This window comes from Bos taurus, chromosome 11 (assembly GCF_002263795.3).
Source record: "Bos taurus isolate L1 Dominette 01449 registration number 42190680 breed Hereford chromosome 11, ARS-UCD2.0, whole genome shotgun sequence".
Taxonomy (NCBI): domain Eukaryota; kingdom Metazoa; phylum Chordata; class Mammalia; order Artiodactyla; family Bovidae; genus Bos; species Bos taurus.
This window is the reverse complement of record NC_037338.1, coordinates 81,407,432-81,551,610: the sequence shown is the minus strand read 5'-3', so window position 1 is coordinate 81,551,610 and position 144,179 is coordinate 81,407,432. Positions and strand designations below refer to the sequence as shown.

General features: G+C 39.8%; 1 long non-coding RNA gene across 2 annotated transcripts; it reads left to right on the top strand.

The window, feature by feature from the left end:
* Positions 1-34,957: 34,957 nt before the first annotated feature.
* On the top strand, positions 34,958-98,218 carry LOC132346616 (uncharacterized). 2 transcript variants are annotated; one of them, XR_009496521.1, is made up of 4 exons: positions 34,963-35,108; positions 78,809-78,924; positions 79,444-79,526; positions 95,378-98,218. It is a non-coding gene; the product is annotated as an uncharacterized lncRNA (long non-coding RNA). The 2 variants fall into 2 exon arrangements; XR_009496520.1 differs by having other exon boundaries at positions 34,958-35,108; positions 78,809-79,526.
* The last annotated feature ends 45,961 nt before the right edge of the window (positions 98,219-144,179 follow it).

Sequence of the window (144,179 nt, the reverse complement as noted above, 5' to 3'; positions counted from 1 at the left end):
AATGGTTAAGGCCACAAACCAAAGCACCATTTGGCAGGTTTGAGTCTCAACTTTGCTGTTTGCATCTGTGAGGCTTTGGTGAATTCATTTGAACAGGGTGTTTCAGATCCCTCCTGTGTGAAATGGGAATATTGCTCACACCTATTTCAGAGTTATCGGATAGACTGAGTAAGTTCCGACATGGAAAGATCCATCTGTCTCCATCACGGGCAGTGTGTGAAGGCAGATCATTTTTATCCAAGAGAAAAATGATCAGAAAGCATATGGGTTTTGTCTTTTCTCTTCTATTTAAAAAAGAAATGGGAAAACATCAAGAGAGCTGGGAGCCTGTCACAAACCACAGTTCCTATATGCTGTCCTGGAATCTGTCCACATCCAGCATCCTTTTTGTCTCTTTTCTTCCTCTCTAAAGCCATAAAAGAACTCTGATTAAAAGGTAAAGCTGAGATTTTGAGCAATACCAACTGCTTTATGAAGCAAAATACAATTAACTCAAATAAACTGAGTTTTTAAGGCATGTTCTTCTATTTTAATGCATGAGAAGTGGAACTTTGATTATGGAGAGTGTAAGAACCCCATCACACTCCTGTTCAGGCCAGCATGTGTGTGCACATGCACACATTCTCACATAAACCCCTTCCTCAGATAGTCCCTCATCGAGAACATGTGATTTCTCTAAGCAACTAAATTATTCATAGCTGTTCTCTCTGTCTTGATCATGCTAATTGACTTATTGCTTATTCATAAAAACTCAGACCATGATGTTAACCACCTCTTATGGCTCTTACTGGTCAATTGATAAATTGACTGAGAAAATACACACCACCCATGCTCCAAACAAGGTACATTATTAGACTATTTGTTGCCTACGTGTCGCTTTTACATTTCCGTTCCTTGCAGGTCACAACAAAGCTAAACTCTCTTGCCAACGCCCTGAGCATCTAACCTTCCCAATGAGGTGGAATTGGGAGAGGTCTTTGAATAATCAAAGGAAACTGGTCAATGAAGATTTGAGGGCAGGATTCTAGATGGAGACAGGATCATAAATAAAGACATAATGATTTTATAAAAAGCCATCTGCCTATTTTCCCTAAGGCGTGGTGCCCTGTGTAGAATCAGGCACAGCACATAGCCTGGTCCCTGGGTGTTGAAACCTGGGCGCAAAGGACGGAGGAAGAGTGGAATCAGGTGGAGATTAGCAGTTTAGTCCTCTGTCACAGAGTGTGTTATGAAGCATCAGAAAGACTGTTGGAACAAACTGTCCTGTTTTCTCTTCCGCAATTAAAGACAAGATTATTTTGATTCTAGAAGGGCAAACAAGGTTTTATTAAGAAAGCAGTCTCCATAGTCGACTCAGACTGAGGAAGTTGGGCAGAAAGCACTGGCTTACAAATTGAGTTTATCTTTTTCATTTGGGTTCTCTTTTTAGAAAAGAAACAGTGATGACTTCGTTTGTTTACTTGTTTTCCTGGAATAAGGCATTCCAATAGCGCTTTCTCATTGCCCTGTGTCAAACTTCCCAATGAGGTGGCGTCTTTTCAGAACACATGCTCTCCTGAATCCATTCTGGAGGCTTGAGGAAATCTGTGGTTAGAAAGGAGGGAGGGCTATTCATTAAAACAAGTCATCCTAAGCTTGCCTGTTTTTTCACCTTGTGAAGCTTCAGCATACAGTATTTGAAGAGTGAAAACTCAAGCTTCTGAGACTCCTGTCACTTACCACTCCACTGCCCTAGGCCAAAGCACAGATCTTTGACAAAAGATAATGACTTGTCCCTTGAGCTGTGCCCTGTGTGTGTCTTTGTCTTTTCTAAGTAATCATGTAGTCCTTAAACAGCCATGAATTCTAGGGAGGAGAGTACTGATCCACTTGGTCCCCTTGCCTGTCCAAGGGGCTAACCATATTCATGGTTAAGATCATGCCTGTACTTAAGCTTTGTAAGCCTCAGAGAAAGCATAATAAAGAAATATAAAGAAGGAATTTCCAGGAACAGAGAGGGTGTGTGTGTGTGTGTGTGTGTGTGTGTGTGTGTGTGTGTGTGTCCTAGGGGCCTATGCCTCTGCACAGCATCAAGCCACTGAGGACCCACTCCTTTGGGGGGTAAATTTGAGCAGACCACTTCACCTCTTAGCCTTCCAAATGCAACCCTACTGTGTTGAGAAGATAAGAAAAGCTCACAGGCATGTTTCCAGGAAAGGCCGAGAAGACACTGGAAAGGCTGCTTCCTGCTGTCCCCGAGTCCCCTGTCACTGCAAGATAACAGTGCCCACTCTTGTTTGACATTAGGTGCTCAACAAAGTGTGTACACAATCCCTTTCTGCCTGGTGTGTTGGGTGCTGGTCATTATGAGCAGTCTGGGGTCATAGTGACAGGCTGTCATGAAGAGGTCAAATAATTTCCATGTTTACTTCTCACCCCAGCAATTTCAGCTGATATAACTGAGAAACTGATGATACCGATTACCTGCCTGTGAAGAAAACTGCAGCCCCCTGCTTTGAAAACTTACACTGGGGCTTGCAGGGGGAAAAAAGCTGTTGTTCAGCTGATGTTTGTTTGATTTTGCTAAATAATGTCCTTTCCATCCCCTGCCTTTAGAAGGGGGACCAGTTAAGCAAGAGAGGCATGTGTATCTTATACACATTATGAGTTTCATTCTCCAAACATCCATCTTCATTTCCAAATTATTTATTGCCTCAGAACATCAACAATTGTATGATTTGGGTGAAGAAGAATAATTATTGAAAAATGCTGTTGGCTAAAAGAACCACATTTGGTATCAGATTGCTGTAGATTTGAATCCCAGCTTTCCAATTTACTTACATGGTGAACTTGAGCAAGTCAGGTATCCTCTGTAAGCCTCCACTGCTAACATGGCCAGTACTCTCCTCCCTAGAAGCCATGGCTATTTAAGGATCATGTGATTACTCAGAAAAGACAAAGACACAAGTTGTGTCCTATTCTTTGCGATCCTATGGACTACACAGTCCATGGAATTCTCCAGACTGGAATACTGGAGTGGGTCGCTGTTCTCTTCTCCAGGGGATCTCCCCAACCCAGGTACTGAATCCAGCTCTCCCACTGCAGGTGAATTCTTTACCAGCTTAGCCACTAGGGAAGCCCAAGAATACTGGATTGGGTAGCCTATCCCTTCTCCAGCGGATCTTCCCAACCCAGGAATCTAACAGGGGTCTCCTGCATTGCAGGCAGATTCTTTATCAACTGAGCTACCCGGGAAGCCCCCCTAGCTACCAAAGACACAAAGAGGGCACAATTCAAGGGACATTTCATTATCCTTGTGAATTCAAGAGGTTTCATGGAGGAGAAGATCCCCATTAAAGCATGTTTAAGGCATTTTATGCTCATATTCATGTGAGCATCAGAAGGATTCCCTTTCCTCAATGTACAACAGGAGAGTAGGCATAAATGTTTATCTTTCATATGTGTGCTAAATCGCTTCAGTTGTGTCCAAATCTGTGCGACCCTATGCACTGTAGCCCACCAGACTGTGTTGTCCATGGGGTTCTCCAGGAAAGAATGCTGGAGTGGGTTACCATGCCTTCCTCCAGGGCATCTTCCCAACCCAGGGACCAAACCCATGTCTCCTGCATTGGAGGCTGATTCTTTACCCCTGGAGCCACCTGGGAAGCCCTACCTTTTGTATACTCATGTATTATTTCATGGTATCCATGTTTCTTACTTTGGCCACCTGATGTGAAGAGCTGAATTATTGGAAAAGACCTTGACGCTGGAAAAGATTGAGGGCAGAGGAGAAGAGGGTAACAGAGGATGAGATGGTTGGATAGTATCATCAACTCAATGGACATGAATTTGAACAAACTCTGGGAGATAGTGAAGGACAAGGGAGCCTGGTGTGCTGCAGTCTGTGGGGTTGCAAAGTGTCAGACATGACTGAGAGACTGAAAAACAGCAATAATAACAGTGTTTCTGACAATCACAGAAATGTAGAAATGGAAAATAATATCATCCTTGCCTATGAAAGTGTAACCTATCCAAATTGTATTTATAAAATGGAAAATGAATTCCTTATCAGGTCATAAAAGGATATCCACAGGATAAATCTCCTTTGTTAATGGAATGACTAGTGGGGGATAATATGGAGATGATGGAACATATACACCTTCTGTGTTAGGATAATTGTCACACCCCCAAGAGTCAATGGGAAATAAAAAGATTTCTAAAGTACTCTGATTTGCTTTGGCTGTTGGAATAGGAGCTATGGGGCATCTTCTTTTCTGTGTTTCAGGTAGACTTTACAGTAAAATCTTCCTTGTATCTCTGCAGATCCCCTCTCATTCCTCTCTGCTGGAGGAGGAATCAACTGTCTGGCAAATTTGGAAACAGAAACTGCACAAACTAAACTCCTCCCACTCTTTCTATGATATGCTTTTCTCTGGTCCCCTCCTCCTCATAAGTGGAAGGACTTGCCCCTGAGAAGGAGACCTGATATTTTCCACAATAGATTTCACTAGAGCTTATTGCAGTCTAAGCTTAAGAATCAGTAGTAGTAAACAACCATTGCTAAATTTATTAGCCACCTTCCCACATCTGTCAGTTTTAAAGCTAGTGTTTAGATCTCCATTCATCTGACTTCTTCGTCTATCCCTCATTGATACAGAATATGGGAGGGGAAAAGAGGGATGTTATTTTTTAAATTCCCATAAAACCCAGAAAATATTATTTCATTCTAATTTAATACTTAAAGTTCACAAAGTTAATACCTGCCAATAATTTCTTCATCTATCGGATGGGAGTAGTAAATGACCTTACACACTGCTATGAATATAAGTTTTGAAAATCTATACCATGCATTCACAACAGGAGTGATCCTACCCTTTAGCATCACAGTTTGTGAATTTTGCCTCTCAGATGGGTTTCTGGAGCAGAACTGGTCACTGTATCCATGCTCAACCTGGGACAGAAAGCCCTAGAAAGGAAGATGTGGAATTTGGGCAAGAGGTTCCCCCAGAGGTGATTCAGAGAATGTCCTGTAATTACAAATCCCAAGTCCAGACCCTTCTCAACAGGCAGGAGTTGGTTTAATCAGAGGAAGTGGGAGCTTCAAAAGAGTAGTAAAAAGGTATGAGGCAGGGAAGAGTCAGTGAACAGTACACCAAGGTAACATTCAAGGAAGTTGTTCAAATGTCAAAGGGGAAACTTGAAGTATAACAGCTGCCACTGGGGGAGAATATGGTGTGAGCATATACACATCAAGCCTTTGCTGATGGTTCAGATGGTAAAGAGTCTGCTTGTAATGCAGGAGACCTGGGTTTGATCCCTGGTTTGGGAACATTCCCTGGAGAAGGAAATGGCAACCTACTCCAGTATTCTTGCCTGGAGAATCCCATGGACAGAGGACCTTGGCAGGCTATAGTCCATGGGGTCACAAAGAGTCGAACACGACTAACACACACACACATACACGTCATCTTACCCAATCCTGTGGATTAGGAGCTCTAGAAACTTTTCCATGAGAAGGACTTGTTCAGGGTAGCAGATGTACCCAGATCAGTGGAGCCCCAGTTGAGCCCCCAACTGAGCCATGAGCTCCTGAGGGGAAAAAAATCAATGTCTGCTTTGCTAAACCATTAAGCTGTGGGCTGCTTTCCTGTGCAGCAATAGCTAACTGACAGGGTTTGTATGTAATCAAAGTAACTAAAGAAATAGAGCTAGTAAGTAGCAGAGCTAGGATTCACACCCAGATGTTATCACTTCAAAGCCATTTCTTCTAAACTCTGTACCAGGAAGCTAGACTATAATATTAAGTGCAAAATTTGCCCTTGAAGATTTACTGAGGCACAGGATGGTCTCACATGGACTCCAGAGATCCAGAGAAATCAAAACTTGGATCCCCAGGGACTAAGACTTGTAAGATTGATAAGGACAGACACATAACTGCCTTGTTCATTGTTTTATCCTCAGCACTTAGAACAGTGTCTGCACAGAATAAATTCCCATTGAATATTTGTGAATGAATTAATAAATTCTGTCATTCATTATAAAATTTCAATTTAGTTGGTCATTCAACAAATGTTAGAATTCCGTTAAATATAGGTATAACAACATTTAATGAGACTTACAAATATCATTAAACTCTCAGAAAATTTTCAAGAATCCTCAAGAAAAATTAGATGGTTTGTAAAATTGAGTCCTCACTTTGGTGAAGTCCTTGGAAATGAAATCTCTCTCTCCTATAGTCTACACTATAAATATGAAGGTTACTGCTTGGATTAAATTAAGATTATGTGGCAGGAAGATGCTGGTGGGCTTGTTATGTTGGACTTCTCTGAAACAGATGGAAGGGTTGCTTCAAACAGTATTTTGTTTTCCAGTCTTCCATCAAACATTCCCTTATCCTTATTTTTATGCGAAGTTCTAATTAGCATTGTATCTTTGATGTCAATTTTCATAAAAGACAGAGAAAGGTCTAAACAAAGACTAAATAAAATTAGGATTTGCTTTTACATTTTGTGTTTCTTTTTTTATGTGCTCCCTCCCTCACCATCCCTGCCAAGTTCTAAAAGACAAAATAACTCAACTATATAATGGGTTTTGCTACTAAGATCAATGTTTGAACTTAGGCCAGTTATTCAGTATACCTGGGCCTCAATTTGCTAATTTCCTCATCTGGGTGATAAAAGTTTTGTACTGAATTAAATCCAAGGTCCTTTTCTTCTTGAAAAAAAAAATCCATGATACCATGTGTGAAGGGAAACAAGTAGGAAGAATTACTATCCTGTGAATCAACCTGGCCTTGAGGCTGAATGATCATCATTGGATTGTTTTTGTTGTTCAGTCATTAAGTTGAGTCAGAATCTTTGCGACCCTATGAACTGCAGCACATCAGACTTCCCTGTCCTTCACTATCTCCCAGAGTTTGCTCAAACTCATGTCCATTGAGTCAATGAACTATCTTTGAATAAATAGCATGTGCCAGACACTGTGCTGGGAAAGGCAAGAAAAATATGCGTAAGGGATCCACATGGATTTTGGGGAACATTCAAGAAAGAACAAGCAACCAGAACATTGCTTTTTCTCTAGAGTCAGAAAGCAGCTAATGACATGTCTAGATTAGATTGTTCTAATGGGTCCCAGAGAGGCTAGGCAGAGGAGAGGTGTGTTAGCTTAATTCTTTCAAGCCATCTGAAACAAAAATAAACTCAGATGATCTCGAAAAATGCAATTCATTGTAAGGAGAGTAGGGAAAGGCAAAAAAAGAGAAATTCTTTTCATCAGTGATACAGCCGTGCCTTACAGAGACCCTGTCTACAACAAGATGTGTTAGTAACTCTGGAATACGGTCTCCAATGGATGTGCAAGACTAGACAGAGTGCAAGGAGAAAATGTACTAGAACATCTTTTACATTTTTAAAAATCTCATCACTTATTTTTTTTTAATTTTGAATGGTTTTCTGATGATGTATATTATAAGTTATGGTAGCCATCTAAGTTATAATTATATAGTATCTGTTGTATGTGACAGAGTAATGCTTACCAGATATTGGTTCCTTACATTTCTCAGCCTTATACAATTAAGTGGGTTCATTTGACTAGTCCTAGGGAATAAAATCTGAGTAGAAGTGATGTGTTGTTTTCAGCTTGAAGTAATGAAAAGTCTATGCATAATTCTACAGGCTCCCTTGGCTATTGTCATGCCTCTTGGCCACATCTGCATGCTCTAGATGATGTGGTTATAAGGTGGTAAAGCCATGCACAGCTGTACACACCAGAGAACTAGATAAAAAGTTTTTATAGGAAACAGACCTTTGTTAAGTCACCCTGAGATATTGGACTTACTTGTTATTGCAGAATAGCACAACTTTTCCTAATAAAGATGCCTACTCATTTTTTTCTTTTTTTGGTGGTGTGAGTGAATTATATAACTTTTCCACCCACTTTTGTTTTTGCTGACTAACCCACTCTTTAGATTTCCCACAAGATACAATCTGAGTGGTGCTCTAATCTATAAACAGCCACACGTCTTTAGTCTGATAAACTTTGGCCAGGGTATTAAGTTCTTGAGATGAGAAAGACTCTTCCCATCATTACTTTTGCCATTAGGGCCAAGGAGCTTCAGGAATTTTCAAGGTCTTCCTAAAATGTGCATGCAAATCAACAATTTCATGCAGAAACATGAAGTCAAGGAATAGACGCCAACAGATCATTTGGGGCACTAGGAACTTATCTATGTCAACTTTGCATTGCAACTTCACATAGGTTTTGATCAATAAAAGCCTTTACTAAGTGAATCATGAATGAGTGAATGAAGAAATACAGGCTGGAGTCGGTAGATTTTACAAGAGGAAGGTGATAGGGTATTAAGTGGGCAGATGTGGGAGACTTATCTTTGGCAAAAGACCAATCCTTTGGGAATGGGGTCTTGGTAATGTAGAATTCTGCAAATGGTTTTCCGTTCACACATTTATTCAGCAAACAGTTATTGAATGCCCTTTATATTCTCCGGTCACTTTCCAAAAATAACTGCAAAGAAAATGTTTTCTACTTTTCTTCTTCATCTGGAAAGATCTATTTTAAAGGATGGGATTAATGGATTTGAGCACTGCTTTTTCAACACAGTCACGAATCTAGGCATTTGGTCCAGGCAGTGCTGGGAAGAGAATGGGTAATGATTTTTAACAGAGCCTGCTGCAAACACCCACTCGTTCTTTCACGAGCAACTAATCTTAGGTCTTAGCAATGCAATATCCCAGAGAGTAAAGGATGAAACTGACTACAAGGTGAAATGCTGCCAATAAAAGAAGCCAAAAAGAAACTCACTCTTCAAGGATAGCTCATTGGTGTCAGCTCAGGTCAGAATGGTGTTGCAGCACCCTCATCATTGATGACTGATACTCTGACCTCTTTAGCTCGGAGATGGGATGGGAGCTGATGCTGTTAGCTTTTAATATAATGCCTGGGCAATTTACTGGTAAGTAGAAAAGGAAGTTGGTGAGGATGAGCTCACATTTGCCAATGAACAGTAATGTGCAGAAAATGTTTAATCAGACTGTGAAAGTTTAACTTCAATTCATCAATCAAGCATTTCCAAGATACTGACTCTATGATTGGCACTAAGTAAAAGGCCTGAGGGGAATGAACACAGTCCCTGACATTAAACAGCGTACCTTTTACCAAGGAGACAGAACAGGCTAAAGAAAATGATCAATGGATGAAAAGACCCCCAAACAGAAAAATATGATCAGTTCTGACAAGCAGAAGAGTTTAATGGCCTGGCAGGCAAGTTGTAGAGCCAAGTAGGTTCAAATTTCAGCTCTACTACTTAATAACCAAATAACTCCAGCCTAAGCTTTTTACTTAACCATTGTGCAATAGTTTCACTTAAAATACGGGGATAATATGGTTATTTCAAAGTGGTACACGTGAAGTACTTAGAACAGTGACTACAATTGGTAAGAAATTGATATTAGCTATTATTAAGAACAATTGAGATTTAGAGGGACCTTTAGTTTGTTTGATTACTTTTCTCATCAAATATTCCTGCTGTTTCATAATGTTCCTATTAGGATGTGTGTAAATATGATCTCTTTTGGCACGCTGAGAACTCTGGTCTGGAATCTGGCACTCACGATTCACCACTACCTCGGGGGTCTCCCTGTGGTTTCCAGAAGGATGAAGGACTGTCTCGGTGTTTAGATCTCTCCTGGGGTCACAAAGAGTTCCTCTGATAAAAATGCCAAAGTCTTCGTTGTGTGCTTTATTCTATCCTTTTAAACAAAATTTGCCTTTCTTCTCCTCTCCACTGATCTAAATTCTTCATGCTTCAGAATCCAGGGCCCAGGGCAATGATGTGGAAAGAAATAATGGATTTTTGAGTTATGAATTATCTCCAGTGAATCTCTATATATCTTGAGCTTTCTGAGAGCTTTAGCTTTAAGTAGAAATCTTGTCCATTCAGAGCTCATGGCCCCTTTAAGTCCAGAAGATTCTTTCTGAGGATATCTGGTTATCATTAGTTCAGTTTCCTCATCAGTCAGATCAGTCTCAAGAGGAAATATTAATCAGAGCTGCATGAATTCCTGAGCTAGCCCTTCCTCATACCCATTATTCCCTTGTCTTAGGAGTTTTGATTATTCACCTTGATTTATGTGACCAAAATGTGCCCATCATATTCCAGTGTCTACCACCATATGAAGTTCTCTCACATGGATGATGGCCACCACATTCCAGTGTCCACGGCCATATCTGGTAGCATCATTGATTGGGACTAATCCATCCTGCGTGGTACACGATGAGCCACCTCATCTAGTCAGCTGAAAGCCAGACTACAGTTTGCCCTAGAAATACCCTGATGCTGTGGTGCAGCCATGCTCAGGATAAATCAGACAAGCAGGGAAGGGAAAAACAGGTGTGTCTCCAAAAAGCATATCATCTCTGCCAGTGTTTCTACTTATTCTTTTCATTATTCTTTCTACCCTTCTCTTCTTCCTTTTCTTTCCATTTTGTTCATTTTTCCTCCATTCTTTCCTTAAAATTTGTTTTGAATATTTATAGTAGTGCCCTATGCTACGTGCCGTGGTCTGTATGTGCGATGATGGAGGCATAGACTTATAGACAATTATCAGCTCTACCATTGTCTGAGAGTGGGATATCAGTCAAGCCATTTTTTTATTTTTTAGATGTAGTCATAAGTTGAGGCTCTTGATCTAAATGACCTTTAATAATCTTCAAGTTCCTCTATTCTGTGGTTCAGGAAATTCAGATTCTACTCCCAACGATGTGAAATGAGCACAAAAAGTCTTAAACTTTACCTTTTACTTTCAGAATTTTGTTTTGTGACAGACAGCAACTGCATCCTAGCACCCACTCCCCTTTTATTTAAGTAGTAAAACTTTCCAAGTTTTAGCAGAGTTTCCTAGATAGACGTTGTATACCCAGACTCCTTTGCAACAAGGTGTGGCTACATCATTATAATCTGGCAAATGAGAAAAGTTGCTGCTGGGTGATTAAGGTGAAATGTTGCTGCTTAAGGAAGAAGCTGTTTACTTTTCACTTCCTCTTTCCTCTTCCACCACTGCCTAGAGCAGATGTCTAGAGACAAACTAGACTACAGACAGAAGTCTCTTGTTGGAAATAGCATAAGAGTAGCTCCTCAGGCCCTGAGCTACCCAGTCTTACACTCCCATAAAATGGAGAAATACAATTGTTTCATTTAAGCCATTTCTGTTTTGTTTAGTCTTCTGTTATAGCAGCTGAGCATCTACCCTAAATAATAGGCTAGTCCCCTCCACCCTTGTCCATAGATTTCTAATCAGTTAAGCGAAGTGGTTTGAACAGAATCCTTAAGGGTGTCTCCAGATTAAACACTGTAGGATTTATATTCTGGAAATTGACAAACACAAGAAGATGCTGTGTGACAGGCTGTCCTTGTTCTAGAATTTATCCAAGTGGATTAGATACAGCTCTAACTAAAGGCTGGAAAATGGGCCAGAGTTTCCTAAAATTTCCTCCCATCACTAGAGTTGAGGCTGTTAAGATTCTGGTTTTCTCTTCTTTGTTCAGAATACATCATCCATTAGCTTTCATTTCCACCCTGCTATGACTATAGAGGCATCCCAGAAACATACTGCCTTACTCTGAGAGGTTTTACTTTCATCTTCTAGGACAGAGGTGCCAAACCATTTCTGTAAAGGGCTAGATAGTAATTATTTTCAAGTCACATATATGGCATATTCTTCCTTTTTTTTTTCTTTTAAAAAATGAGTTCTTTAAAAAAAAAAAAACAACAAAACAAACCATTCCTAGCTCAAGAGTTGAACAGAACCTGTTTCAGGCCAAATTTTCAAAATCATACAGTCTTATTCTAGTCTTCTTTTAACAGTTCAGCCCTCAATTTATCTCTCTCCTCTCATATTTTACTATGAGCAAGAAGAAGAAAATAGGCTGCATCTTGGAAACTTCCTTTGTGAGTAACCAGGTATAACACTGGTGAGTTCGCTTTCCATATAACTCCAAGGCAATTTCACTAAGTTTTCTGCTGCTACATAATGAGGAGCAGCCCTCCTCCAGTTTTTGGTAGCATGTTATGTACTTCCTTCTAAGCCCTCACTAGGAGCACCCTCAACGTTCATAATTCTTCCAACAGTCTGTTCAAGAAAATTCAGGCTTACTCTGTTATACTCCTCAAAATTCTTTCAGTTTCTGTCCATTGTCTAATTCCAAAGCCACTTTCATGTCTTTTTAGATTTTTGCTACAGCACCACTCCACTTCTAGGTGCCAAAATCTGGTTTAGTTGTGAATTGTAACACATTATCATAAAACTAGAAGCTAAAACAGCATCCATTTATCACCCCTCAGTTTCTGTGGGTCAGGAGTCTGAGCATGACTTAGCTTAGTCCTCTCCTCCAGGTCTCACAAGGGATCAGGCAGGACTACGGTCTCATCTGATACTCAGGTTGTCTTCTAATCTCACATGATTGGTGAAAGAATTCTTCCTGAATCTGTAGAACTTAGAGTGGCCTGCTTTTTGAAGTCCAGCAAAATAATCTCCCTTCAGATCCCTTTGACTTCCTTAATAATTCACCTGATAAGTTTAGGCTTAATGAGAACAATATCCCTTTTGATGGACTCAGAATCAATTGATTAGAGACCTTAATTATATCTGCAAAATCCCTTAAGCTTTGCCTTGCAAAGCTACTTCCAGGCTACTCTTGGGAGTGATACCCCATCACTGTCACAGGTCCTGCCTACACTCAAAGGGAAAGAGTTACATGGGGAGGGAATCTTGGGGACTGTCTGAGAGGTATGTCGACAACTGTTTGAAAAGAAATTTCAATTTCTTTTCAACAATCCAGTGCATTTCTCCATTTAATTCTCATGAATAATTTTTTTAAGTTATTCTCTTAATAATTCAAGTTATAATAAGCTTGGTGCATGAAATAAATTAAACTTAGTTCTCACGGTGTATACTGTTGCTGCTACTGCTAAGTCACTTCAGTCGTGTCCGACTCTGTGAGACCCCATAGACAGCTGCCCACCAGGCTCCCCCGTTCCTGGGATTCTCCAGGCAAGAACACTGGAGTGGGTTGCCATTTCCTTCTCCAATGCATGAAAGTGAAAAGTGAAAGTGAAGTCGCTCAGTCGTGTCCGACTCTTAGCCACCCCATGGACTGCAGCCTACCAGGCTCCTCTGCCCATGGGATTTTCCAGGCAAGAGTACTGGAGTGGGGTGCCACGGTGTATAACCACAGCCTAAAGCAGAGTTCTGGTCTGAGACTCAAGAGATGTGCTTTATAATCACATCCCTGCTTCATGCTGAGATGTTGGGCATTCTCAGAGAGTGCATCACATCTTACTGAGTTTCTGTTCCTTCTTGATATATTGAGCATACTATCACCAGTTTCCCTTCTAGCCCTTAGGTTCTCTGGCTCAATAATTTATATGTTCTAAGGTATAATTGAGATGAGAAAAAAAAGTAAAGAATGAGGAGGCTGGAGTTAACTACCTTTAAGTGTCCAGACGATGCAGTTATGCTTGAGTGTTCAGTCTGATCTTCCCTAGAGAGAAACTCAGGGAGCCCAAGGAATGTGTGCACTCCTAGGCTTCATATGTGCCCCTCCAAGTCTGAGGCTAAAACAACTATTTTCTGGTCAGCATCTGACTGAGAGTGTGAATATTAGCTTTTCATGGTTAAGTGGTTTTATGCTAGGAGCTTTGAAATCAGAGGACAAATCAAATTTAAAGACAAATTAGGTATTCCTAGCTCTCATATGTACTATCTTCAATCTTCAATTTTCAGAGCGCAGTACAATTTTAATCAGCCCACATATCTCTATGGTTGGAACAGTTCCCACAGATATGGAACCAAGGTCTGTGACCAAAGTTTTCTATCAAATCTCTCTGGTAGATGACCACTTCGCAGACCTTCCTTCAAGTGTGGTCAAGCTTCAGTGATGACAATGGCAGGGGCTGTCCCCTGGGATGGGTGGCTCTACAGTAAAATGATAATTGAGTATGTTAGTTCAGGCCTGAGATGGAATTAACAGATCCAGGGCTCTGGAAAGAGCCTAATTGACTCAGAAGCTGTCTGTGACCTTATGAGCCCTGGGATTTACTAACCAAACCAAAATTATACCTCTATAAAATGAAGGATAATTATAACTACAAATTGTATGGCCTTGCTATCATGGGGTCACTATTATCCAAAGTCTGACCCTTAGACCTGCATGTTTTAATTGCTCACTAGGGCTGTCAAGTTTTTAAATAAAAATGTCAATATCAATGAGAGTCAATCTATAATGCATGAGGCATTGTTTTAGGTACTTTGCATATGTTTTCTCTATAGTCCACATAACCTCAGTTACGAACTGAAATATGTCTCACTAAAATTCATATGTTAAGGTCTTTATTCCCATTGTGACCATATTTAGAGACAGGGCCTTTCAGGAGAGAATTAAGGTTAAATGAGGTCATGAGGGTGGGACCCTAATCCTATAGGACTCGTGTCCTTATAAGAAGAGGGAAAACTCAGAGGTGCATGTGTACCCAGAGACAAGGGCCTGTGAAGACACAGAGAGAAGGCAGCTGTCTAAACACAAATCAGGAAAAGAAGTCTCACCAGAAACCAGCCCTGTCAATATCTTGATCTTGGACTTCCAGAACTGTGAAAACCTACATTTCTGTTGTTTTAAGTCACCTTGTATGGGGTGTTATTATGGCATTTTTAGCTATCTAATACACTATCCTCTGATAATAACACCCCAGACAAGGTGACTTAAAACAACAGAAATGTAGGTTTTCACAGTTCTGGAAGTCCAAGATAGCATATTCAAAAGCAGAGACATTACTTTGCCAACAATGGTTCGTCTAGTCAAGGCTATGGTTTTTCCTGTGGTCATGTATGGATGTGAGAGTTGGACTGTGAAGAAGGCTGAGCGCCAAAGAATTGATGCTTTTGAACTGTGGTGCTGGAGAAGACTCTTGAGAGTCCCTTGGACTGCAAGGAGATCCAACCCGTCCATTCTGAAGGAGATCAGCCCTGGGATTTCTTTGGAAGGAATGATGCTAAAGCTGAAACTCCAGTACTTTGGCCACCTCATGCGAAGAGTTGACTCATTGGAAAAGACTCTGATGCTGGGAGGGATTGGGGGCAGGAGGAGAAGGGGATGACAGAGGATGAGATGGCTGGATGGCATCACTGACTTGATGGACATGAGTCTGAGTGAACTCCGGGAGTTGGTGATGGACAGGGAGGCCTGGCGTGCTGTGATTCATGGGGTCACAAAGGCTGGGACACGACTGAGCGACTGATCTGATCTGATCTGATCTGATCCTCTGAAGTAGGTGGCGTTTATCTTTTACAGAATAGATTGGGGCTTAGAGAGGCAAAGTTAACGTCTGTCATAACACAACTATGGACCAGTGTCATTTCATTAATTTATGGAGGTAGAGCCAGCTTTCTTTGGAGGTAGAGTGTGCTTTCTTCGTATATAGAAAACCTCATACTGCACACTTCCCTCAACTTACAGGTCAGGGCCTGGGACATAAAAATCTCGCTTCAACAAGAAATAAAGCATTTCTAGTGGAACTTTTTAATTATACTCATCTACATTTAGACTATAACTGACAGTTAGCTCCTGGTACCTTCAAAGAACGTGTATGAGAACATTCTCATCAGTGGCAATCAGATTTTTTCAGGATAGTTTTCTCTGTATACGTTTTACATCAATACTTGGCTCAACATCTTTCCTAAGCCATTATTTACATAAGCAAAACAAAGAGGATATCGCAGAACTTCCTAAGAAGGATACCTCTGAACTCAGGGTATGCCTTCCCAACTTGATACAGGACAGACATCAGGAAGAAGAAAGGAATTGAAGGAGATGGCTTTTCTCCTCCATCAGAGGGGTACCAGATTCCTGGCCAGAGGTGAGTATTAAGGCCTATAACAAATGTTTCAACTATCTCACTAACCATTTTGCATCTTTATGTTTCTCTGCTGTTCACCCTTCGGTCTAAGGCAAGTTTTACAAACATTTTTGGATGCTTGCTGCTGCTGCTGCTAAGTCACTTCAGTTGTGTCTGACTCTGTGCGACCCCATAGATGGCAGCCCACCAGGTTCTCCCATCCCTGGGATTCTCCAGGCAAGAACACTGGAGTGGGTTGCCATTTCCTTCTCCAATGCATGAAAGTGAAAAGTGAAAGTGAAGTGGCTTAGTCGTGTCCGACTCTTAGCGACCCCATGGACTGCAGCCTACCAGGCTCCTTCGTCCATGGGATTTTCCAAGCAAGAGTACTGGAGTGGGGTGCCATTGCCTTCTCTTTGGGATGCTTGCTGCTGCTGCTGCTGCTAAGTCACTTCAGTTGTGTCCGACTTTGTGCGAACCCATAGATGGCGGCCCACCAGGCTCCGCCATCCCTGGGATTCTCCAGGCAAGAACACTGAAGTGGGTTGCCATTTCCTTCTCCAACGCATAAAAGTGAAGAGTGAAAGTGAAGTCTCTCAGTCGTGTCTGACTCCTAGCGACCCCATGGACTGCAGCCCACCAGGCTCCTCCATCCATGGGATTTTCCAGGCAAGAGTACTGGAGTGGGGTGCCCTTCCATAGTTTTCCATAATTTCATACAAAAGAGGTTTCTGGTTGTTGAAAATTTCTTCATATTTGAAAAATGTTTTTAAGTGAGTTATAGTTTGAGGTTACTAACATTTCCCTCTGTTGCTGATACAAACAATTCTTAGAAAAATCCTTTAGACTTAATATCAAATTTCCCTTCATTGATTTGTATGTTGTATTCTGTTTCTTTCGAGGATTAGCATTCAAAGCATGGATGGCTGATGAAAATTTGTACATGCACAAGGACACACATGCACAGCTAGGTTACAGCTCCTTTTGCTTGTTTGGGGAATGAAAATGCAGAAGATTTAACCATTGGCAAGATATGTGCATCAAGCACATTTAGATGACCCAAGACCTCTCCCTTCAAAATCTCCATCTGCAAATTTTGGTGGGAAAGGCATATACTAGAAATCCTAATATGCTGTAGACTTGAGTTCCTAGAAAAATTAGAACAATAAATCATCTTTTTTCATTTCCATAGATTCTATCAAACCTCCCATATAAATCATACCATGCTTAAAATTTATAAAGGTACCAATTATCCTGAAAATAGTTACAACTCAGATATGTTGGTTATGAAGCTAAAACACCACCAGCATACCTAAATAGTATGCCTATTAATTAGATTTAAAAGATACTTGCTCCTTGGAAGGAAAGCTATGACAAAGCTATGGTTTTTTCCATAGTAGTCATATACAGATGTGAGAGTTGGGCCATAAACAAGGCTGAGCACAGAACTGAGGCTTTCAAGTTGAGGTACCAGAGAAGACTCTTGAGACTCCCTTGGACAAGCAAAGAGATCAAACCAGTCAATCCTAGAGGAAATCAATCCTGAATATTCATTGGAAGGACTGATGCTGAAGCTGAAGCTCCATGCAATACTTAGGTCACCTGATGTGAAGAGCCGACTCATTGGAAAAGACCCTGATACTGGGAGAGACTTAAGGCAAAAGGAGAAGCGGGCAGCAGAAGATGAGATGGTTAGATAGCGTCACCAACTCAATGGACATGAATTTGAGCAAACTCCGCGAGATAGTGGACGACAGAGGAGCCTGACAGGCTACAGCCCATGGGGTCGCAAAGTGTCAGACATGGCTTAGAGACTGAACAACAAGAAATTGTTTTTCTTTCAAATATCACAATTTGATATATACCCCTGAAAATGATTCTTTTAATGTTTTCATCACACATATTAATAATCAAAATATACTGAAGTGAGAATATAATTGAGAAATATTTTCATCCTATACCCTTTTATCAATGAGAAATCCAAGGCTCTGAAAATTTAAGTGACATACTCAAGGTCACAGAGCTAATCTGTGGTGGAGCAATGTTCGAGTCTAACTTTCCTGATGCTTCAGGAATCAGAGGTTTGGAGGGTGGTATGTTCATACACCATATGGGAACTAGTGCTCTAATGCATGACTGACTGACCTTATCTGAACATGCCTAGGACAAGCACAACTAATCACTATGCCATATTTGACAAAAAATACACAGTATAAGAAAACTCTTTCTAAGCAGTACATGTTATACCAAAGATACTTAAATCATAATAATTAGAGAGGCAGGAGGATTCTACTTTGCTTTGATCATTACCATGGTCTATGTAGTAATATTTTAAGATAGCTCAAATAATAATAGCTGAAATAAAACACATAAATATAAAGTTCTTAGTGATAATACTGAAAAGTCAGATCTACACATATTGACTAATTATGTTTGAGATTTTGCCCAAGGAAATGTAGGGATCTAATGATAAAAAAGAATCCATTCTTTCCATGGATGAATGTCTAACAGGACATCAAAGACCACAGAGAAGTAATATCAAATGGAAAGTGATAGGGCCATCGATTAGGTGCAATTCAATCGATTAGGTGATGAAAGGACATAAGAGGATTTCTTCAACATTGATTTTTTGTATTCATAACAAAACCATTCAGGTTCCCAAAGAGCTTTTCAATTCACTGATTTTAAAACTTCTGTTCTCTCCAAGCAAGATCTTCTCAGCTGGAGCACCACAGTAAGAATAACTGATAACTTTTCAGCATTGCAGTAATAATAGCCTTGGATCATTAATGTATTTAATCCTCACGACTTTGTGAGGTATGAGTTATTAATAATCCCTATTGTGAAGAGAAGGAAATTGTAGCTTAGTGAGATTTAATGTATTGCCCAAGTTTGCAGTCATTAAGAAGTGAACCAAGACTTGAGCTTCAGAAATATGAGTCCTACACCCACAGACTAAGCACTCTGCTGTACACATCAATGTTAGCCATTGCAAAAGATTCCTAATAATAACTGGGTCAATTAACGTTCAGTGTGTTATTAGCAACATAATAATTAAAAATTGCGCGCGGCTTTCATGAGCAATGACTTTTGTCTTGGTCAGGTTGATCTGTAGACCCTTTTGTGGCAGAGTGCTTCCCTAGTGACTCAGACTGTAGAGAAACTGCCGGTAATGCAAGACACCAGGGTTCGATCGCTGAGTCAGGAAGCTTCCCTGGAGAAGGAAATAACAGCCCACTCTAGTGTTCTTGCCTGGAAAAATCCCATGGACATATAAGCTTGGAGGGTTATAGTCCACAGAGTCGGGGACAGGACTGAGCAACTAACAAACACTTTTTGTGGCAGAACCATGACAGCAGCAACTATTGACTATATAATATCCTTTGAATCTGTGATAGCAAAACTATAAAATCTGCATATAAAAAGATGATTTTGTTTCTATTATCTAAAACAGGAGAGCATGCTTTATCATTCCAAAGTGATATCTTATCACAAAGGAATGCATTTTAAATAAAGATAGAATATTTTCTGTTATCGTTGCCTGATAAGAGAAATTTGCATTGACCCTGCTCCCCAACATAGTCTGAAGATACCAGTTCTGAATGAATGCCATCAGTTAAGGGCCTTTATTGAGCTTCTGAAGCTCAGTCATAACTTTGTGCATAAACAAAGGCCAAGGAAGATCCATAAAGTTGAGCCAATAATCTTATCTTATTAAGATGGATTTCTCCACAGTGAGCAATTTAGGTATTAAGTGTAATAAAGGAGACTCACAGATACAATTCTGTATCTATGGTTACAGTGTGTCCTATAGAACAACGGACACATACACACACACACACACATTTATTAAGCAAGAACTGACCTGCAGGAAAGCTTTACTCCACTCTCTATATAGATTAATGAGGCAAAGAAAGGAGAAATGACTTGCCCATGACTACTCAACTGTGTGTGTGTGTGTGCGTGTGTGTCTTGCATGGTGGGGAGACTGGAAGAGAGGTGAAAAGCAAAGTGTCAGGACACCTAAGGGCATTCTTTCCACATATTTCCTCAAGAACACATATTTATGACTCACAACTTTGCAACTGAAAAAAATAGCCTTTTGTGTGTGTGTCCCTTATGAATATGTCTCTGTGTCCACACACACATATGTACTCACACAATCAATGCTAGTCGAGGGGGTGGGTGTCAAGAGAGAAAAGACAGGAGGCATCCAGATAGCACTGACCGGGGGGAGAAGAGACAAAGGGGACATTTGTCCCTACTCTGGATCCCACAAGTGGCCTCTGAACAGGAGGTTGGAACAAGACCTTCAAACTGGAGCTAAAGGAACAGGAGGTGCTTATTCTCTTAGAGGAAAGTTTCAAAGTGCAATAATTTCTCTTTTATAAAGCCTCTGTACATATATGATTGATTCGTGTTGATGTTTGACAGAAAACAAAATTCTATAAAGCAGTTATCCTTCAAAAAAAAAAAACAAACTATAACAAACAAAAAAAGCCTCTTTCCTTCACTCTCTGACTCTGGGCAGGCTGTCCTTTAGGCTAGCATAGGACAAGGTCAAGGGGGAGAACGTATGGCCAAAGCTCTGAAGTGCTCAGCCCAGGAGGACTTAAGCATAGTGGCTGCTGGAAGTCAGGGTGTTCTTGTCTGCGGTCTACCTCATTAAGAGATAAATTAATGGGAGATTCAAAATCTGAATTAAGCACCCCCATGTCAATGCCAATGTGATATACCCAAGTTGAATTACACCTGAGCCATCAGATAAATTCAATACCTCTTGAGTTTCTGTAACATTTCCTGAAGAACTAGATTTCTCTTTAACAGAATTGCCTTTTCCTTCCAGTGATAACTTGTTAGGTACTCAGTCATGTCCGACTCTTTGCGATCCCATGGACTGTAGCCCGTCAGGCTCCTCCATCCATGGAATTTTCCAGGCAAGAGTACCAGAGTGGGTTGCCATTTCCTTCTCCAGGGGATCTTCCCAATCCCAGGAATCGAACCCAGTTCTCCAGCATTGAAGGCAGACTCTTTTCCGTCTGAGCCACCAGGGAAGCCCTAACTCGATCCCTGTAGTACTCTGATAGATAGAGGTGTACCCATACCACACGGATTCTAAGCAGCAAGAACGTGGATATTTGGAAACGGATTATTTGTTGTGGAAGATGTCCTATGAATTGATGGATGTTTAACAGTATTTCTGACCTATTGGTGCTAGATGCCAATAGCAGCACCCTGGCTTCCCCGGTGGTTCAGCAGTAAAGAATCGCCTGCAGTGCAGGAGACACAGGTTGGATTCCTGGGTCAGGAAGATCCCCTGGAGATTGGCCTGGCAACCCACTCCAATATTCTTGCCTGGAGAATACCATGGACAGAAGAGCCTGGCAGGCTACAGTCAATGGGGTCTCAAAGAGTCGGATACAATCAAAGTGACTTAGCATGCACGCATGCCAGTTTTGACAATCAGAAACATCTCCAAACAGTGCCACATGTTCCTAGGGGTGAGAAAATGGGGGAATTCACTCCCAGTTGAGAACCCCTGCTTCATTACAATGCAATTTTTGTTGGGGATGGGAGGGGGTTTGTGCTGGGGAGCCAGTAGGATCTTAATTTTCAGACCAGGGATTGAACCTGCATTCCCTCCACTGAAAGAACAGTCTTAAGCACTAGACCGCCATGGAAATCCCTGACAATGCAATTTTAAATGCTGAGCTATAGTTCCCACTGGTAGTCATAGTATGTAATCACATGCTGGATTACCATTGGTTCAATCATTTTCAATCTAATATTTATAGAACTGTACAAAAAAGATCTTCACGACCCAGATAATCATGATGGTGTGATCACTGACCTAGAACCAGACATCCTGGAATGTGAAGTCAAGTGGGCCTTAGAAAGTATCACTACAAACAAAGCTAGTGGAGGTGATGGAATTCCAGTTGAGCTATTCCAAATCCTGAAAGATGATGCTGTGAAAGTGCCGCACTCAATATGCCAGCAAATTTGGAAAACTCAGCAGTGGCCACAGGACTGGAAAAGGTCAGTTTTCATTCCAATCCCAAAGAAAGGCAATGCCAAAGAATGCTCAAACTACCGCACAATTGCACTCATCTCACACTCTAGTAAAGTAATGCTCAAAATTCTCCAAGCCAGGCTTCAACAATATGTGAACCATGAACACTTCCAGGTGTTCAAGCTGGTTTTAGAAAAGGCAGAGGAACCAGAGATCAAATTGCCAACATCTGCTAGATCATGGAAAAAGCAACAGAGTTCCAGAAAAACATCTATTTCTGCTTTATTGACTATGCCAAAGCATTTGACTGTGTGGATCACAATAAACTGTGGGAAATTCTGAAAGAGATGGGAATACCAGACCACTTGACCTGCCTCTTGAGAAATCTGTATGCAGGTCAGGAAGCAACAGTTAGAACTGGACATGAAACAACAGACTGGTTCCAAATAGGAAAAGGAGTTTGTCAAGGCTGTATATTGTCACCCTGTTTATTTAACTTACATGCAGAGTACATCATGAGAAACGCTGGACTGGAAGAAACGCAAGCTGGAATCAAGATTTCCGGGAGAAATATCAATAACCTCAGATATGCAGATGACACCACCCTTATGGCAGAAAGTGAAGAGGAACTCAAAAGCCTCTTGATGAAAGGGAAAGTGGAGAGTGAAAAAGTTGGCTTAAAGCTCAACATTCAGAAAACGAAGATCATGGCATCCGGTCCCATCTATTTCATGGGAAATAGATGGGGAAACAGTGTCCGACTTTATTTTTCTGGGCTCCAAAATCACTACAGATGGTGACTGCAGCCATGAAATTAAAAGACACTTACTCCTTGGAAGGAAAGTTATGACCAACCTAGATAACATACTCAAAAGCAGAGACATTACTTTGCCAACAAAGGTTCATCTAGTCAAGGCTATGGTTTTTCCTGTAGTCATGTATAGATATGAGAGTTGGACTGTGAAGAAGGCTGAGTGCCAAAGAATTGATGCTTTTGAACTGTGGTGCTGGAGAAGACTCTTGAGAGTCCCTTGGACTGCAAGGAGATCCAACCAGTCCATTCTGAAGGAGATCAGTCCTAGGATTTCTTTGGAAGGAATGATGCTAAAGCTGAAACTCCAGTACTTTGGCCACCTCATGCGAAGAGTTGACTCATTGGAAAAGACTCTGATGCTGGGAGGGTTTGGGGGCAGGAGGAGAAGGGGATGACAGAGGATGAGATGGCTGGATGGCATCACTGACTTGATGGACGTGAGTCTGAGTGAACTCCGGGAGTTGGTGATGGACAGGGAGGCCTGGCGTGCTGTGATTCATGGGGTCGCAAAGAGTCAGACACGACTGAGTGACTGATCTGATCTGATCTGATTTATAGAGCATTTAATAAGTATTAGATACTGTGTACATTTATATCTTCTATACTTGAACATTTTATCTAAGTGTTCATCATCAAATATGAATCTGGTTCATACAAGTTTCAAATTTACATAAATCTATGTAATTTTTGCCTCAATAAATCTTGAATTTTTGTATACATATATATGTAAATAAATAAATCTGTAAGTTTGGTAAAAAAAAAAAAACAAATCTTGAATTTTTATTTCCTGTTACAGAGGTTTTTTTCATGTTTTTATGCAGTCTGCATAACTTTTAAGAGCAACATTAAAATATTCCACTAGACAGCTATTAATCTTGGTGTGTTTTAAAATATTGATCATGGTTCTAATTATTTACTATTGGAAGTAATACCTCAATGAGCACATTCATATTTATGTCTCTTTGAAATAGTCCCAGAGGTAATGAGCAGGTTAAAGTGTGAAAATATTTTATGATCATGATACAGATTGCCACAAGCTTTCTAAAGAATCGTAAAGCTCTCAGAGTCCCACATCAACATCACATGAAAACACAGATTTTCTTGCACCTTCTAAAGAATGTTAGTAACTATGTTGAATGCTTACAACGTAAATGCCTTTTTGAAGCACTTTCCAAGTGTTAGTCATTGATATTTGCCATCACCCATTATGATAGGTACAGTTATTTGTCCCATTTAACAGAAAAGAGAATTTAGCAATAGACAAGCTAACTATCTTGCTCAAAGTCACCCAGCTAAGATTTAAACTCAGATTCCAAGGATTTTGGTCTTACTATGGTGCTATAAGGAGGCTTCCCCAGTAGCTCAGCAGTAAAGAATCTGCCTCAGTGCAAGAGATTCCGGAGATGTGAGTTGAGAAATGGTGGCACCACTTCATGGAATTGATCAAAGCTCCATCTGAGTCTGGGCCAGTGAGCACATTCAGGATCGTCCTAGTCAACTTATTAAAGAATAGATTCTTTGGAGAAGTTTGGTTTACTCATTGTCCTACCTTTTCTTCTCCCCAGCACTGAAGTATTAGGTAATTATACTCTCAGAGAGACTTGTCTTCTCTGTGACTTGTTTATGCTTCAGGAAAAGAGAAGCTGACCCTTGGAATCTTACCTGCAAATTACAGCAGCCCTGAGCTTTTGCATTTCTGAGGGACCTGGTGGGGAGCCTGGCACACTAATTAGCTGCATTTCTCAGTGACTCAGCACCTTCTTCAGCCTCTTCAGGTTTCTCCTTTGAATACCTGCTGACTTTCCTTTGGAAAAGCATAGTGATTAGCCCCCAGCATCCTTCTTAGCTTTCCTCACCCTTTTCTTTTTTTTAAATTTTATTTTATTTTTAAACTTTACAATATTTTATTGGTTCTGCCATACATCGAAATGAATCTGCCACAGGCATACATGTGTTCCCCATCCTGACCCTCCTCCCTCCCTATACCATCCCTCTGGGTCATCCCAGTGCACCAGTCCCAAGCATCCAGTATCGTGCATCGAACCTGGACTGGCAACTCGTTTCATATATGATATTATACATATTTCAATGCCATTCTCCCAAATCATCCCACCCTCTCCCTCTCCCACAGAGTCCAAAAGACTGTTCTATACATCAGTGTCTCTTTTCAAAATATTTATCACACAGTATCAGCCCTGAAGACCCCGAGGAGACAGTGAATGAAGACACAGCAATGCTTTGTCCTCTTCCAGTGGTCATTTATTCACTCAGGTCCCCAAGGTTCTCCCTAATGTTTACAGTATCCAAGAATCAAATCGCAGCACCTTGTCTCTGGAAATCTTTCCACAGTTCTCAGCATTTCTCAGAAATCTAAAACATTGACAAATACATTTTTTAAATCTTTTTTTTGTAACATAAAATATATTAACACACACAAAAAATCATAAAATGTATCACTTAATGAGTTATTATAAGGTAGCCTAGCAAGCTACGGTCCATGAAGTTGCAATGAATGGGACATATCAGAGCACACGCACGCGTGCACACTCACACACACACACACACACACACCCACCCATCAACGACAATCTAAGTCATGAAAGAAAGGAAAATTTTACCAGCTAACCGAGACCTTGCCCCTCATTCCAATGATAACCCAAACCTTCTCCCTTGATTTGATTTTCATAATCACTTCCTTTTAATGCTATTATCGAAATGCACATCCTTATGCATGCATGCTCAGTCACTAAGTTGTGTTCAACTCTCTGCGACCCCATGAACTGTAGCCCACCAGGCTCCTCTGTCCATGGGATTTCCCAGGCAAGAATACTGGCGTGGATTGTCATCTCTTACTCCAGGGGATCTTCTTGACCGGAGATAGAACCTGTGTCTCCTGCAGGCAGATTCTTTACCACTGAGCCACCTGAGAAGCCTGCACATACTTATAATCTATAGCTTAATCTTTTAGTCTAAAACTACGTGATATCCTTCAGTCTATTTTAATCTACAGTTTTCACCCTCTATCCTTTCCATTTCCTTAAATCTGGTGAAAAAAACCAAATCATTTCGCTTGCAGAGTTTCCCACAGTCTAGATTTTGCTGATTGTATACTTTTGGTGCAGTTCAACAACTTCTGTCCTCTGTACTTCTTGCAAATTAGCATCTGCATTCAGAACCTTGATTTGTTTCATATTCAGTACCTTTGGTAAGACTAGAGGTGGTGTGATACTCTTTCATAAGTAGGCACATGATGACTGGGTTTCACTCTTATTATGATATCAGCAAATGTTAATGATCAACACCTATATTCATCAATTCATTGAGGATTGCTAAGGATTGATAAGGAAAGGATCAAGTATTTATTCTAACTATATATGTATATATATATGTATATATGAGGAATGGGGATCAAGTATATATTCTAACTATATATGAACTATAACACTAAGTTTACAGAAAGTTTATGAGACATTTTCTCTTCAAAAAAATATTCCAACTAATAAATGAAAAGAAAATGAAAGAAATAGAATATCAATCCTTAGGATCTTCCTGGTGGCTCAGACGGTAAAGTGTCTGCCTGCAATGTGGGAGACCTGGGTTCGATTCCTGGGTCGGGAAGATCCCCTGGAGAAGGAAATGATACTTGATCCTCATTCCTCATATATACATATATAGTTAGAATAAATACTTGATCCTTTACTTCAAATATTAGAAAGAGATGGCATTCAGAATATTACTCACAGCTCCCTCCTCTCATGTTTTCATGGAGTGCTCAAAGATATGGCAGTCTTCTTTCTGAGACCTCTTGGTATTTTTCCCTAGCACTTTATTTAGAATTTTTACACCTTCCCCTCTTATTTCTAACCCGCTCCACACTGAATCAGCTCAGTGGCATGGTGCTTTATCCTGGAAGGGTGCTGTGGTGGCTTGGTTTTAAATTTTCATGGCAGTCAAAACGGGACAGTTCCTTTAGGCATTACTACAGATTCTGCTACTACAGTGGGTGGTACCATGTCAGCCTCAGCTGCTGTTCTCAAGTTGGTTCACAGCATTTTAAGCACAGCCACCTTTTGGCTAGTTTGAGACTCTAGTCTCAGGTGCTTCAGAAGCCTTGCTGCTTCTCTCTGCTGTTGTCTGTGCCTCTGCCTATTGATGTCAGCATAGATGTTGATGCTACTCTGGTCCATAGCTGTTGATGAATTGTCCTTGCAGGGTTAGATTCTGGGAATTGAGGGAATATCTCTTACTCAGTTTTGTTATAAATTTTATCCATAGGGGCTTCCCTGGTAGCTCAGCTGGTCAAGAATCCACCTGCAATGCAGGAGACTCCAGTTTGATTCCTAGGTTGGGAAGATCCACTGGAGAGGGGATAGGCTACCCACTCCAGTATTCTTGGACTTCCCTGGTACCTCAGATGGTAAAGAATCTGCCTGCAATGAGGGAGACTGGGATTAGATCCCTGGGTTTGGAAGATCCCCTGGAGAAGGGAATGACTACCCACTCCAGTATTCTGGCCTGGAGAATTCCATGGACAGAGGAGCCTGGCAGGGTACAGTACATGCAGTTTCAAAGAATCAGACATGACTGAGTGATGTTCACGCTTTGGTTTTGTTATCTAATATTTCTATTGGTTTTCATGTGGGTACTAGATTAAAATTTAAGAAAAAAATGTGTCTTTGCTATAGCCACATTCCCAGGATTCTCTCCAATTAGTCTAACTTTTAATTCATATCCAGGCATTGTTGCTGAAGTTCTACATATATTGGATCAGTGAATACCAAATCTGTAATCTTGATACTTCACATGTCTCAAAAGGTATCATGATAGTCTGTTTAAAAATGTTGCCAGTAGTAATTCAATCAGATAACAAATTGTAACTAATAACCATTTTAAAGCATGATGTAGAAAGATTAAATATTACAGATGGAATAAAACTAAGTAACATATTCATTGGTTCACTTTTTTAGTCAATGTTACATTAAATGTAGATGACTATCTACTAATCACACTGTGGTATGAATTAGGAAAATAAGAAGGCATGGCCCAGCTTTTTCACTATGATATAATTACTCCATTCAGTGTACATATTTTAGGTGTATACTATGTGTTGTTTTTTAAGCTAAATAGTATTTGAAATTAATATTAAATGGAGAAAAACTATGACCATGTCCCTCACACATCAAGATTCTCCACAAGGCTTCTCTGAGCTCAACATATGCATAATAGTCTGCTGACTTACAAGATGTTTTTGCAGATTAAATGATGCAAGAGTTCAGAGGATTTTTATAAATTTTATTAAATTATTTCTGCATTCAAGATTCATTAGTTTATTTATATTTAATATTTAGTGCCACTTTGTTAGGCACTATCTTAGTCTTTGAGGATACAGCTTGTGACCAAGACAAGATTCTTACTTGTCTTAAGCTTATGTTCTGGTGGGAGGAGGAAGACATAAGATGAACACAATCAAAATAGTTCAGGTGACAAGTACTGTTGAGGTGAGGTGATTGAGAGAAACCAAGGTGCTCCCTAGACTTTGTGGTCATCAGTGTCCATGACAAGGACTTTGTTTTTCTTCCAAGATCCTAATTATAAAATGGAATCAGCCATATAAAGATGAGGGTATAAAGCATTGCAGCCAGAGAAACAGCGGGTTTAAGGCTCATGGTGAGTTTGAATTTCATGTAATCAAAGAATGGAAAGCAAATGAATGTGACTAGAGTTGTATGAGAGAGTACAGACCTGGCAGGAGATGAGGTTGGAGAGAGGAAACTGCAAACTGGATTGTGAAGGACTTCCTGCCCCAGAGAAAGATATTGAATTTTTTTTTTTAAGAGATAAATATAAGCCATGGAGCAGCTGAACACTCAGGAAATTATTTCAATAGTCCAAGTAAGAAATGGTGAAGTAAGAAGAGAAATGGCGGTGGCTTAAATTTCAGTCATAGCATTAGAAATGAAGAGAAGAGGCTCTATTAGCAAAATGTTTTGGATGTAAAGTCAGGAGGACTTGATGTTGCATTGCTCATGCAGAAGTGTGTAAAATGAGTAATCAAGGATAACACCAACGTTTTGACTTAAGAAACTGGAAGGATGGTGAAACCATTAACTAAGATAGGAGAGAACAGAATGGATGGAAGTACTGTTTTAGAATGTGTAGAAGTAGCATTTGGGGAAGAACCAAGAGTTCTGTTTCAAATATTCATTTTTAGATGCATATTTGACATTTAAATGGATATGTCAAGAAGGCCTCACATATACTAGTCTGAGTCTGCCTCCTGGAAGAGGATGGAGCTGGGAATAAGTATTAGATCATCAACAAATAGATATTATTCAATGCTAAGTGAGTTGGAGTGTTAAGAAAGATTAATATTTTGGCTGTTACAGTTGGGTTAAAATTGAGAATAGGAAAAAAATTAGGGAAGACCAAGAAAGAAGAGTCAGGGAAATAGGGGGAGAATAAGAAGAGTATAGTGTCCCCAAAGTTGAGGGAATGATGGATTTCAATATGAGAGAATAGTCAATGTAATGGACTCCCCTGATGGCTCCATGGTAAAGAACCCGCCTGCCAACGCTGGAGACCCGAGTTCAAACTCTGAGTAGAGAAGATCCCTGGAGAAGGGAATGGCATCCACTGCGGTATTCTTGTCTGGGAAATCCCATGGACAGAGGAACTTGGCAGGCTACAGTCCATGGGGTCACAAAGAGTTGGACATAAATGTTTCTGAGAGTTTGAGTAAGTTAAGCGTAAAGTAGAGAGCATAGGATGTGGTAACGTCAAGGTCATTGTCTTTGGAGCAGCAAACGAGTGACAGTGTAGAATTTGAAATTAGCATGTGTCTTCAGACCTTTCCAGACATAGGGAAACAGTGAACTATTTACAAAAAGAATGTCAACAATGTTGGGGTAAATATCACTCTCCAGATACCTGAAGAAGACAGACTATATCAATAATCAGGATCCCTTAAACTGCACTGACAAATATGGCAGCCACTAACCACATATAGCTATTTAAATTTAACTCAGGCTAATTAAAATGAAATATTATTAAAATTATCCATGAGAGTTTAAGTACTCAGTCGCCACATGTGGCTGGTGGCTATCTAATTGGACAACACCTATATAAGATATTTCTATCCTCACAGAAAGTTCTAGTAGTCAGTACTTCTCTAGAGAACAGATGCTTCTTCATTGGCCTGAACTGCTAAAGAAAACACAGGGGCTTCAGTAGCTTAATTAAGGATTGAGAGAGGAGGGAATGTGACTGCATCTTATTCTTCTCTGCCTATCCACAGAGCTGAGAGATGCAGTGCCCACAAGTTCCTGGTTGGTGTCCAAGGCTGGATGAGATGAAGAAAGAAATACTATAGTGAAACAGACCAGCAGTCATGAGATGCCATTTATCCACAAGGCAAATGAAAAGTACATCAAGAAACTCAACTTGACCAGTGAGGTGCATCAAAGGACTGAGACAGCTGCTGCTAGACCACACTCGCCTTGAGTTCCAAGAAGAGTCCTGAGAGGGAAGAGAGGACTAGTTCCTTTGGTCACATTGTATTGAAAAGTCACTCATCAGATGGCTCTCTCGATGTCTGTGCCTTTTCCTCTAGTGTCCTCCCTCTCTTTCCCTTCATATTGCTATCACAATCATGCTCTCTCGTGCATGAATCCTCCAGTGGTGTTTTACTTCCTTGCACTCACACAGCACTTGTACAAGTCAGGCAGGACTTAACATACTCAAGATTTCCATGGAGCTTTTTGCAGAGAAAAGAGTGCAGACTTTGACAGAAAGTCCTGGATTTGGATCCTGACTTTACCTATCAACCAGCAGTGTGATTCATATAAGTACTATTCTCTGATCTTCAGTTTCCTTCTCTGTAAACTTGGAACACTAATACCTCTTCTGAAGAACTTTTGAGTTTTCCATGATAAAATGTGTGTGAATGTCTTCGGCACCATGCCTGACAGATGTGGAGGCTACATGATGAGAGTTCAATCCTTAAGATGCATTTCTTCCAACAGAGAGAGGCTGCTATTGGGCTAAGAACTCCGTATCACAAAATCTCTTCCAAGCTTTTCACTTATCATGCTGTATAACTACCACTTGAGTAAAATATGAATTAATTCAGAGACTCACAGGTATGCATGATGTAGAGATTGGTCTTGGCTCTAAAGTATAGTGTCCCTGCCACATAAGAACCAATATTGAATCAGTGAAATGAAAACCTAATCTCCATATCACTATAACAGAACAAGTAAAGATTCTTCTCCATCATCTTCACTCCTGTCTATTCTAACCTCAGCACAAGGAAGTTTGTCTTCATATCTTATCCAGTTTATTGGCAACCATGCCTTTCCTAATTATGTAACATAAATTTCAGTGCTAGCCTAAGCAAGGTACAATCAGGTAATAGAACTGCTTCAGAAATACACCAGTGATGCATGGAAAATCAACACATCAATTCCTTTTTCATTAATCAACTCCATTAGTTTCACCACAACTCCCATATGGAAGGAAAATTGAATGCTGGCAATCTATCACAACCTCAGATATGCAGATGATACCATTTTAATGACAGAAAGTGAAGAGGAACTGAAGATCCTCTTGATGAAAGTGAAAGAGGAGAGTGAAAAACCTGGCTTAAAATTCAACACTCAGAAAACTAAGATCTTGGCATCCAGTCTTATCACTTCATTGCAAATAGATGGGAAAAAAGTGGAAACAGAGACAGATTTTATTTTGGCAGTGCTCCAAAATCACTGCAGATGTGACCACTGTGACCACGAAATTAAAAGACACTTGCTGCTTGGAACAAAAGCTATAATAAACCTAGACAGTGTATCAAAAGGCAGAGACATCACTTTGCCAACAAACGTCTATTTAGTCAAAGCTGTGGTTTTTCCAGTAGTCACAGATGAATGTGAGCGTTGGACCATAAAGAAGGCTGAGGGCCAAAGAACTGATGCTTTTGAACAGTGGTGTTGGAGAAGACTCTTAAGAGTCCCTTGGACAGTAATGAGATCAAACCAGTCAATTCTAAAGAAAATCAATCCTGAATATTCCTTGGAAGGACTGATGCTGAAGCTCCAATACTTTGGCCACCTGATGTGAAAAGCTGACTTATTGGAAAAGACCCTGTTGCTGGGGAAGATTGAGGGCAGAAGAAAAAGGGAGAGACAGAGGATGAGATGATTGGATGGCATCATCGACTCAATGGACATGAGTCTGATCAAACTCCAGGTGACACTGAAAGACAGAGAAGCCTGGAGTGCTGCAACCCATGGGGTCGCAAAGAGTCGGACATGCCTTAGCAACTGAACAACTACAGCAATGGTAGAGAAAGTAGGGGCCTAGCCCAGTAGGTTAGAATTAAGAGGTTTTAGCACTACAAACACATACTCAGAATCAAAGGAAATATCCATAAAGTGAAAAAGACAGTTCATTCACACTACACAGACAGAGAGGCTCTAGGAGTGGGAAAGCATTAGCAGTGTTGAAACACAGACTATAAATACTATTCCTGGAAAGAAAACACTCAAAACTATCATGGAGATGGCAGCAAAGTTGTGGAAAAACCAGAGAGGCAGAGATGTTGCAGCTGCTTTGAGGACCAGGTGACAGTCTTTGTGACTGGAAATTGGGGAGGATGAGAGCAGAGGGTTAGGAAGAAGTTCAGAAGCTAAAGCTGCAGGAAGGAAGAGAGATGTTTTCGCAACCACTGCTGACCCACTGAAAGGTGGTCCCATTGCTGTGGAACAGCAGCGGTAGAGAATTTGCAGCACTTGCATACGATACACAAAATATCCAGGGTATTTTCTGAAACCACAGGGCCCTGATACATCTTCACTGTCCTATGTATATGTATGGCTGAATCCTTTTGCTGTTTTGATAAAGTAAAATATCACATTGCTAATTGGCTATAATCCAATACAAAAACAATAAAAGTTAAAAAAAAAAAAAAAAAGACCAATGATACCTAAAAGTGCCTGCAAAACTGTGGCCTCAGTTCTTCCACATGTTTCTACGTGAGGAAGCCAGAGACTCATTAACATTGCTCTGTTCATATGTTGCCCCTTTCCACACCACCTTAGGGTGTCCCAGACTATCATGTTAGTGCCTGCTGCTGCTGCTGCTGCTGCTAAGTCGCTTCAGTCGTGTCCGACTCTGTGCGACCCCATAGACAGCAGCCCACCAGGCTCCCCCGTCCCTGGGATTCTCCAGGCAAGAACACTGGAGTGGGTTGCCATTTCCTTCTCCAATGCATGAAAGTGAAAAGTGAAAGTGAAGTTGCTCAGTCGTGTCCGACCCTTAGCGACCCCATGGACTGCAGCCTACCAGGCTCCTCCGTCCATGGTATTTTCTAGGCAAGAGTACTGGAGTGGGGTGCCATTGCCTTCTCCGATGTTAGTGCCTAAGAAGATGCAGTTCTCATAAAGAAGAGATCTGTATAAGATACAAAATAATTCTTACCAAAGCAAGGTAAAATCTGTCTACATGAATACATAGCAAGTATTTTGTAACAGGCTTTAATATAAAACACTGAGAACTGGATGAAAGAATTCCTCATCCACAAGCTTATAAGATTAGAGCTTATTCACACTAATTCCCCTCCATAAATTGGTTTCTGGAGTCTGATATTTTAAAATCAAATCAGGTCTCTGCAATCTATTTTATATTGATAGACCTAACAGCTAACTTGAATTGTTTTCTAACCTGGAAATGGAAATCTTAAGACTCAGGTATGCTCTGCACATTCTGCCTGGCAATTTCATCTGAATTAAGGTTTCCACACCTCCTTTCGACAAAGTTATTAAGAAGGACTTCCACACAGGGTAAGTTTCTCCTTTCCCTCACATTCTTAATATACAGTTTGCACACCTGGAAAGTTAATTCATGGGCACAAGGAATCCAGGGATCTACTTAAAAATTTATTTTGATTACCTTGGGTCAGTGGGTTATTTCCAATTTGCCTGAGGAATAAACCAGATGAAGAGAATAAGAGAGCTTCTGAAATAGCCAAGTGGCTACAACCATCTTAAACAGCTTTGTCCTTTTGACATGTCTTCCTCACTAAGCTTATCATTTCCAGCTTTTGATTTAAATCAAGACATGTGACTCTTCTTTTCACTTGTAGACTTAGAAACCATTGTTATTAGCTGGCCTAATTTCAATATAATTATGTCTCAGGAGATAAGGAGGCCCTAGAAGAGGGGGAGAGACAAGGAATGTCTAGTGGGTGGAGCAGTCGGAACACATACCCATTTGTCTCACTATCATATGGGCAAGGTTTGTGGTGTCCTAAAACAATTATACATAGTGTCAAAGATCACTGATCACTGAAACAAACTGATCATTAAAAAATCTGAAATATTCTGAGAATGACTGTGATGCTGAGACACAAAATCAGAAAATGCTGTTGGAAAAAAATGATTTCAATAGATTTGCTCAATGAAGGTTTGCTACAAATCAATTTTTTTAAAAGAAAAATGCAATATTTGCAAAGAGCAATAAAGTGAAGTTCAACAAAACGAGGTCTGCCTATACTAACTTTCTTTGCTCTATCATCCTTTCACTCAAAGACTGCTTTCCCAGAATTCTGTCCTCATCGTTTTTTTTTTTTTTTCTTTTGAACTTTTTATGTTGTGTAGCCAATTCACAATGTTGTGATAGTTTCAGTTTAACAGCGAAGGGACTCAGCCATATATATACATGTTTCCATTCTCCCCAAGGCCCTCTCCCAGCAAGACTGCCACATAACATTGAGCAGAGTTCCACATGCTATACACTAGATCCTTATTGGTTATCCATTTTAAATATAGCAGTGTGCACATGTCCATCCCCAATTCCTTCCCTCCAACAATCATAATTTCATTTTCTAAGAAATGATATAAATCAACTTACAAAACAGAAAGATTCACAGACTTCCAATCCCTCTTAGGAATTTATTTTGTATGTTTATTCTGGGCATTGTGTCTTTAAGCTAGTGTATCACCCAAGTGTGACTTTAACTGCCCAGTAAAAGGCACTAAGGGGCTGTTCTATACAGTCACCAAAATGCCATTAGTCTATTCACAGCCTACCTACATCAGTTGGTTTGGGCCTTATCTCAGTTCCAGATGCCAGGATTTTACAATCTCTGATGCCTCCTTGTGAGCATGGTATCTGAAGTGTTTTCTGTACCATGATCTGTGCCCAGCCTTGTTCTCTCTGCCGCCCTCCCCTGCTCTCTGCACTAGCTTTCCACAGGAAGTGCAGCACCAATTCAGCGGCATGCTGGGAGGAGGAGGAGTTCAACAGAAAGTCAGTGACACTTCCTAAAGGCACAGAACTGCAGTCCCCAGGGACGGACAGCAAATCTAACCATCCAATATGTCAGATCCTTTCCAGCCTTGGACCAGGTATGGAGAATCAAAGGCTTCCCAGGTAACAGACCAGTGACAATTTTAGAAGTTCAGGATGGTGGGGGTGTCGAGAGAGAGAGAGAGAGAGCCAGGATGTCCTAGAAATTTTGTCTAAAATAGGGCATGGAAAAATAAGAAGAGAATTCAGTTCTGGGATCATTCATGGCAGCATCAAACACCCTGGCAAGTTTCTGATGGGCACTAACTCTGGTCTCTCCACAATGACATCTACTTCTCTGACATAAATAGAACTTCTTAGCAAGCTGGTGTGCCCTGTAGATAAAATATTCCAGGGACAAGGAGCTTGAGAGTTGTTTCACTGGTGGATTCAAGGGGTTATTGCTCCCTGGTAACAATAAAGAATCACTGGGACCTTCTGCCATCAGACATGGAAATTCACTATATTTCAAAACCCTCTGGTTTGAGTGATAAGGGTTACTCAGGTGCAAAGCTTTCATCTTCTCCCCAGTTTCACACAGCTGGCAGGTAACTATCTACACTGCATCTGTACAACATTCATTAACTCGTTCATCTGTCTTTTATATAAAAAATGCTGCTTGTCAGACAAAGTGTAGGAGAGGAACACAGAGTCACTGATTTGCTGTAGAGAGAGATAAAAAAAGATTTCATGTATTTTCTGGGTTGTTCACTTGGCAGCTTCAAATGTTTCATTGCATTTATTCACAACAGAAAGCACTGAATACAGCCAAGGAAAGGTGCCTGGCCTTTGATTACTGGTTTTGTGATGGTCTATGAGATTCCTTGATGTGGCATTTGCTTAAAATGCAGAAAATAGTGTTTATTTATTTTCTTCTTAATGTTTACTACAGTTTAAATGCAATGTTCTTTCTTTCTTTTCTTTCTGGTACAATAATTACCATGTCAGGCCAGTCAGTCCTTTTATGGACTGAGGGACAGGTCTGAGCACTGAGGCTAAACATATGTATTTTTTAAATGAGAGAAATACCCTCCAGAGTAAATATGTTAAGTCTCTGTAACTATTTTATTTGGAAAAGAATGAGAAAGTTCCTTGAGGTGAAACAGACATGCCATCTAGGGAATGCTCCTGGAGTTTACCCTGTTAAGTACCAGAACTTTCCTTTCTAAAAAGATTTTAAAGGAGAAAATTTAGATTTACATATTCTGAGTTAAATATTTCTGTAATTTATTATGCTTCATTTTCCATACTGTATTCTCTTGAAATCTAGTTCCGTGACTTGTATTATGAGAGTGAGGAAAGGTTTTTAAGGTCAAACAAATTTGGGCAATGCAAAAATAAAAAAAGCTTATTTATTATCGTATTTATGATTTCATATGCTAATAGGCAGTATGACTCACCTAAAAGGTTACATAAAATGCAGTAGTTCAAAACCTTATCTGGCCAGTAAACCCTCTTCTGTTCAGAAATTCAATTTTGAATTACTTGTATGTCATGAAATATGCTTATAGAATCTCTTCGTTATAACCTTTCTTGCCTTTTAAAATAAACTCTGCTGAATATTTCTCTTGGTAGCCAGTGTATGTTTGGTTATCAATATTATTTTGAGTTGTAACATGATGGATGACCTTAGATGTTGTGAAAGAATATGGAATCATTTCTTCCTACAGTAAATGCCAAGTAGTGACATGTGTGGGTGGTGGTGGGGGTAGTTCTTTTGTATGTTTATAAAAATAAAACCCCATGGGTAGCTGTGAGTCATTCACAGGGATCTGGTGTGACATTTCTGCCCCTCTGGGCAGTTGTCTGTGCGTGCCTGCAGCAATTCCTTCACCACCTGTCATTTTTTGTCCCTCAGTCACTGCACATTAGGAAGCCAAATAAAGGGTAATGTGGGGAAACAGCACAGGGCAGGGGAGGAAGACAAGTAGGGCCTTTTGGAGTCAATTAGAATCATGCAGACCTGACTTCAAACTCTTACCTGCTGTGAATCTTAGAGAAAAAATCTGTGCCCCCTCTGAGGTTCTGTTTTCTCATCTTCACAATGAAAGCAGGGGCATCCGTAGAAGGGAGAGAGCATACTTCCTTTATCCTCCTATCTGCCCACACAACCCCAGGTTCCTCCACCTATAATGAGAGGAGAGCATCCCATCAAATGGCAAAAAGGCTGGAGTATTAATTCTGCCCCAATTGTTAGTTGAGAGGGCTTCCCTGGTGGCTCAGAGAGAAAAGCGTTTGCCCGCAATGTGGGAGACAGGGGTTCGATCCCTGGGTCAGGAAGATCCGCTGGAGAAGGAAATGGCAACCATTCTGGTATTCTTGCCTAGGGAATCCCATAGACGGAGGAGCCTGGTAGCCTACAGTCCACGGGGTTGCAAAGAATCGTACACGACTAAGCGACTTCACTTTTATTAAAGAGAGCCAACGTGCATTAAGTAGTGGCACATACAGACTTGAGGGCCCCCTTGCAGCATGATCAGCTCCTTCTCTCTCCATTTTCCTTATTCTGTGAGGAAGGAAGAGAATGGTAACACTTGGACTCAAGCCCTGGTGGAAGGTGGAAAACAGTGCCCTGTCTCAGAAAGACCATGTGAGTACTGACACAGCTTAATAAGGAGGCAGGATTATTATTATATATTTTCTTTCATTTTATTTTCTGCTGTTTTCACAGATATCAATCTGGAATCTCAAGAGAAGAGCTGTAGGGCTGCATTTGCCCTAAATTTTGGTCTCATTTCCATCAAATGTCACAAATACATCTGAACACATCTATCTTACTCTCCTTCAGTATAAAAGAGAGAGTTAAATGCAGAGATTCTGAAGTTGCTGATATTTTTCCACATAGGGACAAAGCTGCTTCTTATTATAACTACTTCTAGAGTACAAATGAATGAATTCAGAATAAGTTTCTGATGATCTTTCCTATAAACGAAGTGCATGTGCTTCTGTGTAGACTTCACAGATCACAGCTATGCTCCAGATTAAACACCTGGATAAAAAAAAATGTATTGTTATATTTTAAACTTGCCATCTGGTATCTGAGAAATATCTAGCTAAATTTTAACAAGCATATTAGCATTAAAAATAAAAATAATTTCTTCATAAACATGTCACTTGCAATAGTCTAATATAAATGATAGCCTTATAAAGGGTTGCCTACCTAGGAGATCACACCAATGAAGACAGCTAGAACCCCAAACTACAATAGGGCTTGTTCCTAAGTAGATTTAGTTGATTCCTATATTAGCTATACATAAGATACTATTTTCTCCCTCTTTAATCTACCTTGTTGAGGGATTACATGGCAATTATTAGATCAGGAATACTATCACCCTCTGGGCCACTGGTAAAAATAAATATCCACTAGGCTTTGTGTGGGTTAGTCTGATCTGTGAATTGGTGAATAAAAGCAAATGTTAAGAGAAATGTTCTGTTCTCCCTGCCCCATTACCTTAATGAGGACTGGGTTTGAATTTTTAAAAATAGAAATCACAGGAAAGACATCGAGATGTGATTTTTTTTTAAGAACAATAGATTTCTGTTACCAATAGAGTAGGAATGACGAAACCTTCTCTCCCCCTTCAGATCTATTGCTGCCCTTGGCAAGTCTGACCTTTTTGTCAGGAATTTGAAAACTTCTTACAGAATACCTTAGGAGAAAAAGCTCATTATAGTGTCCAGAAAAGTGAAAAAATCTACATTTAATACTCCAGAAAAGCAAACTTTTCTACAGCAGTAGAATGGTATGGCATTTCTGATTCATGTCAATTATGTATTTGGAAAGTTCAATTTGAATATTTTTCCTAAGGGACATTCTTTTATGACCTTAAACAATAATAGCACTGAGTTATTTGAGATGAAAACCATGTGTTAGTCATAAAGGGAAAATAATACTCTTCTGCATTTGAACTTTGCTGTTCCATTTATAAAGCCCTCTCCTGAGATCTTTCATCTGACCCTCATTATAGTTCTGTGTGGACGAGGTAGTTAAGTTCTGAGAGGTTCAGAGACTTTCCCAGTGTCATGCTGCTACTGGGCAGCATGTACATGACTGGGAATGTGTCTCAACTTCTGATTCTCAGTTCCTTTTTACCTCTGCACACATCCATATACTTGGCAGGTACTAGGCCTGGAGGTCTCAGGAATATAGAAAGCAGGCTGATATCCGCTTCTTGGAGTTTAATTTCAATAAGAGGAAGCAGGACCAAAACTACTTAAACATGGTAATATCAGAAAATATCTGACTTTTTGTAACCTCACGGACTATAGCCTGCCAGGCTTCTCTGTCCATGGGATTTTCCAGGCAGGAATACTGGAGTGTATAGCTATTCTCTTCTCTAGGAATATCAGATCATTACAAGCAAAGAAGAAAAAATTAACCTGGGGTTGTGGGGGCAGGTACTTGGCTAATGTATCTAGGGTGGTCATGGAAAGTATATCAGCTACGAATCATACGTATCGAAAACCCAGTTTGTGTAAAGTCTAGGAACATTATCTCACATAATGAAACACAGAGGTAAGCTATTTTGGGGTTGGTTGACTCAACAATAAAACTGAATGTTTCTGAAAGTCTCTGTCTTTCCTCTCCAGATGTATGATGGCTATTCTAGAGTTATCTGTGTCCCATTATCTCTGAATAGCCCAGTAAAAGCTTGTTTACTAAACCTTTTCCATCTCCTTGTGAATTGCCTTACTCCCCTTTAAAGTCCCAACATCCCACAATATCCTCTTCTGTCTTTAGCTGAAGATGGTATTTAAAGTGGGGATTTAGGCCATTTTGGCAGGTTACTCAGTTTTCCTAGTTTCTCCCAAATATGCATGTTATTATCCTTTTGTTTGATTTTCTCCTGTAACTCTCTCTCACTATCTCATGGCCATCTAATTCCCAGACCAGCCAGAAGAACTTGGAAGGGTAGAAAATCTCTTCCTCCCCAGTGTTGTCCTCAATTGGTTGTCCTATCCCAGTGAATCTTCTGAGCCTCATCTTCCACTTTAAACGTTGGGAGGACCCAAGAATATTTCTCTACCCACATTTTTTTTCTTTTTTGTTTACACCCTTTCCTAAGTAATCTCATTCAACCCCAAACCCTAAATTCCTTCAGCCCAAACCTCTTCTTGAGTTTCACGTTCTGATACCCTACTGTGCACTCAACATCCACACTTTGATGTATAATAACCATCTCTGGCCTATATGGCTGCAAGGGTGTCAGTGTTTCCACTGTTCCTCAAATCTCCTTCTGTCCCATCCAGCCTCACTGCCACTCCCATTTTAGCATTTTCCATCTTGCCCATCCAGGTGCTCAAGCCCAAAGCGTCACTACTTAATCTTTCTCTTTCTTTTATACACTGAGTTCAGTCCAACAGTAAGCTTTATTGGTAGTATCTCCAGAACATACCTCTGATCTGACCATTTCTCACCATCTACAAGACTAGCACAAACCCCACCTTATCTCTCTGGACTATCAGCTCTTCTGTTTCCTTTGAGAGTCCCTTTTATCAAATCAAGCACAGTGATGTTTCAAAGAACAAATCAGGTCCAGTTGCTTCTGCTTTTTAAAATTTTACAATAGTTGCTCACTACACTTTGAATATAATTCGAACTCTTTCCTGGCAAGTTGCTTCTTGACCTTTCTGTCTTCTTCCACTTCCTTTTCTGATATCAACACCTCTACTTTTCCCATTTTTTTTCATTCTATGTTATTCTATTTTCTTTTCTTTATAGCACTCTTCTGTTCCCTCAAATTATCTTAATTACCAGTTTACTTGTCTGTTGTCTAAATCCCCACTTGAATGTCAGTTCCATGAGCATATTTTTCTTTCATTCCCTGCTAGCCACCATGTACTTGGATTAATCGCTAATACTTTGGAAATACTAGTTAAATATGTTCATGGCGTAGCTTCTCTTTTCTCACTTGTGGTAGAAGTACAGATAAAATAATTATTTTGCTTTCCACTGAACTCTACTACATGAAGAAAACAACCCATCATTACAACAAATTAAAATCAATACCCAACCCTGCTAAGGGGATGTTAAGAATTGGAAGGATTTCTGGAGATTAGGACAGTAAAGATCTCATGCAAAGGAGATGCCTCTGTTTAGCACCAGCCAACAGTTACCTGAAGGAAGATAAGTCTAGTGTGATGTGATATTTTAATATTCTAAGAAGTCCCAGGCTCACATTCTTAAGTGATTTCAGTTGCCCAGTTGTGTCAGACTCTGTGACCCCATGGACTGCAGCATTCTAAGCCTTCCTGTCCCTCACCATCTCCCCAAATTTCCCCAAATTCCTGTCCATTGCCTCAGTGATGCCATCCAGCCATCTTATCCTCTGATACCCTCTTCTCCTTCTAAATACCTAAATATCTAATTATCTCTAGATTTATAAATAATCTTAAATAAATCCATTAAAAAACATGTATGAAGACCAAACACAACACATTTGCAGAGCAGTTGTACTTTGTGGGTTATCATTTTGCAACTTTTACTATAGGATGATTTCATGATCAAGAAAAAAAAAAACAGTCTAAAGGAACTTAATTGAGTATCATGGCTGATGATGAAGAGGGCAGTGAAATCCTTAGGCAACTCAAAGAAACTTCACCAGTTTTAAACTTTTACCCATAAGTATGGCTTGACTATGCATTTGGAGTTGGCCCAGTGTATGGTCTGAAGCCACAAACTTTCAAAAGGAGAGAGACATTTTGTCTTCCTGAAGCATACTGGTTTCTGTGCTCCATGAAAGCAAAAATCATAGAGAAAAGGAAGGTAAAAATAGCTAAGATCCTCTCAGGTGGCTCAGTGATAAAGAATCTGCCTGCCAAGCAGGAGACCCAGGTTCAATCCCTGGTCTAGGAAGATCCCCTGGAGATGGAAATGACAACCCACACCAGTATTATTGCCTGGGAAATCCCACGGACAGAGGAGCCTGGAGGGCTAAATCTGTGGCGTCACAAAAATGTTGGACACGACGTAGCGACCAAACAACAGCAACAACAAAAAATAGCCAGAGACTTTAATAGGTAGAGGCAACCTGCACAGAAATTCAAATTCCTCATCTATAGTTTGCGGAGTCCTGAAAACCCATATAATTCAACCTCACACTTGACTTCCGCTCCCTCATTCTGGGACCAGAAACACACTAGGAATTTATCTTGAGAAATTTTTAAAATTATATTTATGTAAAGCAGTGAATATACATCTCCACTTCCATTTAGATAACCTACAATAGCATCATTGTTTCAGTTCAGTTCAGTTTGGTTCAGTTGCTCAGTCATGTTCGACTCTTTGTGACCCCATGAATCACAACACCCCAGGCCTCCCTGTCCATCACCAACTCCCGGAGTTCACTCACACTCATGTCCATCAAGTCGGTGATGCCATCCAGCCATCTCATCCTCTGTCGTCCCCTTCTCCTCCTGCCCCCAATCCCTCCCAGCATTAGAGTCTTTTCCAATGAGTCAGCTCTTTGCATGAGGTGGCCAAAGTATTGGAGTTTCAGCTTTACCATCAGTCCTTCCAATGAACTCTCAAGACTGATCTCCTTTAGAAGGGACTGGTTGGACCTCCTTGCAGTCCAAGGGACTCTCAAGAGTCTTCTCCAACACCACAGTTCAAAAGCATCAATTCTTTGGCACTCAGCTTTCTTCATAGTCCAGCTTTCACATCCATACATGACCACTGGAAAAACCATAGCCTTGACTAGATGGACCTTTTTGGCAAAGTAATGTCTCTGCTTTTGAATATGCTATGTAGGTTGGTCATAACTTTCCTTCTAAGGAGTAAGAATCTTTTAATTTCATGGCTGCAGTCACCATCTGCAGTGATTTTGGAGCCCCCAGAAATAAAGTCTGACACTGTTTTCACTGTTTCCCCATCTATTTGCCATGAAGTGATGGGACCAGATGCCATGATCTTCATTTTCTGAATGTTGAGCTTTAAGCCAACTTTTTCACTCTCTTCTTTCACTTTCTTCAAGAGGCTCTTTAGTTCCTCTTCACTTTCTGTCATAGGGTGGTGTCATCTGCATATCTGAGGTTATTGATATTTCTCCTGGCAATCTTGATTCCAGCTTCTGCTTCTTCCATCCCAGTATTTCTCATGATGTACTCTGCACAGAAGTTAAACAAGCAGGGTGACAATATACAGCCTTGATGTACTCCTTTTCCTATTTGGAACCAGTCTGTTGTTCCATGTCCAGTTCTAACTGTTGCTTCCTGATCTGCACACAGGTTTCTCAAGAGGCAGGTCAGGTGGTCTGGTATTCCCATCTCTTTCAGAATTTTCCACAGTTTATTATGATCCACACAGTCAAAGACTTTGGCATAGTCAATAAAGCAGAAATAAATGTTTTTCTGGAACTCTCCATGATCCAGCAGATATTGGCAATTTGATCTCTGGTTCCTCTGCCTTTTCTAAAACCAGCTTGAACATCTGGAAGTTCACAGTTCATGTATTGCTGAAGCCTGGCTTGGAGAATTTTGAGCATTACTTTACTCAGTTTAGTTCCATTCAATTTAAATAAGAAAACATTCTCCGGTGCCTTTCTAAAGACTGTACATGGTGATTGTTGCTATAAAAATCTTTTGAATTAAATGATGCATTGGTTTTGCCTATAATGAGAGGAATACATTTTCTTCCTCTTTTCTTCCATGTCACCTGGGATCACTCCCTCATCTTTGGGCCCACTATGGAAGAGGGTCTCAGAGAATCACTGGCAATCAGCAGCCTTCCATAGAGTATTGTCAAAGAAGGAATTGGCAACCAACTCCAATATTCTTGCCTAGAGAATTCCGTGGACAGAGGAGCCTGGTGGGCTACTGTCTATTGGGTCGCACAGAGTCGGACATGACTGAAGTGACTTAGCAGCAGCAGCAGTAGAGTATTGCAATTTATTATGTCCATTTTATATTTCTGCAACCTTGACTGCAAGCTTATGCAGGAGAACTGAGTTTAAAGCTTCTCTTTTTCACTTCAAGGACCCAGGATGGGTTGGCCCTTCAGGATTTTCTCAATTACTCCATGTTGGTTCAAGGACCAGCCTAAAACTTTGGTTTGTGAGGGACATTTGCCATTGGGGTTTGCTCAGGAAAGGGCACAAATGGATGATTGGTCGAGCTTCATTTGTTGTTGTTGTTAGTCCCTCAATCGTGTCTGACTCTTTGTGACCCCATGGACTGTAGCCTGCCGGGCTCCTCTGTCCATGGGATTCTCCAGCCAAGAATACTAGAATAGGTTGCCATTTCCTTCCCCAGGTCAAACTTCATACTTTGGACATTATTCCTCCTAAGGTAGGAAGAAGAAAGTTCATTCTCCTTCATGGAAAGATCTATTATTTAGTCTGGCTGGCTGTGTTCAGAATTTTAGGGGAAATTCCAACAAAAGTTGCAGCTTTTAGGGAGTAAATTCTACAGGAAATGGTTACAGATTTGAAAGTCTGGGGGTTTGAGGGAGGCATGGCTTTTCTTAATGCTGTGAAATGTAAGAAAATCACAGTGGAGTATGTTCCACCTTGTTCCAAACTTGAAAACTGACAATGAAATCCACCATGAGAGAGAATTAATCTGCTTTCAAAATTTATTAAGACTGAGTTTCTCAGTAGGTGAAAATGGCAGGATATTCCTCAAAGCTGACAAGAATTGCCTCACCGTTCAGAACAGGAAAAGAGAAAAGTGTAGGAAAAAGGCACACCTGGAACTCAATGTGAGCCCCACACATACTGGAATTTTAACCAACTCTAGTGAAATCCTGTGAATTATCAAAGCTCTTAATTAATGCATTTAACACTTCTATTAGGCAAATTAGTCCTTTCAATCCCATTTATACTGAAGACAGAGGAATTAAACAGCTCAGAGTCATAGAATCTGAGAGAAACAGACTTGGCCAGAAGTCAGCCTTACCTGAGATTCTTTGCAGGATTAAACACAGGGCTTACTCCCATAGAATCCATTTCGGACTTCATTTACTATGTTCTGGTCAGCATTCCTTCTGTTCCTTCTGAGGAATGATTGGGAGCCTGTAGAATAGAACTAGAATCAATGAGAATGAAGACTTTGTTTCAGTTTCAACAGAAAAGCAGGACCCAGAAATTTCAGATGACCTCATTAGAGCTGAGTTTTATTTTTACACCTGCCAAGAAAGAAAAGAAGACTTAAGACCCTAGATTGTCTCATTAGGCAGCTTCATAGTTCATCACATTTGAATCTTTGCTCTCAACAACCCTCTGATAGAGATCTATTAACTCCATTTTACAGATGAGTAAGCCACAGCTCAGAGAGGTTAAATAAATACCTGAAGCTAATAAGTGACATTACTGTAATCTGAAATGATCCCAGAGTCCATCTTCTTTGCAAGACACTGTTCAGGTTGCACATAACAGTTAATAAGCTGTGTAACCTTGGAAAAATCATTTCACCTCTTTGGATCTCCATAAAATGGAAGGAGTTGGAATAATATCTTGGCAGATCTAAGATGTCTGTGGCTCTGGATGGGAGGTAGTTTTCCATTTGACACATTAGAGACCAACCTTGTACAGAACTGTGGAGCATCTGAAATTTCATCCCACTCGAAAGCCAACAAATGAGCCTCCCACTGTTCCATACCTCTTGGCAGAAATCATGTGATTCCTGGGTCAGAGACAAAGGGCTTTATTGTTCACAGCACAACAGGCTCAGGAGTTTCACAGTTATATCAGTCCCTCTTGCTCCCCCAGTCCTACAAAGGTGATGTGAAGGGCCCCCAGTGGGTGCTGCATAGACTGGGTTTGGGTCACTGCTGAGAACTCAAGCTTAGGAAGCCCCTAGTGTTGTAAGAGGCTGCTTACAAGCCTATTTAGCAAGTCTCCCCACATTTTCCCCAGAGGGAGAAAGACTACTCAGTCAGGAAACAAATCTGCCTTTTTTTTTTTAATCTTAGAAGGAGACACTACCACTCTCTTTCAAAGTTGTTTGCTGCATAGACATCCTTGAAAGAAACTTCCAGAACAAAAGCTGATAGCAGATGTGTAGAAATGCCAGGAGGAATTGCCTCTCAACAAACTGTGTACTGAAAACTGAATCGCTGGGGCCAGGTTAAAGACTTTGATCTTAGGTTCATATCAGAGCCAGTCGAGCAAAACTTAACTGAGAGTTTACTCTGTGTCAGACATTAAGTTAAACATGGTAGATAAAGAGATGGAAAACAAATTAGCACAGACAAAATTATCCCACTGGAAATGAGGCCTGGATAATGTGTAGCCCTTCCCTAGTGGCTCAGTTGGTAAAGAATCTGTCTACATTGCAGGAGACCCGGATTTGATCTCTGTGTTGGGAAGATCCCCTAGAGAAGGAAATGGCAACCCACTCCAGGACTCTTGCTTGGAGAATTCCATGGACAGAGGAGCGGGGCAGGCTACACTTCATGGGATTGCAAAGAGTCAGACATGAAAGTGCAACTAAATTAATGTGTAGCACAGGTTCATAAGTGAGCAAATAGGCATATTTAAGACAGCCTTTGGGTTAGAGAAAGTTGACACCTGAGCCAAGTCTTTAAAATTTCCAAGAATTTGGGACTGTAAAGAGATGAAATGCTAGGTAGAAGGAATAGATTGAGTAAAATAAGTGCTGAAAGATGTTTATTGTTGTTCAGTCACTAAGTCATGTCCGATGCTTTGCAACCCCATGGACTGCAGCACACCAGGCTTCTCTGTCTTCCATCTCTGGAAGTTTGCTCAAACTCATGTCCATTGAGTTAGTGATGCTATCTAACCATCGCATCTTCTGCCACCCCCTTCTTCTTCTGCCTTCAATCTTTCCCAGCATCGGGGTCTTTTCCAATAAATCAGTTTTTCACATTGGGTGGCCAAAGTATTGGAAAGATGTTCCTAAACATAAGTTCTGCCTTGTGAAAATGTCAAGTATAGAACAAGGAGATGGGCTGCATGCTCTCAGCTAAATCAGCAAGGCCTGGGAATGAAGGCTCTTGTACACAAGAATACTTAGATAATTATCCTGAAAAGAAAAAAAAAGCGAGAGAGAGAGAGGCTGGGTAGTTGAAGATAATTCTGGATAGTATAAGGAGAATGGATTGCAGAGTTTGATACGGAGGACAATGAGACCAGTTAAGAGGCTGCTGCTTTTCTCAAAGAAAGAAATGAACTAGAACACTAACAGTTTGGCTAGGGAAAAAAGACACAATGACTCAGCATCCTAAACTCAGTAAATGCACTCTGTTGGGAAAACAGTTCCAGTGACTTGTGAGAAAATGTTGCTATCTCTGATAACAGTAAAATTAGGGGGGAAAAAAATCTTACTACCCCGAGATATCAACTGGTGATTAATCAAAGCAAATAAAGCTTCTGGAGTCAGGAAAACTTGTGTTTAAATCCAAGCTCTAGGAACTCTGTGATTAAGAAAGTGTTGCTTAATTTCTCTGACCCTAAATTTCCTTAAGAAGGGGGAAGACAGCAACAGTTTTCACATGAAGTTGTTGTAAGTATTAAATGAGGGGCAACATAAAAATGTATAAAATTCTTGGCACAGTTTCTGGCATATAGTAAATCCCCCAAAATATTAGGTTTTTTATTTTAAGCCAGGAAACTGCCATTACATGTACACTCTGAAATCCAAACAACACCAAGATGGCTTTAATATGTAAATCAATTATGATTTTTAAGTTCATCAAACAAATGTTCTAGGCATCCTAGATCATGTTTAAATGCACTCACACACTATTCCTACTGAATCACTAAAGACACTGCCTAAGGACACATACACGGTTTGCGGCTACCTCAAGTGCTACATTTAACAAAATCTCATTTCTATAAAAATGAGACAAACTTCTGTTTCCATGAATCATAAATCAGCTTTTCTTCCAATTAGTGTGAGTTAATAAAGAATAATAACTTACTGAAACCTAAGGTTTTTTCAAAAGAATAAAATAGCTTTTCTGTTAACTAGAAAAGTTTACTGCTCTCTAGATATCGTTTCACTCTCATTTTCTTGTAATTCTGTTATTTCACCTGGAAGTGCATGGGCACTGCTGGATCCAAGCTACTTCAACCAAACAAGCTAGGCTCAAGTTTCCACTCTGCTTGTACAGCTTTGAAGAAATTAAAACCACTGAACTTCAGTTCCCTCATTACATTCCTCATGTCTGCTTCCCAGAGTTGAAGATTACATGAAGGCACAATGAGCGAGATAATTCCTTTCCATTCCTATATCTAAACATATAAAAGAAAAAGAAAAACACAAGTTCCCAGGGTCCTTATGGTTTTGGCTCACAGAGTCCTTGTTTTACTGAACCCATCATGGTGTCTCTGGCCTCACTTCCTCCTGGATCAGCTGCCTAATTCTCTTAAAGTTTTAAGTTCAGTTTCATGAAACATGAAATTTATCTAGCTCATGTATGTGAATGAGGCCATTGCATAAAGACTGACCTTCAACCATGAATTCACTGGTCTTTTGTCAAATACCCACCCTAGAGCAAGTGTCGTTGATGCTGTTGTTCAGTTACTAAGTCGTATCTGACTCTGTGAGCAAATACTCACACTAGAAAAGCCTTAAAATTTACATGGAACTGAAAAACCCCCAAATAGCCAAAGCAATTCTGAGAAAAAAAGAACAAAGCAGGAGATATAACACTCACTGATTTCTAATTATCATACAAAACTATGATAATCAAAACAGTATCATATTGGCAGAAAAACATAGATCTACGAAACACAATTGAGAGCTCAGAAATAAACCTACACATATGTAGACAATTAATTTACAACAAAGGAGCAAAGAACATACCACAGAGAGAGGATAGTCTTGTTAATAAATGGTGTTGGGAAAACTGGACAGCCACATGTAAGAAATAAAACTGGACCACTATCTCACACCATGCACAAAAATCAACTCAAAATTGATTGAAGACTTGAAAGTAAGATCTAAAACCCTAAGACCCCTAGAAGAAAACTTAGGTATGTGCTCTTTGACTTGAGTCTTACCAATATCTTTCTGGATACATCTCCTCAGGCAAGGGCAACAAAAGTAAAAATAATCAAATGAGACTACGTCAAACTAAAAAGCTTCTGCACAGCAAAGAAAACCATCAACAAAATGAAAAGGCAACCTGCTAAATGGGAGAAGATATCTACAAATCACATATCTAATAAGGGATTCATATCCAAAATGTATAAAGCACTCATACAAATCAGCATCAAACATACAAACAACCTGATTAAAAGATGGAAAGAGGATCTGTTAGACATTTATTTTTCCAAAGATGATGTACAGATGGCCAAAGGCATATGAAGAGATATCCAATATAACTAATAATTAAGGAAATGCAAATCAAAACTGCAATGGAATATTACCTCACACCTGTTAGAATGTTATCAAAAAGGCAAGAAATAACAAATGGCAGAGAGTATCTGGAGAAAAGGGAACTCTCATACACTGTTGGTGGGAATGTAAATTTGTGCAGCTACTTCACATACAGAAAGCCACTGTATCATATGGAAAACAGTAGAGATTTTTCAAAAAATCAAGAATAGAACTACTATACGATCCAAGCTATTCCATTTCTGGGTATTTATCCAAAGAATATGAAAACACTAATTCAAAAATATAAAATGCTGGAGAGGATATAGAGAGAAGGGAACCCTCCTACATTGTTGGTGGAAATGTAAATTGGTACAGGCACTATGGAGAACAGTATGGAGGTTCCTAAAAAATTAAAAATAAAGCTACCATATGAGCCTGCATTCCCACTCGTGAGAAGAAAACATGGTCCAAAGGACACATGCGCCCCACTGTTCATGGTAGCACTGTTCACGATAGCCAAGATACGGAAGCAGCCTAAATGTCCATCCACAGAGGAATGGGTAAAAAAGATGTAGCACATATATAAAATGGAATATTACTCAGCAATTAAAAAGAATAAAATAATGCCATTTGCAGGAACATGGATGGGCCTAGAGACTGTCATCCAAGGATGGGCCTAAAGTGACATCAGGCAGAGAAGGAGAAATATCATGACGTGCTTATATATGGAATCTAAAATGAAGGGATACAAATGAACTTATTTATAAAACCAAAACAGACTCACAGACTTAGAGAACAAACTTATGGTTCCTGGGGTGGAAAGACGATGCAAAGGGTTAGTTGGGGAGTGTGGGATCAAATTACACACTGTTATATTTAAAATGGGTAACCAACAAACACCTACTCTATAGCACATGAAACTCTGCTCAGTGTAACATGGTGGACTGAATGCGAGCAGGGTTTGGGGGAGAATTGATACATGTAAGGGTTTCCCAAGTGGAGCTAGCGGTAAAGAACCCACCTGCCAATGCAGGTGACATAGGAGACACAGGTTCGATTCCTGGGTCAGGAAGATCCCTGGGTTAGGAGGATCCCCTGGAGGATGTCCATTCCAGTATTCTTGCTGTCCATTCTAGTATTCTTGCCTGGAGAATCCCCATGGACAGAAGAGCCTGGTGGGCTACAGTCCATAGGGTTGCAAAGAATCAGACATGACTGAGCACACACGCATGCAGATACATGTATGTATGGCTGAGTCCCTTTGCTGTCCACCTGAAACCGTCAGAACATTGTTAATCAGCTATACTCCAATATAAAATAAAAAGTTTAAAATAAAACATATATGTATACATATACACGCACCCTTATGTTTACTACAACATTATTTACATTAACCAAGATATGGGAACAACTTAAGTGCCCCTCAATGTCTGAATGGATAAACATATGTGTGTGTATATGTATCTGAATACTGCTGCTGCTGCTGCTAAGTCGCTTCAGTTGTGTCCGACTCTGCGTGACCCCATAGACAGCAGCCCACCAGGCTCCGCTGTCCCTGGGATTCTCCAAGCAAGAACACTGGAGTGGGCTGCCGTTTCCTTTTCTACTCAGCCTAATAAAAGATGAAACCTTGCCACTTGTTACAACATAGATGCACTTTGAGGGTATTACGCTAAGTGAAATAAGTCAGACGGAGAGAGACAAATGCCATATGATTTCACTCACATGTGGAATATAGAAAATAAAAGAAACATCATATATTAACAAACCAAACCAAATAAAAACAAATGAAGAGAAAAAGAGAAGAAAGTAGTGGTGACCAGAAGGGAAGGGGAGTGGGGTGAATAGGGAAAAGAGGTGGACAGTATGGTGACAGGTGGAAACTAAACTACTGCAGGTGAGCATGCTATAGAGTATTGTGCGTGCTTGCTAAGCAATTCACTTTTGTCATGTTAGACTCTTTGTGATCCTATGGACTGCAGCCCTACAGAATTCTAAACATAATGTGGCACACATGAAATCTACATAGTGGGACAAGCCAAGAAAAATTAAACAAGAAAAAACACCAAGTAGGAGTCCCTGATGATTAGACGAAAATGAAGGGCTAGGAACGGCTTCCTTCCTTCACCATGTCTTCACCTACACATCCATGTCTGACTGGGACAATATGGAGCTTGGGCTGCTTCCTTCATAAAAGCTTATAATTAAATATGCCCAGGCTTATAGTACTATTTTCCCTCTATTTTCTAGTTTTAAGTTATTTCTTTAGGATAAAGTCCCAGAAACAAATTTACTGCGTACATCTGGATATGGATCAATTTTCATGACTTTTAGAATGAATTGCCAGTGTCCAACACCATGGGCAGGACATACATGAATATTCCAGCTTTATTATATCTTTGCTTATATTGTACATTATATTTTCAGTTTCTTTTCATATTCCTTACTCGTCATCATACATCTGTAAGTATTAAAACACTTTACTGTGTCTGTTTATCAAACATGCCTACAAATAACAGGGCAGAATCGAAAGTTGCTGGTGAACACTAAACTACAAGTGATTACTCTAGAGAATGATTTAAGTCTCCAGTTAAAAATAAGGAGAAGAAAAAAATCTCACGAAGTACATCTTATTTTTCAATTCTTTCCACCAAGACATGCCTGAACAGACTGTACACAGTTTCAAACTTAGTTATTCCAGCCCTCTAGCTCCAAGTAAGGATTTGACAAAATTTTATGGAGCATTATTCTATATTCCATAGTGCGAGTTCCGGCATTTATCTAGAATGAAGGAGGAAGTAAGAGCCCTATTAGAATTTCAAGACAGGCACAATTTGTTCTGAAACTGTCAGGCTGCTTCTTCGAGAAGCTCTGTGTAACCTGATAATTAGCTTATGACTGAACTGTTCAGATTCATGATGAGTTTTACCAGGTCCCTCTCCTCTCCTAGTTCTACTAAAGATAACTGATTCCAGTTATAAAGTCTGAACCACTAAGAGTCTCTCCAGCTCTGATATGTAATTCATACAAAAATATTACTTGAAAATTAAATATAAGATGAAAGTACAGGTACTCCCCTGAGACAGATGACTAACACTAACTTATTTTATGGTTGTTTCAAAAGCTTGATGCATAGTGTGTGCCAGATTTCTAAATCAAGCATCTGAAAATATTCCTCTCACTGTTTTCTTAACTACATACTTGTCTAAACCTCCATCATCTCTTGGGTTACTACAGTAACAGCATCCTCTCTGGAATATCTGCCTGCACCCTAATTCTAGTAACCAGAGTGATTTTTTAGATTAACACTTTGTTTGTTTAGGGCAGTTTTAGGTTCATAGCAACATTTAAAAGAGGTTAGGGTTAGGGCCCCAGTGTTCATCGCAGCACTGTTTATAATAGCCAGGACATGGAAGCAACCTAGATGTCCATCAACAGATGAATGGATAAGAAAGCTGTGGTACATATACACAATGGAGTATTACTCAGCCGATAAAAAGAATACATTTGAATCAGTTCTAATGAGGTGGATGAAACTGGAGCCTATTATACAGAGTGAAGTAAGCCAGAAAGAAAAACACCAATACAGTATACTAACGCATCTATATGGAATTTAGAAAGATGGTAACAATAACCCTGTATATGAGACAGCAAAAGAGACACTGATGTATAGAACAGTCTTTTGGACTCTGTGGGAGAGGAAGAGGGTGGGATGATTTGGGAGAATGGCATTGAAATACGTATAATATATATGGAACGAGTCGCCAGTCCAGGTTCGATGCACAATACTGGATGCTTGGGGCTGGTGCACTGGGACGACCCAGAGGGATGGTATGAGGAGGGAGGAGGGAGGAGGGAGGAGGGTTCAGGATGGGGAACACATGTATACCTGTGGCGGATTCATTTCGATATTTGGCAAAACCAATACAATATTGTAAAGTTTAAAAATAAAATTAAAAAAAAAAAGGTTATACAAATTTCCCATATACCACCACCTCCATGCATGCCTGCTGCTACTGCTAAGTCGCTTTGGTCGTGTCCAACTCTGCGCAACCCCAGAGACGGTAGCCCACCAGGCTCCCCCGTCCGTGGGATTCTCCAGGCAAGACCACTGGAGTGGGTTGCCATTTCCTTCTCCAATGCATGAAAGTGAAAAGTCAAAGTGAAATCGTTCAGTCGTGTGCGACTCAGCGACCCCATGGACTGCCGCCTACCAGGCTCCTCCATCCATGGGATTTTTCAGGCAAGAGTACTGGAGTGGAGTGCCATTGCCTTCTCCACCATGCATGCCTAGCCTTTCCCATAATTAACATCCCCCACCTGTGGCTCAGATGGTAAAGAATCTGCCTGCAATGTGGGAGATCTGGGTTCGATCCCTGGGTCGGGAAGACCCACTGGAGAAGGGAATGGTTACCCATTCCAGTATTCTGGCCTGGAAAATTCCATGGACAGAAGACTGGTGGGCTACAGTTCACTGGGTTACAAACAGTCAGACACAAATGAATGACTAACACTAACATTTTCACCAGAGTGGTATATTTATTACAATTAATGAACCTTTTTGACACAAATAATCACCCAAAGCCCACACTTTACATTATACTTCACTCTTGGTTTGTACAATCTGTGAGTTTGGACAAGTCTACGATATCTATTCCTCAGACTTCTCAAGAACAAATATAAAACAATGCTTCAGTGGGAGTTTTATAAGTAACTCAAGGACATAGGACAAGCCGTTATTCAAGTAACAAGGCTGGTTTTGAACAAGTATTAATAAGAACTCAAGGAATATCATATTCTTGAGCTCTTTCTGAGGAATATATTAAAGGATGGGCTCTAAGAAACTAAAGATTGACTGGGATAAATTTTAATTTATTCCACTAAAGATACAAACTCTTTTACTATGGGTTTTCCTGGTGGCTCAGATGATAAAGAATCCACCTGCAATGCAGAAGACCTGAGTTTGATCCCTGGGTTGGGAGGATTCCCTGGAGAAGGGAATGGAAACCCAGAGGAGCCTGGTGGGCTACAGTCCATGGAATCGCAGAATCAGACATTACTAGCAACTATACATTTTTTTCTTTTTTCTTTTCTTTTACTATAATTGGACAAGTTGATACTAAAATCCATATGGAGAAAGTAAACATATAGTAATAGTTATAACAATATTGTAAAAGAAAGACCATGGGGAGGGAGAACTAGTTTTTTTTCTAAGTTTTTTTTTTTAGTTTCTTTTTTAACTTTATTTTTAATTGGAGGATAATTGCCTTACAATATTGTGTTGGCTTCTGCCATACAACAATGTGAATCAGCCATAAGTATACATATGTCTACTCCTTCTTGAACCTCTCCCCCACTATCCACCCAATCTTACCCCTCTAGATTGTAACAGAACACCAGGTTGAGCTCCCTATATTATAGGGCAACTTCCCTATAATTCCCATTATAGATAGCAATCCCCATTAGCTATATATTGTATGTATGATAATGTATATGTGTCGACGCTACTCTTTAAATTTATTCCACCCTCTCTTTCCCCTACTGTGTTGAAAATTTGCTCTCTATATCTGCCTCTCCATTTCTGTCTTGTAAATAGGTTCATTAGCACCATTTTTTCTAGATTCCATATATATATATATGTATATATATACACACACACACATATATGTGTGTGTTAATATATGATATTTGTTTTTCTTTTTCTGACTCTTCACTCTGTATAACTGGCTCTAGGTTCATCCACCTCACTAGAACAGACTCAAATGCATTCCTTTTTGTGTCTGAGTAATATTCCATCATTCACATGTACTGTAAATTGATACAGCCTCTATGGAGAAAAGTATGGAGACTCCTTAAAGAACTAGGAATAAAACCACCATATGACCCCACTACTGGGCTTATATGCTGAGAAAACCATAACTGAAAAAGACGTATGTACCGACAATGTTCATAGCAGCACTGTTTACAATAGCTAGGACATGGAAGCAACCTCGATGTCCATTGACAGATGAATGGATAAAGAAGTTGTGGGACAACTGAAACATGCAGCCATGCCTACTAACAATACTAATGTATGAATAGACAGAATGCCAATGGAATGAAACAAGTCTAGAAACACATTGAATTATATATGAAAACTTAGTGTATAAAAAGGCAGTATCTCATATTAATGGGGAAAGAAGTTTTTAATAGATTGTATCAAAATAACTGAATATCCTTTTGAAAAGTATAAATTATATCATTTTCTCACATCATATTTAAGAGTAAATTCCTATTAGAACAAACAAATGTACCAAATATACGACTATCCAAGTATTAGAAGAAAATTCTTTTATAACCTGAGTATAAGGAAAGGCTGTCCATGACAATAAATCATCACTATTTTTTTAAAGATAAATTTGCTATTAAAATTTTTTAAATGTGAAAAATCATGGTAAATAAAATAAAGTCACAAGAAAACAAATGGATTGGGAGAAAAAAATTGTAGTGTGTATTCTAGATGACTAGTAACACTGAAACACAAAGACTTTGTTTCTTTTTTAATGTAATCATTACATATAAAGACTTTATTTTTTAAATTTTTTAATATAAATTTATTTATCTTAATTGGAGGCTAATTACTTGTGAGGCAAAAAACCCAAAATTGCAAGATACATGAAAAAAGCCCAAAAATATACTAAACGGCTTTTAAAAGATGCTTGCTCCTTGGAATAAAAGCTGTGACAAACATAGACAGCATATTAAAAATCAGAAATGTTAATTTGCCAACAAAGGTCCGTATAGTCAAGACTATGGTTTTTCCATAAAAGAGTTGGGCCATAAAGAAGGCTGAGCACCACAGAATTGATTCTTTTGAACTGTGATGCTGGAGAAGACTCTTGAGAGTCCCTTGGACTGCAAGAAGATCAAACCAGTCAATCCTAAAGGAAGTCAACCCTGAATATTCATTGGAAGGACTATGCTGAAGCTGAAGCTCCAATCCTTTGGCTACCTGGTGTGAAGAACTGACTCCTTAGAAAAGAGCCTGATGCTGGGAAAGAGTGAAGGCAAGAGGAGAAAGGGACAACAGAGGATGAGATGGTTGAATGGCATTACTGACTCAATGGACATGAGTTTGAGCAAGCTCCGGGAGTGGTGATGGACAGGGAAGCCTGGCGTGCTGCAGTCCATGGGGTTGCAGAGTCAAACACGACTGAGCAACTGAACTGAACTGAAACATATGGAAAGGTATTCAATATCTTTCATAGTATAAGAAATGCAATGAAAATCTACATGAAAATATCATTTCTAACCAATTAGATTGGCAAGACATTAAAAAGCTTGATAAAAATCCACTCTCAAAAACTGTAGAAAAAGAGTTGACAATACAATGTTGATGAAAATAAAAATTGATGTAACAGTGGGGAGAAATTTAGCAATATCTAACACAACTACATATTCATTTACTTCCTTATCACAAGATCCACTAAGAATTTTCATCTTAACCTAAAAATCTTCTAAGGATTTAAATGTTGATAAATGTCCAACACTATGAAAATAAATTTGCATATGGCTATTATTTTGGCTTCCCTGGTGGCTCAGGGGAAAAGAATCCATCTGCCAAGTAGGAGTCACAGATTTGATCTCTGGGTCAGGAAGATCTCCTGGAGAGGAAATGGCAACCCACTCCAGTATTCTTACCTGGAAAATCCCATAGACAGAGAAAACTGGTGGGCTACAGTCCATGGGGTTGCAAAGAGTCAGACATAACCGAGAAACTGAGCACATACACATGGCTATTATTCGCCATACCATTGGTAACTGCAAGATGTTAGAATTAACCTAAATGCTCATGTATAGAATACTGATTAAATACACTGCTCCATTTACAGGACGGAAGTCTACACAGGTGTAAAGATGAGTAAGGAAGGAATCTATGAACTGATATGGAGTGACTTCTGGGATATATTCTTAAGTGAAAAAGCACAATATATGTATAATGTGATAACTTTGGGGTAAAAAAGATGGTAAAATAAAATAAGATCATATATCTGCTTACCATTGCAAGATGAAATATAGGAAGAATAAACAAACAAATAAACAAAAACCCAAAAAGCAAATTGGTTATCTGCAGGAGATGAAAGAAAAATTAAGTGGAAGAGTTTATCTGAATATATTTTTTGCATAGTTTTTACTTTTAGAACATGTTAATACTGTATAGATTAAAACATATACAGTGAAATCAACAAGGTGGAAATGAAAGAAAAAAATCAATAAATGTGAACATAAGCAAATGAATCCTATTATATTTCAAATAAATAATATAACACACAGAAATGACATCTCTGGTACGAAAAATGGGAGAGGGAGATTGTTTTCTTCATTTGTAAATGATAGCCCCAGCCATTTTCACAAATAATTCATGTCCCTCCTGATCCCTACCATTCATATGCTAAAAGCATACTAGAGGTAGAAGCTGTTGTGTGTGTGTGCCCGTGTGTGTGTGTGCCTGTGAGTGTGTGTGCCCGTGTGTATGTGTGCTCCTATATATCTGATGGAATAATGAGTGGATTAAACCACAGAAGTCCTAAATTCAAATCCCCACTAATGATGAACTACTGGAAAGAGAAAACAACAAAAACAAATCCCCTTCAAAATCATATCAAAAAGAATAAATACCTAAGAATAAACTTAACTAAGGAGATTAAAGATCTATACTTTGAAAACTATAAAATACTGATAAAGGAAAATGAAGATAATATGAAGAAATAGAAAGATACCTTGTGTTCATAGATTGGGAGAATTAATATTGCTAAAATATCCATACTACACAAAGCAATCTACAGATTTAATGCAATCCCTAACAAAATACTCATGACATTTTTCACAGAATGAGAACAAACTATCTGGCAGTTTACATGGAACCATAAAAGGCCTCGAATAGCCAAAGCAATCTTGAGAAAAAAGAACAATGTTAGAGGTATCACACTTCCTGACTTTAGACTGTACTACAAATCTATAGTAGTCAAATACCAGATGTGGCATTTTGGGATAGTAACCTCTCATTTTGTCATATGTAAAATGTAGTGATTGTGCAATCACAGGGAAGATGATACTGAGGATTCACGGAGATAATGTGGTTCAGAGCATAGGCTGTAAAATCCTATTTCTGGGTTCAAATCTCAGCTTGATCTCATTTTAACTTTGGAATCTTGGACACAGTATTTAACTTCTTTGAGTCTAAGTTTCCTCTTCTATAAAACTGGAGAAATAGTCATACCTGCACCTGAACCTTCTAGTAGGGACTAGATGAGTGAAAAAAGAGTGAAAATGTTAGTTGTTCAGTCGTGTCCGACTCTATGTGACTCCATAGACTGAAGCCCACCAGGCTCCTCTGTCCATGGAATTCTCCAGGCAAGAATACTGGAGTGGGTAGCCATTCTCTTCTCTTGGGCGTCTTTCTGACTCAGGGGTGGAACCTGAGTCTCCCGCATTGTAGGAAGATTCTTTACCTAAATGAGTATATTCATTCAAATAAACAAGGTCATACATGTAACAGATTTCACTGGAATGTAAGTGCCACAAAAAAAGGAAGGGTCTTTTCATTTTATTTGCTGCTTTACTTTCAGTCCTAGACCCTGCCTGGCACACATCCAGTCCTCAGCACACATCTATGAAATGAATGAATAAAAGCCTTTTCCTGGTCCCCAAATACATAAAAAGTATGGAAATGTTCGTTGTGTTGCCATTTTCTTTGTAATTCTGAACATTTTCATTATTATAAATGTAGTAAAGATACTTGGGATTCAAAAATAAGTGGGAAAATACAGACAATCTCTTTTACTTTCAACATGCAATGCTGAATTTCATTGCATAAAGACTGACAACCGGGGCATAAGTAACCTGGGAGAAAAAATGGTTTGATGGTAGAAAAGAGTCCATGCAGCTCTCTCTTGATTGATGTGTCTACAGTGGTTACTGTGGGGCTTCCCATTCCCTACTCTCTGATAGCCTGAAGAGGGAAAAGAAAAGGAAAAGGGCATCCAAAAGCTAAAAATACTCAGTCTAAAACTACAAAAAAGAGATAGAAGCTCTGAGTGTCAGTAATTGATCCCTTTGAAGTTTTATGTTAGGGGAAACTCAGGCCCCTAACAGAAGCTCCTGATCTCATTAGGGGAAAAAGTAAATCCTTTCAACATAAGTCTTCTCACAGCTTAATAACAGATTTCAGTTCTCCTTGAGGAAAAAAGCTTCCTTAGATTACACCCCAGAGCCATATTTCTTATAAACTCTGTCATCTGAACTTCTGGACTGAGCAATGCAATAGTCTTGGGAAAAAGGGGAATTTATAGTTGGAAAAAGAAACCCAATCCTTCAATGGTCACTGTCATGCCAGCATTTAAATCAGGGAAGATTTTGCTTTGGCTCTGCTCAGTTAATAAATTATTTCTTTTGGAAATGAGAAATTTTGTAGTGGAATAAGAATAGCATGGTTTAAAATGACAAGTGGAGGTCAGTGTCATCAGGATCAATGTGGATTTAGGTATTCTCTATTGAAAAGATTTCATCCAGAGCTTACGAATTTTGTCTAGAAAGAACCCAGGTCTAGATCCAGCTCTGATGTTAATTGACTGGTTACACTGGGCAGGTTGCTTTCCTTCTAGACAAGTTTCCTCATTTTTGAAATGCCAAGGCGACAAAAAAGGCAAATTCAAATAAATATTTTTAAAGCTCCTTTCCTTTAAAGCTCCTTTGTATACCTTTTTGCAATGTATAAGCTTTTCTTTCCAGCCAGAACAAAACATTTTTTAAAAATGCGTCTATTCAGATGGAAATTTTTCACTTTGGTGGGATTCAAAGGTCTGTTACTGAAAAGTTAGCATGTCTTTTTTTTTTTTCCAGAAGATAATTTCTCAGACCAATAATCCATTCAGTGATAGAACAGCGATGTAAGGAAAGGCTCAGTCCTTCCCTCTCTGGGTTTGCTCTTACCTGACCACTGAAAAATACGTGCAGCCTAAAAGTTGAGGCTTAGTTTTTATTCAGTGGGAATGTTAGGACTGGAGGTCAGAAGACAGTATCTCAGGTGACCCCAAGAAAACTCCTAGGAGACAGGGAAGGAGCCAGGCTATATACAAATTTGCAGCAAGGGTCAGGTAATCTGAATATGAAAAGATTACTGCTAATTAAGAGAAAACTAAATCTCTTACATGAAGAGACTTAATGATCTTCTATATATGGGAAGATGCAAGCCTCTAGGCTTGCTGAAATTTTTCCTTTCATATGCATCTAGCTATCTGGGGCCAATCCTGCTTTCTTTATTGTTTACATACTAATTTCTCATTCACCATAAGAGATGACAGATGTGGTGAATGGCAGCTTCTCATATCCCCCCAGCTCCTTGGCACTTAAGGGGAGGAAGTAGCTGATGGCTTCCAGATAGCTGGCTTTGTTTCACCTGGGCTCAGAAATTTGCATTTGGAATAGACTTGTTTACGGATAGAGTGTAGAGCAGACAATATTTCATTTCCCATACCACACTCAAGTTTTCCTCCCTTTCACAGTCTCCTTTCAAGGTGGGGAGGCTCACTGACATTGACCACATTTGCCCACAGCTCAGGCAGTGGCTCTTTTTGGAATGAGGTTACCATTCCTCCTGCCTCTGCCCTGACAATGACTGGTGTGAAGTCGACTTCTGTCTTAGTCCATGCAGCAATATGGGAACTGCATTTGGGCTCTGGACCCAGATGGACCTCTCATTACCCTTCTATGAAGGACTGCATGTTCCAGTGTACAGAAGGGGAGTCCACATCAATCCCAGGAAAACTCCTGTTTTCCACTTCAGCTTTTTCCAGAGAGCCAAACATTTATGGGCTATCTTGTATTCAGTTCAGTTCATTCGCTCAGTCATGTCCGAGTCTTTGCGACCCCATGAATGGTAGCATGCCAGGCCTCCCTGTCCATCACCATCTCCCGGAGTTCACTCAGACTCACGTCCACCAAGTCAGTGATGCCATCCAGCCATCTCATCCTCTGTCGTCCCCTTCTCCTCCTGCCCCCAATCCCTCCAAGCATCAGAGTCTTTTCCTATGAGTCAACTCTTTGCATAAGGTGGCCAAAGTACTGGAGTTTCAGATTTAGCATCATTCCTTCCAAAGAACACCTAGGGCTGATCTCCTTTAGAATGGACTGGTTGGATCTCCTTGCAGTCCAAGGGACTCTCAAGAGTCTTCTCCAACACCACAGTTCAAAAGCATCATTCTTCGGCACCCAGCTTTCTTCACAGTCCAACTCTCACATCCATACATGACTACTGGAAAAACCATAGCCTTGACTAGACGGACCTTTGTTGGCAAAGTAATGTCTCTGCATTTCAAAATGCTATCTAGGTTGGTCATAACTTTTCTTCCAAGGAGTAGTGTCTTTTAATTTCATGGCTGCAGTCACCATCTACAGTGATTTTGGAGCCCCCAAAAATAAAGTCTGACATTGTTTCCACTGTTGCCCCATCTATTTCCCATGAACGGATGGGACCAGATGCCATGATCTTCGTTTTCTGAATGTTGAGCTTTAAGCCAACTTTTTCACTCTCCTCTTTCACTTTCATCAAGAGGCTTTTGAGTTCCTCTTCACTTTCTGCCATAAGGGTGGTGTCATCTGCATATCTGAGGCTATTGATATTTATCTCGGCAATCTTGATTCCAGCTTGTGCTTCTTCCAGCCCAGCGTTTCTCATGATGTACTCTGCATATAAGTTAAATAAGCAGGGTGACAATATACAGCCTTGACGTACTCCTTTTCCTATTTGGAACCAGTCTTTTGTTCCATGTCAAGAGCTAACTGTTGCTTCCTGACCTGCATACAGATTTCTCAAGAGGCAGGTCAGGTGGTCTGGTATTCCCATTTCTTGAAGAATTTCCCCCAGTTTATTGTGATCCACACAGTCAAAGACTTTGGCATAGTCAATAAAGCAGAAATAGATGTTTTTCTGGAACTCTCTTGCTTTTTCCATGATCCAGCAGATTTTGGCAATTTGATCTCCGGTTCCTCTGCCTTTTCTAAAACCAGCTTGAACACCTGGAAGTGTTCACGGTTCACATATTGCTGAAGCCTGGCTTGGAGAATTTTGAGCATTAGTTTACTAGCGTGTGAGATGAGTGCAATTGTGCAGTAGTTTGAGCATTCTTTAGCATTGCCTTTCTTTGGGATTGGAATGAAAACTGACATTTTCCAGTCCTGTGGCCACTGCTGAGTTGTCCAAATTTGTTGGCATATTGAGTGCAGCACTTTCACAGCATCATCTTTCAAGATTTGAAATAGCTCAACTGGAATTCCATCACCTCCACTAGCTTTGTTCGTAGTGATGCTTTCTAAGGCCCACTTGACTTCACATTCCAGGATGTCTGGCTCTAGGTGAGTGATCACACCATCATGATTATCTTGGTCATGCAGATCTTTTTTGTACAGTTCTTCTGTGTATTCTTGCCACCTCTTCTTAATATCTTCTGCTTCTGTTAGGTCCATATCATTTCTGTCCTTTATTGTGCCCATTTTTGCATGAAATGTTCCCTTGGTATCTCTAATTTTCTCTAAGAGATCTCTAGTCTTTCCCATTCTGTTGTTTTCCTCTATTTCTTTGCATTGATCGCTGAGGAAGGCTTTCTTATCTCTTCTTGCTATTCTTTGGAACTCTGCATTCAGATGCTTATATCTTTCCTTTTCTCCTTTGCTTTTCACTTCTCTTCTCTTCACAGCTATTTGTAAGGCCTCCCCAGACAGCTATTTTGCTTTTTTGCCTTTCTTTTCCATGGGGATGGTCTTGATCTCTGTCTCCTGTACAATGTCACGAACCTCCATCCATAGTTCATCAGGCACTCTGTCTATCAGATCTAGTCCCTTAAATCTATTTCTCATTTCCACTGTATACTCATAAGAGATTTGATTTAGGTCATACATGAATGGTCTAGTGGTTTTCCCTACTTTCTTCAATTTAAGTCTGAATTTGGCAATAAGGAGTTCATGATCTGAGCCACAGTCAGCTCCCAGTCTTGTTTTTGCTGACTGTATAGAGCTTCTCCATCTTTGGCTGCAAAGAATAAAATCAATCTGATTTTTGTGTTGACCATCTGGTGATGTCCATGTGTAGAGTCTTCTCTTGTGTTGTTGGAAGAGGGTGTTTGCTATGACCAGTGTGTTCTCTTGGCAAAACTCTATTAGCCTTTGCCCTGCTTCATTCCATATCGAAGGCCAAATTTGCCTGTTACTCCAGGTGTTTCTTGACTTCCTACTTTTGCATTCTAGTCCCCTCTAATGAAAATGATATCTTTTTTGGGTGTTAGTTGTAAAAGGTCTTGTAGGTCTTCATAGAACTGTTCAACTTCAGCTTCTTCAGCATTACTGGTTGGGGCATAGACTTGGATTACTGAGATATTGAATAGTTTGCCTTGGAAACAAACAGAGATCATTCTGTCATTTTTGAGATTGCATCCAAGTACTGCATTTTGGACTCTTTTTTTGACCATTACCAACCATCATATAGATGGTTTCTGATACCTACTAGTTTTCCTTGATTGTACCCTCCCTCTGTTAGCACCTTGGAGGAGAGAAAAGATGAGCTATAGGCTGACCTGCCAAGCACTGATCATGAGAAAACCCCAAAGCTTCCTCTCATGCACTCTAAACTCAACAGCCTTTAGCCACCTTAAGATTCTTAGCCAAGTAAATTGGGCAACATCCTGGCCAGGAAGCCAGGCTGTAAGACTCCAACTCTTTTTTTTTTTTAATTAATTAATTTATTTATTTATTTTTTTTTTTAACATATTTCCTCTAATTTTATTTTATTTTTAAACTTTACATAATTGTATTAGTTTTGCCAAATATCAAAATGAATCCGCCACGGGTATACATGTGTTCCCCATCCCGAACCCTCCTCCCTCCTCCCTCCCCATACCATCCCTCTGGGCCGTCCCAGTGCACCAGCCCCAAGCATCCAGCATCATGCATCGAATCTGGACTGGCAACTCGTTTCCTACATGATATTTTACATGTTTCATTGCCATTCTCCCAAATCTTCCCACCCTCTCCCTCTCCCACAGAGTCCATAAGACTGTTCTATACATCAGTGTCTCTTTTGCTGTCTCGTACACCGGGTTATTGTTACCATCAAAACCACTATGAGGTACCATTTCACACCAGTCAGAATGGCTGCAATCCAAAAGTCTACAAATAATAAATGCTGGAGAGGGTGTGGAGAAAAGGGAACCCTCTTACACTGTTGGTGGGAATGCAAACTAGTACAGCCACTATGGAGAACAGTGTGGAGATTCCTTAAAAAACTGGAAATAGAACTGCCTTATGATCCAGCAATCCCACTGCTGGGCATACACACTGAGAAAACCAGAAGGGAAAGAGACACATGTACCCCAATGTTCATCGCAGCACTGTTTATAATAGCCAAGACATGGAAGCAACCTAGATGTCCATCAGCAGATGAATGGATAAGAAAGCTGTGGTACATATACACAATGGAGTATTACTCAGCCATTAAAAAGAATACATTTGAATCAGTTCTAATGAGGTGGATGAAACTGGAGCCTATTATACAGAGTGAAGTAAGCCAGAAGGAAAAACATAAATACAGTATACTAATGCATATATATGTAAGACTCCAACTCTTAAGCCCACCACTTCGTATATGTGAGAAGATGGACAGGATGGAATGCTATCAGTTATTTTTCTCCTATTTCATGAATGACTAAGTCTATGTCTGTCGACAGAGCCAGATACACAGAATGAAGTAAGTCAGAAAGAGAAAAACAAATATTGCAAATTAAAATATATATGTGGAATCTATAAAAATGGTACTGATGAACCTATCTGCAGGGGAGAAATAGAGACTGGGGCATAGAGAAGCGACTTCGGACACAGCAGGGGAAGGAGAACACGATTATGGACAAATTGAGAGAGTAGCACTGAAATATACACATTACCAAATGTGAAATAGATAGCTACTGGGAAGTTGCTGTGTAATACCAGGAGCTCAACCTGGAGCTCTGTGACAAGGTGGAGGGGTGGGATGGGATGGGAGGTGGGAGGGACGTTCCCGAGGGAGGGAACATATATACACCCATGCTGACTCATGTTGATGTATGGCAGAAACCAACACAACATTGTATAGAAGTTATCCTCCAATGAAAAATAAATAAATTCAGTTTTAAAAAAAGCATACTGGATCTGAATACAACAATATGAATTCTCTATAATCTGTAGGGCATTTCTCTGAGTTTGTTTTGGGAGGACTAAAAAGAATAAAGGCAATTATTCCCAAGGCTGAAGTTCTACTTGTGGCAAAGAGCAGATTGTTTTAATAATTAAGCTACTTTCATTATTAAAAACAACCTTTCCCTTGAAATCTACAGTTAGAAATAAAAAAGAAAAAAATTTCTTAGCAAACCCTAAATCATGTAAATTATTGGTGAAAATCAAAGTAGTTCTACACCTCCCCTTTTTAATATAAATTTATTTATTTTAATTGGAGGCTAATTACTTTACAATATTGTATTGGTTTTGCCATACATTGACATGAATCTGCCATGGGTGTACATGTGTTCCCCATCCTGAACACCCTTCCCACCTCCCTCCCCATCCCATCCCTCTGGGTCATCCCAGTGCTCGAGCCCCGAGCACCCTGTGTCATACAATGAACCTGGACTGGTGATTCATTTCACATATGATAATATACATGTTTGAATGCCATTCTCTCAAAGCATCCCACCCTCGCCCTCTCCCAGAGTCCAAAAGACTGTTCTATACATCTGTGTCTCTTTTGCTGTCTTGCATACAGGGTTATCATTACCATCTTTCTAAATTCCATAAATATGCATTAGTATACTGTCTTAGTGTTTTTCTTTCTGGCTTACTTCACTCTATATAATAGGCTCCAGTTTCATCCACCTCATTAGAACTGGTTTAAATGTATTCTTTTTAATGGCTGAGTAATACTCCATTGTGTATATGTACCACCGCCTTCTTATCCATTCATCTGTTGATGGACATCTAGGTTGCTTCCCTGTCCTGGCTATTATAAACAGTGCAGCGATGAACATTGGGGTACACGTGTCTCTTTCAATTCTGGTTTCCTTATACCGCCTTAATTAATAGGAAAACAAAAAGCAATTCAGCTGTGGGCTGGATTTTTACTCTAATTCAATTTGAAACAGAAAAATACCTATATGTTGCTGTTAATTCTAAAAGAAATACACATAAATCCAGGTATATGTGCAACACTTGTAGAATAATACTTGCATAGATACATTATGGATAGCTAATCAATATCTTTCTCTTCTCATCATGTCCATGAATTCTTATGTGACAGGATGTGGATTTATTTGCTGGAAGGGTAGATTCTTATGAAAATAAATGTGGTGTATTATCCAGGTGAGTGTCCAAAAGACATGCGAGCTCCTGCATCACCTTGCCCCCAGTGTTGGTTCCATTTATGACTAAGCTCCCCCATGACTAAGGCAGGATGTTATATATTCCAACAGCTGTAATCACTGTGCTATTCTAAACTGTGAATCAAATATTGTCTCCCTGCAACTTGGAACCCATGGTTTCAAATCTGCTCTTTGGATTTGCGAAGATTGGCTTCTACTTCTTCAAATGATGACTCTTCAGTTAGTATTGGGTCAGGAAGATCCCCTGCAGAAGGAAATAGCAACCCACTCCTGTATTCTTGCCTGGAGAATTCTATGGACAGAGGAACCTGGCAGGCTACAGTTCATGGGACTGCAGAGAGTTGAACGTGACTGAGGAAGTAAACAACAACATATTTCTTCTTTGGCAAGACAAACCTTCTCAGATCTTTGAACTGCTTCGTAAAAACTCTTAATTCAAGTAAACTGTCTTGTACGACCATCTTTTAAATGTGTTTTGAAAGTGAAAGTCTTTCAGTCATGTCTGACTCTTTGCAACCCCATGGACTGTAGCCCACCAGTCTCCTCTGTCCATGGAATTCTCCAGGCAAAAATACTGGACTGGGTAGCCTTTCCATTTCCAGGGCATCTTCCCAACCCAGGGATCAAATCTGGATCTCCTCCATTGCAGTCAGACTCTTTATTATCTGAGCCACCAGGGAAGCCCAAGAATACTGGAGTGTACCCTATGCCTTCTCCGGGGGATCTTCCCGACTCAGGAATCGAGCCGGGATCTCCTGCACTGCAGGTGGATTCTTTACTAACTGAGCTATCAGGGAAGCCGAAATGTGTTATTTGCTCAGTGGCCTTTCTCTTCTGGTTTCAGTAATAAATTAGTATTTAAATTCCTGATTCCCACTGCCTGATATTTTAGTTCCTTTAACTGTTTGCTGTCTGTTTCTTCTACTAGGATATAAGTGTCATAAAAGCAAATATTTGTTTTGTCCCTTTCTATACTTACTCTTTAGAATAATGCTATCCCATAGAAGGTGTACAATGAATATTTACTGTATAAAATTGAATAAATAAATGACTGTATCATTTATTTTTAAAAATAAATACATTAATGTAAAAATAAGAAAGCCACAAATCATCCACAATTCTATAACTCAGAAAAAAATGAACATTTAGTGACAAAGTAATGATCCACCTGAGTTGTCAGGGTTACGCAGGAGTGAACCAGGAAGGGGGCAGGAGAGGAGAGATGCATTTCAGAGAAAGCAGAACATGAAAGGGATGTGATGGAGGAAGTGCTAAGACAGACTGTCTGGAGAGGGTAAGGGAAGGGAGATGCCAGATCAAGTGGAGAGGCAGGCAGGGTTTTGAACATGCTGGAAAAGTCAATTGTGTACTCCTTGTGAAAGAGCTTTGTCTTTATCCCTTGAGCACCTACATGCCATTGAAGAGTTCTTTGAAGGGGTGTTTGGGCAAATTTACATAAAAATCATTCTATATCTTAGAGAACTAACTGGAGACCCTGCTACTGTCTATAGATCTTTAAGGACCTACCCCAGGAATGCAGCAGTCCCATCGCACAAGCCTCAGATGTCTTTCATCAAGGCTGGGTGGTTTGAGCTACTTTAAAGCTACTGAAAGATCTCTTATAACTTATCTGTCTGTGTGAGTCCCTCTCCCTGCCTAACAGAGCTGTCCTTCCCCTGTGCTTTGAAGAGCGCTTTCACACTAGGGACTGTGCTGGGTGACTGTGGACCCTCTGTACCCAGCAGCACTGGCATGGCTATTCGTGAGTCATCTCCATGGCCACCAGGTCAGGGGACACCCTCACTTCACCAAGTCTGACTCCATAAGCCAGTTAGACTGTTAATAGTGATGACAACAGTAACTGACACTGTAATAGAAACCTTACAGTTTGATCCTCATAGCCAACTTGCAGCACAGATATCACCATCAACTCTTTTTATAGATGAATCAAACAAGGATCAGAGCACTGAAGTAATGTGTTCAATGTTACAAGTTGAGGACAGAGCAGAAAAGGGATTCATACTGGGTCTTCTGGATCCAAACTGTATGCTTTCTTCATGCACCCTTGTTCTTCTGTGACGGGGTAGAAGGTTCTGGAGAGAAAGAATTCCTATTTACTTCACTGAGAGTTCCTCGACTCACGGCCCCGCTGCGAGGCTCAATTTTCTCATGTGTAAACTTGGGTTAGTAATAGCTAATACTTACTAAGAATTATCTTGCTGGGCTGCTGTGCTAAGTGCCTTCCACATTCTAGTCCTTCCTTCCCATAACCTGACACCAAACACATTATCATTATTTCCATTAGTCAGGTGGAAAACCTGGAGCACAGAGGGGGAAAGTGACACTGTCACCAGAGTCAGTGCTCGTCCGTTCTGTCCCCTTATTTCCTGTTATGCCTGGCTGAGAGAATCAAATACATGTTATTCATTTAAATTTTACTCTTTACTAGAACTTTCTATGTAATATTCTTTTGTGGAAATCCAAGTGTTTCTGCAGTTACAAAATGCCCCAATCTGAAGATTATCCATCAGAAGCTAGTACATTTTGATGATTTCATTTCTTACTCGGGCTTCCCTGTTGGCTCAGCCAGGAAAGAATCTGCCTGCAATGCAGGAAATCTAGGTTCAACCCCTGAGTTGGGAAGGTTCCCCTGGAGAAGGAAATGATGATCTATTCCAGTATTCTTGCCTGGGTAATTCCATGGAGAGAGGACAAAGGAGCTTGGTGGGCTACAGTCCAATGGGTCACAGGAGTCGGATACCACTTAGTGGCTAAACCACCATCACTTTTTACTTAGATGAATATTAAATGACTGTCTTCCAAGAGTGTGACGTGGAGAGTGACACAACACTAGGATTGAGGAAACCTTGGCCCTGTCTCTATTCAGCCACTAAGTCACTGCATAACCTTGAACAGGTCACAACATTTGGGTGTGCTGATTTCCACTGTGTAATAAATTCATGAGTCTATTGATCACCTCTTCATTTTCATTCAGCAGTGGTGAAATAGATGATTTATATTCAGTGATAAAGCTCCAAAATACCATTGAAATGACCTGATCCAATCCATTGTTTTATTGATTCAGGAACTGGGATTGAAGATGGGAAAATGACTTATTCAAAATCATCAAATCAGGGTCAGAATCAAGACAAGAATTTTTGTCTCCTGATTCCTAGCTAAATATTTCCTCCTCTAATGCACACCGGCTTGCTTTCCCTATAAAAATCACAGGTAGTAGCAAAACTCTAGGGTGCTTTCAGAAATTTTTATTAAGGTTTAAAGAGTCATCGTTATCAATATTTACACCACATATTATTCACTAATAAGCATTGCTAAATGAGTCCAGACATTGTGACAACTGATGAAAGAATATCGGTTCGGTACATGTTGCCCAATGCATAATGCTGTATATCCTTCATTACAGTATCATGTAGAATGGTTTCACTGCCCTTAAAATTCTTTGTGTCCCCCCTGTTCACCTCTCCATCCACTGAAACCCCTGGTAACCCCTGATCTTTTTATTATTTCTATAGTTTCACGTTTTCAGAAATCATAAAGTTGAAGTCATATGATATGCAGCCTTTGCAGATTGGCTTTTTTTTCTTTGTAATATGCATTTAAGGCTACTCTATATCTTTTCATAGCTTGGTAGTTTATTTCCTTAAATTTCTGAGTTGCTGCTGCTAAGTCGCTTCAGTCGTGTCCGACTCTGTGGGATCCCACAGACGGCAGCCCATCAGGCTCCACCGTCCCTGGGGTTCTCCAGGCAAGAACACTGGAGTGGGTTGCCATTTCCTTCTCCAATGCATGAAAGTGAAAAGTGAAAGTGCAGTTGCTCTGTCGTGTCCGACTCTTAGCGACCCCGTGGACTGCAGCCTACCAGGCTCCTCCGTCCATGGGATTTTCCAGGTAAGAGTACTGGTACAAATGCAACAGAGTTTGTTTATCCATTAACCTATTGAAGGGCACTTTGTTGCTTCCAGTTTTTAGCAGATACGAATAAAACTACTACAAACACTTGTGTTCAGGTTTTTATGTGGACATATGTTTTCAACTCATTTGAGTAACACCAAGTAGTGTGACTGCTGGGTCATATGGTAAGACTATGTTTAGCTTTCTAAGAAACTGTCGAACTGTCTTCCACATTGGCTGAACCATTTTGAACATTTCCATCAGCAATGATGAGGATTTCTGATGCTCCATATCTTTGCCAGCATTTGGTGGTGTCAGTGTTCTGAGTTTAGCTGTGTCATTGCATTTTTCACTAAGAGAAATTACCTTGTTGATCTATTTGTTCATGGATTTGATAGCAGTCTTAACAGCTGTCTTCAACCCACCATTAGGTCAAAAGCACAGATTTTGTCTATCTTGAGAACTGATACATTTGTACACAGAGATAGGAACAAAAGAGCACTCGGTTCACAGTGGGCATGTAGTAAATGCACAGCTAAAGAATGACTAAATGGATAAGTTTGCTTTATGAATTGTGAAGGAGTTGATTATTATCTTCATAGATACCCACACATGCCATCCTCATTCAGTTCCAAGTTCCATCAATTCTTTCATGTCAGTCTCTCCCTATACATTTCTCTCTTTTCACTGTTATAACTAATCCCTGTTCTATATTTTTGACTTGCTGTTTGAGTTGGGGCAGGAGTGGTTATTACATTATTTTTATCCAACATAAATGCACCTCCAGAACTTTGAAACTGACTTAGTTCTATAGTGCTGTATTTTTTAAACTAGGGTTTTTGTGTTTTCTCTGTGTTCTTTGTTGATAGCAGTATATAGCCTGTTTTTCCCTTATTCCTGCTGATGTTCCATTTTTGAGGGAAAAATCAAATCTACAACATGAAAAACATATGGCCCTCAAAAGCTCACAACTCCCACAAATTCATGAGATGAGAGCTCTCTGTTCTTGACCCATCAGGGATAGTATATATTTCCGCCATCAGCTTCCTGGATAAGACTAAGGAAGCAGATATTTGGTCACTGGAGCTGTGGACAGTCACATCAAGAAGCCATCATTGTTATTTCTGGAAAACTTCTACAACTGAGTCCACATTGCAGCCAGGTTTCTTGAGACAAGAGAGATCAAACGTACAGAACAAAACTAAAAGAAGAAAAAGTTAAGAGTTGAAGAAACAGAACCAGTTGAAGAAACAACCATTTGTTCATCTATCTACTTTGTGCAAGCTTTGCCTCATCTACTGTGGTTTCTGTGGGATCCAGTCAATCACCTTGACATTCCTGAGCAGGCCACCTGGTAGGTGAATGAGCAATGAAACAGGATTTCTGCTCTAGCCTCAACCTGTTGTGTGACATTGGACAGATCATGATAATAAAATCTCTATTATCAGAAATATTGACTTCAGGGATATGGATGAATTATTCTATATTATTTCCTCATTAGTTAGTCAGTTAGTTCAGTTGCTCAGTCATGTCCAACTCTTTGCGACCCCATGAATCGCAGCACACCAGGCCTCCCTGTCCATCACCAACTCCCAGAGTTCACTCAGACTCACGTCCATTGAGTCAGTGATGCCATCCAGCCATCTCATCCTCTGTCGTCCCCTTCTCCTCTTGCCCCCAATCCCTCCCAGCATCAGAGTCTTTTCCAATGAGTCAACTCTTTACATGAGGTGCCCAAAGTACTGGAGTTTCAGCTTTACCATCATTCCTTCCAAAGAAATCCCAGGGCTGATCTTCAGAATGGACTGGTTGGATCTCCTTGCAGTCCAAGGGACTCTCAAGAGTCTTCTCCAACACCACAGTTCATAAGCATCAATTCTTCAGCGCTCAGCCTTCTTCACAGTCCAACTCTCACATCCATACATGACCACAGGAAAAACCATAGCCTTGACTAGATGGACCTTTGTTGGCAAAGTAATGTCTCTGCTTTTGAATATGCTATCTAGGTTGGTCATAACTTTCCTTCCAAGGAGTAAGCGTCTTTCAACTTCACAGCTGTAGTCACCATCTGCAGTGATTTTGGAGCCCCCCAAAATAAAGTCTGACACTGTTTCCACTGTTTCCCATCTATTTGCTGATTTACCTCTGGGAATTTAATGGCAAGAATGAATCCAGTGCAATTTTGCTTGAGTCTCCTGACCACAAGCTGTGGGAATCGATGCAGAGGTGGGAGTCCCCTTCTTTCATCATGTATCTGAGAAGACTAAGACCCAATGAAGGAGAAAAATTGTCAAGGGCTTGCAGTGAATGTGTGGTATAATCAGGACCAGAATCCACAACTGGTGGTTGTAAGTTGATGCCCATCCTTGTACGTTTCTCTCAAACAGTCTCTTGTTCCTTTCTGGTATGCTATTCAGCATGCAACCATTGCTCTATTCTTTTTAATTGACAGGACTCACCAATGGTTCCTGAGGCATGGTCATCACTTGCACTGCTAATTCCGAGTGTTTAGAGTAGCCAGAATCCTAACTCTGCTTTAGGATGGGGGCATGAGTTTTCAAGAATACATTCTTCACAAGATACTAAGTCTACCAGTTTTTCTGTACGTCTTGGGTAAGACTTTCTAAAATTGTCTACAACTATCCAAAACTAGCCTGTTAATTTAAAATCCATAATATTTAAAGAAAAAAAATTTGGGGGGATCTTTTATAAAAATGGAGTTAGCTCAGTTGATGAATTTGTTGTTGTTGTTAGAGATTTAATTTACTTGAGGGATCTGACACATCCCAAGCAGATTCAGACAATTTTTTAGCATATTAATCTAAATAACTGAGCTTCAAAATCAGGCTTATTCTCCGGATGAAAGCACTTGCTTACACAGTTAGCCTTCTTGAAATTCCTTGGAGTACTTGAAAGCAATAAAACTTTATTAAAAGTGTTTTCCATGTTGCTTTCACTAATTCAAAAATGTTCTGTCTTCAATGAGTCCAAATTCCTGAAGCTCCCTTATGCTTATACACATTCTAAATGTATTCATATGGAATCTTAGACTTGGAAAGGACTTAGCAAGTCTTACTAAGTTTCTCCTGTGGTCCGAAAGAACAGAGAAGCTAGTTCAAGGCCTCACAGTTTGTTTCTTGGTAGAATCACTGATATTTGTCATGGATTTGATGTTCATATAATCACTTGTAGAAAGGTCCATTTTAAAGAGCTCATGAGATGAAATCATCTCCACTTGTTCCAAAGAGCTTCTGAAGCCAAAGAGCTACATGAAGATCAAGAAAACTAAAAACATGCATAGTGTCTGAAACCTACTCTAAGTATCACCTTTGTGATGACTATAGAACTCTGGTCAATCAGCTGGTCGGGTTAACATTACTCTAAAACAAAAAACAAAAAACTCCCTCCTTTCCTCATTCCCTAAACCCTCTTAAATGAAAGGAACCTTTGTCCAAGTATACACTTGCCTCTCTCTGATAAGTTCCTCTTCATCCTGCCAGGCTTATCTCAAAGGCAGTCTCTTCTGAGCGGCATCCTCTATGGATCCTCCTCGCCCCAGGCTGTTATAATTCTCTTCTCTCTGCTGCCCCTGAACTTTATATGTATCTCTGTCACAGCACATTGCACATTTTATTTTGCATTTATTTTATATTTTTAACTGTCTCCCTGCAAACTGTGAGATTCTATAGAGCAGGAGCCAAGCCTTATTTATCTTTAATTCCCCATGCCTAGCACAGAGAGAGCAACATGATAATATGTCCTCCACAAATATAGTTTGCATTTCTTTCAGCATCCCTTCATCTCTGAAACATGAAACATGTCCAGTACTGTTACAAGGTCTCTCTGACTAGTTCCTTTGGTGTCTTTGAAACTGTGAAGGTGAGAGAGGGAACAGAATTATCTCAAATCCTTTCCAAAGATCTCTTCTTTTAAAATGAAGAGAAGGGATGCACAGCCTCTTAGAGGTTGCTTTCTAGCCAAAAGGGAACTAACTTGTATCCGAAGTATGTGGATAGGAAAAAAGTAAAGACAGTTTTTAACAACTGAGAATTTGGAGTTTCTATTAAGTTTTTGTTATATTCCTACCTCCTGTCCCGACTCTGTTCTCATCATTCAATAAATATTTTGTTGTTGAGTCGCTCAGTTGTGTCTGACTCTGTTCCATGTCCAGTTCTGTTTCTTCTTGACCTTCATACAGGTTTCTCAGGAGGCAGGTCAGGTGGTCTGGTATTCCCATCTCTTTAAGAATTTTCCACAGTTTGTTGTGATCCACACTGTCAAAGGCTTTAGCATAGTCAATGAAGCAGAAGTAGTTGTTTTTCTGAAATTCTCTTATTCTATGATCCAACGGATGTTGGCAATATGATCTCTGGTTCCTCTGACTTTTATAAATCCAGCTGTACACATCTGTAAGTTCTCGGCTCACATACTGTTGAAGCCTAGCTTGGAGAATTTTGGCATTACTTTGCTAGCATGTGAAATGAGAGCAACTATGCAGTAGTTTGAACATTCTTTGGTATTGCTTGCCTTTCTTGAGGACTGGAATGAAAACTGACCTTTTCCAGTCCTGTGGCCACTGCTGAATTTTCCAAATTTGCTGGCATATTGAGTAGAGTACTTCAACAGCATCACCTTTTAGGATGTGAAACAGCTCAGCTGGAATTTCATCACCTCTACCAGCTTTGTTCACAGTGATGGTTCCTACTATATAAATATAGTAACAAATATTTGCTATATACCTTTTTTCTTCCCAGGAAAGAAATCACCTGCCAATGCAGGAAACTCAAACAATTTGGGTTCAATCCCTGGATGGTGAAGATCTCCTGGAGTAGGAAATGACAACCCACTCTGTGTTCTTGTCTAGAAAATTTCACGAGCAGAGTAGCCTAGCAGGCTACAGTCCATGGGGTCGCAGAGTTGGACACAACTGAGCATGCACAAGATAGCATGAGAATGATGAAAAGAAAGGGATTAAGAAGCTTCCAACCATTTTTTCCATGCTGTGGTTTTCCTGCTATGTACCAAGCGCTTAAAATAAATCATTTCATTTGTTAGATATAATTTTCCTACTTTACAGAATGTAGTACTGGGATGTAGAGAAATAAATCAAATTGACTAGTATTGCCCAGCTTTTGATTGCTGGACTTGGGGGTTTAAACTGTTTGAGATCAAAGTCTGGGCTTGTTTCACTGTAACTTGATATTAAAGAGAAAGACATGGCCCTTTCAGTGAAGGAGTTAGTAATCCAAGAGTGGGCATCCTGCAAATAGCCATCAGGTACAAACCTGCTTTGCATGGTTTGCCCTCAGTTACAGGACCATGTGGACCTCAGTTTGGTGATGCTAGAAGAGTCTTGGAAGATGGCCAGGTAATTTTCCTGAGCGGGAGGCCAGCCAAGCCTTCATTCTGTAATTAGCACACAGGACATTAATTATCACAGCTCGAGGGAAGAACAAGCTCTTTTTCTGCATCTGAGACTGTGTCCTAAGCAGCATGAGGGAAGTGAAAAGACAACTTTACAGGCTCAAACTGGTCTCTGTTTGCAAGTGCCTCTGCAAAGCCCTTACTTGATGGCTTCTGCACGTTCACTGTCTTTCCAATCTTAACTATTTCATGGACTTGTCATTACTATGCAGAGTGAATTGTTGTGCTCTCAGGGTGATGGACTGGTTTGGGAAAGTCATGAACATAAAAAAAAAAAAAAATTTCAGAGGATGGTGGAGAGAGGTTGTTGCTAGCCTGTATGCCTGGTGTTTCGAACAGAATGTTTCTGTCCCCCAAAGGGGGACCTTCTCCAAAGCCTTCTCTTCCAATGTGAGGGTGTTTGGAGATGGGACCTTTGCAAGGTAAATAAGGTTAAAGGAGGTCATGAGGGTGGGACCTTCAAGAGTCACTGGTGCCACTCAGCTATGAGCATGCTGAGAGGACTGGGCAGTGCCCAGTCCTTGGCATTGTTCATGAGAGAAGTTGCTGCATGTTAGCGGCAAACCACTTACAAATAATAAAAAGTAAAACCTGAACTTGGTGGTTAGAATTCTGATTGTTGTTGTTCAGTTGCTCAGTCCTATGTGAGTTTTTGTGACCCCATGGACTGCAGCACACCAGGCTTCCCTGTCCTTCACTATTTCCTGGAATTTGCTCAAACTCATGTCCATTGAGCCAGTGATGCCATCCAACCATCTCATTCTCTGTTTCTCCCTTCTCCTCCTTCGGTCAATCTTTCCCAGCATCAGAGTCTTTTTCAATGAGTTGGTTCTTCGCATCAGCGGCCAAAGCATTGATTCTTCACCTCCACCATCAGTCCTTCTAATGAATATTCAGGGTTGATTTCCTTCAAGATTGGCTGGTTTGATCTCCTTGCTGTCCAAGAGACTCTCTAGAGTCTTCTCCAGCACCACAATTCGAAAGCATCAATTCTTCAGCACTCAGTCTTCTTGTGGTCAAACTCTCATATCCATACATGACTAGTGGAAAAACCATTGCTTTGACAGACCTTAAAATCCTGATACTAAGGTGCAAAGATTCAGTTCAAAGCTGTAGTAAGCTCTCTGGGTTCTCTCCTTAGCCTTGCTATTTATGTGACAGGCATTATTTGGGGCTTTTGCCCAGAAGCTGATTTTTCTTTAGGAAATTAACTCCTTGTCAATAAAGTTAGAACTTAAATTAAAATTAAATATGAACTTAAATAATGCTAGAACTTAAATGGGAAGGAATAATGGAAAAGAGATTCCATTTTCAATAAAAAATAACAAAGAAATAAAATCTAAAATACTTAGGAATAAACTCAAAAAAAGAGACCTGTAAACTTTAGAAGGAAAACTATAGTCTTGAGTTATACTATTTATAAGACCATCTGAACAAAAGGAAAGAGAACCCTGTTGCTGAATAAGGAAAATGATTATTATATATTTATTTTACTGCATATTTTTTAGTAGTACACCAGTTTTATATTAGTATCAGAGTAGGAATTTTTATACTTAACAAATAATTATAAAAGTACATTTAGAAAAAGAAATGTCAAAGAGCTAAAAGGTATGATAAAGACCACAAATCAAGATGTGGTAAGGGCATAAAAATAGAAATATAGACAGGTGCAACAGAAGAGAAAATCCATAAATAGAATCTATCCAATAGAATAACTTTCTAAAAGCTAAATATCTTACTGAAACAAGATAGGAAAGGCGATCTACTAAGTGATATTTAAATAAAAAATTGAGAAAAAGTTCTAATTCCCAGCTTGGCACAACCAAATAAATTTTAGCTAAAGTCTTAAATATACATGTATATTTGTGTACATAAAATCACATTATAGAAATGGTAGTAATAAAATAGAATATGCATTAAATTGGAGAGTAGATCACAACTTCGTATCTCTGAAGCAACAGATAAAATCTTAAGAATAAATCTTTTAAAATATCATATTATTTCATCTCAAACCAACATTTAGAGGAGCTGGTCCCTTTCTTGGGTCTCTGGTGTCATAGACTTTGGGGTGATAAAAGTTCTTTTAGGCTGAGCAAGAAGCAATGCTTTGTCCCAGCAGAGGCCAGGACTTGTCCAGCAGACAATCAAGTAGAAGAAATTTAGGGCCTCAAGGGAAAATGACCAGGCAAGACAGTGGGGAGATGGGGCTTGGACCAAGTATGGAGGCAACCATTGAGGCAGAAACCCAGTGGACTCAGAAGACTGATTACATTTAGAGAGAAAAAGCAAGTAAGTGAATAGGTTGAGAATAATGACAGATGGAGCTTCCCTGATAGCTCAGTTGGTAAAAAAAATCCGCCTGCAAAGTAGGAGACCCTGATTTGATCCCTGGGTCAGGAAGATTCCCTGGAGCGAGGAAAGGCTACCCACTTCAGTATTCTAGCCTGGGGAATTCCATGGACTGAATAGTCCATGGGTTCACAAAGAATTGGACATGACTGAACGACTTTCACTTTTAGTGACAAACGGATGGAAAGGGTGAAAGTTAGAAGTAAGCTCATAGTGTTGGGTTTGTATTCAAAGCACTAGTGTGAAATCACAGTTCGCATGGGCTTAGACTTTCTTGTTCTTTGGTGAATTTCTTCACTCCTTTCTCTGTGAGGTCTGTTTTCTTAAGAGATCTCTGTTGTTTCATTTGACAGACATGGACCTGGTTTGCAGGAGGAAGCTGAGGCGTGGAAACGTAAAGCACTTTAGGATAAGAAGAGGAAAGAGGATTCGCAGTCACTTGCCAAGAGGACACCATATGTCCTGAGAGGTAAATGTACTTCAGACGTGTTTGGATGCTTAAAGATGGGTCCCTCACTGCTGAGCATGAAAACATTCCTGAGGAATAAGCCAATACCATCCTCTGCTGACCTCCCCAGGCCATTACTCTTCCTTCCTCCTTTTCTCAGGAAGTTGAGTGTGAGGAAAGTTAAGCAGTGCTCCTGCCGTTTTCCCTCCGAGGTATGTGAACATGGTAACCCCAGTTTGGGGTTGCTGGAAATAGGAAACTGATCCTGAGAGTAGGGTGGGGCAGTCTCCGAATATCCTCACACCCTACATGTTGCAATTCCCCCAAATAGTGACGGCTCCAAAGATTTCTTTTCTGAGTAGAAGGAGCTCTGATGATAGTCACCTTAGACTTACTTATTTCTTATGAGTGCATGCGTGCTAAGTCGTTTCAGTCATGTCCAACATTTTGTGACCTTATGGACAGTAGACCACCAAGCTCCTCTGTCTGTGGGATTCTCCAGGCAAGCAAACTGGAGTGGGTTGCCATGTCCTTCTCCAGGGGATTTTCCCAACCCAGTGATCGAACTCAAGTCTCCTGCAACTCCTGCACTGCGGGTGGATTCTTCACTGCTGAGCCACCAGGTAAGCCCATTTATTTCTTGCCACTGTTGAATTTATAATCTCCAGATATCAGCACAATTTAAGGAGGATGGCAAATACAAAAGGAACTCTATTTTATGGCATGATGATATGGGCAGGATCTCCACACTCTGGATAGCTGGCAAAAGACAGCAAATTATGATGGTAGGAAAGAAAATGGATTCCAGAACAGTGTCCCCAGCTTCTCCTTTCATGAAGATAGAAGATTTAGCCTGGATTGGAAAAATCCATCATGCATCTCAGAATCCACCGAGTCTCTGGAGATGGAATATTCTGCCTTCATTCACTCCTCACTCATGGAAACCTTGATTTCTTTTTCAGACAATATGACAGCTCATTTTTATTTGGTGAGAACCTGAATCTATGAAAGACCAAAAAGAAGGATATGCTGGCTATCATCATGGGTGAAAAGGAGAAGTATAAATGGGTTCCATTTATTTGATTTTGGATGATAACACCCAAATAAAGTCTTCTTGACTAAAGCCGGAAATCCTCTTATTAAGGGATAAAGTCTTCATGAGAATCTAAGCTTGAAGGCAAATTCCAAGGAAGAGACTATTATGCAAATATCATAGAGAAATAAAAATGACTGATCAGAGATTAGTTTCTGAGTGCAGGTTCAGTTCAGTTCAGTGGCTCAGTCGTGTCCAACTCTTTGTGAGCCCATGAATTGCAACATGCCAGGCCTCCCTGTCCATCACCAACTCCTGGAGGTCACTCAAACTCATGTGCATCGAGTCGGTGATGCCATCCAGCCATTTCATCCTCTGTCATCCCCTTCTCCCCCTGCCCCCAATCCCTCCCAGCATCAGAGTCTTTTCCAATGAGTCAACTCTTTACATGAGGTGACCAAAGTATTGGAGTTTCAGCCTCAGCATCAGTCCTTCCAATGAACACCCAGGACTGGTCTCCTTTAGGATGGACTGTTTGGATCTCCTTGCAGTCCAAGGGACTCGCAAGAGTCTTCTTCAGCACAACAGTTCAAAAGCATTAATTCTTCGGTGCTCAGCTTTCTTCATAGTCCAACTCTCACATCCATGACTACTGGAAAAATCATAGCCTTGACTAGACAGATCTTTTTTGGCAAAGTAATGTTTCTGCTTTTTAGTATGATATCTAGGTTGGTCATAACTTTCCTTCCAAGGAGTAAGCATCTTTTAATTTTGGTGTAATAGGAAATATTAATGGTGATGAAGTTTGTAGTTTAGAAGAAGCAAGCATAGTATGCCCTTTTACTATGCATTCTATTATATGCACGTGTGTGTGGGTGTGCTCAGTTGTGTCTGATTCTTTGCACCCTCATGGACTGTGACCCACTAGGCTCCTCTGTCCATGGGATTTCCCAGGCAAGAATACTGGAGTTGGTTGTCGTTTCCTACTTCAGGGGATCTTCCTGACCCAGGGATCAAACCCTCATCTCTTGGGTCTCCTACATTGTCAGGCAGTTTATTTACTAATGAGCCACCTGGAAAGCCCCAAATATTACACAGAACAAGCAAATTAAAAATGGAAAAATATACATAGAAATGAAATGAGAAAGGATATAAGAAACTCTTCTAATAAGTCAACACAGAGATTAATGATACAAGACAAAAAATAAAGATTCAGAACAGTCAGCTCTGAATGTGAAGGGTGATTAGGATACATTCTAGCAAATTATTTATATTCAATTTCTTTTCACTTATGCATATAATGCATATATGATAAAATTTTTTCCTGTATCGCTAAAAAATTTCAATAATTGTAAACTGAAAACCATATATGATAATAAAGCTTAACATAATGGGATTTTTTTTTCTTTTCTTAGTAGTATATGAAGTAATGGGGCTTCTTACAATCAATAACACCTTTATAAAAACTCCATGGTATATCTTTGGACAGTAAACACAGAGATTACATAAAACTGTACATTGACCTCTTTTTAAATCATAAAGAATAAATAACTTCAGTATTATTCTATTCCAGACCACAGAAAAACTGATGAACTCCCAAATTCATTTTGTGATGATAGTGTAACTTTATAATGAAAACATAATAGAGATAGTGCAAAGAAGAAAAACTACAATTCAGTTTAACTTACTAGTATAGGGGCAACAATTCTAAACAAAATATTTTCAAATGAAATCCAACAGCATATTAAAGCATAGCATATCAAACTAAGAGGGTTTATTCCAAGAACGCAATCATGGTTTACCATCAGAAAAAGCTATAATGCCTTACATAAAATTGAACAACCATAAAATTATATTAATAGATACTGAAAAGTGACTTGAAATAATCCAGCAACCTTTTCTAATAAAAATGTTAAGTAAGTTAGCTCACAGGCTGACAATTTGCAAGCATTAGCAATGAATATTTGCATAAATAGTGCAATAAGCTACATTCATTAAAAGCAGAAATAAGATAGGGATCTCCTACATTACCACTTACAGTCCACAGCTTTGATATTTCTAGCTAATAGAGCCTGCGAGGAAAATTAAGCTAAATAATCAGTATAAAATAAAATGAAAACAGTAAGTGATTAAAGACTTGATTTGTACTTTTATTTTTGGCTTGCTGCTTTAATGAACTATTTGGACACCCAATAGCTCTCAGCTCTCTTTCCAGCTCAGCTGACCCTTATAGACAGAAACCAAATCTAAAACTTGCTTAGTAAAGTATGCTCAATTCAGAGATGGAAAGTTCTCAGGACTTGACATGTAGAAGGGCATGGAGAACAGGTTCACTCTTGATTTGGAAGCCACTGCAGACTTCTCACTTTTGGAAGATGAATGGGTGACATAATCAAAGCTAGATGAGTTGTGCGAAGCTTCCCCAGTTACTCTCACTTAGCAAGAGAAAAACTGGTACCCAGAGTGGTGAGGACTGGCTTTCGGCAATTGCAGGCATGCCTCATATTATTGTGCTTTGCTTTATTGTGCTTCAGAGATATTTCATGTTTTACAAATTAAAGATCTGTGGCAACCCAGCATTATCAGTGCTATGTTTCTAGCAGCGTTTGTTTACTTTGTGTCTCTGTCTCACATTTTGGTAATACGATATTTCAAATTGTTTCATGATCCTTAAAAGTGAAAGTAAAGTCACTCAGTCATGTCCAACTGACTTTGTGATCTTGTGGACTGTAGCCTACCACGCTCCTCTGTCCATGGGATTTTCCAGGCAAGAGTACTGGAGTGGGTGCCGTTTCCTCTTCCAGAGGATCTTCCCAACCCAGGGATCGAACCTGGGTCTCCCAAATTGTGGGTAGATGCTTTACCATCTGAGCCACCAGGGAAGTCTCATGATCCTTCTCTTATGGTAATCTATAGTCACTGATCTTTGATGTTACTTATTGCAAAAAGATTTTGATTTGCTTAAGATTCAGATGATGGTTAGTATTTATTAGTAATACAGTTTTAAAAATTAAGGCCTGTGTATATTCTTTTTTAGACAGTATGCTGTTTCATACTTAATATACTACAGTATAATGTAAGAATAGCTTTTATATGCACTAAGAAATAAAAAAATCTGTTTACCTCACTTTATTGTGATATTCATTTTATTGAGATAGTCTGGAACCTGAACCCATAATATTTCTGAGGCCAGCCTGTCCATAAGTTACTGGCAGAGACAGGACAGATTCTACATAGGGCATCACACTCATGCTTTGTCTTGGGGGAAGAGCCTGGCCCTTAGAGAGAAGTGAAATGAACAATTGTGACTTGACAGACATTCTCAACCACCATCATAATCTGTCTTTGGGGTCCTCCTACTTGAAAGACTCTTTGAGAAGTTTAGACACATCCTAACCAGTACCAAGTACAGAAGCCCTGCATCAACTCTTTACTCAAGCATAGGTTCAGCATCAGCCTATTATAGACCAGTGGTTCTCAACTGGGGGTGATTATTCTCCTCCAAAACCTTTTGCAATACCCAGAGACATTTGGGGGGCTTCCCTGGTGACTTAGCTGGTTAAGAATCCACTTGCAATGCAGGAGACCCAGGAGACACAGGTTCAATCTATAGGTCTGGAAGTTCTGCTGGAATAGGACATGGCAATCCACTCCTGTATTCTTGCCTGGAGAATCCCATGAAAAGAGGAGCCTGGCAGGCTACAGTCTTTAATGTCGCAGAGTCAAACTCAACTGAGTGACTAAGCACACAGTAGCACAGAGACATTTTTGGTTAACATGATTTTGGAGAGCATTACTCTGAAGACATGAATGCTGCTGGATATCCTACTGTACACAGGACAGCCTTCCAAGACAAAGAATTATCAAGTGCTGAGGCTGAAAACCTCTGTATTATACCATTTCAGGTTAAGGATCTCAGCCACAAAATGCATAGTGTTGGGAAAGCCCCTTCTTTTTCTTCTTCAGTATTTGTGCATTTTAAATCGTTTCAGTCATGTCTGACTCTTTGTGACTCTATGGACCATACTCGTACACCAGGTTCCTCTGTCCTGGGGCTTCTCCATGCAAGAATACTGGAGTGGGTTGCCATGCCCTCCTCCAGCGTTCCTCAGTATATCCATCTGTAAAATAGCTGGAAAAGCTAATTTCTGAAATTGTTTCCCGTTCTATTGCACCATAATTATAGCTGTATTTTCTGAAATTGAGAATAGTTTAGTTTTCCAAAAATATCTTTAAACCATATTTCTTACTTTTTTCCCCCACAGTCTTGGTTTTTTGCCAATTAAACAACCAGTCCAAAGGAGTTAATCAGTACTTCATCCACCACTGTTCACAGGCTCCACTCTGATATAGAGCCATCCAAATTGTAGAGGCCCATCTTATTAACCAAGAATCCTGCAAGGGATCCTGCCCCACTGTCCAGCTCCCTCATTTCTATGTCCTGATTCAGCCAAGGAAGACTTGCATTTCATGAGGATGTGTCTGACTGCCAATGTGCAAGGAAGCTGGCTGCTGACAGAAAGTGTTGACAGGCCCCTGGGAGCTGGCTTGCTCAGCGGGACTCTGCTAAGCACTGGCAGTAACAAAAGGCATTTTTCAAGCCTCTTTCATGATAAGCATGAAAAACCGTGAAAAGGAAAATAATGAGTGAGGATGGGGCCAATACTGGAGACAAAGCTGAGAGCAGACGTTGGGGAAGAGACAGGAGGGAAGAAAGGAAGGCAGAGGAAGTTAATTAAGAATTTATATCCTGGATTTTTTTCTTCCTATGCTTTCACCTTATTTTGTCAAACTCTATATGCTGGGTACAGCCAAGTGTGAAAGATCTATTCATGATTGTACTTCTACCTTCCATGTAGCTCTACTTAGTTCACTGACAGAATCACTTAAACATCTAGACTCATTCCCTGGGTTGGGAAGATCCCTGGAGGAGGGCATGGCAACCCATTCTGGTATTCTTGCCTGGAGAATCCCATGGACAGAGAAGCCTGGCAGGCTACAGTCCATGGGGTCAAAAGGCATCGGACATGACTGAGCAACTAACACTTTCATTTTTTCCCCAAGATATTAAAACATAGAGAGACACATTTAGACACTTTTTTTTTTTTCTGTAATGAGTCACAACTGAGTGTCCCTCATAGGTGACTTTGAGTATCTGTGAACTATATAATCTTGCTAATCAAAGATGACTCTTGCTGAAACTGGGTACATTTTAAATTGTGTTGCTTAGAATCATCATGTTATTGTCATTTCCAAATATCTGAACAACACAGTGTGTAGAAGGAAAGGGAAGAATGAAGTCGGTGGGCAGGAAGGCAGGCAGAAAGGAACTTTCTGAATCACCATGCTGTGTGTTCAGGAAACCCTGAGTCCTCAAATAAGATGGTGATATAGGGTATTTTGAAAGAAACAAAGTTATTTTTGATAATGAATTCAATTTCCCAGGGCACCAAAACATACAGAAGCAACTGTGAACTTTCCTGTCTATAATGGTGTCAGCCTGACATTTCACCTGTCTGCCGATGATGTCTCCAACTGGGCAGGCTCTGCAGCCAGAATGTCATCTGAAAATGAGGCTGGGGATGAGACAATATCACGACACTGAGATGCAAGCTCTGGCCTGACTAGTGAGAAGGTGGAAGGCAGAAATGAGAGAGTGCCATTTCAACAATTCAAGCGCGTGCATATTAATTCTACCATTTCCCCAGGGGATATACTGGAGGGCAGGCATTCTTGTATCAGCAGCTGCCATAGTGCCTTGTGAGTAGGCAGGCAATAGATACTGAATTAAAAGTAATTTTTATTAAAGACTGAGATTTGCTCAAGCTTTAACAACTGATTAGAAGCAGGAGTAGGAAACAGGATGAGAAAATGTATGGAAATGGGCGAGTGTGGGTATACATTGAGAGCAACAGTTCTCCAGTTTGCCTAGAATTCAGGCTGTGATAAAGGGAGTTATGAATTGGAAACAAAGGAGAAGATGGTAGTGGAATGTATAGATTCCTTACAGAAGGTGACAATTGAGACTGCAGGACTGGGGAGCCTGAAGACTTTGGACTTAGGTGAGAAAGAGACTAGTTATAAATGTTCCCACCAGCCTCCCTCTCTCAGTCCTTAAAATAACTTCCTGCCTTTTGCCATACATAACTGCAGTTATTATCTCAGCCTGATGTCTCTGAATAAATAGATTAATCCACTAACTTCCTGTATACAATTCTGTATCTAGTAATATTCCATTGTATTTTTGGTGCTCAGTCACTCAGTCGTGTGCAACTCTTTGCAACCCCATGGACTGTAGCCCACCAGGCTGCTCTGTCCATGGGATTTTCCAGGCAAGAATACTGGAGTGGGTTGCCATTTCCTTTTCCAGGGGGTCTTCATGACCCAGGGATTGAACCCACAACTCTTGTGTCCCTGCTAAGCTGCTGCTAAGTCACTTCAGTCGTGTCCAACTCTGTGCGACCCCATAGACGGCAGCCCACCAGGCTCCTCCATCCATGGGATTTTCCAGGCAAGAGTACTGGAGTGGGGTGCCATTGCCTTCTCTGCTTGTGTCCCTAGAGACATGTAATTCTCCTCTTATTACTCTGGTATAGATTCATAAATTCTGTCTTCTAAAGGGAAGAAGTATCATGGTACATATACAGAAAGTTAGTACTTATAGCCTGTTTCCTCTATTTTAAAAAATCCATGCTGAATATATAGGTTACATTTTTCACCAACTATGTGACAATATATTTTCTGGTGAATTCTCTTCATCTCCTACTTTTTTTTTCTCTTTCTCTTTTTTCCTCTGATTAGGACTTACTTCTTTTCAACTAGCTTGTCCAAAACTTCTTCCTTTTTGTGGCCATGAACCATAACTTCTGCAAAGTGAAAGTGAAGTCGCTTAGTTGTGTCTGACTCTTTGCGACCCCATGGGCTGTAGCTTACCAGGCTCCTCCATCCATGGGACTTTCCAGGCAAGAATACTGCAGTGGGTTGCCATTTCCTTCTCCAGAAGATCTTCCCAACCCAGGGACTGAACCTAGGTCTCCCGCATTGTAGGCAGACGCTTTACTGTCTAAGCTACCAGGGAGATCAACTTCTGCAAAAGACTTCTGCAAATCCTTGCTTAATTTCTCTGTATGGAAGCTTTTGTCTCCTTTTGTTGTTGTTCAGTCACTAAATCGTGTCCAACTCTTTGCAAACCCATGAGCTGTAGCACGCCAGACTTCTCTGTACTTCACTGTCTCCCAGGGTTTGTCCAACCTCCTATCTTTTGAGTTGGTGATGCCATCCAACCATCTCATCCTCTGTACCCTCCCTTCTCCTTCTGCCCTCAATTTTTCCCAACATTAGGGTCTTTTCCTGTCTCCTTTACCAGTCTTAATTCTTCTTACTGCATTCTATTGCCTTTTTATATTTATGAAAATTTTATTAGTATTCATTCTCCTTGAAGGCAAAGGCTATTTTGTAGACGTCTGTGGATCTCCATAGTCCCTAATACACTGCAATTAGTAAACATCAGTGACTGATTAATAAATTATCAAAATAATAAATAACTGAATTAATGATTGAAAAATTCCTGTAAAAGATGATATGCATATCCATCAAAAATAAGTTAGTGAATAGCTTGTAGTTGGAGAAGGAAACGGCAACCCACACCAGTACTCTTGCCTGGAAAATCCCATGGACGGAGGAGCCTGGTAGGCTACAGTCCAAGGGGTTGCAAAGAGTCGGACACGACTGAGCAACTTCACTTCACTCACTTCACTTTATACTTTATCACTGGAGAAAGAAATGGCAACACACTCCAGTATTCTTGCCTGGAGAATCACGTGGACAGAGGACCCTGCCGGGCCATGGTCCATGGGGTCACAGAGAGTCGGACACGACTGAAATGACTGAACACGCATGTACGCATAGATTATATACAGCATTATCCCAGGGAAAGCTGATATCTAACAAGAGCATCTTAAATTTGATTAATCAAGAAAAGTACTCCAGAAGGTATGAAGTAGAAGCAGAAACCTTCCAGCAGACTACCTCCACCCACGTCCTAACTCTGAGCAAGGCACCCTTTCATCTTCTACAATTTATGAAGCCACAGGACTGTGTCCATCAGCCTGGCCCATGCATGGATTTTTCTATACAGAGTTCTAAAGGTTTTTATTTTTAGACACGATGAAGTATAATCCCAGTACCTATTCTAAACTAAATTGACATGCTTATTACTTTAAGGTAACAGCATTATTCTGCACCTTCCATTTAATGCAGCTGGAAAGCTAAGCATTATATTCATTTTAAACCAAGACCAAAAATAACTCATGCTTTAGAGCATTTTGCTTCACAAGTGGAGCCTCAATTTAGGCTTTCAATGATCCTGTTAGAGTCTATTGCCCCCAGCTTGTAATAAACCAGCAACAATGGTAACTGGAGTGCTTCCTTGGCTTGAAACACAGTGTACTTTCTTGGATGAAAAAGATTCAAGCTGGGAATTCTAGAATTGCTGAACCATTTTATGTTTCATATATTTAACAGCGAGTCCCCGCTGCCTTTTCTTCTGTATTGCTAGGTACATGTACCAAATTTATATTTGAAAATGCAGTTGGTACACTGGAGAATCTATCAGCTCAAACCTCTCTTTTTAAAAGGGGTATGACCCTTACAACACATTCAGTGAACTCAGAGAGTTAGCACAACTTCAAGGAAACCTCAGAACTGGAAATCTAACTTATTACCTTCTCAACTTTTTCCTCCAAGCTGCAACTATTTCTTCATTTGAAAACTCAGTATCTCTCTGCTTGTATGTATGTTTATACACAGTTTGATCAATAGATTGACTGACTTCTAAAACATACAAAGATAAGACAGCACAGATGGGTGAATGTTCTCAAAACAAACTTGTAAAACCAGATGCATAGTTGTACTGTGCTTAGTTGCTCAATCTTGTCTGACTCTTTGCAGCCCTGTGGACTATAGCCCACCAGGCTCCTCTGGCCATGGGGATTCTCCAGGTAAGAATATGGAGTGGGTTGCCATGCCCTCCTCCCGAGGATCTTCCCAACCCAGGGATTGAACCCAGATCTCCTCCATTACAGGCCAATTCTTTACCATCTGAGTTACCAGGGAAACACAAGAATACTGGAATGGATAGCCTATCACTTCTCTCCAGGGGATCTTCCCAACCTAGGAATCGAACCCAGAATCCTGCATTGCAGGCAGATTCTTTGCCAGCTGAGTTACCAGGGAAGCCCCGAGATAGTTACCAACACTTAAGTTTCCCTGGGGACTTCCCTGGTGGTCTAGCAGTTGGCACTCAGCCTGCCAAAGCAGGGGACACAGATTCAAATCCTTGGTCTGGAAAGATTCCACATGCTGAGGGGCAACTAAGCCCATGTGTCACAAATGTTGAGTCTCCACACTGCAGCAACCGAGCCTGAGTACCCCAGAGTGTGTGTTCTGCAACATGAGAAGTCACCACAGTGAGAAGCACACGCGTCGCAACTAGAGAGTAGCCTCCACTCACTGCTGCTAGAGAAAGCCCATGAGCAAAAACAAAGACCCAGGGTAACCAAAAATTTTGAAAAATATAAAAGATAAAAATTTTAAAAAGTTTCCCTGGTACTCCTTTTATGTCATTATTTCTCCCCAAAGTAACCACTTTGGCCACCTGATGTGAAGAGCTGATTCATTTGAAAAGACCCTGATGGTGGGAAAGATTGAAGGCAGGAAGAGAAGGGGACGACAGAGGATAAGATGGTTGGATGGCATCACTGACTCCATGGACATGAGTTTGAGTAAACTCCAGGAGTTGGTGATGGACAGAGAGGCCTGGCATGCTGCAGTCCGTGGGGTCGCAAAGAGTCGGACACGACTGACTGACTGAACTGAACTGAACTGAAAGCAACCACTACTGGGGCTTTGAATAGCCTAGATTACTATTGCCTAGTTTGTTGGAATAAATAATTTCCTTGTTCGCAGGTTATGCATATGATTAGATATACAAATACAGCCAAACAGTTTTGCTAGCATCATCCTCTCACTGGCAATTACATGTAAGTTCCAGGTTACCCAAGTGTTTGCCAACACTTGGCGTTTTACACCTTTAATTTGCATTTTCATTTTGACTAATGAAGTTAAGAACTTTTCCATTAGTTTATTGGCCGTTTAGGTATCATTGTTTACAGAAAATTCGTTTTAATCATCTGCACATTTTCAATTAGATTGTCAGTCACTTTCTTATTGATATCTAGGACTTCAAAAAATGTATCCTGGAGATGAATTATTTGTTAAACATATGTCCTGTAAATGTTTTATCCTGTTCTGAATAAGTTGCTTTTACACTCTCTTAATGGTGTGTTTTGAAGAACTAAAACTGTCTACATCAATTTTAATATAGATAACTTTAAGTTTTTCTTTTGTAATTAATACTTTTTGAGTTCTGTTTAAGAAATATTTGTTCACTTCAAGTTTATAAAGATGTTCACCTATGTTTTCATCTGTTGTAACTTTTACATTTATTATAGATCTAGGACTAACTTTTTGTGTGGTTTGAAGTAAGGGTCAAGGTAATTTAATTTTTTCCTTTGAAAGCAATTGATTTAGCACCATTTATTGAAAAGATTACTCTTTTCCCACTGCACCACAGTGTGTATGGAATCTGTTTCTGGAGTATTTATTCTGTCCCATTATTAGATTGTCTTTTTTTTTTTTTGGTCTAAGTATCACACTATATTAATTGCTATATTTTATACTAGATACTGATAACTGGTAGTTTTTAATCTTCCAGTTTTCTTTTTCTTCTTATTGCATTCATTATTTTTAGCCCATATAAATTAAGATTCAGTTTGTCACTTTCTCTCCCTTCCCACTTCCACACACAAAAAAAATCTGCTAAGATTTTTTCCACTTGAAATTTAATTAATTTTATATACTAATCTGAGAGAAATTAATATCTTCAAAATACTGAATCTTTCAATCCATGAGCATAATTTATCCCTGATCTTATTTATGTTTTCTTAATTTATTCAGTAAAGTTCTATAGGTTTTGTGTCTGTGATGCAGAACCAGTTTTTTTTTGTAATGATTTCAGGTTAAAATATGCATAACTACTATTCATGACTAGGTCATAGTTTGCACCAGATGTGACTTACGAATTATGTTCAGCAATAAACAAACTGGTTTACATACTTTTAAACAAATCAAATCCATTGCTAAGGAGTAAAAGAGGAAATAATGAACTCTGCTCATTATTTAAATAATGGCTCTGCTCCATGAACCATACTTTGAATAGCAATGGTATAGAGGGTCTGTACATCTTTCATCATATTATTTTCAAATATGATTTTTGTAGGTTATTTCCCTATATGAGTTTTGAATGCATTGCTTTGTTCAACATTTTGCTTCGCTCAAGGAAACAAGTCTTCATCTATCATTATTTCTAAGCACATCTGCTTCTAACAGATTCTCTAGTCTTTTTGATCTGCCATGCTTAGAAAAACAAGCTAGATTATTCTGGTATTAAACCTTTTTCAAAAGAAGGAAAAATTTTCTATTCTCTGTTTCCTATTCTATTTTGGTGGCATCTAGCTGATCTACACTGACTTTAAATGCTTCGCTTGAAACATATGGATGCTGTTATCATTTGCTTTGTAAATGAACTTAATAAATTGACACTGTTCACCTACGTAAATTATAGATTAAAAATCTATGCATCCTGTGGGAACTCAATAAAGATTAACTGAAAAACAGCACCATTAGATCATGCATTGCCTCTCTACTTTAACTTGAGGGCTGATTATAATACTCCTTTTAAACCAAGGCCAGTCATAACTCATAGTTTTAAGGCATATTTGCTAGGACAAAACCTATGCCGCAGGATATTTAAATGGTTTATCTGAAGCTCTTAAGATTGTAAAAAGCAGAATAAATCCTGAAATTTCTGACAATCACTTCCATAGTTTCTCTCTCAGTCATGTAGTTCACAGTATATGCCAAAGTCTCCCTCCTCACCACATTCTTACCCTCTGTATAGACTATCCATGGGTATGGATTGAAAGGATAGGGCAATAAAGTGAATTTGCTTCTTGGTTTTAAAACACCCACTTCTCCCTACTGACACAAATTCCTACTTCTTTTCTCCATTAGCTCTTCTCCCTGGAATTATATATATATATATATATATATATATATATATATATGTATATAAAAGTCAGGTACATATATGATCTGTCTCTGACAAAGGCTTCTATCTTTGGCCTTTAACTGTAGTAGATAAAGCAGCTTGAACTTTGCAGTTCAATTTTGACTTATCAAATGAACTATCATTCCCAAAAATCAATATCCAGAAAAGCCTATGGGCAAATGTTTTATTAATTATAAAATGTTATATGTGGAAGCATCTTAGAAGTCACTCATGAGGAAAAAAGAAAAAAAAGTCACTCATCATTATCTAAGAAGTACATGGGAATGCCTGTGAAAATTCACTAGAAATCATCCAAATTAAAATAAGAATTCATTTTTATTAAGCTCTTTGAATCCAAGTGAATTGCATAACTTCTGACTTCAGGGTCTTTCTACATTAAATTGATAAAGATATTAATACCTACTTACCAAATTTTTGTCAATAATAAATGAGAAAATGCCAGTGAACTACCACACAATGGCTGGTGTGCAATGTGTACACAATAGATATAGCTCTTAATTTTAATACATTCAGTTGCATTATAGATAAAAAATAATGTGTGTTATTATTCTTTATACCCCAGAATCCCTCACCACCACTCTCTAGCATGGCTCCTCGACACATCACTGTGGTTCAGTCACTCTGTTTATTCCCAGGAAACTTGTAATTGTAGACTGTCTCTCCATAAGTAAAATTGAGCATCTGGGAGGGAAATTTATAGCCTCAAGGACTCAAAGTCTAAGATGGAAAACAGGCTACTCAGTTGCTTCATTTTCATAAAAACCAGGAGCACTATCAGTACCCCCAGAAAATGGATGCTTACTAACAACATTTTTGAACATCAACTATTTAGTAAGTTATTATTGAACTCCTTGTGTATATTCAGGTCTAGTCTGCACATCTTTTGGACAATAAGGGGTAGGGGGAAGCTGGGAGGTCATACATATGAATGCCAGGAATATAATCCAGAAAAGAATCAGTCAGTCAACAGGATAAAGATGTAAGCAGTTTAGGTGAATAACTCAAAAGAGATTTGACTTAGTTCTGATCCTTTGACTCTTCCTATTTCATCTATAGCACAAAGGAAACATGGGATATTAAGGACAAATCAGTTGTTCTTAGAATTTCTTTCTTAGCAAAGTCAGCTCCAATGGAAAAATTGTAAAGCCCTCACTTCGTCCTGAAAAATCCAGAAAAAAATACCTTAGCATATTCACAAACTCTTTGGCATGCTCTGCTGACCAATGGCCTGGAGAAGCTAGAAAATTTACCAAAGTACCAAACTGAAATAAATCTGGAAGAGAATCACCAGATAAGCCAGTAAGACCAGCTGACCACACACCATTTACATCAGCCAAAGATGGTCCTTGAATTGCTCAGTCATACTTCACTCTAGCTTTGTACAGGAAATTATTATTAACATAACCTTTCAGGGCATTTGTAAATCAGAAAACAATGCCACCTGTGACAAGTAAAAACTTTAAGACTTAAAAACTTTGAAACAATTCATGAGTGAACACAGGGATTTGACAGTTGTTTGTTTGTCTTGAAGATTTGGCGAAAACTCAAATGACAGCATAACAGCAGTGAAGTGACTCTCTGCTTTGCTAGTGCACATGGCTCTGTCACTGATGTCCTATCCCCCCGCCATATGCATCCTCTTACAGAATGTTCACGTAAATCTGGGTGGCCATTAGTCCTACTCTCAAGAGATACTTAAAAAAGCAGATGCAGTTTACACACTTTTTATTTAATCTCTTTCTAAAAAGATGTGTTAAGCACATTACTTTCCAACTCAACAACTTTATGAAGTTCTCTGTTTTCAATTTTTTTTTAACTAAGGTTCTTCTGTATGTGAATTCACAACTCACAAAGAACTTTCTGTTCCAGAAATACATATTGATTCTTGCTCCTGTGAACCTGTTACTCGTAATCCATTTTCAAGTTTCACTCACATCACTACCTGCACATAGAATTTACATCATTTCTTCCTCTTAAACTCTTAAACATCTATATTGTTCAAATATCTATGTTGTTCAAGAGACTAAATCTCACCTTACTAAGGACTTTTCTTAAAGCATGTTCACATTCCATGAGTCTTTCTGGTAGGTATTCTTCATCTCATCCACTTGGAACTGTCACAATGTGCTGTTGTTGTTAGGTGTATGCATTTGCATATCATTTATCCAGCTCACATTTATTGAAGGTCTATTCTTGTACTGTCCTGGCCCCAGAGAATAGGGAGATAAAAGACACTCTTCTGTCCTTAAAGAGTCTGACAGAGAAGAGTCAAAAAAAATTATCAAAAGTAGTTATGAAGATTTTTGTGGAGCACAAGCAAATGAAACAATTAAATAAGAAGAGGATAATGGAAAGATTACAGAAAGCTTGAAAAGAAAGTTGTCTTTTAGACATATCTTGATGTAAAAGAAAGCAAATAATAGCTAATATCTACTCATCATTTAGTTTTTATTTCAGATTCCAACTGCATTACTTGTATCACTTCACTTGATCCTCACAGTGACCCCATCATGTAGGCATCATTAGCACATCTCAAACTTCAATGTGCATATGAATCTCCTGGGGATTTTGTTAAAGTCCAGATGGTACATTGAGAATGTGCTGGAAGAGTGGGCATGATGTCTAGGGTGACAGAGCCATTCACTTGCTTATTCAATCAGTGACATATAGAGATAAGAGCATTCATTTTAACATACCCACAATGGGTTAACCCACAATGGGTTAAGTTCTTTGCTGCCCACTTTGCGTATTATCTCTTTTCCTCCAATCAATTTTACAGATCACAGCTATTGTCCCTATTTTGTTTATGATAAAACTTAAACTGTGAGTCAGTTTATGGTCTAAGGTCACTGAGCTAGTAAGGATGAGAACTGGAATGCAAATTGCATCTTCCTGGCTCCAGAAACCCCAATCTTATCATTGTATCTCATTACTTTTATTTCTCAATATGTCCATGGTAATCTTAGATGACTTAAAAATAGCCCTTTAATTTCAGTGCCCTCAGCATATGAGTATATAGAGAAAGATATAATCCTTCTCTATTATCTCCATCCCATTCTGATGGACTGGGATTGCAGCCATATGGGAGAAGAGATAAACAATATTTTACCAAATGCAAGTAATGTGCTTGAACTTGCTTTAAAGGAGTCAATTTCAGTTTTAATTATCTGGAAATAACAAATAGGAATGGAAATATTAATAAGCTACAGGGCTGGCAATGCCTGATGGATAAAGATAATCTGTTTCAACAGGTACCCATCAGCATTGGAGAGCTGGACAACACTCCATTCTCTGCATGAGTTCCCTGCAGAGTCCCTGGGGAGAAGAAAAAAAGCACCATCTGAACTGTGAGTCAAGCTACCACTTTTAGGGCCAGAGCAATGTCGTAAGGAACAATCACTGCATGAAAAATATATTTTATTTTAAAAGAAGTCAAGAAACAGGCAGATTTGGCTTTGGAGTACAGAATGAAGCAGGACAAAAGCTAATAGAGTTTTTCCAAGAGAACACATTGGTCATAGCAAACACCCTCTTCCAACAACACAAGAGAAGACTCTACACATGAACATCACCACATGATCAATACAAAAATCAAATTGATTGTATTCTTTGCCAAGATTATATTCCAAGCCAAAGATGGAGAAGCTCTATACAGTCAGCAAAAACAAGACCAGGAGCTGACTATAGCTCAGATCATAAACTCCTCATTGCCAAATTCAGACTTAAATTGAAGAAAGTAGGGAAAACCACTAGACCTAAATCAAATCCTTTATGATTATACAGTGGAGGTGAGAAATAGATTTAAGGGACTAGATCTGATAGACAGAGTGCCTGATGATCTACGGACGGAGGTTCGTGACATTGCACAGGAGACAGGGATCAAGACCATCCCCAAGAAAAAGAAATGCAAAAAAGCAAAATGACTGTCAGAGGAGGCCTTGCAAATAGCTGTGAAGAGAAGTGAAAAGCAAAGGAGTAAAGGGAAGATATATCCATTTGAAGGCAGAGTTCCAAAGAATAGCAAGGAGAGATAAGAAAGCCTTCCTCAGTGATCAGTGCAAAGAAATGGAGGAAAACAATAGAATGGGAAAGACTAGAGATCTCTTCAAGAAAATTAGAGATACAAAGGGAACATTTCATGCAAAGATAGGTAAAATAAAGGATAGAAATGGTATGAACCTAACAGAAGCAGAAGATATTAAGCAGATGTGGCAAGAATACATAGAAGAACTATACAAAAAAGATCTTCATGACCCAGATAATCACAATGGTGTGATCACTCACCTAGAGCCAGATATCCTGGAATGTGAAGTCAAGTGGGCCATAGGAAGCATCACTACAAACAAAGCTAGAGGAGGTGATGGAATTCCAGCTGAGTTATTTCAAATCTTAAAAGATGATGCTGTGAAAGTGCTGCACTCAATATGGCACAAGTTTGGAAAACTCAGCAGTGGCCACAGAATGGAAAAGGTCAGTTTTCATTCCAATCCCAAAGAAAGGTAATGCCAAACAATGCTCAAACTACTGCACAATTGCACTCATCTCACACATTAGTAAAGTAATGCTCAACATTCTCCAAGCCAGGCTTCAACAATACATGAACCATGAACTTCCAAATGTTCAAGCTGGTTTTAGAAAAGGCAGAGGAACCAGAGATCAAATTGCCAACATCCTCTGCATCATGGAAAAAGCAAGAGAGTTCCAAAAAAACATCTATTTCTGCTTTATTGACTATGCCAAATCCTTTGACTGTGTGGATCACAATAAACTGTGGAAAATTCTGAAAGAGATGGGAATACCAGACCACCTGACCTGCCTCTTGAGAAACATGTATGCAGGTCAGGAAGCAGCAGTTAGAACTGAACATGAAACAACAAACTTGTTCCAAATTGGGAAAGGAGTATATCAAGGCTGCATATTTGTCACCCTGCTTATTTAACTTATATGCAGAGTACATCATAAGAAATGCTGAGCTGGATCAAGCACAGGCTGGAATCAAGATTGCCGGGAGAAATATCAATAACTTCAGATATGCAGATGATACCACCTTTATGGCAGAGAGGGAAGAAGAACTAAAGAGCATCTTGATGAAAGTGAAAGAGGAGAGTGAAAAAGTTGGCTTAAAGCTCAACATTCAGAAAACTAAGATCATGGCATTCTGTCCCACCACTTCATTGCAAATAGATGGGGAAACTGCCGGGAGCCAGCGTGAGGAACTCTGCCCGTGGCAAAGGTCATGAGGAAAGAGGCTTAGCATACGCAAAGGCGGGATCGAGCCTCAGGAGTCCCCCTGGAAATTCTCGAGCATCTACCCCCAAAACCAGAGTATGCCTACTTTACTGCTTTGTGCTCGCACCTACACCTCTGACTTTACGGGGGGCTGTCCCCCACCACCTCTCTCCGAAAAAGAGTTAACTTACAGCTCCAGTTGATAAAGTTCCTGGGTGTGACAGGAGCGTTTAAACCTACAAACTCCTTTGGAAGTTCTCTAGCCTGCCTGAATAGGTTCTTCTGGCCACATGTGATTGTTCACAGCCTCCCAACTGTGAGAGGCATGAGATGTTCTAAACTGTCTAAATACAGATTCCTTTGAGCAGTTAAAAGATTGATTAGAAATTGTATCGGTGAAGGGTTTTTCACTTGTTGGGCCAATGTTTGCTGCTAAGTTTCCATATCCCTTACCTACTGTGTCCCTGGCAGTGTATTGATTAATATAATTGGTGTATAGGAATGTAAGTAGTAGCTTTAATGTTTGTAACCTTGGACCCTTGAGTTAATTCTTTTCTTGTTATAGCCCACCACACCTTTGCCCTATAGGAATGCAACTTTATCTAAAGCTTTTGGAGGGTGGCGCCTGACTTTAGAATAATCACCTTTAGAGAAAAATAAGTTTTCTGAAGAAAGGATCATAAAATGTTAACAGGCCTCTTGGCCAGAAGATGATGTAATTCACCTAACTTTTGCATATGATAAGTTTGCAGGAAGAAAGCCTGACTTACTGCTGACTCTACCCCTTCCCCCATTATCCTCTATGCATAACTTAAGGTATAAAAACTACTTTGGAAAATAAAGTGCGGGCCTTGTTCACCGAAGCTTGGTCTCCCCATGTCATTCTTTCTCTCACCTTCTGGCTGAATTTCCATCTGGAGCATGGAGGCTCGTCAAGCCTACTAATTATGCTTGGGCTTCTAAGATCTGACCAGGGAGGCCTTAGTGTCTCCTCTCCTTCGGGAGAATGGGAGGACGCCTGTGGCCTACGTAGGTGACATAAATTCCTTGCCTTGGAATTTTATTAGCTTTCCACGTAAACCAAGTTATTCAGCCCCTTTTCTCCACTGAATTTTCTCACTGATCTATCCTTTTCACTCTTTATATCTTTAATTCTATCGTATCCTGATCGCCAAAGCCATCTCCCCTTCGAAACCCCTGACTCCACTGGGGCTGGACCCCAGTAGGAAACAATGGAAATAGTGACAGACTTTACTTTTTCTGCTCCAAAATCACTGCAGATGGTGACTGAAGCCATGAAATTAAAAGATGCTTGCTCCTTGGAAGAAAAGTTATGACCAAACTAGACAGTATATTAAAAAGCAGAGATATTACATTGCCAACGAAGGTCTGTCTAGTCAAAACTATGGTTTTTCCAATAGTCATGTATGGATGTGAGAGTTGGACTATAAATAAAGCTGAGAACTGATGCCGAAGAACTGATCCTTTTGAACTGTGATGTTGGAGAAGACTCTTGAGAGTCCCTCAGACTGCAAGGAGATCCAATCGGTCCATCCTAAAGGAAATCAGTCCTGAATATTCATTGGAAGGACTGATGTTAAATCTGAAACTCCAATATTTTAGCCACCGGATGCAAAGAACTGACTCATTTGAAAACACCCTGATGCTGGAAAAGATTTAAGGCAAAAAGAGAAGGGGATGACAGAGGACAAGTTGGTTGGATGGCATCACTGACTTGATGGACATGACTTTGAGTAAGCCCCAGGAGTTGGTGATAGACAGGGAGGCCTGGTGTGCTGCAGTCCATGGGGTCACAAAGAGTCGGACATGACTGAGCAACTGAACTGAACTGAACTGATTTTAAGAGAACTTATTGTTGTCATTTTCCCTGGTCCATGAAACCTAGTAGGAAAGAATCTTGTGAGAAAGGAAATACTTAAGGGAGGTTATGGGAGGTTTAGACAAACCTCTCTGGCTTCTATTTAAGCTACAATTCAGCTGTGATTAACTAATGCTTCCTATCTTAACAGATGTTTCAAGAAGTATTTTAGGTACCTTGTTTCATATTATCATCATAAGACCTTTATTGGGTATGATTAACCTCCTCAATAAAAGGATGGGCTCAGTACCTTTCTTGAAATCACACCATGAGCCCAGAATGCAGTTGTTACTGAAGTCAGCCTGTCTCAAGGATCTAGAGCATGGTCCACTTCTCCTAAACTGCCTCCTGTGTAATGTCTAGGAGAGATGAGGTTAAAAGTTCACTCACTATCAATGCTGTGCATCAAAATCATGTTCTTTTTGATATGATATTTTCAAAATCAAGGAAACATAAAAACAAACATCTTTAACACAATTAAGTCTGGCACAATCTTTACAGACAGAAGAATTTATGAGGACAAGACAATCCATTTCACATAGCTGAATAAATTATTTAACCAATCCTATGGTAAGAGACTGACTTTTGTTTAATTTTTATTGGAGTATAGTTGCATTCAGATCAGATCAGATCAGTCGCTCAGTCATGTCTCTTTGCGACCCCATGAATCACAGCACGCCAGGCCTCCCTGTCCATCACCAGCTCCCGGAGTTCACTGCGACTCATGTCCATCGAGTCAGCGATGCCATCCAGCCATCTCATCCTCTGTCGTCCCTTTCTCCTCTTGCCCCCAATCCCTCCCAGCATCAGAGTCTTTTCCAATGAGTCAACTCTTCACATCAGGTGGCCAAAGTACTGGAGTTTCAGCCTTAGCATCATTCCTTCCAAAGAAATCCCAGGGCTGATCTCCTTCAGAATGGACTGGTTGGATCTCCTTGCAGTCCAAGGGACTCTCAAGAGTCTTCTCCAACACCACAGTTCAAAAGCATCAATTCTTTGGTGCTCAGCCTTCTTCACAGTCCAACTCTCACATCCATACATGACCACAGGAAAAACCGTAGCCTTGACTAGACAGACCTTTGTTGGCATTACAATGTTGTATTAGTTATTCCTGTACAGCAAAATGAATCAGGTATATATATACATATAGCCCCTCTTTTTTTGGATTCCCTTCCCATTTAGGTCACCACAGAGCACTGAGTGGAGTTCCCTGTGCTATACAGTCAGTTCTCATTAGTTATCTATTTATACATAGTGTCAATAATACATATGTGTCAATCCCAATCTCCCAATTTATCCTACTCCCCTCCCCTCCTTGGTGTGCATACATTTTGTTCTTTATGTCTGTGCCTCTATTTGTGTTTTGCAAATAAGATTATCTATACTATTTTTCTAGATTCTACATATATGCATTAATATAGGATATTTGCTTTTCTCTTTGGGACTTACTTCACAGGCCTGGTGTGCTGCGGTTCATGGGGTTGCAGAGTCGGACACGACTGAGCAACTGAACTGAACTAAACTCACTCTGTACGACAGCCACTGGGTCCATCCATGCAAGAGAATGACTTTTAATAGCCAGTAGGGAACTGCTTAAAAATACCCTTTTCAATGAAAGGACAATGAAAGTTCTCTTCATCGTATTGCCAAGTCTCTCTGTTCCCTTCAGGAAACCATCTGTGCTAGCTGCTAACTCGCCACAGCAGAGCCTACTCAAGCAAAGATTTTAAGAGAGAAGACCAAGTGCCTTAGAAAGGGTGGCAGTCTTAATCAGAGAAAATCTCTTTGTTGAATAATCACAAGTCATCTGATTAAGTGCTCTCTCCCCATGACACTAACATTTTCAAGTTGACATTCAGGGCTGAGTTGTCTCAACACTAATTTATTGGAAAACAGACTGTGATTAGAGAGCTAAAAAGTCATAGGAGGATAAGACAGAAGAGGCTAGTGGCTAAACTGGTTTCCTGCAGAAAGGAATCTTTCTCTAGGAGCTAGCTATGATGCCCAGAGAATTATATTTCTGATCTCTTCATATAGGAAATTTAAAAGAACAGCAGATGGGGGAATCAATTACATAGTTTCCAGTAGACTTGGCCATGGCTTTCAATGCCAAGGTTGTCTAACCACATAGAGGACAGTCCCTCCAAGCATGATTTTTTTCTTTTCCTTCCCATGTTACTGGAGTCACTAGATGAGAGCTTTGCTCACTAACCATACTAGACATTCTATTCATTCATCAAATAATTAAAAAAAATAAGACTTGATTGATTGATTTTATTAAAACTTTATATATTTAGACACAGTTTAGGTTCACAGCAAAATTGACAGGAAAGTACAGAGATGTCCCATATACCTCTTCCCTCACACACAAATAACATTCCACACTATCAAACTAACCCACCAGAGAAGGACATTTGTTAAAACTGATGAACCCACACTGACACATTGTAATCACCTAAAGTCCATGATTTACATTGCAATTCACTTTTGGTATTGTATATTTGATGGGTTTAGACAAATGTGTAATGACATATATCATATTCATCATTATGGTACCATGCAAAGTACTTTCAATGCCATAGAAAATCTTCTATGCTTTGCTTATTTATCTCTCCTTGCCCAACTCTTGATAACTTTTACTGTCTCCATAATCTTCCTTTTCCAGAATACCATGTGGTTGGAATCATTCTCTCATTTAGTACTATGCATTTGAAATTCCTTCAAGACTCTCATGACTTGATAACTCACTCCTTTTAGCACTGAATAATATACCATTGTCTGGATGCACCACGGTTTATTTAACCAGTCACCTACCAAAGTAAATCTTGGTTGCTTCCAAATTTTGGCAATTATGAATAAGGCTGCCATAAACATCCATGGGCAGGTTTTTTGTATGTATGTAAGTTTTCAATTCCTTTATGTAAATATTTAATACCAAGCACTGCAATTACTGATAAAAGTATGCTTAATTTTGTAAGAAACTGCTAAACTTTCTTCCAAAGTAACTATACCATTTTGCATTCCAACTGGTAATGGACGAGAGTTTCTGTTGCTCTACATTCTTGCCAGAATTTGATGTCAGTGTTTTGAATTTGGGTGGCTCAGATGGTCAAGGTTCTGCCCGCAATGTAGGAGACCCATGTTCGATCCCTGGGTCAGGAAGTTTCCCTGGAGAAGGAAATGGCAGTCCACTCCAGTGATCTTGCCTGGAGAATTCCATGAACAGAGAAGCCTGGCAGTTTACAGTCCATGGGATTGCAAACAGTCAGAAGCAACAGAGCAACTTTCACTTCAATTCACTTCAATAGTTGTGTAGTGATATTTCATTGCTATTTCAATTTGCATTTCCCCAGTGGCACTGATGTGAAGCATCTTTTCATATATTATTTGCCAGCTGTATATTTTTTATGCTGTATCTGTTTATGTCTTTGACCGTTTTTCTTAAATCAGGTTGTCCATTTTATTATTGAGTTTTAAAAATTCTTCACGTATTTTGAGTGACAGTCCTTTTTGAGGTGTATCTTTTGCATATTATTTCTCCCTGTGTGTGGCTTGTCCTCATTCTCTTGACATTGCTTTTTGTTGAGTAGAAGGATTTTTTAAATTTTAATAAAATCTAGATTATTCATCATTTCTTTCATGGTTCATACCTTTGTAGTTATATCTAAAATATTACTGCCAAGCCCAAGCCCAAGGTCATCTAGGATCTTTTCTGTGCTGTCTTTTGGGATTTTTATTGTTTTATATTTTAATTTTAGGTCTATGATACATTTATGTGATTTTTGTGAAGGACATAAGGTCTGCGTGTAGATTCTATTTTTCTTTCTCTTTTTCCTGGCATGTGGAATTCAATCGTTCAAGCACCATTTGTTGAGAACACTATATTTGTTCCATTGAATTGCCTGTGTTCCTTTACCACAGATTTGTTGACTATATATTTATAAGGATCTATATTTCTGGGCTCTCTATTCTGTTCCATTAATCTATCTATTTCTTTTGCTAACACCACACTATCTTGATTACTGTGGCTTTATAGGAAGTCTTGAAGTCAGTTAGTGTCAATCCTTCAAATTTGTTCTTCTCTTTCAGCATTGTGTATCTTATTCTGGGTCTTTTGCTTTTCTCTATAGATTTACAGTAATTTTTGTTGACACACAGAATGTATCTTTCTGGAATTTTGATTGGAACCATATTGTATCTGTAGATTATGTTGGAAAGAACTGGCATGTTGATGATATTGAGCCTTCTCATTCATTAACATGGAATGTTTCTCCATTTATTTAGTTCTTCTTTGATTTTATTCATTAGCATTTTCCCCCTCTTGTAGCTCTTGTACATATTTTTGTTAGAATTATAAAAAAGTATTTCATATTTTTCTGTACTCAGTTCAGTTCAGTCGCTCAGTCGTGTCCGATTCTGCAACCCCATGAATCGAAGCACGCCAGGCCTCCCTGTCCATCACAAACTCCCGGAGTTCACTCAGACTCATGTCCATTGAGTCGGTGATGCCATTCAGCCATCTCATCCTCTGTCGTCCCCTTCTCCTCCTGCCCCCAATCCCTCCCAGCATCAGAGACTTTTCCAATGAGTCAACTCTTCGAATGATGTGGCCAAAGTACTGGAGTTGCAGCCTCAGCATCATTCCTTCCAAAGAAATCCCAAGGCTGATCTCCTTCAGAATGTTTATGATATTGTGTGTTTTTTTTTAATTTTATTTTATTTTTAAACTTTACATAATTGTATTAGTTTTGCCAAATATCAAAATTAATCCGCCACAGGTATACATGTGTTCCCCATCCTGAACCCTGCTCCCTCCTCCCTCCCCATACCATCCCTCTGGGTTGTCCCAGTGCACTAGCCCAAAGCATCCAGTATCCTGCATCGAACCTGGACTGGCAACTCGTTTGATATTGTGTTTTAAATGTCAAATTCCACTTGTTAATTGCCAGTAAGTAGGAGAGTGTTTGACTTCTTATATTAACTTTTTATTCTACAAACTTGATATAATGGATAGTTAGTTCCTATAGTTTTTTTGTCAGTTCTTTCAAAGATTCTACACAGATGATCATGCCATCTGCAAAAAAATAAAAAACAATTTTATTTCGTCCTTCCTAAACTGTATAGTTTTTGTTTCTTTTCTTGTTTCATTGTATTAGATAAACTTCCAGAATGAGGTTGAAAAGGGATGGTAAGAAGAGATTTCATTTCCTTTATTTGAGCTCAGTAGGAAAGTTTCAAGTTTGATTTTTGGTGTAGGGTTTTTGTAAATATTCTTTATCAAGTTGAGGAAGTTCCCCTCTATTTCTAGTTTACTGAGGTTTTTGTTATTAATGTGCACTAGATTTTTTCAATTGCTTTTACTGCATTAATAATATGATTATAAGATTTTTCAGCCTATTGATGTTATAGATTATCAGCAGTCTTTAAAATTCATCTTCCAATTAGACCTTACATCACTGATACAGAAATAATTTGAATATGCCAACATTATCATGCTATTTCTCTATGTTTTATTCACCTATAACCTCCTATCTCCTACAAAATAAAAATCTAAAAATGACTGGCTTGGCAAAGAAGATCCTTTAGAATCTGACTTTTGCCTGGGTGTTCAGACTCATATCCAGCTTTTTTTTTTTTTCCTATATTTATAGTTTGCATTTGAAGTGAACTTAACTCCTTATAGTTCACTGAATTCTTGAGCTGGAAATGCTTCTCCAGGCTTGTTTACTGGAAAATATCTATATAACCTTCAAATTTCAGCTTAAATACATCTCTTTCCTCATATCTTCATTGATGCCCCTAGCAGATTTGAGTTCTCATTTCCAGTGTGCTGATAGAAATATTATTAAATTATCATACTGCACCATAAATATATGTTTTTGTTTTCAGTTTCTCCCAGTGCAGAGGTCCCCAGCCTGTGGGATCTAATGTCCAATGATCTGAAATAGAGTCGATATAACAAATCACAATAGAGGCAATAAGCTTGAATCACCTCGAAACCATCCCACCCCTGTCCTTGGAAAGACTGTCTTCCACAAAACTGGTCCTTGGTGCCAAAAAGATTGGGACTGCTGCCTTAGTGTACTGAAAAATTATTTGATAGCAGAGATCCTGTCTTTTGTATTTTGGTATAGATACATAAGGCACCTTAGTACCTAGTGTAGAACCTAGATCAGAGGAGGTTTGTCATTTATACATAAATGGATGAAAGAAAAAATTTCATATCTGTGGATTCCATCACCCATATACTTCTCCATTAAACCATGAGGTTTTTTTTTACACACAAAATTTCTCACTGGGTTCTCTTATGTTTGAATAACAGTAGAAAGAAGAGGATACAGACGTTTCCAGAAGGTTCCTGGTAAAAAATATTTGTCTTTACCTTACTCTTTTTAGCCATTGACCAGACTATCAAATGGAGCTAGAGAGTATCATGGTTCAGAGGTATAAAAAAAGCTCATAATTAGAGCAATATGAGTAACTGCTGCTATTTCTCCAGCTCGTATTGGAACAGAACAAAACTTTTCTGGATGTTATAGCTATTTCCTGTTTTCATCTTATTTCAGCCTTATTATTTCCCTTTTCTGTTATCCTTTCACCAAATCCAATATGCTAGAGGGAACAAACTATGGGACAAAACAATTCTCTTCCTCTTGCTCAACCTCCTTACTCATCACCCACTTTCATCTGAGAGAAAGCTTAGCCTGGACCATGCAGTCAGGCAGCTGTTGGCCAGAGGCACACATGGAAAAGGCTCTTAGACTATAGTTAGAGCGGAAAAGTTTGATTAAGAAGAAAGGAAGTTTTAAGTGGAAACGGTTAATGAGTTGGAGTCTGGGGTTGGATGTAAATGATCATTATCATCTATATTAATCACAAATTCTATTAGGCTAGAAATCATAGACTGTATCTATTTCATCAAGAGTTCAAGTGTCACCTGTTCAGCAACTATTAAGTATCACATGCAAAGTATAGGCTGAATGTAAAAACTGATGCTGATTCATGTCAATGTATGGCAAAAACAGCTACAATATTGTAAAGTAATTCAGTTCAGTTCAGTTCAATAGCTCAGTTGTGTCTGACTCTTTGCGACCCCACAGACTGCAGCACGCCAAGCCTCCCGGTTAATCACCAACTCCCAGAATTTACTCAAACTCATGTCCATTGAATTGGTGATGCCATCCAACCATCTTATACTCTGTCGTTCCCTTCTCCTCCTGCTCTCAATCTTTCCTAGCATCACCGTCTTTTCCAATGAATCAGTTCATTACATCAGGTGGCCAAAGTATTGGAATTTCAGCTTCAACATCAGTCCTTCCAATGAACACTCAGGATTGATCTCCTTTAGGATGGACTTGTCAGATCTCCAAGGGACTCTCAAGAGTCTTCTCCAACACCACAGTTGAAAAGCATCAATTCTTTGGCATTCAGTTTTCTTTATAGTTGGGCTTCCCTGGTGGCTCAGATGGTAAAGCGTCTGCCTACAATGCAGGAGACCCGGCTTCGACCCTGGGTCGGGAAGATCCTCGGGAGAAGGAAATGGCAACCCACTCACTCCAGTACTCTTGCCTGGAAAATCCCATGGACGGAGGAGCCTGGTAGGCTATAGTCTATGGGGTCGCAAAGAGTCGGAAACGACTGAGTGACTTCACTCACTCTTTCTTTATAGTCCAACTCTCACATCCATACATGACTACTGGAAAAAAACCGTAGCCTTGACTAGATGGACCTTTGTTGGCAAAGTAATGTCTCTGCTTTTAATTACACTGTCTAGGTTGGTCATAACTTTCTTTCCAAGGAGTAAGCATCTTTTAATTTCATGGCTGCGGTCACCACCTGTGATGATTTTGGAGGCTCCAAAAATAAATTCCATCACTGTTTCCACTGTTTCCCCATCTATTTGCCATGAAGTGATGGGAACGAATGCCATGATCTTAGTTTTCTGAATGTTTAGTTTAAGCCAACTTTTTCACTCTCTTCTTTCACTTTCATCAAGAGGCTCTTTAGTTCTTCTTCACTTTCTGTCATAAGGGTGGTGTCATCTGCATATCTGAGGTTATTGATATTTCTCCCAGCAATCTTGATTCCGGCTTGTGCTTCTTCCAGAGCATTTCTCATGATGACTATTCTGCATATGACTGGAGAAGGCAATGGCAACCCACTCCAGTACTCTTGCCTGGAAAATCCCATGGATGGAGGGGCCTGGTGGGCTGCAGTCCATGGGGTCGCTAGGAGTCGGACACGACTGAGCGACTTCACTTTCACTTTTCAGTTTCATGCATTGGAGAAGGAAATGGCAACCCACTCCAGTGTTCTTGCCTGGAGAATCCCGGGGACGGGGGAGCCTGGTGGGCTGCCATCTATGGGGTCGCACAGAGTCCGACACGACTGAAGCGACTTAGCAGCAGCAGCAGCACTCTGCAAATGAATTAAATAAGCAGGGTGACAATATAAAGCCTTTATGTATTCCTTTTCCTATTTGGAACCAGTCTGTTGTTCCATGTCAAGTTCTAACTATTGCTTCCTGACCTGTATACAGATTTCTCAAGAGGCAGGTCAGATGGTCTGATATTCCCATCTTTTTAAGAAATCTCCACAGTCAAAGGCTTTGGCATAGTCAATAAAGCAGAAATAGATGTTTTTCTGGAACTCTCTTGCTTTTTCGATGATCTAGCAGATGTTGGCAATTTGATCTCTGGCTCCTCTGCCTTTGCTAAAACCAGCTTGAACATCTGGAAATTCACGGTTCACATATTGTTGAAGCCTGGTTTGGAGAATTTTGAACATTACTTTGCTAGCGTGTGAGATGAGTGCAATTGTGTGCTAGTTGGATCATTCTTTGGCATTGCCTTTCTTTGGGATTGGAATGAAAACTGACCTTTTCCACTCTTGTGGCCACTGCTGAGTTTTCCAAATTTGCTGGCATATTGAGTGCAGCACTTTCACAGCATCATCTTTCAGAATTTGAAAGAGCTCAGCTGGAATTCCATCACCTCCACTAGCTGTGTTCGTAGTGATGCTTCCTATGGCCCACTTGACTTCACATTCCAGGGTGTCTGGCTCTAGGTGAGTGATCACACCATCATGATTATCTGGGTCCTGAAGATCTTTTTTGTACAATTCATCTGTGTATTCTTGCTACCTCTTCTTAATATCTTCTGCTTCTGTTAGGTCCATACCATTTCTGCCCTTTATTGAGTCCATCTTTGCATGAAATATTCCCTTGGTATCTCTAATTTTCTTGAAGAGATCTCTCATGTTTCCCATTCTGTTGTTTTTCTATATTTCTTTGCACTGATCACTGAGGAAGGCTTTCTTATCTCTCCTTGCTATTCTTTGGAACCCTGCATTCAAATGGGTATATCTTTCCTTTTCTCCTTTGCTTTTTGCTTCTCTTCTTTTCACAGTTATTTGCAAGGCTTCCTCAGACAGCCATTTTGCTTTTTTGCATTTCTTTTTCTTGGGGATGGTCTTGATCCCTGTCCCTTGTACAATGTCATGAACCTCTGTCCATAGTTCATCAGGCACTCTATCTATCAGATCTAGTCCCTTAAATCTATTTCTCACCTCCACTGTATAATCATAAAGGATTTGATATAGGTCATACCTGAATAGTCTAGTGGTTTTCCCTACTTTCTTCAGTTTAAGTCTGAATTTGGCAATAAGGCTTTCATGATCTGAGCCACAGTCAGCTCCCAGTCTTATTTTTGCTGACTGTATAGAGTCTCCATCTTTGGCTGCAAAGAATATAGTCAATCTGATTTCAGTGTTGACCATATGGTGATGTCCATGTGTAGAGTCTTCTCTTGTATTGTTGGAAGAGGGTATTTGCTATGACCAGTGCATTCTCTTGGCAAAACTCTATTAGCCTTTGCCCTGCTGTGTTCTGTACTCCAAGACCAAATTTGCCTGTTACTCCAGGTGTTTCTTGACTTCCTTCTTTTTGAAGGATGAAAAGGACATCTTTTTTGGGTGTTAGTTCTAAAAGGTCTTGTAGGTCTTCATGGAACCATTCAACTTCAGCTTCTTCAGCGTTACTGGTTGGGGCATAGACTTGGATTACTGTAATATTGAATGGTTTGCTTTGGAAATGAACAAAGGTCATTCTGTCATTTTTGAGATTGCATCCAAGTACTGCATTTCAGACTATTTTGTTGACTATAATGGCTACTCCATTTCTTCTAAGAGATTCTTGCCCACAGTAGTAGATATAATGGTCATCTGAGTTAAATTTATCCATTCCAGTCCATTTTAGTTCTCTGATTCCTAAAATGTCAACGTTCACTCTTGCTATCTCCTGTTATAAAGTAATTAGCCTTCAATTAAAATAAATAAATTAAGAAAAAACAGTAAATGCTGGGAGTTTGTAGCTTCTGGTAGCTGCAAAGTAGCTTGTGTGAGACAGATCAGAGGCAAGGAGCTGAAATGAAATGAATTGACAGATCAAAGTATCTCAGAGAAATATCAAGAAGCTAATGAATGAAGTTATATGTCTAAAAACTGTCACTAAGATCTTACAATGATTAGATAAATTATTTCAAAAGATGTTTGCTGTTTATTGGTGCATCTACATTTCCCTTTGTCCTCACTCCAGAAATTCCATCAGTCACAGATTTTTATCTACATAAAAGGATTTCCTTCCTGCAGACTGCTACTCTCTCAGTAGATGAATATTAAATGGAATAAAACAAAGTAAAATAAAAGAGGGAAAAGTGAAATGCAGGCCACAAGGGTAATTCAATTACTTCAAATTCAAGTATCAGCTTTGTTTTCCCTCAAAGAAAGAAGAAATATGAGGATCTTGGCAGGACCTCTCAACAAAGTGATGTGATTGATTTTTTAATATGTGAGCATACAAATTTTAGAATTTAAAAAATAGCATTTATTACTGCAACAATTGAAATTTTCAAAGCACTCAACTATTTGTTTTATGCTCAGTTTCATAAAATCTCTCTCTATGTTTATTTGCCTCAGCCTCTCCCCATAGGAAGCTCACAGCTCCACAGAAGAATTATCTCAGGATATAAATTCCTGTGTGAAGGCAGATAACGTGGACTCCATGATAATTCTAAAGTAGAGAGTAAATGCTCTGAAAACCTACAGGAACAGAAGATGATTAGCATATTGTGATAGGCTGAATCGTGTCCCCCCAAAATTTACATGCTGAAGTGCTAACCCCCAGTACCTCAAAATGTGACCTTATTTAGAAATAAGATGGCTGCATATGTAATTCATTAAGATGAGCTCATCAGTGTGGACCCAAATCCGATATTGTGCTCAGTCGCTAGGTCGTGTCCAATTCTTTATGACCCCATGGACTGTATGTAGCCCACCAGGTTCCTCTGAGAGATGGTGCCCTAGTGCTCAGGTCCCAGAATAAATGTTACAGGTATGTCTGAAGGTGACTTCAGAGTTTGAAGAAAGAAAAATCATCTTTTTCAGTGACAGTGGGAGAACAGAATCAAATAGAATAAACCAGACTTTCTCAGGGTTTCCCTGGTGGCTCAGCCAGTAAAGAATCTGCCTGCAAAGCAAGAGACTGGGGTTCGATGCCTGGGCTGAGAAGATTCCCTGGAGAAGAAAATGGCTATCTACTCCATTATTCTTGCCTAGAGAATTCCATGGACAGAGGAGCCCATGTGGTCACAAAGAGTCAGACACAACTGAGCTACTAACATATTTTCAGGCTTTCTCAACCTTGATGATACATTGACATTTGGACTGGATAATTCTTTGCATTTTTTGCAAAAAAAATATTTCCAATTCTTTGCATTACAGTATGACCAAAACCCACTAGATGTCAGTAACTTTCCCCTAGTGACAACAATCAAAAATACCCACTGATGGGAGTGTGGGCATTAGGGATGAAACTGCCCCAAACTGAGAATAGTTCAAATGAGAATACTGAGACAAGCAGAGAAACAGAGGGCAAGGAACTCAAGAATATTTGAACCAGATGATCCGAGAGAAGTGGGCAGATAGGAGAGAGGTGCGGCTGGGTGGGCAGAGACTCTGCCAGTGCCTCTGGGCCTTGCTCACATCTTTTCTCTTACTTGAATCCACTCTCTTCTCAACCCACTCTCTTCTAAATCCACTTAAGCACTATCTGAGCTTCAAAGTCCAGATTATGGCCACCTCCTCTAAGAAACTGTCCCTAATCACAGCATATCTCAGAGCTCTTCCTCTCCCCCTTCTGAGTTCTACCAGCCTGGAGATTCTCTGCCCCTCCCTTGGACATCCAGCAAAGCGATCATCTCTGGTTAATGTTCAATTGCCTACACGTGAAGCTTCCTCCTCAGTCATATGGTCACTCCAGGAAGTAGGATGGGGTCAAGTTTTGGCATTGCCTACAGTCCTGCACATCAAGGAGGGCTCAGATACCCTAAAAGAGGAAATGAATAAAGTGTTCAACCATGCTGATTGGTTAAACTTTCTGATCTACAGGGAGCTCTGTTCAGAGCCACCTCCTTCTGGATTTGTGTTATGCTGCCTTTCAGAGAAGATGACAAACACTGCCTGAGTGGAATTCCTCAGCAGAGGTTCTCTGAAAATCTGCAATGAGACAGTCAGATGCAAGTGACCTCGATGCTTCCTTTATCCCATCAATAATGCAGATGGCAGTCCATCATGGCAGTTTTTGTGCTTCTAGAATAGCTGAGGGCTAGAACATTCTTATGAAGTTCTGTATCTGTGAGATCTAGCAAAGAAGATGCCTGGGATCCAGGAGTTTCCTCCATTGGTGCCTTGCCCACATAGCTCCTTGGTTACGGTTATGTGCCATTTACAATGCTCTGTTCCAAGCAGATACACAAGTCCCCACACATCTGGGAACATTTGGGACTACAAAAGAAGCTTACCAGCTGTTTGGTATCAAGATTTTCTCTGCATGTAGAGAAATGAGAATTTTTTCTCATTTCATCTGGAGAGAAACCCATCTAGCATTTCCGTGAAATAACTAACCCATCTAGCATTTCCCTGAAGTAACTAACACCTTGACCCACAGGAAGGACTCCTAGATGCCAAAATAGTTAGGGAACCAGACACCAGCAGGTATTACCATTTAGCCTGAAGCAGTGAACATTCTTCATATTTTATGTAAAAGGCTCATCTCTGTTTGGTCCTCAGGTATCCCTTTACCCCACTGCTCCACACTTGCACCCCTCTTTGATCTTTACTATTACAGTCTCCCCACCAGACGCCCTTTGTTCCTTTTCCTTATTGCTTCTCTGGAAAACATTGACTCAGTCTTTGAGACACATCCTTGAAAGTTATTTCCCCACTGAAATTGTCTTTGAACTTCATAAACAGAGTAGACTCCCTTGTTCTAGGCCACCTCTGTTCCCTCACCTGTCTTCACTCTGTGCTCATTTCATCCTATTTTGATTGCTTACTGTCCTGTGTGTCTTCTTACCATTCCTGCATGCATGCATGCTAAGTCGCTTCAGCCTGTGTCCAGCTGTTTGTGAACCCATGGACTGTAGCCCACCAGCCTCCTCTGTCTATGAGATTCTCCAGGCAAGAATACTGGTGGAGTGGGTTGCCAAGCCCTCCTCCAGGGGACCTTCCTGACCCAGGGATCGAATCCATGTCTCTTACATTTCCTACATTGGCAAGTGGGTTCTTTACTAGTAGTTGCCACCTGGTAAGCCCTCCATTCCTGCACTCTGAACCAAAGAACATTGCCTTTCTTAACTCCGTAAACTTGCTAGGGTTGGTTCTATAATAGCTGTTGTTTTATATCTTTAGTAATGATCTATCACTTGAGAAAACATTCCACATCTTCTCAGGCAAAGTACTGGAAAAAATTGACATTAACTTAAGGATTTTATCATTTCTCATTTCTCCAACTTTCATGGTATCAGTAAAACTACCCAATGCAATTTTTAGATACATAATGTTTACCCTGAAATGATGGATTAACATTCATTTGACTAAAGCGTATACTGTCTCAATTATATTAAATTTATTCATTAAAACTGGTATATGGCATATCAATCTTTTCTCAGAAATAAAATGATTTATTACATAATGAGGGAACAAAAATTCTCATTTAAAAGGAATGCATTTAAGCTTCACAATCTACCTCTAAATGTTCAACAATTTTGGCCATCCAGACAGTAGTGTTTATACCCAACTGAAATTTAATCATTTCTTTCAAAAGTGCATTTTTTCTGAACATAAAAATTTCATTTGATTGATAGTTTGTCATAATAATAATTGCTAACTTCTATTGAGAAATCTTTAATATTCTCAAAAATTTCTTTATTTAATCCTTATAGCAATGTATTAAGGTAGGTTATCCTTACTATTTGGGCTTCCCAGTGGGGAAAGACTTACCTGCCAATGCAAAAAATGCAGGAGACTAGGATTCAATCCCTGAGTCAGGAAGATCTCCTGGAAGAGGAAATGGAAACCCACTCCTATATTCTTACCTGGAAAATCCCATGGACAGAGGAGCCAGGTGGGCTACAGTCCATGGAAAGAGTCAGACGTGACTGAGCAATGTACATCCTTAACTTACAAATAAAAAATTGGCAGCTTATACACACAGATGGTGACTGCAGCCATGAAATTAAAAGACACTTACTCCTTGGAAGGAAAGTTATGACCAACCTAGATAGCATATTGAAAAGCAGAGACATTACTTTGCCAACAAAGGTCCATCTAGTCAAGGCTATGGTTTTTCCAGTAGTCATGTATGGATGTGAGAGTTGGACTGTGAAGAAAGCTGAGTGCCAAAGAATTGATGCTTTTGAACTGTGGTGTTGGAGAAGACTCTTGAGAGTCCCTTGGACTGCAAGGAGATCCAACCAGTCCATTCTGAAGGAGATCAGCCCTGGGATTTCTTTGGAAGGAATGATGGTAAAGCTGAAACTCCAGTACTTTGTTACCTCATGCGAAGAGTTGACTCACTGGAAAAGACTCTGATGCTGGGAGGGATTGTGGGCAGGAGGAGAAGGGGACAACAGAGGATGAGATGGCTAGATGACATCACTGACTCGATGGACGTGAGTGTGAGTGAACTTCAGGAGTTGGTGATAGACAGGGAGGCCTGGTGTGCTGCGATTCATGGGGTCGCAAAGAGTCGGACACGACTGAGCGACTGAACTGAACTGAACACACAGCTGACTTATCCGAGGCCACACAGCTGGGAGGGTTGCAGCTGGGATTTGAACCCATCAATTTTTCTCCAGGAAGCTGACTCCTACCCTCGCTCCTGCACTGCATTTGCGCTGCTTAATTTGCAACCCAAGACTTCTGCAGTCCAGCTACTAGTGATATTGCATACTTTAATGTGCCTGACCCTGGTCAGCTTACATTAGACTTTTGGCACACATACTAGATGAGTCTAGCAACTCATGTGTTTGTTTCTCATGCTACACATAAGTAATCTGTGCCTCAGCTATGGAAAGTGACTTGCCTGAATTTAGAGCTAAAAAGTACCAAAGCTGGGACATCAAAGCCAGGCACTGTTAGTCTTAGTGCAGTGCCTAATCCACCCCACTATAGAACACTCAGAAGAATTAGGAAATCATGCATAAAGCACATACACGTATAGACATATACTTCTGCTGCTACTGCTGCTAAGTCGCTTCAGTTGTGTCTGACTCTGTGCGACCCCATAGACTTCAGCTTACCAGGCTCCCCTGTCCCTGGGACTCTCCAGGCAAGAACACTGGAGTGGGTTGCCATTTCCTTCTCCAATGCATGAAAGTGAAAAGTCAAAGTGAAGTCGCTCAGTCGTGTCTGACTCTTAGCCACCTCATGGACTGCAGCCTAGACATATACTAGTTTTACCCAATTTTGAGGCTTTAAAAGTAATGTGAAGAAGAATGGTAAGAATTTGTCACTCTTGTTTAACCCCCTAGGCTGGATTTAAACATATGTTAAAAAATTAACATCAACTCTGAAAATTGTCCCATCCTTCCCAAGGATAGGGGAATTTTTTATTTGCTGGATTAATTGATACTGTTAAATTTTAATGTACTATTAACATATTTCTTATATATGATGAAAAGGAATCCATTTTTTAACCTAAATATAAAAAAAATGATGCAATTTTCTCTGCAGGTTAGATATGCTCATTCTCAAGGTCATTCAAAACTCGAATTGCTCACAGCACAAGCAGAATGCTTGCTCAGATTTACTCTTAGACTTACAGAGTCTGTGTTTGCTGGTGAAGAACACAGGCTGCATACAAATGACTTCACCTCTGCAGTACAGAATTTAAATCAGCTGAGCAAGAAGCCAACTAGTCCCCCAAATACATGTTAATCTGCTTCCAGAACAAACCCACAGACTGACTAAATATTTTGCTTCTATCAGAATTTCACCATATCAAACATAAGTTCAAATGAAGGCACTGCTAAAAGTAATTGATTTTGTAGCTTTTATTATAAGGAGCTCTGTTCTGTTCATCTAATTTACTCCTTCACTGAAAATAATTTACAACAAAATGCATATACTTAAAGTGTTCAGTTTGATACATTTTGACATAAACATACATCCATGAAACCATCATCACAATCAAAATGATAAACACATCCATCATCTCTCAAAGTTTCCTCAAGATCTTTTATAATCACTCTCCTCTTTGCCCCTCTCTTCATGGTGAGTCACTGACTTGATTTCTGTCAGATGGAGTAGTTCTAATTTTTCTAAAGTTTTCTATAAATGGAATCAAATAATATGTATTATTTTGTCTGAATTCTTTCACTTTGCATAATCGTGTCTCAGATGAATTGCAACATTAATGTTGTCTCACGACTATCTGGTTTATTTATTATTTCTGAAGAGTGTTTCCTTATATGGATATGCCAGTATTTGTTTAGAGTCTATTCGTGTGCTGACGACATTTGAGTTATTTCCAGTTTTTTTGTTTTTTAATTTTATTTTTAAACTTTACATAATTGTATTAGTTTTGCCAAATATCAAAATGATCCGCCACAGGTATACATGCCTTGTTTCTTTAGCAGTGAAATTCATAACAACATCCTTAATATTAGAGACGTTTACATAATATGAGATAGTTACAAAAATATAAATGGTAAAGTTCATGCACAATAGTTTTTAACTTTATATTTTATATTGGAGTATAGCCAATTAGCAATGTTGTGATGGTTTCAGGTGTACAGCAAAGGAACTCAGCCATATACATGCATGTATCCAGTTCTTGCCTTTTACGAATAAAGCTGATATGAATATCTGTGCATAAGTTTTTATATAGATATGCACTTACTTTTCTCTTGGGTAATTATGGAAAATAGGAGTGGCTGGATCATATGTTAGGAAAACGTGTAACTTTTCTTTAAATAAGCTGCCAGAATGTTTACCGAAGAAGCTGTACCATTTTAGATTTCCACCAGCAGGATATGAGAATTCCTGTTATTCCACATCCTGATCACACTTGGTATGGTCTATCTTAACTTTTAGCTCTTCTATTAGAAGGGCAGTCATATCCTGTGCTTTTAATCTGCTGCTGCTACTTAGCTGTTTCAGTCATGTGTGACTGTGTGACGCTATAGGCTGCAGCCCGCCAGGCTCCTCTGTCCATGGGGATTCTCCAAGCAAGAATACTGGTGTGGGCTGCCATGCCCTCCTGCAGAGGATCTTCCTGACCCAGGGACTGAACCCAGGTCTCCCACATTGTAGGCAGATGCTTTACCGTCTGAGCCACCAGGGAAGCCTGTGCTTTTAATCTACATTCCCTAATGACTAATGCTGTCAGAGAGTTTTTAGTTGTTCAGTTGCTAAGTCGTGTCTGATTGTTTGTGACCCCATGGACTGCAGTATGCCAGGCTTCCCTGTCCTTCACTGTCTCCCAGAGTTTGCTCAAACTCATGTCCATTTATCATGTGCTTATTTTCTATTCTTATTTCTTCTTTAGTGAAGTGTCTGTCCTTTATCAGATGTACAATTTTCAAATAGGTTTGCTCACAAAGTATGTACTGTTTTTTCATTCTTTTAATAGTTTCCTTTGAAAAGAAGATGTTTTAATGAAGATATTTTAATGAAGTCTAATTTGTCAACTTTCTCTCTCATGGATCATACTTTTGAGGAAAATCTTAGTCTGACTCAAGTTTACAAATATTTTCTTTCTTTTTTTTTTTCAGAAGTTTTATAGTTTTATTTATTTATTTATTTTTTCTAATTTTATTTTATTTTTAAACTTTACATAATTGTATTAGTTTTAGATTTTACACTTAGGTCCATGGGTCCATGATTCATTTTTGAGCTAGTTTCAATATATGGTTAGAGGAATGGATTGAAGTTTTGTTTTCATTTTAACATCCAATACCATTTATTGAAAAGATAACCAGTTCTCCCTGAATTGTCTTTGGAGCTTTGTCAAAATCATACATCCATGTATGTATGAGACCACTGCTGGGCTCTTTATTCTGTTACATTGATTAGCTTGTCTATCTTGATGCCAGTATCACACTGTCTGGTGACTGCTTCTTTAATATGACTTGAAGTCCGGTAGCATTAACTCTCTGATTTTCTTTTACATTTCCAAAGATGTCTTGGCTAGTCTTTGTTCTTCAATATGAATTTTACAGCCAGCTTGTCAGATTCCACAAAAAGCATGCCAGAATTTTTATTGCAATTAACTTTCACATGTCAATTTCCACAAAAAGCTTGCCAGAGTTGCAATTATTTTGAATCTATGGATAAATTTGGAAATAGTTGATATCTTAACAATACTGAGTATTCTAGTCTTTATTTTCTCTTAATATTTAATATTTTCAAATGCATAGATCTCTCATATCTTTTGTCAGATGTATCTGTAATTATTTCACTCAGTTTGATGCTATGGTAAATTGCATTTTGAAATTTCAGTTGAATAATTTTCTAGTGTTTTTTTTTTTTTTTAATTCAATCAGATTTCCCATATAGATGATGATGGAGTTTGAAAATGAAGACAGTTTGTTTTCTTTCTTTTAATATTGAGGATCTGATTATACTCTTAGCGTGTCTAGTGTAATGTTAAATAGAAATCATGAAAAGTTGACAAACTTATCTTATTCCTGAATTTGGGGGGAAAGTACTTGCTCTTTTACCCTTAAGTATGATATCCACCATAGGTTTCTCATGAAGTGAAAGTGACTCAGTTGTGTCCGACTCTTTGCAACCCCATGGGACTCTACAGTCCATGGAATTCTCTAGGCTTCTCATAGATGCCCTCTATTAGGCTGAGGATATTGCCTGATATTCTTAGTTTACTGAGAGCAGCTAACCAGAATAGATTTTGGATTTTGTCAAGTATTTTCCTGCTTTTGTTAATCTGATAAATTACATTCTTTGAAGGCTAAGTCGGCCCTGCATTTTTTAGGTAAATCTCACTTGATCATGATGTATTATATGTTTTATACTTTTTTAGATTTAAATAGCTAAAATCTCATTTAGAGAATTTGACTCTATGTTCACTACAGATATTGGTCTTTATTCAGACATTTCCTCAAGTATTTTTGCATGGCTTGCCTCATAAAATAAATTAGGAAGCATTTCTTCTTTTTCATTTTTCTGAAATTATTTGTGTAGAATTTATATAATTACTTCTTTATAGGTGGCAGAATTCACTAGTGAAACCATCATAAAATTTCCTTTATGAAGTTTTTAACTAAAATTTCAATTTCTCAAATAAATTCAGGTTATCTATTTTTTCTTTGGTGAGTTTTGTAGTTTGATTCTACAACAAATTTGTCCATTTCGTGTTGGCTTTCAACATATAGATATGCTGTCTTTAATAACATTCCTTTTAATATCTATACAGCTTCCCCTCGTGGCTCAGATGGTAAAGATTCTGCCTGCAATGTGGGAGACCCAGGTTTGATCCCTGGGTTGGGAAGATCTCCTGGAGAAGGGCATGACAACCCACTCCAGTATTCTTGCATAGAGAATTCCATGGACAGAGGAACCTGGTGGGCTACAGTCCATGAGGTCACAGAGTTGGACATGACTGAGCGACTAACTCTCTCACTCTCTTAATATCTTAAAAGGCAGAATATAAAGTCTATATATTTAATCTCTCTGATTCATAATTTTGGTAAATTGTGTCTTCTATCTTCCTTTCCTTATCAAGCACTACAGGCTTATTAACTTATCGATTTTCTCAAATATCCAATTTAAAGTGTTGATAAATGGGAAGAAATACTGAACTATGGGAGGGAGATAAAAGAAGTAGAATTTCCATTAAACAGAGTCTCATAGACTTGATTTACCTAAAATTAAACTATTATTGGCAGCAAAAAATAAAAACACCTTTTCAAGGAGCCTTGATCTTACCAATAAGAGACAGCTGGGTATAATGGTATACACAATGGATTCTGGCACCAGGCTGCCTGTATCTGTTTCCTGCTCCTGCCTCTTATTAGCAGTTTGGTGGTGGTTTAGTCACGAAGTCATGTCCAACTCTTGCCACCCCATGGACTATAGCCAGCCAGAGTCCTCTTTCCATGGGATTCTCCAGGCAAGAATACTGGAGCGGGTTGTCATTTCCTTCTCCAGGGGATCTTCTCAACCCAAGAATCAAACCCGGGTCTCCTGCATTGCTGGCAGATTCTTTACCAACTGAGCTGTGCGGGAAGCCCTATTAGCAGTTTAAGCTTGGGAAAATTATGCTTCAGTTGTCTTATCCATCAAGTATTCAGGCAATAATAATACCTATCCCATAAGATTGTTGTAATGATCAAATATGTTAGTATAGTTTGTATGCATGAAATGATCTGAAAACTTCTGGCACATGACAAGCATTTTGTAAGTGTTAGCCTTTATGAAAAATCAAAGGATCCAGAAATGACCTACTGTATGTAAGCATTTCATATTGCAGAAAAATACAATTTTTTTCCCTTTCTTTCTTTCTTCCTTCCTTCCTCTCTCTATCCCCACCCCCACCCCGCTCCCCTCTTTCTCTTTCAGCCAAAAAAGTAAACCAGAAGTTCAAAGACATAGCTTGGCCACAAAGGAATATATACTGTTTGAACAAAACAAATTTAAATACTACAATATACCCATGTCTGTCTTATACACATCCCTAGGAGGTTTATGTGTGTTGTTTACAGTCAGAAATCCTTATATCTAGTGGGGTTTTCATTGTTCTAACTATCTCTCCTAGGCTCATAAAAATAGACTTAGTTTCAAATACTATGTCACTATGTTTTCTGTACTTATAAACCACCAACTTGTTCCTCACAGTCAATATTTCAAAATCCATAGTGTATTTCCAAGATTGTTTCTCCATCCAAGATAAGCATCATGCTTCAAAATCCATGCTTCATTTCTTGGCTTTGACAGTGTGTTTCTCTGACTAAAATCTTTTTATACAGATGAGAAAAAAATGAGACTCCCAAACGTGATATGCCCATAGGTGGACTCTTTTCCTTTCACAAGGCAAAACTTATTGGATTCAAATATTTCATACAGCAAATGTCCTTTGATAAATCATTAATGGTTGCTGGGAGAAATATCAATAACCTCAGATATGCAGATGACACCACCCTTATGGCAGAAAGTGAAGAAGAACTAAAGAGCCTCTTGATGAAAGTGAAAAGAGGAGAGTGAAAAAGTTGGCTTAAAGCTCAACATTCAGAAAACTAAGATCATGGCATCCAGTCCCATCACTTCATGGCAAATAGATGGGGAAACAGTGCCTGACTTTATTTTTCTGGGCTCTAAAATCACTGCAGATGGTGATTGCAGCCATGAAATTAAAAGACGCTTACTTCTTGGAAGGAAAGTTATGACCAACCTAGACAGCATATTAAAAAGCAGAGACATTACTTTGTCAACAAAGTCAAGGCTATGGTTTTTCCAGTGGTCATGTATGGATGTGAAAGTTGGACTATAAAGAAAGCTGAGTGCAAAGAATTGATGCTTTGAACTGTGGTATTGGAGAAGACTCTTGAGAATCCCTTGGACTGCAAGGAGATCCAACCAGTCCATCCTAGAGCAGAGCAGTCCTGGGTGTTCATTGGAAGGACTGATGTTGAAGCTGAAACTCCAATACTTTGGCCACCTGATGCGAAGAGCTGGATCATTTGAAAAGACCCTAATGCTGGGATAGATTGAGGGCAGGAGGAGAAGGGGACTACAGAGGATGAGCTGGCTGGATGGCATCACCGACTCAATGGACATGGGTTTGGGTGGACTCCAGGAGTTGGTGATGGACAGGGAGGCCTGGTGTGCTGTGGTTCATGGGGTCACAAAGAGTGGGACACTACTGAGAGACTGAACTGAACTGAATGGAAACAAAAAGAATATCAAATAAGACAGTGGTGAAATATAAGCAATGTTTTGGTATTTTCACAGCTGTCTGGATAATAGATGTCAGGCAAGATGAATAATAGATCTGCACTTCTGAATCCCAAGAAGGACAACACTCTAATCCTGTAAGGCCCCAGCTTATATTGTAGAATATCATATACACTGGACTCTGGCCCTGCCCAGCAAAAGCAGAGTTGTACAACACACCAACAAATTATTAAAGCTTTTTTTCATGAGTTATTCTTAGTGATTTGTGTTTAAAGATATTCAATAAGAGTGCAAATCAAATACTCAAATGTTAGAGGCGTCTGTTGACAATAACTTTTGTGTTTATTGATCCCCAGGATTAAAGTGAACCATTCAATATGACCAGGAATTTGGAAATCTGAAGGGGAATATTGAAGTACTTTCACTTACTGAATAGAAGTATCCTTGTTCTTACTTGATTGTTGACACCTAAAGCTATCCATACTGTAAGAGAGGAGGTCTACAGTGCAATCTCCCTGAGGAAAAGAAAATAAAAACAGAAATAAGTTTACTCATACTAAAGTGTGAATGGCTACACTGGTCATAACATTTCTTTATGATCTAGGGAAAGGGAAGCAGCCTTTATGAGCTTCCATAACCCATCTACCACTGCCCCTCCTCAAATATAGCTATCATCCCCCCCTGTTTGTTCTTAAAGAAAAAGCCTATACTTTTTTTTTACAGCTAGAAGAATATATCTTTTCCATGTATACAATGGCTGAATTCTGTTTCCTGAAACTCAAGTCTAACACTTAGATGTTTTAAGGCAAATACTTTGAAGATATGGTTCTCTCCTTACTATGTGAGAGTTTTTACTTCTAGATGTCACTATTTGAAGAACTAAAGACAGAATAGAGATTTCTTACTGACGGGGTGAATCCTCAGAATTGGAGGTGCATTCAGCCTAGGTGATTTGCTTAAACACTCACTAAACATACCTAAAATCTGTTCTTATCTTACCTGAAGATAACCTTGCTTCTCTCTTTCTTTCCAAGGCTCAGAACTCAAAACACACCTGCTCTACCCCAAACCTCAATAATATATTCTTTTCCAGAACTATGTTTGAATTGTTATTTGTGTCTCTCATCTAAAAGTTTTTCCTCTGTAGCTGTCTCACCTTCATGCTAAGGTACTAAAACCCAAGGTCTGGTGGTATACCTTCATCATTTGCAGGTCTCCAGACAGCTTTTCCGGAGAAGGCAATGGCACCCCACTCCAGTACTCTTGCCTGGAAAATCCCATGGACCAAGGAGCCTGGTGGGCTGCAATCCATGGGGTCGCTAAGAGTCGGACACAACTGAGAGACTTCACTTTGACTTTTCACTTTCATGCATTGGAGAAGGAAATGGCAACCCACTCCAGTGTTCTTGCCTTGAGAATCCCAGGGACAGGGGAGCCTGGTGGGCTGCCGTCTGTGGGGTAGCACAGAGTCGGACACGACTGAAGAGACTTAGCAGCAGCAGACAGCTTTTCATTCATTTGTTAGTGAATATACATTGACCATTGTCCTTTGTTAGGTACTAGGGTAAGCACAAATAATCAAAAATATAAGGTACCCTCTCTCTTTACCAGGGGCTCACAGCCAAATAATAGATCTTATGATAAAGAAGGTAAGCACATAGGAAGTATCAAGTTCTGCGCTAGGTGCTAGGAAGTTGATTGTGAACCTAAGAGATGAAATCCCTACTATCCTGCCTGGAGTTTATATTCTAGTGAAAAGCTTTACAATACAAATTATACAGTCCATTTAAAAGTATTATATTCTATGGGGGGGGGGGGGAATTAGGAAGAGGAATAGGAGAAATCAAAGGAGCACAAACTTAAATAAGGCCTAGGAAGAATCTCATTGAGCTGATGACATTAGCACAAATATCTAAAGGGAGCACAAGCTAAGGGGATCTGCAGGAGAAAAGGGCTCTGGGAAGAGAAAACAGTGAGTGTAAATGCTCTGAGACAGAAGCATGGTTAGTGCATTTGATGAGTAACAAGGAAGTTGCAGTTGGATCAGAGTGAGCAAAGGAAGAGAACAGATCATGTGTAGCTTTCAGTCTTTATAAGTGACTTTAGACTTTATAAATGACCTTATAAGTGACTCCAGACTAAATCCCAATGGGGCTTCATTGAGCTTCCCTGGTGGTTCAGGTGATAAAGAATTTGCCTGCAATGCAGGAGACCTGGTATGATCTCTGGTTTGATCCCCGGGAGGTCAAGAAGATCCCCTGGAGAAGGGAATGGTTACCTACTCCACTATTCTTGCCTGGAGAATTCCATGGACATAGAAACCTGACAGTCCCTGGGGTTTCAAAGAGTCAGACATGACTAAGCAACTAACAGACACTCTTTCAGAAGAGAAGAGTAGCAAGTTTTGTTCTTATTTTTTGAAAGGCTTATTCAGCAGAGGAGCTGAGTAGAGACTATAAGGCAAGAGAAAAAGGAGAGATTGTTTAGGAGATTATTGCAGTCATCCAGGTACGGATGGGTAAATGCTGGCATTTGACTGATAGAAATGGAGGTAGTAAAAAATGGTTAAATTCTGGATGTATTTCACAGGTGGAATCAACATGATTTCAACATGATATCGGTGGGTGTGGAACGTGAGATGAAGAGAAGAGTGAAGGATGACTGTGTGGCCTGAGCTAGTAGAAAGATATCTCTGTTTACTGATGAGGAAATTTGCAAACACAGCATTTTGTGTGGGGATGGGTAAAGTTCAGTAGCTCCATTTTGGAATTTTCACTCATCTTAGTGGAAATGTCAGGTAGGCAACTGGACAAGTAAGACTGAGTTCAGGGGAGAGGTCTGTGCTGAAGAGATATGTTTAGAAGTGGTTGGCATTTGAGTGGAATTTAAGGAATGAGCCTTGATGATATTAGCACAGGAGTGGGTATACACAGAACAGAGAAAGAGTTGTCCAACTCCAGGGGCTGCATTAACTCTGGACATATACTGCGCCTCATATGTCCCCAATCTCTTGCAAACTGATACTTTTGTGAAAGAAAACAAAAGTAAATTATTGGAAGGAGAAAAGGTAATTAAAAGTAAAGACAGACAAAATCAAACCACATTTTTATTAGATTCAGCAAATATAAGACTCCATTTCAATAATCTAATCAGAAAAAAATACAACAGAGAAAAGACAACCAAAATGATGCATCACATTGAAATTATGCATATTGGTGATTAATAAGAACACTGCACTTGTAACTTTTTATTGTTTTATAATTTTAATCAAAACAAAACATTAATGAAATTGTGATTCTTCATTTTCAAAATCTCTACATACATTTTGCATATACACTCTGGATATCTAGATATAATTTTTTCAAGTGATAAATGAGCTTGCTTCTTGCTGTTAATATATCTACTGTAGGTTGGATTGACGACAGCAGTAGTCATTGAGGGCAATGTACATCTGAAATGTGGCTACATTTTGTTTCAATATCACTCATGACTGAAGAGGCAGGCTAACGAGAACAGAAGAAGAAATTTTAAAGCAATTTCCACAGGCTCAGAATATTCATTTTTTACTTTTATCCAAAATGAAACAAAGGAAGTCATATTTCTTTCCAACATTCATCTTCAATCCTTCAAAAGTAGTTAGTTTCAACAATTTATCTGATAATGTTATAGTTGATTTAAACTATCTTTCAATGAAAAGAATGGATTCAAATGTTATGTACTTTTCAGTTGACTAATTTACACTTAAAATACCACACTTGGTAACATGGTCTGGTTATATATGCCCGGTATCCAGCTCCTATAGGTGTGGCTCATCACCAGTTAAAGATGCCCAAACTGTACCTGCTTAGACTATGAACAATGAGAAGAGCCCAACAACTGTAGATATAGATGCAGTAACACTGTCACAATGCTCTACAGGTTTTTAGGTGTGATCTCTTAATGTCTGTTCTTATTTCTTTGTGAACTAGTAACTGTTGGTAGACCAGCACTGTCCACATTATGATCACGATACAGAATAGCAGGGCACTCACTGCACAATTCCAGGAATACCAAGTATGTATTAATAGAGAGCACTGTGAATGCACCCCCTGGTGTCAATTCTTTCTAAGAACACTGGGAGATTACAACTTTTGGAGTTCTGGTGGCTGAGAACTCTGAAACAGAAGGATAAATAGAATGAGTCAAACCAAGAGATTATGGTATCCTGGAAGGCAAGTAGTCCCCTAGGTCAAATACTGCTAATAAATAAAGTAGGATGAGGCCTTACAAGAAATGATCTATAGAATTTGCAGCTTCGTCACTAATGACCTAATGGGGAGATGTACAGGATGATTAGGAAGCTCAGAGACGGTTACCACCAAGCAGATCAGTTCCAAACTTCATTCTTCCAGAGGAGTAATTTATGAGTTCTAAGAGTTATATGTGGAGAAGGCAATGGCAACCCACTCCAGTACCCTTGCCTGGAAAATCCCATGGACAGAGGAGCCTGGTAGGCTGCAGTCCATGAGGTCTCAAAGAGTCGGACACGACTGAGTGACTTCACTTTGACTTTTCACTTTCATGCATTGGAGAAGGAAATAGCAACCTACTCCAGTGTTCTTGCCTAGAGACTCCCTGGGACAGCAGAGCCTGGTGGGCTGCCGTCTGTGGGATTGCACAGAGTCGGACACGACTGAAGCAACTTAGCAGTAGTAGTAGTAGTAAGAATTATATGAACCTATGAAAATCTCCCCAGGAGGAGGCAACATCTTATACAAGGTTGTAAAGTCCCACAACATAGAAGACCTACTCAAGTCATAAGTCCAAGATTATGCTAATCACCAGGCACAGACCTCACTCTCTTACTGTCTGAAGCAGTCTGGGTCCTTGATGCTAAGTGTTACAGACTCTGTGTGCCCTGTTTTGCTGATATTCTTAATCAGGGCCTGTGGGAGTTTAGTCTTCCCATTGAGTCCATCATGGAGCTTGGCACCTAGCCAATATCTCATTTGTATTGCCTTCCATAACAATAAAATCATATGATTGTTGTTTTGGTTTTACTGCTGAAGAACAAGGTAACTGCTTATTTGAAAACAAATTAATTGGGAGAATCCCTCTGGGATTTAAAATGACCCCAGAGTATTAAGTTATCTTAATCCCAGTGCTCTGTCCCTTCCTGTTGAACTCTTCCCCCAGCCACTGTGTAAATACCATGGTCTCGTCTCACTGTTGCCTCACCCCTTAAAAATCTCTAGTTGCTGCTGCTGCTGTATTAAAAGACAAATCAGGAAAATGTTTCACTATTTGAGTCAGGTGCCCCAGCTCCTCAGAAACACAGTGAAGGTGTTTTCGGAGGAGACAGTGCCCAAGGCTGCTGGTCTCCAGGATCTACCTCCAAGATGGGTTCTAAACAACTGTGTATAACATGGAAACATATACATCACCATATGTAAAATAGACAATCAATGGAAATTTGCTGTATGACTCGGGGAACTCAAATTGGGGCTCTGTAACAACATGAGGGGATGAGGAGGGAGATGGGAGAGAGGTACAAGAAGGAGGGGACGTAGGTATACCTATGGCTGATTTATGTTGTTGTTTGGCAGAAACCAAGACAATATTGTAAAACAATTATCCTTCAATCAAAAATAAGGAAATTTAATTATTTTAAAAAAAAGCTTTAAAAAAAATCAACAAGCAAACACACAACTGTGCTGTCTTTTGTTACTTCCCACCGGTGAATCAGGATATCTGCCTTGTCAGGACTCAAAGAGCATTACAATATTTCCTCAAGACTTTCCTACCAGTGAATCAGGATGTCTGCCTTGTCAGGACTCAAAGAGCATTACAATATTTCCTCAAGACTCACCATCCATTTCCTTTCTGCTTTTATCTCAGCATGAGGGAGATATAAGATAATTTTGGAAATAAAAAAAGTTGAAATTGAGGGTTTCAAAAGGGTGCGATGTACAAGTGCTTACTGGCCTTGGATATGACTTCGGGAGAGGTCAGCAGGAGCTGCCATGTGGAGTCATGTGATCCAGCTCTCGTCCTGTCCTCTCTCCACCTGGGAAAGGTGTGGGCTGGATCCGAAGGTCCCGTGCAGCATGGGCAGTGGTGATGCCTCATTTCTGTCCTTTATGTAATTATCTGTGGGATTGTGGGCTCGATTATCTTGACATTTAAGTGCTGAGTAATTTTCTCAAAATATGCACACTCTCTGTAGGATGAAGGCAGTTCTGTGTCGTGTTCCAGACAGGAGTGCAAATGAGGTAACAAAGCGTGTTGGGGCCTGGACTAGGTCAGGGTGGGGAGGCTTCTGAGGCCCCAGGATGGGGGACACATGTACACCCATGGCTGATTCATGTCAATTTATGGCAAAAACCACTACAATATTGAAAAGTAATTAGCCTCCAATTAAAATAAATAAATTAATTTTTTTAAAGCCCCTTTGAAACATTCCAGCATTTTGTGGATCCCAAAGTGAAGCACAAAACTTTGAGATCATTCACTGGTTGAACCTGAAGAGGGAATTAGAAACAGAGTTATGAGAGGGAGGAAGGGAGGGGGCTGGCCGGGGAATTTTGTGGGAAGGTCTGCCACTGCCTTGAGTGAAGGGGAAGAAGGGAACGCAAGTCTCTGCTCTGGATACTGATGCTTAAACACAAACACACCTTGTTTGGCTCTTGAATATAAAAATCTAGTGAAATGTTTATCAGTTCAGTTCAGACACTCAGTTGTGTCTGACTCTTTTCGACCCATGGACTGCAGCACACCAGGCCTCCCTGTCCATCACCAACTCCCAGAGTTTACTCAAACTCATGTCCATTGAGTCGATGATGCCCTCCAAACATCTCATCTTCAACGAAAAGTAGGAAAAAAGCTGTCCAGGTGGGAAAGAAGAGAGACAAGAATTCTCAGTAGCCTTAACTCTGAGTTCAGCCCCCTAACTACTGACACTAGTGAGAGCCAACCCCAAGGTCGACTGCCAGAAACTAAATCCTGGGGACTACAGAGAGGGGCATGTCCTGTAGTCGCATGGTGCCAGGCACTGCTCTGCTCGGAGTCGTCAGCCATCACCTCCTTGGCCTGGGACCTGGGAGCAGTGCAGGGAGACTTCTGCCACGCTGAGAGAGTGGGTAGTGCCATGCCTAAGACCATCTTGCATCTGAATCTATGGGAGAGATTTCATCAGAACCATAGTGCCAGTAAATCAATCAACTGGGAGCATGAGGGGGAGGAGACCAACTGAATAATGTCCCACATTGCCATGGCCTGGGGAAATACTTGTCACTCAAGCCTCAGAGTTCTCCTTAAAGAGGCCAAGGCAGCCTAGTACAAAGGGCTTAAAGAAAGAGCAAATCTGTACAACTCAGGGCTCATTATCAAATCTACAATTGCATTGCAGGGGTCAGCCAACACTGGGAAACCAAAAGAGCTCCAGTAGAATCTTCCAGATATTCCTTCATTCATCCACGTACCTTTGTTTAAAGGTTTTCGTTAAGAAACATTTAACACCACTCTCGAGTGATTTCAAAGGTTCTGTTCCATTCCAATGCCTTGTGATTCTATTTGAAATGTCTCTAAATTAAGTTAGACAATAGGATACATGCTGCTGCTGCTAAGTCGCTTCAGTCGTGTCCGACTCTGTGAGACCCCAGAGACGGTGGCCCACCAGGCTCCCTCGTCCCTGGGATTCTCCAGGCAAGAACACTGGAGTGGGTTGCCATTTCCTTCTCCAATGCATGAAAGGGAAAAGTCAAAGTGAAGTCGCTCAGTCGTGTCCGACTCTTCGCGACCCCATGGTCTGCAGCCTACCAGGCTCCTCCGTCCATGGGATTTTCCTGGCAAGAGTACTGGAGTGGGGTGCCATTGCCTTCATAAGTCCCCTTAATTTCTTCTAATAGACATTTACTGAGCAACAACTCCACAGCAGGCACTACACTAGACACTGAAGACAGTGATGATGGAAACTCAGAGACTGATGATGAAGAATTCATTCAAGTACAGAGAGAGAAACAGAAACCCAGTGTGGTCTTCAGCACACACTGTGTTAACTGCAATGCAAGAGGGATGTGCATGGTACTGTGTGAGCTTTGAGCAAGTAATTAATTGTCATTGAGAAGAGGGAGTGTGAGGGAGGGGGAACCAAGGAGGAGGCATGTGAGCTGCGTCTGGAAGCAAGTGAGTTCACCAGATGCTGAACCAAGGAAACAGAACATGGAGTTGGAGAAAATTCTTTGCATGGGATTAGCATATGCAAAATAACATTGGTCTGAAACCTTAACAGGTGTGCTAATCAATGAGTAACCACCATGAGCTTGGACTGATCGACTACCAAGTAGCCAGGAAACCAATCTTCAAGTTCCACAGAACAACACGACAGGATCAGACAAAAGAATGAATGAGTGGGTCTGCTAGGTTCCACGTCTAGAACCTACCTATTTCATCACTGTCAGTGCTCCAGTCTCTGAATGACTCTCTTCCGGGCAATGGGGGCAAGAATAGAGAAGCTGAAATAACCAGCGACATCAGAAACTGAGACATTTTCATACCGAGGCAAATGATTGGCTGATTATATTACTGGGGATCAGACTTGCTATTTTGCTTTTTGCAAATCTGTAAGAGGAAATGAAGTTCTTATGGATTGAAATGATGAAGATAAGTTTTAAAAAAATGTTGGCTTTTCTCAAGCCACAGAGCATGCAGCTGAGAAGCTAAGAGTGAGGAGCTGATAGGAAGTGAAGTGGGAGTCATAAGCAAAAGATTAACTCTGTGTGAACAATGCTAAAGAACATGGGCTTCACTCTGCAGGATTGAGGACTTTCAAAGAATTTTAAGTAGAGAATTGACATCACCACATTTGCATTTCTGGAAGATTACCTGGGCTTCAGTGAAATTGGATGGATATAAGGGTAAAGACTGGAATCAATTAAATGAGACTGCTTACTGTGGCTTTTATAATCCAGCCAAGGTACAGTTGAGAGCTAAATAAGTCACAGGGTCTCTGAAGGGTAAATTCCGTTGTCTGACCCAATGTTAAAAAGCAGAGACATTACTTTGCCAACAAAGGTCCGTCTAGTCAAAGATATGGTTTTTCCAGTAGTCATGTATGGATTGAGAGTTGGACTATAAACAAAGCTGAGTGCCAAAGAATTGATGTTTTTGAACTATGGTGTTGGAGAAGACTCTTGAGAGTCCCTTGGACTGCAAGGAGATCCAACCAGTCCATCCTAGAGCAGAGCAGTCCTGGGTGTTCATTAGAAGGACTGATGTTGAAGCTGAAACTCCAATACTTTGGCCACCTGATAAGAAGAACTAACTCATTGGAAAAGACCCTGATGCTGGGATAGATTGAAAGCAGAAGGAAAAGAGGACGGCAGAGGATGGGATGGTTGGATGGCATCACTGACTCAATGGACATGAATTTGAGTAAACTCTGGGAGTTGGTGATGGACAGGGAGGCCTGGCGTGTTGCAGTCCATGGGGTTGCAAAGAGTTGGACACGACTGAGCGACTGAACTGAACTGACCCAATGTTTGGGGTGAATATGAAGAAAGAACTGGGTGACTCTAAAGTTTCTGGACTGAGAAAATTTAAAGTAATTTTGTTCACTGCAGTAGGGAACATAGGAAGATGAGCCCATGTGGGCAGAATGGCGTGTGAGTAGATGAGACCAAGTGGACATGTTGATTTGAGACTCATGGGGTATCCAGGTGAGGAAGCGCAAATATCCAGAGTTGCACACGTGTGGCTGGTGCACCAGAAGAGAAATGTGGACAGAAGACAGAGATTAGGGAGACTTAGAATGATGGCATAGTGAGAAAGCTGGGTAAGGAGGAAGTCACACGCAGGACCTCACTGTTGGAAAAACAACAGGGCGGAACCCAAAGTGGATGGTGCTCCCAAAGTCAGGAGGAGTTAGGTTTAGAATTGTGAGAGTGGTCAAAAGTATCGAGAACAGAATCAAGGACAAGAAGGTTAGACATGGAAGCATCTCTCATGGCAACTCTGAGGGAATAGGACAGTTTCAATCAGGTGATGATACGAGAAGTGCCTTAAAGTTGACCGAGGCTTGAACAGGAAGGGAGCAGACATCCAGGGGGAAGAGAAAAGACACTGCTGTGGCTGGTGCAGATAGTGAACTGCGGAAGAGACAGGTGAACCGTTTTTTTTTTTCTTTTAAAATGAAAGAGACTTGTGTCTATTATCAAATGTGCATATTGTCCTATTTGTGTGTTTTATTAGGTGAGGTTTTAGACAGAGCCAAGTCCGACAGGAGCATGTCCAGGACACGAGCAGGGGTGCTTCTTATCACGTGGGCGAGAAGGAAGAGCAGGATGACTGTGTGCACTTGTAGGTGAGTGTAACAGCCTGGGAGACATAAGGCGGAGGGATGTTCAGCCCTATTTCTTCTATTTTCCAAATCAGTCACAAGCTGACCATCAAATAAAAGTCTTCCATTGTATCCTGATCTTTTAAAGTGTGCACGTGTGGGTGTGTATGTGTGTGCGCGCTCAGTCACTCGTTCATATCTGACTCTTTGCAGCCACATGGACGGTACCCCACTGGATCCTCTGTCCATGGAATTTTCCAGGCAAGAATACTGAAGTGGGTTGCCATTTCCTACTCCAGGGATGCATCCTGACCTAGGGATCGAATCCACATCTCTTAGGTCTTCTACATTGGCAGACAGATTCTTTACCACTAGTGCCACCTGGGAAGACTGATCTTTTAAAGTAAGTATCATAAAATATCACAAAAGCTCTTGCAATTATTTTTTTATCTGATTGTACCTGAGGAGCCCTGATCAAGAAGAGTAGGTTGGTGAGAGTAAGTAAAACAAGCATTTCAGATACTTGGGAGAAGTAAAAACTTTATGCCCTAATGTCAACCCAAAGCAACCATGTGCATGTACATGCACACACACACACACACACACACACACACACACACACACACACAAGAAACTGGCAGAAACAAGACTCATAATTAAATGATAAGAACTACTGACCTTTAACAAAAATGAATCTGACTAATCAAAGCTATTGTAAGGCTGTGATCCAAATCAGTCCTGAATATTCATTGGAAGGGCTGATGCTGAAGCTGAAACTCCAATACCTTGGCCACCTTATACGAAGAACTGACTCATTTGAAAAGACCCTCATGCTTGGGAAGTTTGAAGGCAGGAGGAGAAGGGGACGACAGAGAATGAGATGGTTGGATGGCATCATCAACTCAATGGACATGAGTTTGAGTAAACTCCAGGAGTTGGTGATGGACAGGGAGGCCTGGCGTGCTGCAATCCATGGGGTCACAAAGAGTTGGACATGACTGAGCGACTGAACTGAACCAAAGCAGCTTCCAGTCCGGCTGAGCTTTAGCCTATAGCTCTTTTGAAAACTCTTTCCTTAGCAAGAAATCAGTGACAATCATAATGATAAGAATTTGTTCAAATTAAATCAGAAAATAGTCCAGTAGAGCCTCTCCTGAGCGGGAAGTGTGTCTTCTCTATTTCCTCATTCCCAGGGGCAACCAAAACCGAATGGACTTTATGAATGTTTGCTCATTAAAGAATGAATAATTTATAAAAACTAGTTTTTCAGTAAATCTGCCAAGATATGATAAGGTCTATTTAGATGAAGAAGCAGCCAAGGATTTTAGAAATACTTGAAGCTTGCATGTTAAATCACTTCAGTTGTGTCCAACTCTTTTCATCCCTATGAACCATCACCCACTAGGCTCCTCTGTCCTTGGGATTCTCCAGGCAAGAATACTGGAGTGGGTTGCCATGCCCTCCTCCAGGAGGTCTTCCCAACCCAGGGATCTAACCCAAGTCTCTTAGTATCCTGCATTGGCAGGTGGGCTCTTTACCAGTAGTGCCACCCGGCCACCTGGGAAGCCCTTATGGAGCAAACAGGGGAGTGGGGAGAGTTAACAAGTGGCTACAGAACTTAGTACATTGGGACAGGTTTAGGGAGATTCTGTCCCCTCATCTAAACTCCAAAGACTAAGAAGCAACTTCATCCAATATTAATTTGGTCAGCACTTATATGTTTGCATCCTTTTTCTTTGGGAGTTCTGAGTGTGTCCCATGTATCAGAGGTGATTGTTTAGGGCAGTGGTATAGCCACCTCTGTCTGAGAATCTCTCCAGGGGATCATTCCAGCTTCACAGTCTTATTTGTGGCAAAATATTAGTAAGTCAGCACAGGTTGACTTTGAGTTAATCGCGAGAATGCTTGAAGGCATGCAAATGGTAGGCATTAGATAAAGACAGACTATGTTTATTATTATTTTGGGAAGTAGCTTAATTGTATTTTCTGTTGAGGCAAAATGCAGAGAGTTTTCATTATCTTTTGCTTTCATTACCTGTGTTTCTGCACAAGATTAGTACATAATGAAATTTCTTTTTTAGAATGTGAATTTCCTATCTCAATTATTTTTATAGCAATTTAAAATGGATAGAGTAGTGGGCATCTTTTAAGGAGTTCTCCTTAAAGGCTGTAAGCCAAAGGCACAGTATTTCCTTGAAACTGTCTACCCAAGTCATGTAAGTGGGCTGCTTGCAGTCAGGTTACATGGAAGCTCCTTGTCCTGGGCTGAGGGTAGACATCTAACACAGCCTGGGTAGATCCCAGTCCGTTTTTTAGGAATTTGTAGTTGTGACTAGAGATTTCAATCCCAGTGCGATCTGGTATCTGGAATAGAGAAGCTGTAAACCTCAAAGGTGTGGGGCGGACACCTCCTGCCAGCTCTTCTGAGTCACAGGGAAAGCCAGTCAGCAGGGAGAGAAACGAGGTGCAGGCATGAGAGAGAGGGAGAGTGCTCCTCAGCTTTCATTTACTCCATTCCCTAGTTCCAGAGGACCATGTCTCCTTTTTCATTTAGCAGGTTTTTAACCGACAATCCCTAGTGGCTCAGATGGTAAAGAATCTGCCTGGAGTGCAGAAGACCTGGGTTCGATCCCTGAGCTAGGAAGATCTCTTGGAGAAGGGAGGCTACCCTACCCGCTTCAGTATTCTTGCCTGGAGAATTCCGTGGACAGAGAAGCCAGGCAGGCTACAGTCCATGGGGTCACAAAGAGTCAGACACGACTGAGTGACCAACACTTTACTGGCAATCACAGAACTCCAGAAAAAACAGGGCTAGTGCATCTAACTCTACTCAGCCACCTACAGTGTGTTTCCCAATGACTAGAACATGTTTCCCTTAGAATCATCAGAAATTTCTTTAAACTCATTCCCTCTCAATAGATACAATATTAAGCAAAAAGGACTTGATTATCCCCCAACAGTTTCATTTTGAGGAGAAAATGAATCCTTAACAGTTTTGACAGAATGTATTTTGACCACAAAATTGCATCAGATTTGTGGGCAGAATTCAATTTGGGCCCAAACCTCTTCTGCAGAGTTTCAGTTGTGTGTGTGTGTTTTCACATTCAAAACCACTTGCAATTCCTGCACAGACATTAGGGCCCTTGCTTAGCTGAAGTGGACCTTTGCAGTGTGAGCCAGAAAGATCAACAGACTCAGCTGTCAAAATCATGTCAAACTATCATCATAGCTCAACATACCAAATGTATATATTTTCTTAGCTTGGAAAATCAGTATTTGGGTATATTTTCAAGGTCAGGATTGTTAAAGCTGACAGTGTACTGTGTGGTTCACAAAATCCAAGGAGGTAATAACATTCCATAAAGCCAGCACAAATCCTAGCAATGCCTAGCTTGTTACTTCATAAAGCAGTTCATTTCTTTAAGTGACACAGCACACGGCCTTCCAAACACATGGACACCTGGCATGCTGCAGTTCATGGAGATGCAAAGAGTCAGACACAACTCAGTGACTCAACAACACCATTTAATAAATCTAGAAACTCTAAACAATAAAACCATAGGCTTTTAAGAATCAAAGGTAAATGTCCTACCAAAATTATTTCTGAAGTAAAATCCAAAAACAGTAACTCTAAAGGCACTGATTTAATGAGTACTTGGGTAATTATTTATTCACTCTGCCTCCTTCATAACTGTAAAGCTGTCTGTCTATATTGATAGATCTCATGTCTCTCTTTCTTGTAGAAGCTAATCAAAATGAAATGTTAGTCAGAGCCAAACATTCCAAGAGCAAATTATAAAAACTTCTTCTAATATATCTTACAGTAAGTAAATGCAGGATCTTAATTCACTGTAACATGTTTGATATGATGAGGGAGTAGAGTCTTGAAAAATAAGAATATCCAGCACTGAAGGGAAAATAAGATGCTCTGGAAAAATGGGAGGTTCTATTCTTTGTTGATCAACAATGTTCATACAAATGTGTATGATGTTCAGAAACCAATGCAGAGTAAGGAGACAGAGAAATCAGAAGATTTTAACCTGAGCCTTTTACCCTGGCTAAGGAAAAAGTCCATGATATCCAGAAGCAGGAAGCAAGGGGATCCCAGCTGTGTGTAAGCTGGCAAGGACCCTACAAGGAGGAGAGGAAGCCTGGCAAGGTACCTGTGAATTTGCTCCATTCCTGTATGGCTGCCACACAAGTTAAGTCTTATTATTGTTAAGGGGGTTGGTATTTTCCTCAGTTATTTATTTTTTCATTGACACTTAAGAAAAAGTCATTAACTGGATAAAATGTTGTGGTGCATATATAAAATGGAATATTACTCAGCCATAAAAGAACATATTTGAGTCAGTCCTAATGAAGTGGATGAACCTAGAACCTGATTATACAGAGTGAAGTAAGTCATAAAGAGAAAAAAAAATCATATATTAATGCATATAATTGGATCTAGCATAATGGTCCTGATGAGCCTATTTGCAGGGCAGCAATGGAGATGCAGACAGAGAGAACAGACTTGTGGACCCAGTAGGGGACTGAGAGGGTGGGACAAGTTGAGAGGGCAGCATGGAAATGCATAAATTACCATATGTAAATAGATGGCTGTATGAAGCAAGTAGCTCAAATCAGGTGCTCTGTGAAAACCTAGAATGGTGGCATGGGGTGGTGGGGGTGGTGGAAGGGAGATTCAAGAGGGAGGAGACATATGTACACCTATGGCTGATTCATGTTGATATATGGCAGAAACCAACACAATATTGTAAAGCAATTATCTTCCAATCAAAAACTTTTTAAAAAGGCAAAAAAAGAAAAAGTCATTCATGCAACTAATATTTACTTATTGTACCTACTGTGTGCCAGATAACATGCTAGATCCTGCACAATATTTCTTCACTCAGAGCCCTTATATTCTGATAGGATACGGAGTATAAGGAAACAAACAAGGCTACAATTACAGGTTGTAATGCATGTTCTGATGGTAATAAAACCAATGCAGTAATAAGAAATAGGCAGAGGGGCAGAGAAAACTTCTCCAAGGAAGAGCTACATAAGTCTGAAAGCTGAGAAGCAGTCCGTCATAACAATGAGAGGGGTTGTGGCCTGAGCTGAGGGTCCATCCAGCTTAAGAACTTCTGCTCTAAGGCAAAGATTGGTTTACTCTGTCTAAATTTTATAGACATGGAACAACGGTTTAAGCAGTTATGTATCTTGCCCCAGTCACTTTGTTAGCAAGTGTAACTGTCAGGATTTGGAGCCAGGGTTGTCAGCTTCTAAACATCTAATCTTTCCATGGCACCAGAGAAAAGTGAAGGATATGAAAGAAAGTAATTAAGAGAGGCCTGTGGCAAAGGATGATTTGGAACAACTTTGACAAGACTAGGTATTTAATAACAACTAACCCTGATGCTAAAGCTGAAACTCCAGTACTTTGGCCACCTCATGCGAAGAGTTGACTCATTGGAAAAGACTCTGATGCTGGGAGGGATTGGGGGTAGGAGGAGAAGGGGATGACAGAGGATGAGATGGCTGGATGGCATCACTGACTCGATGGACGTGTCTGAGTGAACTCGGGAGTTGGTGATGGACAGGGAGGCCTGGCATGCTGCGATTCATGGGGTTGCGAAGAGTCGGACACAACTGAGCGACTGATCTGATCTGATCTGAACCCTGTTCGAGTGTTTATTGTGTACTGGGCACCATTCTAAGGGCTTCCTATGCAGTCACTAATTTAACTCTCAGAACAGCCTGATAAAGCCCTGTTCAATAAATGCTATCAACTCCCTTTTACAGGGGAGGCAACAAAATTAACTTTTTTTATGGTTATGTAACTGGAACACTGGATCAGGAATTAAGCACAGACAGCTAGTGCTAAAGAACCCGTCTGCCAATGCAGGAGACATAAGAGATGCGGGTTCAGTCCCTGGGCTGGGAGGATCCTCCGGAGGTGGGCATAGAAACCCTCTCCTATATTCTTGCCTGGAGAATCCCATGGACAGAGGAGTCTGGGGGGCTATAGTCCATAGGGTCACAAAGAGTCAGACACGACTGAAGCGACTTAGCACACACTCAATTTGGCCAGAGTACATGCTCTCCACCTTGATGAAACACTTGCTTTAGTTTGTACCTACTAATAGCTAGTCTGTAGACTCATCTCCTATACCAGGAGAGCTTGCGAATTTATATTTTAGTCAACTCCAACCTGTCATACCCAAGTGTGAACTTAAGAGGATATTCCCTGAGTCAAAAAATATGTCAACGAGTTTGATAAAAGGATGCCAAGTAACTTAATATTCCCTGTGTCTTTGCCTGCTCCATCTGCCCTGAAGCTTCAGCCAAGAAATAAATCTTGGCCATGACATTAATCAGCTCTAAGAAAAAAAAAAAAAACTGTTCCAAATGTCATTTTATTTTTCAGTCAGAGATTCAAAAGAAAATAGCCTATTGCTCAGCAATGAGAATATTAACAGCATCCAGTTTTTCTTTAGAGCTTAGATTTTCATCAAAATGAATCACAATTGCTCCATGAGAATTAATAATTAATCTACAATAATTAATAAATATTGATAGCTCAACTTTTCTTGGAAATGTAAAAACCTAACCTAGTTAATAAAAAGAGATGGTCAAGGCCAGAGGCTGCAAAGGGCCCACATTAACCATCTAAGCAAAAAGGATTCTGAGGGAATTGTTGTTGTTCAGTTGCTAAATCACGTCCAGCACTTTGAGACCCCATGGACTGCAGCACACCAGACTTCCTGTCCTTCACTTCTCGAAGTTTGCTCAAACTCGTGTCCATTGAATCAGTGATGCCATCCAACCTCCAACCATCTTATCCTCTGTTGTCCCTATTTCTTCCTGCCCTTAATCTTTCCCAACATCAGGGTCTTTTCCAATGAGTCAGCTCTTTGCATCAGGTGGCCAAAATATTGGAACTTCAGCATCAGTCCTTCCAATGAATATTAAGTGTTGATTTCCTTTAGGATTGACTGGTTTGACCTCCCTGCTGTCTAAGAGACTCTCATGAGTCTTCTCCAGCACCACAGTTCAAAAGCATCAATTCCTCAGTGCATGCCCAGGGAAATGGACAAGCACCCATTTCTCCTATAAGTGACTATATTCATAGTATCCTGGACCACAGATTTTTTAAGGACAGTAACCGTAATCACTAACATTCCAGAACAAAGGGGATGACTAAAACTCAAGATGTGGAAAAACATGGTGGGGGGTCGGGGCATGGCGGGGGAAGAGTATTGTGGTGAAAGTCAATAACAGCTATGTAATAAGCAGGCAGGTGACCTCAGTTGCTCTCCTACAAACCCTCCCCACATCTGCCCCTGCTACCATCATCCAGAAACACAGTGTCTCTCTAAGAAATAAGAGTTAAGCTAGATGTTCTCTGAGGATTCTTCCAGGGTAGTACCCTGGAATGGGTACTACCTGTATGGCAATTTATGTAATAGAAGCAGGAGTAGAAGGGTAGATTGGGAAGAAGCAATGATGAAAGTAGATACAGGTCTTTGAAACAATTATTATTTTTATTATCCATAAAATACAGAAGGAGAAAATAGAAAATGATGATGTAATTCATACAGTGAACTTATGAACTCATGAACTCATGTATGCACGTGATATGATGGTATGGGTTGTTAGCTGCTCAGTCATGTCTGACACTTTACGACCCCATGGACTGTAGCCCATCAAGCTTCTCTGCCCATGCAATTCTCCAGGCAAGAATACTGGAGTGGGTAGCCATTTCCTTCTCTGGGGGATCTTCCTGACCCAGGGATCAAACCCAGATCTCCTTCATTGCAGGCAGATTCTTTACCATCTGAGCCATCAAGGAAGCCCAGCTCCCCTAAAGTGAAACTCCCTGTGCTGCAGTCTCCTTCCACAGATTGTCCACTTCACGAAGAGAAGCAGTCTGTTTATCTTTGAGTCCTGATGAAAGGCACCTGACACATGTGACATGCTTAATAAGTAACTTTGAACTGAACTCCTCTAGCCTTAATGACAATATCAGCAATGCATCACTAAGTTACAGCATGTTACAGCATTTGGTTTGTAAAGCATTGTTTCACTTAGAAGGTTATGAGAACTCTATGAGACACAGTATGCGGCCATGCTACATTTCACATGGATAACAGACAGCTAGTCCTCAGACAATGGCCAGTTGTTACTCCGAGATCTCCCACCAATGGTCTCTCCTCCCACCCTGTCTCCAGCACACAGGAAGTTAGCATTCTTCTGCCTGCCCCAAATAAGTCAAAACATTTTGTCTGTTCTACCTCTAAGTGCAAGGCCAGAAAAATCTGGTTGATTGGACGATTTATAGCCCCCATTTTATTATAAAATCTGGAGCCAGTTCATCTTGGTTTCCTTGGACCTTCTTGGTTGTGCCCGTTATCCAGTGCATTTATTACTAGTGTTCCTTTCACGCTCAAAAATGCCCTACTTTTGCCATTCTAATGACAAGCTACTAGTGAGACATGCCCTGTGTCTCATTGGTATGTCAAAGTGCAAAATTTACACTCAACTGATGCTGGCTGGCTAAAACAAAAACTATGCTTTGCTAAGCAATTTAATAAGAGTCAGGGGTTCCTGACTCTCTGTGTGTATTTGCCCCCAGCTTTTCTCTGAGAGGAATACTTTCTCCAAAAGAATTTATTTCTGACACATTAATAATGCTTCTCTTCCTCTTAAATAATTGATGGGTTTAAAAATATCAGTCAGTAGAAACAGTGATACACTGATGGAGGAAAACAGTGAATATTTTGGCCAAAACGTGAAAGCTGCATTAATGACTGTACAAACCTCACTAATGGGGCTTATCAGACTTTTTGCAGCGGGAGTTTTCATTTCTTTTGTCACAAGAACCGATAAATCCTTGTCATATAGCTGTGTCCAACTGCTTATTTAAGACTGACACGAAGTGTCTTACGGAAGTCGGTGCCGTGGTTGACTTGTGCTGGGAGGCGCAAGTGCGATGCTGACTGTCTCAGAAGAGAAAAAAGAGTGCAACAAGATGCTGGGCAGGAAAGCTCTCTAAATTAAGTGGTTTTGATCACAGTCATGTGGCAGAAAGTGTGTTTCCTGAAGCCCATCGGCCTGTTTTTATCACTTATAAGGGCTTTAGAGGGATACCTTTCTCTGGCATAGATACTCCTCAATGAAGTGTCATGGAGAGATTTGATCAAGTCAAGAATTAACTGCATGTAATTTCTTTCTCATCACAAACATCAACCATGCTGACCAAAGTATAAAAATATTGTCATTATCAACATAACAAAACATATTCTTACATAGTCTAGTATCAGTTTTTCTGGGAATAATTTCTCCTTCAAGGGATATTTAACAATATCTGGAGAATTATTTGAATGCTATGACTGAGACTATTGGCATCTAGTAGTCAGAGGTCAGATATGCTGCCAAATATCATATAATGCAAAAGACAGCACTTACACCAAAGAATCATTCCAATCAAAATGTCAGTAACATCACTGTGAAGAAACCCTGTTCTTTAGTGATAAGAAATATATAGCTTAGAAATGGATCGTTTATGTCTTCATTCAATAGCCATTTATTAAGAAACTAAGAAGCAGAAAGCTTGTCCTAAATTCTGAGACTAGAGATAGACACAGTCCTGAGAGATCCTATTCTAGCAACCTGATGGCTTAGAAATCCTGAAAGCCTCTTGTAATACAACTATAAAACTTCTAATGTACTATTAAAAATATTCTTGTGAAAGAAAGAATGAGGCTATAAGAAAAGGAAAAAAAATCTTCTCTTGTCAAGAAGTTATAACATTGATAGCAAAAGAGTAAGCACACATTATATCACCTTTCATTCTGGGAATTAATGGAATTCCATAGACTGGCATTTCTAGATACTAGGAAAAGTTTGCTTTTTCAACCATATCAATATTTTATATATTACAGAAAATAAAATTTAGTCAAAAATAAGAAAATGCAAGCCATAAAAATGAAAATAAATGGAAAGGAATATGTAATTAAACATATAATCATATATAAACTACTAACAAAACTCACAAATAAGCATTTTGGGAAATTTTGAAAAAAAAAATCTAAACTCTATATTCTCAGTAGGATTATTTTCAGAGCAAGATAACTTAAAAATCTTAAATAATCAGCAATTATATTTCTGTTTCCATTGTTTCCCCATCTATTTGCCATGAAATGATGGGACCAGATGTCATGATCTTAGTTTTTTAAACATTGGGTTTTAAGCCAGCTTTTTCACTTTCCTCTTTCATCTTCATCAAGAGGCTCTTTAGTTTCTCTTCACTTTTGAAAGATGGCTTTACTGACTCAATGGACACGGTTTGGGCAAGCTCAGAAAGATGGTGAAGGACAGGGAAGCCTGGTATTATGCACTCCATGGGGTCAAAAAGAGTCAGACACAACTGAGCAACTGAACAACAATGTATTTCTGTTAGTAAAAATCAGATTTTTTTAATATTAAAACTATTTTATGTCATGTAGATAAAAGTTGTCCAGGAAATAACAATATATATTGCAAGATACAGAAAATTACACAATGTTGTAATGCTACTAAGAATAAAATTTTCAGTATAAGAGATAGTTTTATAAAAAAAGAGACAAAATTAAGGTTCAGAAATAGATATTAAAAATGGGATACTCTAAACAATTTTGCAGTCAAAAATTTGAAAATGAAATTGAACTGCATAGACTCATGTGGAAAAAGCAACACCTCAAAATATTCACAAAAATAAATACAGAAAAATAGATGGATCTATAAATAATAAAGAAATTAATTTACTATATAATTTCAAACAGTTCTCTAAAAATAAAGGCAAATTGGTATAGATACCTTTATGATAAATTCTATTGAATACTACAGAAGTAGACATCTTATACAATTTCTGTCACAGAACGAAAATGCAAACAGCATCAAGATACTCCACCATTAATTTAGGAGGCTAAGAAGTATATTGAAAATGCTCCTCCACTCACCCATCCAAGGGATATACATGTTAATCCTAATTTCCAGTTACAAACTGGGATTCCATGGTGATGGGAGGCAGCAAAGAGGAACTAAAGAGCCTCTTGATGAAAGTGAAAGAGAAGAGTGTAAAAGCTGGCTTAATACTCAACATTCAGAAAACTAAAATCATGGCATCTGGTCCCATCACTTCATGGCAAATAGATGGGGAAAAAAATGGAAACAGTTACAGGCTTTATCTTTTTGGGTTCCAACATCACTGCAGAGAGTGACTGTAGCCATGAAATTAAAAGACGTTTGATCCTTGGAATTTCTTCCAAGCTATGACAAACCTAGACAGCATATTGAAAAGTAGAGACATCACTTTGTCAACAAAGGTACATACAGTCAAAACCATGGTTTTTTCAGTAGTCATGTACAGATGTGAGAGTTGGACCATAAAGAAGGCTGAGCACCGAAGAAATGATTCTTTGAAACATGGTGCTGAAGAAAACTCTTGAGAGTCCCTTGGACAGTAAAGAGATCAAGTCAGTCAATCCTAAAGGAAATCAATCCTGAATACTCATTGGAAGGACTGATGCTGAAGCTGAAGCTCCAATACTTAGGGCACCTGATGCAAAGAGCCAACCCATTGGGAAAGATCCTGATGCTGGGAAAGATTGAGGGGAGGAGGAGAATTGAGAGGATTAGATGGTTGGATGGCATCATCAACTCAATGGACATGAGTTTACTCAAACTCCAGAAGATATTGAAGGACAGGGAAGTCAGACGTCCTGCAGCCCATGGGGTCGCAAATAGTCGAACACGACTGAGCGACTGAACGACAACAACAAGGAGGTACTGACAGCACAAGAACTCTTCCCATCACCCTTTATATCTAGTCATCCCTCCCGTATAAATAACTGCTATACATAGCCCCTAGCTATGTGCTACTCACTGTCTACCACTGTATTTTTCTCATCGGATCACTGATTGCTCATTTGGTTTCAAAGCACAGTGATAAATATTGTGGGGCAGTCTGTTCAAAAAACTAATCATGATATGTGAAGTCTCTGGTCCCAGTTTGAAACACTTGCTTAAAGGATAAGTTAAGAATCTTTAGAGAAGATACTGAAATGATTGTATGCTCCAGAAAGAGCTAAGAATCATATGACATAAACAATTAGGAACAGACTATATACACTATTTGGAAACTTTTTTCACTGATATTATTATTCAGAGAAATGTTCATGTTACTAACCTAAGTCTATCTCATTATATATGAGCATAATGTTGACAAACATCTCGCAGTTGGAATTGTTTGCATTTTGTCTGTGTATGTGCTGTGTTAATGCATGTATATGCATGTGTGATTCCTTTATTATGCTCTTTCATCAGATTCTATCATGGTTTGTAATTATAT